Raw genomic sequence first — 144,179 nt, forward strand, 5'->3', positions numbered from 1 at the left:
AAGAGATCCTCCTGCCTCAGCCTCCCAAAGTGCTGAGTTTCAGACATGAGCCACCCTGCCCAGCCCCACACCTATTTCTTAAGGGCTTATCCCATATCAGGCACTGTTCTAGAAGCTGAGGCAAGCCATGAACAGAACAAAGTCCCTGCTCTCAGGGAGCTTACACTCTAGTGCAGGAAGACAGCCAATAAACAAATAATATTTCAGGTAGTGATAAGTGCTCTGAAGAAAAGCCAATCAGAGTAAGGAGGCACAGAATGGCTAGGAAGGATATGAATGTGTGTTATCCAAGGAAGAGTTTTTAGAGGAGGTGTTCCTGATACAATGAATTTGAGCAGAAAACTGAAGGAAGTGAGGAAGTGATGTCTGTGTGTATCTGGGAGAAAATGGTCCAGGCAGAGGAATTAAAAACACAAAGACCCTGAAGTAAGTGTGTCTGGTGTGTCTGAGGAACAACAAAGCATCCAGTGTGACTCAAGTGAGGGTGAGAGGGTTAAGCAATTTGAGAGGCAGCATGGAGCCAGGTCATGAAGATATGGTAAAGATTTTGGATTTTTCCCAAGTAGTATGAGGAGCAATTAAAGGGTTCTTAGCAGAGAAGTGACATGATCCAATTTGAGTTATAAAAGGAACACACTGACTGGCTACAAAGTGAACTAGATTTGGCCAAGTGTGGGAGCAGGGAGACAGGAGGCTTTGCAGTAACCCAGCTGAGAGATGATAGTAGCATGGACCACAGCTGTGGCTGTGGTGGAAGTACCTGGAAATTCATAGAATCTATCTCATAGATATATCTCCAAGGCAGATTTTCTGATGACTTGTATGTAAGGCTTTAGAGAAAGATGAAAGTCAAAGATGACTCCTGAAATAACTCAGAGCTGAGCAAATAGGAAGAATGCAGCTACCATGGGGAAATGCCTTCAACTCAGCATCTTGCATTTCTCTGAAAAGAAAATGAAAATCAGGAACCAAGAAAAGGACATGCTAAGGACCAGGGTACAGGGATCATAGTTGACTGAAGTTGCCGACCCTGCAAATGTGCGTGCTGATGGGCACGTAGATACAAAAGGGGCACAGTGAAGACCATGACGCTGATGGTAGGCATGTGGGTGCAAATGCAGATGAGTGCATTGCACAGGTAGGATGCCACTTCAGGTGTGTGTTAGAACATGCATGTACTGCACAGTACACTCAGGTGAAGTCTTGTTACTCACCTTGTTTTGTTGTAGTTGTTGTTGTTGTTTGTTTGTTTGTTTTAATGAGACAAGTTCTCACTCCATCACCCAGGTTGGATTGCAGTGGTGCCATCTCAGCTTATTGCAGCCTCAACCTCTCAGGCTCAAGCAATCCTCCCACCTCAGCCTCCTGAGTAGCTGGGACTACAGGCATGTGCCACCATGCCTGGCTAATTTTTGTTTTTTTTGTAGAGACAGGGTTTTGCCATGTTTCCCAGGCTGTTCTCAAACTCCTAAACCCAGGCAACCTGCCTGCCTTGGCCTCCCAAAGTACTGGGATTACAGGTGTGTGCCACTGCACCCAGTCACTCACCCGTTTTAACTAATGTATGTACTAGACTTTTGACTGAATTGTTCAGTAAGATTTATCTGGTTCTAAAACCGCCAATGGCAAACCTTTGAGGTTTTATTTGGGACTTGGTGCATGAGAAGCCCAGAGCCTGGAATGAGAACTATTAATACAAGCAGTTTACTCTGAATTATCGTAGACAATAAATTATAGATTCTGTGTAGAAGAGTTTGTTCTTGGGCTCCAGTTTCTCCTTATGGGTAAGCTGATGAAAATCCGTAACTACTGCAACCAAGAGTATAGTCTTTCCCTCTCAGGTTTCCTCCAGCCAAGGATGCCCGCAGATACCCCTTGATGAGCCCACACTGATTGTCTCACATGGTGAATTTTGCTCTACAATGCTTTTGTTTTGGTTTTGGTTTTGGTTTTTTTTGTTGTTGTTGTTTTTTGTTTTGTTTTGTTTTGAGACAGGGTCTCACTCTGTTACCCAGGCTGGAGTGCAGTGGTGCAATCACAGCTCAATGCAGCCTTGACTTCCCAAGCTCAAGTGAGCCTCCTGCCTCAGCCTCCCAAATAGCTGGGACTGTGGATGTGTGCCACCACACACAGTTAATTTTTTTGTATTTTTTGTAGAGATGAGGTTTTACCATGTTACCCAAGCTGGTCTTGAACTCCGAGGCTCAAATGATTGGCCCACCTCAGCCTCCCAAAGTGCTGAGATTACAGGCATAAGCCACCAGGCCTAGCCCATGCTCTGCAATATTTACTTTTTTTTCTTTTTTTCTTTTTCTTTTTTTTTTTTTTTTTTTGAGATGGAGTCTTGCTCTGTCTCCCAGGCTGGAGTGAAGTAGCATGCTCTCGGCTCACTGTCACCTCCGCCTCCCAGGTTCAAGCAATTCTCCTGCCTCAGCCCCCCAAGTAGCTGGGATTGCAGGTGTGCATCACCACACCAGGCTAATTTTTGTATTTTTAGTAGAGACAGGGTTTTGCCGTGTTGGCCAGGCTGGTTTCAAACTCCTGACTTCAGGTGATCCGCCCACCTTGGCCTCTCAAACTGCTGGGATTACAAGTGTGAGTCACGCGCCCAGCCTGCCTTGTTTACTTCTTGCCTCAAACTATTTGTTCCTATTCATGGTCAAGAATTCTTAATTTTTGCTTACATCCATATTTCAAAGAGTATTTGTTTTTGTCTAATGTCTATAAAATGCTGAAGGTCAGCTCAAGTTTCAGCCAACCGCATGATGGGATAGTTCTGCTTTCCCTGCCATGCTGTATTCGTCTCTGAGATCAGCCTTCCCTGTGAGCTTCAGCAACAGGATGGATATCTTAAACCCCTCTAAGAAGTCACTCTCACACACCGCACACGGCAGACTGTGAACACTGAGGCAGAGCCTGTGGCACAACCAGGAAGTTTGCAATAAGATTTTGTATGTATTTTTTCTGTAACAATATATCCCTGGATTAGTGACAAAATAAGAAAGCACAAAAATGCTTTCAAAATATCCATTCTTGGCAGTCGATTTTAATTAATTTTTTTCTCATTTTCTCATCCCATGGCACAATGTTGACATTCTTGGCAGTCTATAAAGTAGAAGATACCAGTAGATTTTCTTTGATATCATAAACAAATGGTGAATTACTTGTGTTTATTTTATTTTCTATTTTTTGTAGACAGGGGTCTTTCCATGTTGCCCAGGTTGGCCTCAAACTCCTGGGCTTAAGAAATTCTCCTGCCTCGGCTTCCTAAAGTGCTGGGATTATAGGCATGAGCCTATTTTTTTATTTTAATTTTTTAGAGATGAGCCCTTGCCATGTTGCCCAGGCTGGCCTCAAACTTCTGGGCTCAAGAGATCCTCCCACCTCAGCCTCCTGAGTAGCTGGGGCTACAGGTGTGTGCCACCACACCCAGATACTTCTTTGCATAATTTGACTCCCTGACTCACCTTCTCCCAGGCTCAGAATCACCCCTGTGGTATGCAGGTCAGGCCTGGGCATTATGGAAGTGTGGCATGCCTGGAATAGTACAGGGCTTCTTGGTCCAGTTTTGCCACAAAGTCATAGATCTCCTGGTCTCTAAGATCCACTTTTCTTTTTCTTTTCTTTCTTTCTTTTTTTTTTTTTTTTTTTTTTAGACAGAGTCTCGCTCTGTCACCCAGGCTGGAGTGCAATAGCATGATCTCAGCTCACTGCAACCTCTGCCTCCTGAGTTGAAGTGATTCTCCTGCCTCAGCCTCCCGAGTAGCTGCGATTACAGGTGCCCGCCACCATGCCTCACTAATTTTTGTATTTTTAGTAGAGACAGTGTTTTGCCATGTTGGCCAGGCTGGTCTTGAACTCCTGACCTCAAGTGATCCACCCTCCTCAGCCTCCCAAAGTGCTGGAATTACAGACGTGAACCACCGTGCCTGGTCTACTTTTCTTATTTTGAGCCAAAGAAAGCCTCCTGCTTTATGCCCAAGTGTGAGGAGTAGCCAGGATTTTCTCTCTGGGAAACCAAAACACTGCTGGGAGAAGCCTATCCTATCTAGGCATGTTCATATTCAGGAAAATGCCTCTGGCTCTCTCTCTGATATTCAACCGGCCCCTTCTCTAGGGGCTGGTACAGTTTGGCTCTGTGTCCCCATCCAAATCTCATGTTGAACTGTAATCCCCATGTGTTACGGGAGGGACCTGGTGGGAAGTAATTGGATCATAGGGGCGGTTTCCCCATGCTGTTCTCATGACAGTGAATGAGTTCTCACGAGATCTGATGGTTTAAAAGTGTGTGGCTGTTTCCCCTTGCTCTTTATCTCTCTCCTGCTCCACTGTGGTAAGATGTGCTTGCTTCCCCTTCACCTTCCGCCATGATTGTGAGTTTCCTGAGGCCTCCCACTCATGCTTCCTGTACAGCCTGTGGACTGTGAGTCAATTAAACTTCTTTCCTTCATAAATTACCTAGTCTCGGGAAGTTCCTTTTTTTTTTTTTTTTTTTTTTTTTTTGACACAGGATCTCACTCTGTTGCCCAGGCTGGAGTGCAGTGGCACAGTCTCAGCTCACTGCAACCTCCACCTCCTGGGTTCAAGCAATTCTCCTGCCTCAGCCTCCCAAGTAGCTGGGATTACAGGGTGTGCCACGATGCCTGACGAGCTTTTCTATTTTTAGTAGAGACAGGGTTTTACCAGGTTGGCCAGGCTGGTCTCAAACTCCTGACCTCAAGTGATCTGCACCTCCTTGACCTCCCAAAGTGCTGGGATTACAGGCGTGAGCCACCATGTCCTGCCTCATGTAGTTCTTTATAGCAGTGTGAGAACAAATACTGGGGCCAAACATGTTAAGATTATAAAAGCCCTTGCCTCGTGCACAAACATTTAGAGAATTCAAGCAAACAAACTCACAGACACCACAATTTTTCTAAACTACAACAATTATTCCCAGAACCCAAAGCATACTGAAATCCAGATCCCTATTTTTCATTGCCTTTCATGGAAGAACAACAGGTAGTCAATATTAAGCTAACAGCGGGGTGTTTATTTTGTACAGGCACTTGGGCGATAGAGTGGGATTCAAGCCTGCATGAGCCATGTTGTTCCTTAAAATACGATGAGAATGATGGAAGAAAATTGCAGAACCTTCAAGACTGGAAATAATAGCTTTGGGGAAATCTTTTTTTTTTCTTTTTTGTGAGATGGAGTCTCGCTCTGTTGCCCAGGCTGGAGTATAGTGATGCCATCTCAGCTCACCACAACCTCTGCCTTCCAGGTTTAAGCAATTCTTCTGTCTCAGCCTCTCAAGTAGCTGGGACTACAGGCACCTGCCACCATGCCCAACTAATTTTCGTATTTTTAGTAGAGACGGGGTTTTGCCATGTTGGCCAGGCTGGTCTCGACCTCTTGACTTCAAGTGATCCTCCTGCCTCAGCCTCCCAAAGTGCTGGGATTATAGGCATGAGTCACCAAGCCCAGCCAGCTTTGGAGAAATCTCACACTTGAGACTAAGTGTTCCACTTGAAGAACAAGGTATTATTTAGTGTTATGTAAGTTCATCAGACTACGAATACTAAGAAATTTCCTCATAATTTTGAAAATGAGAAGTTGATATAAACCACGCCTCCACAATTGCTTAAGAAAATGGATTCTGTCCTGGACAAGAAGGAGGCTTACGATAGCTCTACAGAGGCTGCTTCAGAGCTCTTGCTTGATTCCAGCACTGAGCTAGGACTCTAACAGACGTGACTGCTATGACAGGATAAACCAGGAAGCAAAGCATTCCTCCTAGCTTGCCATCTTCCAGGGCACTCTTAGTCAACACAATAAGCTGAAGCTCATGGAAGTAGGATAGACCCATGATTGGAAGACAGGGTCTTACTTTATCACCCCGGATGGAGTAGAGTGGCGCAATCTCGGCTCACTGCAGCCTCGATCTCCTGGGCTCAAGCAATCCTCCTGCCTCAGTCCCCTGAGTAGCTGGGACTACGGGTGCACACCACCATGGCCCCACTAATTTTCTGTATTTTTTGTAGAGATGCGGTTTCACCATGTTACCCAGGCTGGTCTTAAACTCCTGAGCTCAAACAATTCACTTGCCTCAGCCTCCCAAAGCGTTGGGATTACAGGGATGAACCACCGCGCCCAGTCAAGAGGATCTTCATTGGTGATCAGAATCCAGGTCCTCAAGCAAGAATTCAACTTAGTGCTGACTAAGCTCCTTCTCTCACCCACTATGGTTTCCTCAGACTACAGAGAAGTGATTATGCCCAGAACTGTACCCAGCACTCAAACTATAGCTCTGAAGGGAAGACACATTGGTCTCAAATGAATGAGAAAGCTATCAAAAAGATTTTGGTCGCATTAAAGTCCAAGAAAATGTTCTAGGTCTGCCCATGATAACCTTGAGTAGAAAAAAAAAGAAAAAAAGAAGAAAACAGTGACCTTTCCATTAGGTAAACACACTACAGGCAGCGAGGAAGAAACACATCACATAAAAGGCAGAGAACCCAGTCTGAAAGAAACTACAACTGAAAACAAAGGCCCTCCACACAAAAACTCATACACAAAGGTTTATGTCAGCATTATTCATATTTGACAAAAGGTAGAAACAACCTAAATGTGCATCAACTAATGAACAGATAAACAAAATGTAGTATATCCATACAATGAAATATAATTTGGCCATAAAAAAGAAGTACTGATACATGCTCTCACATAGATGAATCTTTAAAACATTATGCTAAGTGTGGGCTGGACGGTATGGCTCTCATCTCTAATCCCAGCACTTTGGGAGGCCTAGGCAGTAAGATCACTTGAACTCAGGAGTTTGAGACCAGCCTGGGCAACACAGGGAGACCCTGTCTCTACAAACAAACAGAAAATTAAAAACTAAACAAAACATTATGCTAAGTGAAAGAAGCCAGTCACATAAAAGCACATATTACGTGATTCCATGTATATAAAATGTCCAGAATAGGCAAATTATCTCTATAGACAAACAGTAGATTGGTGGTTGCTGATAACTAGGGGATAGAAGGATAACAGAGTGACAGCCTAAGTGTATGTGGTTTCTTTTCAAGATGATAAAAACAGGCCAGCGTGGTAGTGCACGCCAGTAATTCCAGGACTTTTGGAGCTTGAGCCCAGGATTTTGAGTACAGCCTAGATAACATAGCAGAAACCCATCTCTACAAAAAATGCAAAAATTAGCCAGGCGTGGTGGTACACAAATGTAGTCCCAGCCACTCTGTAGGCTGAGGTAGGAGGATGGCTTGACCCTGTGAGGTTGCGGCTGCAGTGAGCCATGATTGTGTCACTGCACTCCAGCCTGAGCAACAGAGCAAGACTTTGTCTCAGAAGAAAAGAAAGAAGGCTGGTCTCAGTGGCTCATGCCTGTAATCCCAGCACTCCGGGAGGCCAAGGCGAGTGGATCACGAGGTCAGGAGATCGACACCATCCTGGCTACCACAGTGAAACCCCGTCTCTACTAAAAATACAAAAACAAAAAATTAGCCGGGTGTGGTGGCAGGCGCCTGTAGTCCCAGCTCCTTGGGAGGCTGAGGCAGGAGAATGGCATGAACCAGGGAGGCGGAGCTTGCAATGAGCCGAGATCATGCCACTGCACTCCAGCCTGGGTGACAGAGCAGGATTCCATCTCAAAAAAAAAAAAAAAAAAGAAGAAGAAAAAAAAAGAAAAAGAAAAGAAAGAAAGAAAATAAATGATAAAAATATTCTGTGTAGATGCTGGGTGCATAACCTATGAATTAAGCCCTACTCCACAAGGAGCAGCACCATTCAATAAAAGACTGCAAAATAAGATTAATAAAAATATTCTATAATTGAATGTGGTGATGGTTGCATATATCTGCGAATATACTAAAAACCATTGAATTGTATATGTTAAATGGATAAATTGTATAGTGTGTGAATTATATCTCAATAAATCTGTTTAAAATGTAAGAACTAACAATGTTATCTAAAACAAACTTGTTTAAACACAAACAAAATAAGATGCAGAAAATCTGACAAGGCATGGGCAAAGACTTTTTACAGAAAGACACAAAGCACATTTTCTGAAACTGCTGATGATAGAAAAGAATATAATAACATGACTTCAATAAAACAAGTTCCAGAAGATGATGCATCAGTTGAGGTCTGGTCAGAAAAACAGAAACCACACTGGTTATTTCAACAGAGAGAATTTAACATAGGGAATTGGTTAAACAGGCATTCAAGAGATGGCCAAAACAAAGGGTCAGTGAGGTAACACAGAGTGAGCGACTGCAGTAAGCAGCCACCACCCCTGGTGAAATAAAGGAATAAAGGGAAATAAAGGGGAGAGGTGGATGTTATCTGAACTTTCTATGCAGAGGAAAAGTCCCAAGGAGTTGGGACATGGACCTCTGAGGAAGCGGTACTCTGGATGCCCCTGAGTTTGAAGAAGAGGCCCTGTGGAGCTGGGTCTTAGGCCTCTAGGGAGGGGTACAGTCCAGCTGCTGCTATTCCTCTGAGGGGGTAAAACAAGGCTAGTTCTATTCTAATAGGAGAATGCAAGGGAAGTTGGAAACTGGAACCAGCTGCTATAGTTGGGCTTACATACTGTTCTGGGGTCATTCTGATAAAAATTACATGTGAACAGGAAGGAGCAAAAGACTTCTCCTTTCTTCTGCTTTCTTTTTTTTTTTTTTTTTTTTTTTTTTTTCTTGAGATGGAGTTTCACTCTTATTGCCCAGGCTGGAGTGCAATGGCGCGATCTTGGCTCACCGCAACCTCTGCCTCCTGGGTTCAGGCAATTCTCTTACCTCAGACTCCTGAGTAGCTGGGATTACAGGCATGCACCACCACAACTGGCTATATATATATATATATATATATTTTTTTTTTTTTAGTAGAGATGGGGTTTCTCCATGTTGATGGGGCTGGTTTCAAACTCCTGACCTCAGGTGATCTGCCCACCTCGGCCTCCCAAAGTGCTGGGATTACAGGGGTGAGCCACCGCGCCTGGCCTTCTTCTGCCTTCTATCTTTTTGCCACAGTGCCCAGCCTTCTTCTGCCTTCTAATCTTTTTCCAGTTGCCCACTATTTGCAGAGCCTAACAGAGAACTAGCTCGTAAGAGGTGTAGCTTGCAGATTTCTTCTTATAATCTTTTGTTGTTTTTTTTTTTTTTTAACAGGGTTTGTTATATTGCCCAGGCTGGTCTTGAATTGCTGGACTCAAGTGATCATCCTGCCTCAGCCTCCAGAGTGTCTGGGACCACGGGGGCATGCCACTATGCCTGGCTAATAGTTTTAAAATTTTTTTGTAGAGATGGGGTCTTGCTATGTTGCTCAGGCTGGTCTTGAACTCCTGGGCTCAAGTGATCCTCCTGCCTCGGTTTCCCAAAATGCTGGGATTATAGGCATGAGTCACTGTGCCTGGCCATTCCACATTTTTATAAAATTAAAAGAAATACATAAAAGAAGAAAAAAGCAAAACCCGAGTATAGGTGTTATTTAAGTTTTATTTTTTGTTTTTTTGTTTGTTTGTTTTTTTGTTTTTTTTGAGACAAGGTCTGACTCTCTCACCTAGGCTGGAGCACAGTGGTGCGATCTTGGCTCACTGCAACCTCTGCCTCCCAGGCTAAACTATCCTGCCACCTCAGCCTCCCAAGTGGCTGGGACTACAGGTGCACACCACCACACCCGGCTAATTTTTTTGTATTTTTTGTAGAGATGGGGTTTCACCATGTTGCCTAGACTGGTCTTGAATGTGTGAGCTCAAGCGATCCGCCCTCCTTGGCCTCCCAAAGTGCTGGGATTACAGGCATGAGCCACTGTGCCTGGCCAGGAAGGCATTTTTAAACATGAAATAACTTGAAATATGAGGATAGCATGGAATGAACAAAAATTTTTTGTAATTCCTCCCATCAAAAGATAGTCTTCTGAATCTGGGCTGGCCTTATGATTTGTTTTCACCAATAAATTGTGGTGGAAAGGATACTATTCGAGTTCCACGCCGAGGCCTCTCAAGAGGCCTTGCAGCTTCCATTCTTAGTCTGCTACCACGTGAACAAGCCTGAGCTAGCCTGTTGGAGAGGCTACAAGGTGCCTTGGCTGATCACCAAACCTCAACCATCCAGTTAAGCCACCAGCTGACTGTAATTGCATAAGGGAGCCAGGAAAGATCCACAAATCCTCCCAGTTGAACCCAGCCAAATTCACCAACCCACAGGTTGTGATCTAATAAACACATGATTGTTGGGGGTAGTTTGTAACACAAGTAAATGCTAACTGATACGTGATGAAACCTGTATAAGCAAATCAAAATGAACAGGTCAGAAATAGAGCAGTGAACAATGAATACACTTAAATACTGAAATTAAGACAAATCAATAGGAAAATCATGGATAAAATAGAATGTAAATATCATAAAATCTGACAAAGTATTTTTCGACAAAATATTAATATAATAAAAAATTATAAGCAAAAAATTAGGAAGGACAGGGAAGAGGTGGTAGAAAGTCAGACTGTTTTTTTCTTTTTGAGACGGAGTCTCACTCTGTTGCCCAGGCTGGAGTGCAGTGGTGCGATCTCAGCTCACCACAACCTCCACCTCCTGGGTTCAAGTGATTCTCTTGCCTCAGCCTCCCGAGTAGCTGGGACCACAGGCACATGCCACCATGCCCGGCTAATTTTTGTAGTTTTAGTAGAGATGGGGTTTCAGTATGTTGGCCAGGCTGGTCTCAAACGCCTGACCTCGTGATCCGCCTGCCTTGGCCTCCCAAAGTGCTGGGGTTACAGGCATGAGCCACCGCGCCCAGCAAAAGTCAGACTGTTAATCTATCTTTAATGGAAAGGAATTCAGCACTGATCAATACTGAAACATACAGTTTGAAAAATTACAATGTCCTATGAATGATTTTTATAATTTTAACCTTTGAGGCTGAGCATAGTGGCTTATGCCTATAGTCTCAGCTACTATGGAGGCTGAGGTGGAAGGATCACGTGAATCATTCTAGTTCAAAGCTGTAGAATGCAATGCAGTCCAGCCAATGCATTCCAGCCTCAGCAAGACCCTTATTTTAAATAAATAAATAAATAAATAAATTTTCAGCCTGAGAAATGTTTTATGAATCATTTTCTCTTGAGATGAAGTAACCGTTATCTGATCAGTTCCTTCTGTTTTTCTCTTTTGTCAAATTCAAATGAAAATAAATTCAATACTGTATTTAAAACAGTACTTTGCTTTAAAAATAATATGTGAAGAACCTATTATTGTTCATGTTACTCTACCTGTATATTTCTCCATTCATCCTTAAATCTGTATTTATGCCTATAATAAATTCACCAAATGTGATTGGTGTTCACCAAATGTGATTCGTTTTCTGTGATATTAAACTTGGGATGATTTAAACTGCTTTCTATTTCTGAAAAATTTTCTAAAGGGCTTGTTTTTTAATTTTTTTGTAGAGACAGGGTCTCATTATGTTTCCCAGGCTGGTTTTGAACTCCTGTCCTCAAGTGATCCTCCCATCTTGGCCTCCCAAAGTGCTGGAATTACAGTTGTGGACCTCTGTGCCCAACCAAGCTTGTATTACTTTTATCAAATCGACAAGGTTACATAAAGAGTTTACAAGGAGTTTCACAGTCTCAGTGGAAAAGACCATTTGCATAAGGAATATTAAAATACTCTAAGATTTATGCTCTAAGATGTCATCTATCTAAATTGGTGGTTCTCAGTCATGGCTATACTTTATAACTATTGAGGAGCTTTTTGTTGTTGTTGTTGTTGGAGATGGAGTTTTGCTCTTGTCGTCCAGGCTGGAGTACAATGACGTGATCTCAGTTCATTGCAACCTCCACCTCCCGGGTTCAAGTGATTCTCCTGCCTCAGCCTCCCTAGTAACTGGGATTACAGGTGCCCACTACTACACCCGGCTAATTTTTGTATTTTTAGTAGAGGCGGGGTTTCACCCTGTTGGCCAGGCTGGTCTGGAACTCCTGACCTTAGGTGACCCACCCACCACAGCATCCCAAAGTGTTGGGATTACACGCATGAGCCACCATGCCTGGCTGTGAAGAGCTTTTAAAAAGCACCCATGTCCACACTTCAGCCAAGACCCATTAAATCCAAATCTCTGGTGGTAGGGCATGGGAATTAATATATTTTAAATGCGCCCCAGGTGATTCTGATGTGCAACTCTGGTTGAGAACCACTGAACTCAACAGGCCAAGGAGACACATTCCCAAACGCAATGCTTGTGGCTGGAAATTCAATACACTCCATTCTGTGCCTCCTCCAGTCCATAGGGGCATACACACCAGGACCAGTTGTTAAGGTAGAAGGGGAGAATGAACACTGGATAGGCTACTGGCAGTCTGATTTCCCTTGTGGTCATAAGATGCCTGTCAGCGGGAACTGTGGCAACATGTTTTCTTGTTTACATTCAGGGGAGAGACAGGACTGGCTTTTCTTCCTCCAGAAGCTCTGAGTTAGCACCTCTTTGTGTCTCACTGGCTCAAAATGGATAAGGCACGCCCATTACAGAACCAATTTCTAGCAAGTGGGATGGAATTATTGTGATTGGCTTACTAATGTTTCTCAAACTTTATTGTGTATAGGAATTACCCAGGAATCTTATTAAAATGTAGATTCTGAGTCAGCTGATCTGGCATGGTGCCAAGATTCTGCATTTCTAACAAGTTCCCAGGTGATTAGAATGGCTGTTGGGGTGTCAATTACAATGTCCACCTCAACTACCAAGCACACGAGATATTTACATTAGCTTGAGGAGTCTATTCTTTCATTGTAGGTAAATCTAAAGAGAAGCCAATTATAATCAGAAGTGCTTAATGAGCATGGCAGATTGCAAAGCATATGTGAAGGCACAGAAGCAAGAAACTGCTCACTGTGCATAGAGAATCATGAGCTGGAGAGGAGATAGGGACACAGGCAGAGTCAGATCACTAAAGGGTGGAGCTTTCATCTGTGTCTTGCAGAGCACCAAACGTGTAAGAGATTCTTCATGAAAAAACACCTTCTAGGGTCAAATTTGGTTGGGACACATTGCATATTATGTCCCTCACTTGGATATTTACAATGCATATTTTTATTTTAAAGGCACTAATAAGTCTGGCAGAAAATAAACCTTTTGTCAAATAGAGATAACACCTCATAGGTAATTTGTGGAGCTCAGTTCAAAATGAAAATGAGGGGCCCTTTTGTCAAAAACCACTAAGACTTTCTACATGGTGACATCAGAGCATTAAACCAATCGCAGAACCTTTCTAGACACCCCCTAGGCCTTGTGCAACTGCACAGGTCACGTGTCTGTGCTGAAGCTGGCCTTGCTCATGGGGATATCTGGAACACTAAATGAGACAATGTATGGAAAGTGCTTTGGTGCTTGCATGTTGTAAGCACCAAACAAATAACTATAGCATACACATGGCTTTTAGTAGGACTCTTGGTTGTAACAGAAACTCACTTCATCTAGCTTAAGCAAAGAAGCAGAATTTATTATAAGGATCCAGGAATGTGGTTCAGACTCCAAGGGTAGAGGCAGCCAGCCAGACACAGGAACATGTGACAGAGAGACATTGTCAGCACTCTCCTTTTCTCACTCAATTCCACTCTTTTCTACAGGTTCCCTGTCTTACAGGATGGAACGAGTCTGCCCAAGGGATCCCAGGTCCAAGAGACTTTGGAGGTTGGGGTCTCTTAGTCCTAATTCCATACTCTAAGGGACAGCCTGTGATGGATTTATCTAGTTTCACCCACACTAAGCAACTGTATATAAAGACCCTTCTGCTATTATCAGCTTAATGGAGGGGAAAGGAGAAGGAAAGCAAAATGTGTACACTCCAGTATCTCCCATTCTTACTTGATCGTGAGACATTTCTTAAAGGAATATCTATTAATACTGAACGCAGCACACTAGGGAAATGCTGTCGTGGGTGATGGGGAGCAATGAGATGGTTGAAGCAGAGGCCTGAGCGCCAGGAATTGGATTTGCATTTTAGATAGCAGTGAGCAGAACTGATTGGAGGGAATGAGACTGGAGACAGGAAAGCTGATTAAGAGCCAGCTACAGAAATCCAGACCTGGGAAGCAAGGCTAGTATTAGTGAGGAGGCAGAGGAAGAGACTGTCTCCAGAATTACTTGGGAAGTAAAAATCTGCGAGGCTTGGTAAGTTATTTATATTTGGAGTGGGGGATAAAAGGAAGAGACAAGGATGGTTCTCAGAGGGGTAATTTGGGGAATGAATAGGTGGTGGCACTGCCAACTATAGAGACAGTACAAGAGTGGGGGGTAGGGGATGGGTGTGACTTCAGTTTTTAACATGCTTGGCGACAAGAACATTCAAGTGAAAATATCTAGAAGCCTGCAATATGACTCTAAGGTAGGGGCTTGGGATGGATTTCAATGTCAGACATTTTTCAGTAATAGTTAAAAACCGAAGAGCCCATGTATTCAACAGGCACTTGAGGGCACAGTGTAAAACAAAACACAAGGTCCTTGCCCTCGTGGAGCTCACAGTCGCCCAGGGAATACATACATTAAGCAAAGTATAAGGGAGGTCCTGAATCTTTACGAATTGCAGCATGTCAGGAGAGCCAGGAGCTGTGCAAACCATCAAGAACATATCAGACACGGTGCCTATTACAGCTGTGTGACCTGGAGCAGGTTAGGTTAGAATCCTGGAATCACCACTGCTTTGCACGGGGGGCCAGGACAGCAAGGCAGATTTGGGGTTTCCAACCAGCCTGTAAATCGGGAAGGAAACAGCGCTTGGTACCCGAGAAAAAGAAACAGCCAACGAGTGAGAATCACTGGCCCAGCTCGAGAACGACATGAGTTTCCTTTGTGTGCACCGGGACCAAGCACTGGGGGGCCGACAATTTGCTGAGAGCTGGCTCCACCTGCCTGGGGTGCAAGACGAGAAGAGTGACAGCCCTCTCACGGGGTACAATCTTCTACCTCCAAATGCATCTCCCTCGTCTCGTGCGGAGGTACTGGGTGAAAGCTAAAGGCCTGAATTAACGTCCGGCTCTTGCGGGCGCCAGCACTCCGGAAGCGAAATGCCAGGAGTACCCCAAGGTGGGCGGCGCGGGCGCAGACACCTGCACACCCAGTTGGGGGAAAACAATGAGCAACCGGGTAGGAAGCCGAGAGTGAGAAGATTCAGAAGTCGAGGCCCCACGCGGTAAGACAGTCCAACACAGCGTTTGGCAACAGCACGCCTGCGCTGTCCCAGCCCGGCGCGCGCTCCCGGCGCCGCGGCAGAGCCCAGGAGGGAAACGCGAGCCCGCAAGGTGAGGGCGGGGGAGGGCACGCCGGAGAGGCGGCCGAACACGTGAGAGCGCGGAGAACGTGCGCACGCGCAGGGCGCCCCCGGCCCGCGCGGCAGTAGCGCGGGAGCTGGGACGCAAGGCATTGAAAGGAGCCGCGCCTCGGTGAGAGCTCCCCCTCCCCTTTCTCCCGGGATGCATTGCGCGCGCCCGGTGGGCGGGGGGGAGGGGAGGGGAGGCGGCGGTGGCAGCCATGTTGTTGTGAGTCTCTGTGTCTCACCCTCGGTACTTCGGTGGTTCGTAGGAGGAGGGGGAGGAGAAGGAGGAGGTGGGGTGGGGGGGGAGGGTGGTAGGTGGAGAAAGAAGACATTGCCGCCACCGAAGGCAGAGGAGGGGGAGGACCGCCAAGAGCGACGCCGCCGTGTGCCCAACGGTCGGTGTCCCCGGCTGAGGCAGCGCGGCCGCAGCAGCCCTGTAAGTCAGTCCGCGCTCGCTCTTTCTCCGGTCCTGTGGCGCTGCCGGGGTGGCTCCCTGGGCTTTGTGCGGCGGCGTCGGCGGGAGCCGATCACCAGCGGGAGGGCGGACGGGGCTTGCTGAGTGCCCGGGCCGGTGCGGCCTGTGGCCCGCTCGCACAATGCAGGGGGAGGGGTGCCGGAAGGGGGTGTGCGCGCGCGGCGGAGGGGGCTCCCGTCCGACCGCTTTCCCGCTTCCTTCCCTCCGCTGGGCCGCCGCCTGGGGGGCCTGGGGCGCCGACCCCGTTCTCCCCCAGATTCGGCGGACTGGAGGTTAGAGACTGAGCTGTCGGCCCTGGGTTTCGGAAAGTGGGGGAGAGGCCGGGTGGCCCCAGAGAAGCATGCGGATTGCAAGTGGGTGAAGAGGAAGGAGTGGGTTTATGAAAACAAGTGTGGGCATTTTCAAAGGCCCGAGTGTGTCCGGGAAAAGCTTGCCGTGGACAGATGTAGGTATGAAGCAGTGACTTGGATTCGCCTTGTTTAGGTGATGTTTTACTATAGGAACGGATTTCGATAGAAAAATATGTAACTTGTAACCAAAGACAAGATTAGCGGCTTCTGCTATTTGAGCAGTAGTTTTGTATCTGAATTGGGTCAGATTTTGGGGAAGATGTTTAAAGTTTTGTGCCCAAACACGTGTAAAAGTGTTGTTTCTGAGAACACAGCTAGAGAAAACCTACTTACGGCTTTTTATTCTAACATACGTAAACTTTTGAAAGCATCATGTTAGGACTTAGTACTTCGAGATTTTTACTTGTTGAGAAAACTGGGGGCAGATGTTTGGTGAAGGAAAACATGAGAAAAATGTTTGTACACGCTGAAGAGAAATGTAATACCTGTAAAGGTATTGTATGTCAAGAAAACAGTTTTAATAAAGGGAGTTACCGAAGGATTTTTAAAGCTTGTTTAATGGTTAGATTTCGTGTTTAATAGGTGACTCTTCGCCATGTGACCTGGAGTATTGGAAGATGACTTAAGGAATCCTGTAAAGAAAAAAATAACAAAAATGAATATTTTCGATTTGTTTCTATTCTTAGCCTCCTTTTAACAATGAATTACTTCATTTGCTCAATCATCATGAGTAAATGATGGCATTTTCCGTGCTGCAAGAATTTCTTTAAAATTCCGATTTTTGGTGAAATTGCATTGTGTAGAATTTTCTTGGTGTCCATGAGGGCAGTTTTTGTATGCAGAAAATGTTTGCGATAATTTTTAAAATAAAATTATATTTCAGAAACCTGGTTCTTGAGGATTTAGGTCCAGTTTTTTATTCTGTTTACAGGTCTAGCTATTTTGAGTTATAATTGCCAGTAACAATCTTAAGCATATTCCAACAATTTAAGCTGTGTTTAACACATGCTTTCCTTAATTTGAGTCCAAAGTTCTCTTAGGTGTTCCAGTATTTAGCAAGATTTCAACTTCTAAAAAGAGCCTAAATTACTGACATTTAATTTGTTCTTACAAAGCTGTCACTTTAGACTCAATTCTCAGGCATTACAAATACTGTATATGAATTACCACATAATACTTGGATTTTGTTTCTCTTAAGCATTCCATACTTGTTTATGAATCTTTTTTTCTTTTTTGAGACAGGGTCTTTCTCTGTCGCCCAGGCTGGAGTGCAGGTGGTGAGATCTCGGCCCACTGCAGCCACCGCGTCCCGGGCTGCAACTGTTCTTCCACCTAAGCCTTCCGAGTAGCTGTAGCTGGGGCTACAGGCGCATGCCACCACGCCCGGCTAATTTTTGCATTTTTGTAGACAGGGTCTCACTATGTTGCCTAGGCTCGTCTCCTATGTTGCCTAGGCTCAACTCCCGAGCTCAAGCGATCCCTCCCGCCTCGGCCTCCCAGAGTGCTGGGATTACAGGCGTGAGCCACCGCACCGGGCTTGTTTATAAACCTTTCTGGTGTTCGGGCTTGTTTATAAACCTTTCTGGTGTTGAAAGATAATTTGCCTTCCTGAGTTTGTACTTATCTTAGTTAACAAAAGTAATTATGACCAGAGATTCAGGCCAGGTGTGAAATCGACAGCCCATTTTTTTCAGTAACCAAGCTGTCTCCTTTTTATAGACCCTAACATGAACTGCATAATTTTAAGTGGAGGTGGGTTCCTGTCTCCTAAACTCAAGTTCTACATACTTCCTAACTTAAATACTTTGTTGGGTTTCCAGGATATGGAAATACTTTGTATTTTTTCATATTCTTAAAATTTGCAGGTACTTAAAATATCCAAATATTTGATTCTCACATGGCTTTGTCTGCATGGCTGCAGTCACAGCTTGAGACCATTTTACTAACAGGTGTGATTAAGATAAAAATTATACTTATACCAGGTAAATTGGTTTGTGGCGTATTAAGTATATTTCTTGCTTTTCTTCTTTAATTTTTTTTTTTTTTTTTTTTTTAAATATAGGCGAGACTTGCTATGTTGCCCAGACTGGTCTCAAACTCCTGGGCTCAAGCAGTTCTCCCGCCTTGGCCTCCCAAAATGTTGGGATTATAAGCATGAGCCGCAGTGCCAGACCCTTGCTGTTTTTAGGAAATGCATTAAAATAGTCTAACTTGTTGCTTTTGTCCTACCTTCTCCTACCTTCTCACTTCGCTTTGATGAGTTTTTAAGAGGGAAGGCTGATGAAATATGGCTGAGCCCCTTCCCCGCCCCCCCCCCCTCTCTCTCTCTCTCTGAGTCTTCTCCCTGCAGAAAGCACTTAATTTGCCCTGCTTTTTCATGAGAATACCAAAGTTAGACTCCTCATTTCCAGAGGACGGTAGTTGTCCAGTGCTACTTGTGACTGGGTTAAAATAATTATGGAGTGTGGTGTTAGGACGCCCTCTTGGCCTAGGTCTAAATTATGCCTCCACTGTGACTTTATCGGTAGTAAAGGAAATCTTTGGATTAGCACAAGTCCAGCTACTGTGTCTTTCAGTCAGTTCTGAATTCTGGTGTGGAAAAAGGTTTCCTCAAACCCTATCATTTAGGAGCTAATATTTTAATAGTGATTTTTATATTTGGCAATATAGACAGGAGACAGTTTTTATTTAAAACTTAATTGCTTTTGTAGTTGAAAAAGTTTTCTGTTTTCAAGCTTTTCCAGTGAGTGAAATGCTGTATAGAATTATTAGGTAGGTGCATGATAAATGCTTTTGGAATTTCATGTAGCATTATGTTTAGAGACATGTTAAGTGTTTTTTTTTTTCCTTAGTGACTTTCTTCAAATAACAAATATAAAGAGATTTATCTTTTTAAATGAAAAATGAAGGCATGCCTAGTTAAACACAAGCATTAAAAGTTTTGTTTGACCTTTGCTTGGTTCCTTTTTATATTCTTAAGTGCTTTAAAGAATTTTTAAAAAGATTGTTTATTTAAGCATGTTGGCAAAAGCATAGTTTCATTAATAAGCTCTATTCTGCAAGTTTAGCTACTGAATCCCATCCATTTTCAGGTTGCGTATTGTAGATTTTCACTTCTTACTCTCTCACCATTCTCTTGTGGAGGAATAAAAGATTTTAGAATAGAGTACTGGGAAATATCCAAATGTACACACCTTGTATGCCTATCTCTGTAGCTGGCAAGTGCAAAAAAAGAAGTAGCATGAAGTGTAAAAGGAGAAGGGAGGTAATTGAATTGTTAGATGGTTTGATTGACTGCAAATGGGACAGGAAACAAAAAAGTAGTCATCACCTATTTGGAGCAAAATATGTTGGGACCACAGTAGCACCCTAAAATGTTTCCTGGAAGGGACCTGGTGCAATTGGCTGTGAAACTGTACTCAAAACCACCTAGTCAATACTGCCTGGGGAAATGGAACCTGCAGCTGACTGCCAACACACATACAGTGTGGTCATGGCAGGGCAGTAGGGAAGGATTATTTACATTTTTTTTTAGTTCTGGGGAAAAATACATTAATGGAGGGAACCTGGTTTGAGGATAGCTCTTTGATCTATTTTATTGTAGTAGCCATCTTATGACAAGAGTAACAAGTTCTGGATCTCAGAGTGGTGATCCCTGACTTTAGGCAGTTTCTGAAACAGTTAAGATCAGTGAGAGAAAGATGCAATTGGTCTTATGCATTCAGACATTAAAGAAGGCAAATGAGTGTTAGAGGCAGAGTGCCCCTAAGTATAGGTCTTTATTAGGCAGTCAAATGAAGCAAACTGTAGGAAGAAAAAAATGTGGATTGTATTGTATGATTTTATAAATACCAAAAATGTATACAGATGGGAACTGCTTGTATCTTCCATTTTGATGACCACATCATTTTTAATTTATTAAAAACATCTCCATAGTAGCTTATCAGTACTTTTAGCGTAATTACATGCAAAAACATTCAGTTATCTGTGATAAAACTTGAATCTTTAAAACCAATTCAGCGTGAACATAATTATGTTTTGAAGGTGAGAGGATAATGGCTCCAGATTTTGCCTATAGGTGTTTTCTTGGACCACCTTTCCATGGAAGTGTAATTTATTTTTATCCAAAGAAGAGTCTTAGGTGCCCTCGTTTTAGTATCTAAATTATGTGCATCCTACACTAGCAAAAGTAGGAGTGCTCTAGGCTCTTGCTAAAGGTAAATTGTTTGCCAGTTCTTTCAGAATCGTGGCTGAGAAAATATTCATGGAGTATGGATATTCAGTCCATTTGTAGTCTGAATATTAAAATGTTGTCTTTTCATCAAGCTAGACTACCAGAAACCTGCACAATTTTTTTTTTTTTTGAGGCAGAGTTTCGCTCTCGCCCAGACTGGAGTGCAAAGGCGTGATCTCTGCTCACTGCAACCTCAGCCACCCAGGTTCAACCAATTCTGCTGCCTCGGCCTACCAAGAAGCTGGGATTACAGGAGCCCACCATCACACCTGGCTGATTTTTGTGTTTTTAACAGAGACAGGGTTTCACTATGTTGACCAGGCTGGTCTTGAACTCCTGACCTCAAGTGATCCACCCACCTTGTTCTCCCAAAGTGCTGGGATTGCAGGCGTGAGCTACTGTGCCCTGCCCCACACATTTTTTTTTTTTTGAGAGTTGCAGACATATCATGTGCCACACACTGTCCTTAGGTGTTGGTGATAATGGTGATATGTGGTCCTTGTTTTTAAGGCCTTTATAGGAAAGTAGAGAGAAAGAGGATTAAAATTGTGATTACAGTGTAGCATGCTAGCCTGCCACAGAGGTGGTATTATAAAAGTGCTGTGGTGTGGGCACAGTGGTCCATGCCTGTAATCTCAACACTTTGAGAAACTGAGGCGGGACGATCGATCACTTGAGTCCAGGAATTCAAGAACAGCCTGGCCAGCATAGGGAGACCTTGTCTCTACAAAAAATTTAAAAATTAGTCCGGCACGGTGGCACACACTTATAGTCCAAGCTATTTGGGAGGCTGAGGTGGGAGGGTCACTTGAATCCAGGAGATTGAGGCTGCAGGGAGCTGTGATCGTGCCACTGCATTCCAGGCTGGGCGACAGAGGCCCTGTCTCCCCCCTTCCCCCCCCCAAAAAAAAGTGCTGTGGACACATGTAGGTAGAGACTGAAGAAACAGGAAAAACTTTCCATAGGAGGTAAAGCGGAATCTTAAAATATTATAGAAGTAAATTTAGTCCCGAGATGGGTGAAGTGGCATTCGGCCAGAGGGATTAATAGCTGTAGTAATCCTGATGGGGGGAATGGAAGAGCTTAAGGTGCAGTTATAGGGAGGAGGATGACAAAGGAGAGATAGGTAGAAACCCACCAGATTGAAGTCCTTTATCTAATATGGACAGTCCAGGATTGTAATTTAGGATGATTTAGACAATCATGCTGTCCTTGGAAAGCCTTAGAGAATTACTGTGTAGTTTTCCTGGATTATATTAGGAGTTAGGTATTTGACTTTTCCTTGAGGAACTGACTATAAGAAAGACTATGAGGCTGGGCACCTAACACTGGGAGGCGGTGGCAGGTATATTGCTTGAGCTCAGGAGTTTGAGACCAGCCTGGGCAACGTGATGAAACCCCATCTCTACAAGAAACGCAAAAATTAGCTGGGCATGGTGGCTCCAGTCTGTAGTCCCAGCTACTTGGGAGGCTGAGGCACGAGGATCTCTTGATCCCAAGAGGCAGAGATTGCAGTGAGCCAAGATTGAGCCTCTGCACTCCAGTGTGGGCAACAGAGTGAGACCCTGTCTCAAAAAAACAAAATAAAGTAAAATAAAAAAACAAGACTATGAAACCTTGTATCTGTTAATGGGAATGTTGAAGATATTTTCTGTTACAACTCTATTGCCTCAATAATGCTCCACTTAAGAAATTGCTTTTTTTTGCTTTGAGACTGGGGTAAGGGCGGGTGTCTCACTCTGTTGCCCAGGCTGGAGTACAGTGGCGAAGTCACTGCTCACTGCAGCCTCAACTGCCCAGTCTCAGGCGGTTCTCTCACTTCAGCCTCCTGAGGAGCTGGGACTACAGGCGCACAACATCATACCCAACTAGTTATTTTTGTATTATTTGTAGATACAAGATCTCGCAGTGTTGCCTTGGCTAGTCTCGAATTTGTTGCCCCAGGTGGTCTTGAATTCCTGGACTCAAACAATCCTCCTGCCTTGGCCTCCTAAAATGCTAGGATTATAGGTCCAAGCCACCATGCCCAACAGAAATTTCTTTTAAAGCTTAGTGTTAAGAATAAGGTTGCATCCAAGGGGTTGGTATAACTTCTTTCTCTGGATAATGAGAATTGTACGTACCCACTGTTTGTACAATTACTAGCACAACTAGTTAGCATTAAACTTACTAGTTTATTTGCTATTTTATTTAATAAATTATTTAGTTATTTTTATTTAGAAACTTTCTTTTTCTTTTCTTTTTTTTTTTTTTTAAGGCAAGGTCTCTGTCACCCAGGCTGGAGTGCAGTGGTGTGAACATGACTCACTGCAGCCTTGACCTCCCTGGCTCTAGTGATCCTCCCACCTCAGTCTCTTGAGTAGCTGGGACCACAGGCATGTACCAATACGCCCAGCTAATTTTTTTGTTTGTTATTTTGTGTATTTCCTTTAAGGTAGTCTGCCGTCTTCCAAACATTTGCTTAAGTGAATGAAGTAAGTTTTATTTAAATTATACTGAAGTTTTTTTTTTAAACATAGACCCTTTTAAAAATATATAATTTAGCTGGGCATAGTGTGGCACTACTGTAACCCTAGAGGTTGAGGCAGGAGGATTGCTTGAGCCCAGGTTTGGAGGCTGTGATGGCACCACTGCACTCTAGCCTGGGTGACGGAGTAAGACCCTGTCTGTAAATATATATATGATTTAATACTTAATCCTTGAAACTAACACAGATTTGGTTTCTCTTCATACATTTCTGCCTAGATGTTTGGTGGTGTTTTTGATGTAACTACTTGCCTTTTTAAAACTTAAGTATCTTTAGGAAATTGGCTTGGTCATTTCATCTCACTTTAAAGTTAACCAGTTCAAAGCTTTTCTTGATTACTTGAGGAACTTTAAAAACCAGAATGCATACTAATCACCTAAATGATTCCTTTTTACTTCAAAGATTTATCCAATTCATATATATTTCTTAGACCATTCATAAGTCATAACAAACTAAATATATTTTAAAGCTTTTAACCATAAGTTAGGGTTTTCCTAGACAAAAATTAAATCTCTGTTCTACCCAGTCTTATGAGAAAATTGAATATGTTTCATACCTCACATTCATTTTTCTTTAAGTTGTCTTGGAAATGACTAGAAACACTACATAAAATGTATTTGTGTTAACATTTATAGAAAAGTTATGGTAATACTGGGTTAAGGTTAAAGTTTTAATTGTAGAATTTCTTGGAGCCAGTAACAGAAGGAAGGAAAGATTGAACATGTACTCAGAGCTTGCAAAAGAGGAGGTGGGTGCTACTGAGCAGCATACCTGAAATGTATCGGACAAGGGACCACTTATTTCTGAAAACACTGAGTTAGTGAATAAGGAGCATACTTAGGAAAATTCTAAAGAAACTGCATTAAAGTCTGCTTCTTAAAATTGTTATTTTTCTCCAGTTGTCTCAGACCATGCATTCAGATTTCTTCCTTTAGTTCTGTTACAATTTAGTTAACATTTCTTTTTCTTTTCTTGTTTTTGTTTTGTTTTGAGACGGAGTCTTGCCCTGTTGCCCAGGCTGGAGTTTAGTGGCACAATCTCCGCTCACTACAACCACCACCTCCTGGGTTTAAGCGATGCTCCTGCCTCAGCCTCCCTAGTAGCTGGGATCGCAGATGCCTGCCACCACACCTAGCTAATTTTTGTATTTTAGTAGAGACGGCCTTTCACCATGTTGGCCAGGCTGGTCTCAAAGTCATGACCTCAAGTGATCCACACGTCTTGGCCTCGCAAAGTGCTGGGATTACAGGCTTGAACAACCGTACCAGGCCTCTAGTTAACGTCTCTTAAGTTGTTTTTCCTTGGTGAGGTATTAATTCTAATTGATAGCATGTAACAATTGTAAATTACTAAGAGCCATGTGAAACAAGTCTTCATTTGTTGGACTCTCAGCCTAATACTAATAGGAACAAAAAGTAACACAATAACTTTTGTACTTTGATAGTTTCCAAACTGTAATGCAGTTAAGCTGTATTTATATAGGACATTAAGAAATTTATTTTGCTAACTTTAGTAAGTCTTAGCAACATGGAAAAATACAAAGATAAAGCCAACAGTACCTTCTCCTTTACCAAAGTTGAGTGAGGTGTTTATTTTTTCATACTTCCCACAAACATATATAGTCATACATTGCCCCGCTCCTTCTTTAAACAAAAATGGGATCATATGATACACATTAGGCAACTTGGTATTTTTACTTAATATCATGGACATTTTACATATAACTTTAATTACTTGTAATTTTTGTAATGGCTCATTGTTTTAACTTTTTTCTGTTGAGTTTAGCTTATTTTTTAAATTTTGTACTACCATATAAGTGGTGCTGCAGTAAGTATCTTTATATAGTTAATTCATTTGTGTTGGTGCTGTTTGTTTAAGGTAAATTTCCAAAAGAGAAACTTCTGGGTCAAAATATTTTCTTTTTTTGTGGGGATGGGGAGTGGGTGGTGTGCAGGTAAGAGCTATGGCCCCCACTGTGTTGCCTAGGCTGGTCTCCTGGACTCAAGCAGTCCTCCTGCCTTGGCCAACCGAAGTGTTGGGATTACAGGCATGAGCCACTGTGCCCAGTCCAGAGAATTTTATATTGGTTTTTAAACAAATAAAAAGTTCAGTTTGATGTGTCATTAATTCTCTAGAAAGCACTTGCATTTCAGTTTCATGTGTTACCTCAATCTTTGCAACAGCCCTAAGAGGGAGGCATTGTTGTTTCCATTTGCAAACGGACAAATGAGATCAAGTTCATTTAGCTAGTCAGTGGCCAACCTGGAACTGTATGCTAGGTCTTTTGATTCTGATTTCTGTTATACCATGATGATTGATACCAACAAAATTTTTTAGTTGGGAAACGTCTAGGGTGTTTGTGGATACATTCCTTAGCCATATGGTGATGTATGAGTGTTTCAACCCTATCTGCACAGGGGAAGCATCACCTGGAGAGCTTAAAAAATACTAATAAAATTCTGCCTGTCTTGCCGCCCAGACTAATTCAAGCCAGCCTTTGGCAGGTGGAACCTGAGCAACTGTAGTTTATAAAATCCTCCTACCTGGACTCTGATGTGTGTTGTAAGTGTTTGAGAACTAGTGATCTCAAAATTGGGGTGCTCCTATCCCTGAGGGGTACATGAAGAGTTTCCAGACTACATCTGTTAGTGCATTTAGTCTTCTGGGAGTCGGTTATCAGGTCCTCACCATATATGTACTGAGAAAGATGGAACTCTGATCCATTCCGCATCTTAGCGTTGTGTATTTTACCCAGGTAGTTAAACTTTGGCACCAAAGAGTTAGCTTTCTTTTGTGATTAATCCTATCTTACATTGCTGTTGGAGTGAAATGCAGCATTCTATAGAACTGGCATATTTTCACCTCCATTGGTATTTTCTGAATTCATATCAACAATATTTTTGGATGATAGGAGTAATGACTTTTTTTTTTAACCACTTCTTCCTTCCCTAACCTGTTAAAGAATACATTACAAAGCAAAGGACAGTACTAAAATACTTTGAAAGCTAGAAATACATAAATCATGTTTATCACAGCATACTGTCAAATATATTGACTATAAATTAAATGTATGATTTAATTGGCCCTGTTTTTATTTTTATTTTTTTTAATTTTTTTACATTGAGGAATTTATCAAGAGTAGGATAGAACTAACCTAGATGAAATGACATTTGTAAATACTTATCCTGTGTTTTTCTTTTATTTATTATTTTTTGAGATAGAGTTTCACTTGTCGCCCAGGCTGGAGTACAGTGACACGATCTCGACTCACTGTAACCTCCGCCTTTCAGGTTCAAGTGATTCTCCTGCTTCAGCCTCCCAAGAGGCTGGGATTACAGGTGTGTGCCCCCAAAATTGGCTAATTTTTATATTTTTACTAGACAGGGTTTCACCATGTCTGCTAGGCTGGTCTTGAACTCCTGACCTCAGGTAGTCCACCCGCCTTGACCTCCCAAAGTGCTGGGCTTACAGGCATGAGCCACCACATCCGGTCTGCTTTTCTTTTTTCTTTTAAATTAGATGGTGAGAGAATATTTATGTCTACAAACTGGGCTTTGCTTTTTAAAAACCTGGTGTCATAAAAGTAAGGCTAATGATATTTACTGTAGTAGGTATTGAGTGTACACGTAAATTCTTTTATATTCTAAAATGGTTGGAAGCTTTCAAACAAGACTGAAATGAAAATTGAAAATATTTTTCTTTTAAGTGATGCTTAGTTTAGATATTTTATTGTACTTTTTTTTCTTTCTTTTTTTTTTTTTTTGAGATGAGTTAACCCTGGTCATTTTCCACCTCCTGGTCTCAAGTGTCCCACTTCCTATCTCAGTGTCCCAAGTAGCTGAGATTACAGACATGTACCACCTTGCATGCAGAATTACATAACTACTGTAATTTATTTGCAAGTCATGATACATATCCTGTATGTAAGTGTATTTAGGAAAAATCTAGTCTTGCTCATACATTGTAGTAAACTTTTTTTTTTTGAAATAAGCTATAGAAATGACTTATTTTTTAGTGCTTAGATGTGGCATATTATTAATTTATTAAATATTTGGGTGCTACCATATATAAAGCCATTGATTTCCAAGTTAACATGACTATAAGAACTATATAAATGTGCTGTGATTTTATCATGTATGTATTTTAAGTATTTCTAAAGTTATAACTAGTGTGTGGAAAACATTCTAGGAGTTAAGAACTATCAAATGTAATGTAAAAATAATGCATATCCTTTTTCTAGGTGTGACCATTATTCATGGTTACGTGTGACTCGGCGCATATATGCTTGCATCCTGTTTTTACAAAACTGGGATGATAGGAGCAGAGATTGGTTTTCACGTTCCCTTTTCATGTAATAACCTGGAATATTTGTATTGTATCATTTCCCTTCCCTATTACTATATTCTTAGTATTCCTTTTGACCTCCCTCATAACTAGGAACATTTCATGGAACACTGGCATAACCAGAACAGTTGATGAGATTGTGTGGAATTTTTTTCTTTCCTAGTTATGATTTAGAGAAGTTTTAAAATTTAATGGGCAAGATATATTAGTAATACGTCAACATACCAGTTAAATTCCGTGTGAATTAAGAGAAAGATTGTATGGGGTCAGTTTTAGGGAAAGCTGCATTTGAGCCAGACTTTGAGGGATTTGTGGGATTTGCACATGAAGGGATAAATGGTAAAGAGTTGTCCAGGTGTTTTTGTTTTGTTTTGTTTTGTTTTTGAAACGGAATCTTGCTCTATCACCCAGGCTGGAGTGCAGTGGCGCAATCTTGGCTCACTGCAACCTTCGCCTCTGGGATTCAGGCGATTCTCTTGCCTCAGCCTCTCAAGTAGCTGAGATTACAGGCACACACCACCCCACCCGGCTGATTTTTGTATTTTTAATAGAGACAGGATTTTACCATGTTGGCCAGGCTGGTGTTGAATTTCTGAGCTCAGGTGATCCACCTGCCTCAGCCTCCTAAAGTGCTGGGATTACAGGCATGAGCCACCACGGCTTTTGGAGAGTAGTGTAATTGGCATTAGCTTGAGTGATGGCTTATGCTTGGTTGGTATGGGAAAGAGCATGGGCTTTGGAGTTTTGGTAGTATTATGTTCTCTACCATTTTAGTAGCTTTGTATATTAGGGTAGGGAAATTGGCAAAGTAATGATACAGTATCTACTTTGCTGGATTGTAGTGAGAATTATATATAATGTGCCTGGTACAATTTGTGGCATAAAATGGGGCGCTCAATAAAATTTCTGTTTTTATTCTCTTTGGGGGAAGGTTGTCTGATTAAAAATTAGTCTCTAAAATTTGTACCCATTTGGAAATAAGTTTTTAGGAAACATTTTCATACACTAGTCAAAAGTACGGTTGAGGAAGTAATAAGTGAAATTAAGTTTATATGAAGGCTTGGACCCTAAGTGAATAAAGAGTAACCCCCTTTATAAAATTGCAGTTTATAAATGTTTTAAAACAATTTTTGTCCAAATTGTGTAACTGACCTTCAAGGCCCAGCTTAGATACCATACCTGCCTTATGTGGCTTTCTGTCAGACAACTGTATGTATTTTATTAAACTTTATTTTTTTCTAACCACCTAGCATTTTTATTATGGAAGCTTTCAAACACGTAGAGAGAATAGTAAGTATTGTGAACCCTTGATAGCTACCATCCGTATGCAACATTGTGTGAAATCTTATTTATACCCATATTTTACTTTTTGAAGGAGTATTTCAAAGTAAATCCCAAGCAATATGCCGTTTCAAGCATAAATGCTCTCACTGATGAGGACTTACAAAAACCAAACCCAATCCTCTTGCTAGTATCGTAACTAATAGAATTCCTTACTGTTATCTAATACTCATTCTATATTTGAGTTTCTCTAACTTTTCTCAAAAAAAGTCTTTATAGCTGGTTTGTGAGAAGCAGGATTCAAACAAGGCTTACACAGTTTTTTTTGACATTTAGTCCTATACCACAGTGTATGTAATCTGCTTCCCCCCTTTCAAAATTTTATGTCATAAATATGTATTTGGATCAGTAGTTTTATTATAATATTAGATTGAAGCTTAGTGTTTTTTGAAGGCAGTTCTTCATATGTGGTGGTACTGTTTCATATTACATTACATTATGAGTCATATAATGTCTTACTCCACTATTAGGATGATGTCACATTTTAAATAACAAAATAATTCAGGAATTCTAGGCCAGGTGTAGTGACTCATGCCTGTAATCCCAGCACTTTGGGAGGCTGAGGTGGAAGGATTCCTTGAGCTCAGGAGTTCAAGATAGGCCTGGGCAACATAGTGAGACCCCATCTGTACCACACACACATGCACCCAAAATTTAGCCAGGCCTGGTGGCACCTGTGGTCCGAGTTACTCAGAAGGCTGAGATGTGAGGTTCCTTTGAGCCTGGGAGGTCAAGGCTACAGTGAACCCTGATTACGTCACTGTGCTCCATGTTGGGCAACAGAGCAAGACCCTGTCTCTTAAAAAAAAAAATTATGATGTATCTTTGACTTTAGAACCACTTTTTAAGCCAGGCACATTTGCTCATGCCTGTAATCCTAGCATTTTGGGAGGCCAAGGCAAGGTGCAGATCGCTTGAGTTCAGGAGTTCAGGACCAGCCTGGGCAACATGGCAAAACCCTGTCTCTACAAAAAATGCAAAAATTAGTTTGGCATAGTGGTATGCACTTGTAGCCCCAGCTCCTTAGGATACTGAGTAGAAGGATCACTTGAGCCCAGAAGTTCAAGGCTGTAGTGAGCCATGATCAATGCCACTGCACTCCAGCCTTGGCAATAGTGAGACCCTGCCTTAAAAAAAAAAAAGTACCAAACCCCCAAAAACCACTTTTTGTGTTACGTAAAGTTTTCTAAAGCTTGTCATCTTCATTTCCATCTCAATTATTTGACCTGCTTCTTTCAGGCAATACCTAAAGCATCAAAACCCAGCATAGATTGAGGCCGTTTAGTGTGTAGATCTTCTCTAAGTAGTATATTTTTCAAAATAAGGCAATTTTTCTTCAGCAGTATTTTGATTCGTCAAATAAGTCAGTTGAGACGGTGCCTTATAAGATGAGAGACTTTTGTAAAGGCCCAAATATATGGTAATTCCCCTTTCAGAGAATTTTAATGGAACAGAAGTCTTATATTTGCACATATGTAGATTTGTCTAAATGATGAGGTTGGAATAAAACATTTAAAATATTTGAGCTTTGAGCTAATAGGGTCTTGCAAGGAGATTTTTGATTACTGTAAGTCTGTACATTGACAACACTAATTTTTATGCCAAATTTCATTCAAAACATAAAACTTAACTTTTTCTTATTATAGTTGAGTCAGTAATACTATTCTTTGTTATAGAGTTTTTTGCCTTGCTGATAAAGCAAGCAGAGGTAACTCCCCCATGAAAGTATTTGGACAAACTAGAAAACAGACTGTTGATGTAGCCCTTGGTTGATCCACTAGCTAAGTGACTTGTTCATCATCACTAAAAAATTGTATGATTCAATGTATGCCCTCAGAAAAATAAATTTCTGTACTGTTGGTGTGAATAGTAGAAACTTTGTTAAATCTTTGAAGGCTAATGGTCTGCTACAAATACCTAAACCTGAATTTAGATTTACTTTTGTCATGTGAATGAGAAAAGGCGTTGCTAAACAAAAAAATTTTGTTGGCAGATTTGCAATAAAGTGATTTAATTTGCTGAGCAGAAGAAAGTACTCTTTAGGAATTCAGCACTTGTTTGTTTGCCATAGATACCACTAATGTTCAACGATTATGTTCTTTAAAATCAGTCCAGCTGGGTGCAGTAGCTCACACCTTTAATCCTAACAATTTGAGGGGCTGAGGCAGGAGGACTCCTGGAGCCCAGGAGTTTGAGATCAGCCTAGGCAACATAGGGAGACCCCTGTCTCTACAAAAAATACAAAAATTAGCCAGGCGTGGTGGCGTGCACCTTTAGTCCCAGATACTCCCGGAGACTGAGGTGAGGGGATGCAGAGAGCTGTGATTGCTGAGAATGCACCACTGTACTCCAGCTTGGGTGATAGAATGAGACTTTGTCCCCGCCCCCCCCCCAAAAAAAAAAAACAGTCCAAGGAGGATGATTATGAAGAATATGTCCTAAGAAGCTTAAGTCACTCTGTGTATTGACTTATTTGTGACTCAACTAGGTTTTTATGTAATTTTGTTGTCTTTGTAATAGATACAGTCTCCAGGCTGTAGATGACAGACTTGGAGAAGTAGTGCCCATGTGAAGTTGCAATCATTAGTCATTTTGTGTTGGTAAATGTCTTCAACAGTACAAAAAGTCTAAGGCAAAGCCTTGTTCATTGTCCTTATGTTAAAATGAGCATTGTATATTAATATATGAAGACATGTAAATAGTCACTATCCAGATACTAATTGATTTTATGATCGAAATTCACATTGCATAAAATGTTTTTTTTATTCATTAAATGTTGAACATTTGACATAGCTAAGACAGTCACTAATCCCTTTGACCCCAGAGGTTAATTTCTACTATGGCGTTAATTTATAATTATAAGATTATAAAAGTGTGATTAGTACCATGTGGCGGTAGAATGGTTTAATACCATATATTGTATCTCCAAATGCTTTCCCGACCTATTTTTAATGGTAGGTATATGGTAAGAAGTTGGACCAGATATCCAGAAATAAATAATATTTTTAATTTAAAAAAAATTTTTGGGAGACTAGGTAATTTGTAAAGAAAAGAGGTTTAATTGTCTCATGGTTCTACAGGCTGTACATAAAGCATAGTGGCTTCTACTTCTGGGGAGACCTCAGGAAACTTAGAATCATGACAGAAGGTGAAGCGAAAGCAGGCACCTCTTATGTGACTGGAGCAGGAGGAAGAGGGGGGAAGGTATTACATACTTTTTAAACAACTGGATCTTAGAAAAACTATCACAAGAATAGCACCAAGGGGATAGCAATAATCCATTCATGAGAACTCCGCCACCATGATCTAGTCACCTTCCAGTAGGCCCCACCCCCAACACTGGGGTTTACATTTTGATGTGAGATTTGGGTGGGGACACAGATCCAAACCATATCTCAGGGTCTCACTATGTTAAACTCCTGGGCTCAAGCGATCTTTCTATATTGGCCTCCCAAAGTGCTGAGATTACAGGCATGACCCATCCTGCCCAGCCAAAACAGGTAACTTTTAATGATGTAAATGTCCTATATTAATGCATTTTTTTTGGTTCTTTACACAAGCTATTTATCAATTTTTTGGCTTTTGTTTTGTTGTTGTTGTTGTTGTTGTTGTTGTTTGAGACAAGGTCTTACTCTTACCATGGCTCACTGCAGCTTCAACCTCCCGGGCTCAAGCGATCCTCTCATCTCAGCCTCTCGGGTAGCTGAGACCACAGGTGTGCACCATAATGCCTAGCTAATTTTTTAATTTTTTTGTAGAGATAGGTCTCCCTGTGTTGCCAAGGATGGTCTTGAATTCCTGGCCTCAAGCGATCCTCCCACTATAGCCTCATAATGTGTTAGGATTACAGGCATGAGGCACTGTGCTCAGTTGTTGACTTTTTGGATTATGCACTAGTAAATAGGAAAACTATCACTGAGTTAAATCAAGTTGTTATATGAGTACTTCACCTATTTTTCCTCACATCGTTAGTAACAATCTGCCTATAGAAAAATTAGCTAATATTGTTAAAGTTTAGAATGAGCAAAATAAGACACTGTCATTTCTTTTGCTAGGAAACAGTCATAACCTCAAAAATGACTTTTTAATTCAAATATAAGATTATACTGGGTCTTGGCCAAAGAAAAGTTTCTGTCATATGTTTTCTGTGTTGGTAAGTTCTAATTATTTATTAAAGAAAATAATATTGGAGATTTGAACCTTAATAATGCAGACCAAAAAAAATTGAAGATAGAATTTATACCCCAAGCAGTACATGGTACCATAACTCCTGAATACATTTTTTTCAAAGAAACAGTGAAATAGTATATAACCAGTTGCTAGTAGGTTCTATTGCTTGTTGGAAAAGATCTTTCCTCCCTAAGATTTAATCATTCGGATAAAGTCACTAAATTTATATCCAAATTCTAACTTTTTTATTGCCATCAGATGACACCAGCATTTGTAGCTGTTTAAGAGACAGCAGATTGACGTACTTCAGAAATTTAGGAGTCCCACTTAGTGGCATATGGGCAACTGTCTCCCCATCCCTTCAACTTTGTTATAGTCTGTATGGTGATTATTGCATGGAAGTTGGAAAAGTTATTTGTCTCCCATTGTCTTGCCCAATTTCTCCTTCATTCTCTTTCTCATAATTGAAATAAACAGTAACACCCTAAACAGAAAAGCCAAGCTTAAGTCATGCTGGTGGGGTGGGGTTTTTTTTAAGTCTTTTTACTATGACTACCCTGATTATTGAAAGATAATAAAATCACCTCCATTTAGATATGATCCGTAACCCCCAGTTGTTGGGGGCAAAAAAATAAAAAATAAAAAATAAAACACTCTAGTAGTATAAGTGAAAAAGTTGAAAGCAAAGCCCTGATGCTTAACTTTCGGTATACTCATATTTGGAAGTGGATTTTGTGTATTTGAGTTTTGGGGAGCAGTCAAGAGAGAAGATGAACGAGAGCAGAGGTCTGCAAACTGTGGCCTGCAGGCCAAATCTGACCCATCACCTGTTTTTGCATGGCCCACTCTATGGGAATGGTTTTTACATTTTTTGATTGTTGGAAAAAATTTTAGAAGAAAAATTTGTGATACATGAAAAACACATGAAACTCAGAATTTACAGTTTATCAAGTTTTATTGGGACATATCTGTGCTGATTCATTTTGGTATTGTCTGTAGGTGCTTTCGTGCTGCAGGGGCATAATTGAGTAGTTGCAGCAGAGGTCATATGGCCTGCACAGCCTAAAATGTTGACTCCTACACTAGGGGCATGATTTATCCCAACAGTAAGAATGGATCCAAAGAGCTTAGAGACCTCTCAAAATTATCCAGAGGTTCTTTAACTTACATGACCTCATCTATTTGGACCACTGATAAAAACCTGAAAGTAAGCAAAAAAGGTAAAGCTCTAGTGCTTACTTTGACTCTTGAGAAAAATTCGTGTCTACTACTGATACTGTTTTTTTCTTTTCTTCTTTTTTTTCTGCTTTAGATACTGGTTTTAACAGTTTTCTTGGGTTTGCCTTTTCCCCACATTGACTACCTTCTTAGTAACCATGGCTGTTAGATTAGAGGTCTCTGCATAATTTTTCTCTTTGGGGGGCAGCTTTAAGGCTGCTGGCCAAAGCTCAGTCACTGAAATCTGAGGTTGGTCTTGTATTAAGGTCCGATCTAGCACTTTATTTTAGCTGTTACGGATAACAGTAACCAAGGGATTGAATATTTCTCCTTAAAATTAGTGTGCGTTTTCTTAGACATTTACTTTGTGAAAGTTAAGTCCATCTTTAAATTCCATTGGTAACTTTTACCCTTAGTAACTGAGCGCAGCCCAACTCCTGTTCCATACCATGAGGGACCACGTGGCCACCTAGGAATCAAAAGTTTCTCATCCCCTATCCTTTCGTTCTATTCCCAAACAGCGTATTTCTTTTCTTTTTCTCTCCCCAAGTTGTCTGAACAAACCACGTTTCTGTGAGCCAGGGCTGTACATTAGCAAATCCCACTTCTGACACCAAATGTAAGGCTGTAGGATAAAAACACAGTTTATCCTACTGTACCCTTACAATACAGATCACTTCTGTGATCCCACATGTATTACTTGATATGCTATATCAAGCAATCTGTCCTGCAGCAAATTCTCCAGTGGACACCAGCTGGATGTCCTCTAACTCATTTCTGACCCTGTCTCCCTGGAGAGAGCATCAGCTCCCACAGACTGAGGGCTTGGGCCTATAAGACTGTCCCTCCACTTCAGATTCCAGTCACAAGTCGTAGGTTGTTACCTAGATTTCTGACTGACCAGCTGTAAATCAGGTGTCCCTCTAACCTTCTTTGGTCAATTAATTTGCTAGAACAGTTGACAGAACTCAGGGAAACACTTTACTTAAATTTACCCATTTATTATAAAGGATATTACAAAGAATACCGTTGAGAATAGCCAGATGGAAGAGATGCATTAGGATGAGGTTTGGGAGAATGGGGCAGGCCACTCTCCAGGAACCTCCAAGAGTTCAGCTATCTGTAAGCTCCCAGAATTCAGACATTTTGGAATTTTGCAGAAGCCTCACCTCATTACATAGGCATTAAAATCCTTGGTGATAACTAAGTTTTCAGTCACTCTCTGGAAGCGGGAGGGGGAAGTGAAAGTTCAAACTCTCTAATCAAGAGGATGGTTCCCCTGGCAACCAGCCCCCAGTCAGTCAGCTCATTAGCATGCAGAAGACACTCATTACTCCAGCAATTCCAGGGGTTTTAGGAGCTTTTTGCCAGGAAATGGACAAAGGCCAAAAATACATTTTACAGTATTACAGTTTCAGCCTTTATTCTAAGATGGTATTTTCACCAGGTGTAAAAGTCTGGATTGGCACTCCTTTCAGCACTTTAAAATCTTGTCCTTTATGTTCTGGGCCCCGTTATTTCTGGTTCCAAGTTAGCAGTCATTCATATATCATTGTTCCTCTCTATGTAATGTGTTGTTTTTTTTCTGGCAATCTTCAGGACTTTTTATCTTTGATTTTCAGTGTTTTTATAATGAGTGTAGGTGTAGAATTGTTTGTTCTTTGTTATCTATCCTCGTGTTCACGGGATTTCTTGAATCTGTAAATTTGACTCTCACCAAATTTGGGGGGATTCTGGCCATTGTTTTCTTCGATATTTTTACCACCCTGTTCATTCGTGGAACTCCAGTTACATGTAAGTTGTACTTTTTGGTATTGTTCATGTGAAAATTATACATTAGGTCATTCTTGTAACACCCAACTAAATCAGAATCTAGGGTCCAGAGGAAAAAGGCACTTGAGCACTTAACATCTGATCAAAAAATTAAATTTTCAACAAGAAAATTTAATTTCCAGCTATAGAAATGGCCCACTGTAACCCTGAGACCTGTTTTACCTAGTAGCACCGGAAGCAACTTGCCACTACTCTGAGACCAGCTTCATCTAGTCAGAGCTTGCCAGTTCTCAAAAGCTGCTCTGGTACCAATCTGTCAAAACAGTCTGTAACGTTTCTCTAATAACTTACAGTCTTCTCTTTGTTCTTCAGACATACCCAGGACCATCCAGTGTGTATACATATGCTCCAAATTACATTATTTTCCTTTTTTTAATTTTTTATTTTTTTGAGACGGGGGGACTTTCATTCTGTTACCCATGCAGGAGTGCAGTGGCACACTCACGGGTCATTGTAGCCTTGACTTCCTGGACTTCAGGCGATCCTGCTTGGGACTCAGCCTCCCAAGTAGCTATGGCCATAGGCATGCCCTGCCATAGCAGGCTGATTTTTGTATTTTTTGTAGAGACATTGTTTTTACCTATGACCAAATAGGACCATATGGAGAACATAAGGTCTTTTTTTTTTTTTTTTTTTTTTTTTTTGAGACAGGGTCTTGCTCTGTCACCCAGGCTGGAGTACAGTGGCACAATTATGGCTTACGGCTGTAGCCTTGACCTCCCAGGCTCAAGCGATATTCCCACCTTAGCCTCCCAAGTAGCTGGGCCCACAGGCATGCACCAACGTGTGCAAAGCTAATTTTGAAATTTCTTGTAAAAATGGAGTCTCGCCATGTTGCCCAGGCTGATCTCTTAACTCCTGGGCTCAAATAATCCACCCACCTTGGCCTCCCAAAGTACTGGGGTTATAGACATGAGCCACTGCACCTAAATTAGATTCTTGCTTCCTAAATACAGCATTTTCAATTTAGAGAGTCATCTCTGTTTTATTTGGCTTTGACATTCTATAGGTCACTGAAGCTCTGTTCATTTTTTTCCCACTATTTTCCCATTCTTCAAATTAGAAATCTTGTTGATACATTTTCAAGTTCATTGACCCTTTCTTTTGTTGTTTTACAATCTGCTAAGTGCATCCAGTGTAATTTTAAAATATTTTCTTCAGTTTTAGAATTGGTTATTTTTGTAGTTTTTCTTTCTCTGCTGAAGTTTTGCATTTGTTCATTCTTTAGGAGCATATTTATCTTTATATCTTTGAACACAGCTATGGTAGTTGCTTTAGGATTCCTGTCTGCTAATTCTAACCTGGGTCATCTTGGAGTGGTTCTTTATTAATTGACTTTTTCCATTAGGTCACATTTTCCTTTTTTCTCACCTGTCTAGTAATTGCAGATTGTATTCCAGACTTCATGATTAATGTATTGAAGATGCTCTAGATTCTGTTGTTTCTTTGGAGAATATGGAGGGTGTGTGTGTGTGTGTTTGGTTTTTTTTTTTTTTTTTTTTTTTTTTGCTCACTGTAACCTCTGTGTTCCAGGTTGAAGTAATTCTTCTGCCTCCCGAGTAGCTGAGACTACAGGCGTGTGCCACTGCACCCAGCTAATTTTTTTGTGTTTTTGGTAGATGCGGGGTTTCACCATATTGGCCAGGCTGGTCTCAAACTCCTGACCTCCAGTTATCCACCCACCTTGGTCTTCCAAAGTGCTGGGGTTATAGTCATGAGCCACCACACCTAGCCGAATGCTGGGTTTTGTTGGGACTCAACCTCCAAATTTCTGTGACTTTTGTGGTGGTCAGCAGTAGAAATTTCTGCTCAGTTCTTTTAGCCTTAAGTGAGCTCCTTGGAGTCTGTCTCACATATGTGCAGTTCAGGTGTCATCTAAAAATCCCGGTGTAATTTATACACGGGACATGGTGTGTCCTCTCTGGGATTCCCTTTCTTACTTTCCAGCAGCTCTGGTTGCTCCAGACTCTGTCCTTTGATTTCTTCAGGCCATTAAGGCTGGGTTCTTAAGGACCCTTCTTCCACATCCAGGCCTTCCCTCAGGCAGAAATGCCATTTAAAAAAAGAAACAACAACAACCAAACAAAAAATCTTACTCTGTGCTACTCCTTTCTTTAAAGGGTAGACTATTCTCCAGTTTCTGGGCTTTAATTGTTTTTTATTGCCTTCACATAGTTGTTGGCACACAGAATAATTCAAGAACCCTTGACCTCATGTTTTTCCATAGGTTTTAAGGTAGGTTGCTGTCATGAACTGTGGGAAAACCTGTCTCCATAGAGAAATCAGTGCTTCCCTTTCTCAGATCATGCTAATATTAGTCATAACAGCAATATAATAAAATAGTTGAAGAAGTCTGTTTAAACATTTCTTTGTACTAATTTTTGTTTTTGTTATTCAACAGGTTTGATCTGTGGATGAAATGAATCATGATTTTCAAGCTCTTGCGTTAGAATCTCGGGGAATGGGAGAGGTAAATGTTTACAAATACTAAGAACTTACACCTCACTTTATTTTGAGCCATTGGAACTTAATTTGTTTTTTTAACCATCAACCTTCCTGGAAATAGTGGTCATATCTTCCAAACTATGTGGAGGGGTTTAAATTTCAGATTGTACAATTCTATTGTGATTTTGGCTTTAAAAAAAAAAAAAACTTTTAGCAGTAATTTTTAGTGTGATTATTTGTGTCTAGGTGATTTGATTGACTTGGTGAGATAATTTCTTATATTTCGGTAATGAACTGTAATTAGCTTTGCTCGAAAAAAAAATCTAGCCTTGTTCTGCTGTTTTATATATGTATGCTGTGTTTACTTTAGTCATACTTGTTTTACTATTCTCCCTTCCAAAAATCTCTTGTTCACCGAAAACTGTTTACTTAACAAACTTCTAATCTTCTACAAGACTCAGCTGTGATGTATCTATTGTCTAGTTGCTATCTGCCATAGAATTAAGCACTTCATCTGACTTCTAGTTCTTTATACAGTCTTTTATTATATTGCTGGTTACAGTTTGTTTTACACTTGTCTCCTCTATAAATTATTAGCTTTGAATGCCTAGCATAGTAGACACTTTGCATTTCTTAATAGATTTTATCATTCTTGTTAATCTGTGTTTTTCTTTGGGGCACCAAAGTTAACCTCATCATTACATATTTTAAGGCATCAAATACTTAGTTTTTCATATAGCTAATGAATACTTAGAGAACTTTGATTATGGAAACTCTTGTGGTGACATCTGTATTTTGTCATGTTCTGTACTACTAACATAGACTTTGATAATAGAAGATAACAGTGAACAGACCTAAGATGTGTAATTAACTGCTTGCTCCTGGAGATTATTTTACCTTGGTAGAATAGAGACCTTCATGAGACTCACTCCATCCAATGCTGTGCTCTTCAGATGCAGAAAAGAGTCCAAGTCTCTCCTTTGGGCCACAAGAGGGCACCCTGCAGCTAGCTAACCCTCCCCTTCTTCAGAACAGCGTTTTCCAAAGAGTATGTCATTTTCAAAGGACTGATTTAAGGGTGAGTTAAGGTGCTTAAGCTTAAGTATTGCCAAAATAAACTTGTTAGACCAGTGCATAAGGTAAAATTCTCAGCCCTAAGAAAAATTGAAGAAATTGGATTTTTTTTGTTAAACAAAATCTATAGCTTCACTGCAGTGCAATATCTGGTTAGGCATTATTTATGCTATTGGCAAATAAGAGGCAGATGAGAAGAGCTTTTATTCTTTCCTGGCCACTAGTTTTCTTTGGTCTTTAAAAAGCAGAATAACATATGTTAAAAGCAGGGTTGAACAGTGCTTCAACCTTCTTGTCTGTGACAAACTTGAACTTGCTGATAATTCTTTAAGAACAAGAGAGTCGTACCCCTACATTAATTTTAGACTCCCGGTATCACTTCTTAGATGTATATTGTATGTGTTTTCAAACTGGTGTTTTTTCACTCTCTAAATATTTAGTAATTCTAAAGTTAGCTTTGCAGAGCAAAAAAATGTCATAATCAGAAACAGTGGTTGAAAGAGTTTAGTTATTTGGGGGATGGAGGAAGGATATCTGAGGTTTTTAGAAAAGAGTAGCTTGGTTGAATGGTACATTAAGAGAAAAAAGCTTAAATCCAGACTTTTTATTGGACATGTCAGATATGCAGAGTGAAAGTGACCAGGGTTTAGACTTCCTGCTACCTGGTGGATAGCAGCATGTCAGTGTATCTGTGTAACCTTCATCCAGTAAAAATATTTTTTAAAATAAGATGTTCTCATTAGTTTTATTTCTTAGCAGTTTAAGCACTAATACCGTCACCTCAGAGATAGCTAAGAAAAACCTACTGAGATTTCTGTCTCTGGGTTCTCTCTCCCACAAGCCTTTCTATCTTTCCTCATCTCACAGGCAGCAGGGAACCTTCTGGGATTTCCTTCTTTGCCTGTCTCTCTCTCACCAGTCTTCTCCTCCTTTCCTGACAGGTGAGGTTTTTTTGTTTTTTTAATATCCCAGAATTCATTCATTGGAGTAAATTAAAAGCAGCCTTGAGTTTCTGGCTCTTGAGTTTTCTAAAAATACTTTTTTCTTTTTAATGCAAAACTCTTTTTAAAATAGATTGCCCTCGTCTTGACTTTCTTTAAAAATAGTTTTTGCTTACTATGTCTTAAGTTTTGTAAATCTCTAATGTACAAAGTGTTGCATCTACATATAGGACTAATTTCAAATTTACTGTTTTATAGATCATGATGTCTTTACTGAGCCATCATCAGAAGGCATCCAGAAATAAGAGCAGATTTATACTCACCTATTCCTAAACTTACCCTCTCTGTTTTTACACTGATACTATGTTTCTGTCGAAAGACCTACTGATTTGCATTTTATGTCATGTGCCTTAAAAAGAGCAAAACTAATCTATAGGGGATTGAACCCTGCTTTATTAGTGTAAAGTCAGACACACTGCATAGGCTCATAACTATTAGCTTCTCTAGGTTGTTGGGGGCACATATAGCTGGGTTTCTGCTTGCTTTTAAATAACAGAAAAGAGGGCCCTGTCTGATATTCTTCAAAAAATCCAGAATCTAACTTTAAATCACTGAATTAATGTCTTTTATTTTGAGAATGTCTTTATAGCTTAGTATGATAAACAGTGCTTTCTCCTGTGTTTCCAACACACTAATATATAAAGAAAGCATTAAAGAAAGCCTGTGTGCTAAGATTCTATGTAGTGTGGTGAAGTTGAAGACTTACTAGGTAGGCGAGTAAGGAGACTTGTGTTTTCTCTCAGATCTCTCACTAGTGTTATGACCTTGAGTAAGACTGACTGACTTTAAAAATAGTAATAAAAATAACCTTTTGTATGAATCACATACATCTCTCAAATGCTCTTATTTTAATCTAAGTTCTTAGGGATAACTGGAATGGAAACCAGCCATTTCAAATAGTGTTTAAATAGCTGATCATAGTTTGTCTACATAATCTCTAAACAATTCTATCTTAAAATTTACCCACTGTAATAGGAAGAATATTATGATAATATTTTAAGCCTTTTTATTTTTTTTTATTCCCAGTGGTGATGTAATACTGGATTCTTTTTTCTTTTTTTTTGCTAGTCTATGTCTGTAGAATAATACTGGAAATTTTCAGAAATCATGATGAATTAAAATATGATTGAAAAGAACTATCTTTTATGGTAGTTAAGTATGAAGAGAAGGGCCTTAGAATTAAGTAGATAGATATGGGTTCAAATCCCATTGTTAACATTTGCCAGCTGTGTATGTAACCTTGGTCAGTTTTCCTTATGCAAAATGTGACTATAGTAGTAAACTGTTCTTTCTAAGTAGTGGGCTTTCATCATCCCCCTAGGGTAGTCAAACCAACTCAAGAGAAAAGAAGTCAAACAGCTATAGACAAAATTGTTATAGTGAATAATATAATATTTGAAATAGTTGAATGTTGTGTGTCAGTAAGTTAAGTCATGTTTGATAACATTAAAGAATTCATACTGTTGGTAGTGAAGATACCTAATATTTATGTGTCTGCTATGTACTACATGTCATTCTTTTTTTTTGGAGATGGAGTCTCGCTCTGTTGCCTAGGCTGGAGTGCAGTGGCGTGATCTCGGCTCACTGCAACCTCCACCTCCCAGGTTCAAGTGATTCTTCTACCTCAGCCTCCCGAGTAGCTGGGACTACAAGCGCGTGCCTCTACGCCTGGCTAATTTTGTGTATTTTTAATAGAGACAGGGTTTCATCGTGTTAGCCAGGGTGGTCTCAATCTCCTGACCTCGTGATCTGCCCGCCTTGGCCTCCCAAAGTGGTAGGATTACAGGCGTGAGCCACTGCACCTGGCCCTAGATGTCATTCTAAGCAGTTTACAGATGAGGAGACTGAAGCTCAGAAAAGGTTCATTAAAACTAGTCCAAGGCCACATAATAGTACTTGAAGAGCAGTTTGAACTCAGAGAAGTTTTGAGTGTTTACAGTACTACTTCCTGTTGGAAGTGACGATATTTAGTAATGTTTGCTGTTGATACCAAGGATTTGGGGAAGTAGTATGAGTTGAGAAAATAAAAATGTTAATATCTTTTATTAACAGAAAAGATTAAAGTTTGGAAAAGCACCATTTTTGTGTTCTATGGAGTTACTTTGTGTTTTGTTCTCTATGTTCTCTATGTTCCATTTGTTGTTGTTTGTTTGGTTTGTTTTTTGTTTTGGAGATAGGATCTTGCTCTGTGGCCCAAGCTGGAGTGTAGTGGCATCGTCTCAACTTACTGCAACCTCTGACTCCTGGGCTTAAGTGATCCTCCCATATCCGCCTCCCCGGTATCTGGGACTACAGGTGCACGCCACCACGCCTGGCTAATTTTTATATTTTTTGTAGAGACAGAGTTTTGCCATGTTGTTGCCTAGGCTGGTCTCGAACTCCTGAGCTCAAGCAGTCTGCCTGCCTCAGCTAAATTATAGCTCACTGCAGTGTCAACCTCCCAGGCTCATTCTTTCCTCCTGTCTCAGCCTCCTAAGTAGCTGGGACTAGAGGTACATGCCACCACACCTGGCTAATTTATTTTATATTTATTTATTTATAATTATTTTATTTTTAAAAAGAGACAGGGTCTCACAGTGTTGGCCAGGCTGGTCTCTAGCTCCTGGGCTCAAATTATCTTCATATCTCCCACAATGCTGGGATTACAGGCATGAGTCTCTGCTCCCTGCTACAACTTAGTTTTGAGGATCTGTTCTTACCTCTTTTGAGCTTCCATTATAAGTAGAGTGACTTTACATTCTGATTTGCCCAGGACAGCTCAGATCTGTATCTTCTCATGGCATAATTATTAATAGCATCTCTTTTCGCAGAAATATCCCATTTGGGATGATAAGTTATATAAATAATTTAAAACATAATTTACATTTTAAATCCTTTTAAGTCTTGGGATTATGTTTATTTGGTTGGTTTAAGGGTTTTCCATAACAATTTAAAAAGTCTGAGGTATAGGTGTACTTATGTAAATGCCCGAGTGGGAGTTTGATTTTTTGTTTTGTTTTGTTTTGTTTTTGATGCAGTATGCCTGGGTGCTGATTGATTTCTTTGGAAATGGAGAAAGCAAGCCATACATACTTTTGAAGGAAAAGACACTGTATTTCACTCAAACATTGGAGTTAGGATAGAAGAACAGATTGATAAGAGACACTGAGTTGCCTGACCTTCCTTTAGAATTTGTGAAGTAGGGAACTAATATGAAGTGGTATTGGATAACATATTTTATATAGATCTTAACCGTTTCTTAATTTTGTTTTCTGTAATGTTGTATGGTTGCTATTTCTACTATAGTAAAAGACTCTCCAGGGGCAAATCTCCTATTTTTATTGCTTTTCTAATCAATGCATTGTTTAACCTTTTTTTTCCCCCCCTTTGACTGATCTATTCTGAATTGTTGCCTTCCCCTACATGTAGTTCATTTAACCTGTTCTTAGTCACCGGCTAGTAGATCCCCTAAAAGTATTTGAATCAGTATCTTAACTGTCAGAGCAAATAGTTTTTAGAATATCAGTGAAGGCCTTTGGTAGAGTGTTAATTTCAACTATTAAATTTTCCTGTGCGTAAAAACTTACTAAATGTTTGAAAATGAATGTACTCATAGTATAGTGCTTGGCCATGGTAGACACACTTGGTAAGTGGTTTACAGACTCCCTACTTCCCCCCCTCCCCGCCTAGGTATGCAATTTGCCTTTTTTTTTTTTGAGACGGAATCTCGCTCTGTCGCCAGGCTGAAGTGCAGTGGCACAATCTCAGCTCACTGCAACCTCAGCCTCCCAAGTTCAATCGATTCTCTTGCCTCAGCCTCCTGAGTAGCTGGGACTACAGGTGCGCACTGCAGTTTGCATTTTGAAAACAGTGATCTGTGAAAGAACTCCCAGAACTTTAATCCCAAAAGACTTTAGAATCGTCTCAAAGGGGTGCTGTTACTTTTACTACCTCATAAGATTAGTCTGTTTTAGCCACTTCTGTGTCTGGGATAAATGCTTTATTAGTTGTTACAACTTTATTTTAGATTACTTATTTGTTATTCTTATTTTGATACTGAGACATTTTTCTTCATGAAGTATGGGATAAAAGCATTGCTTTATTCTTTCAGGAATTATTTTCATCTGCTTGGAATGGCTTATTTATACAGTATTTTTAAGGGATTAACTTGGGTTTTAACTATGAATGTTCAGTTATTTAAATACATGAAGTATCGTGCTTTAGTATTCATATTATTAGGTTTATGTTTTGTTGAATATTTACGTGAATCTTTTATGGTGAGATTTTTAAAATAGAAGGAATAGAGGTTATAGTTTACTTACTGGGATCTTTATTAGAGCAGATTTTTGTTTAAAATGTCTGCTCTTCATAAATTCAAATCATTTACAGCCCAGGGCCATCCTACCATTTAAAAACTTTTTTAAAAAAATGGAGTTCTTTTTTTTTTTAATTAAAACATTTACATTAAACATTTTAATTAACATTTTAAAATTAAAACTTTAAGTTTAATTTAGTTGAGCAAAAGATCTGTAGTTCAGGAACATGCCCACATTGGATATTTTCTCTTCTCTTTAAAGCGGCTTCTCCTGGTTTGTTGTTGTTTTCCTATTTTGGTCAATAGCACTGCCATTTACCTTTTTACCTGTTTAAGTTATTAAACAGGTTATTCTTTTTACTTACCTTCCCCACCGTTTGTATTCGGATCCTTTTGACTCCAAGGTGTCTGTCAGATCCATTTTATTTTCTCAGCTTTCTCTGCCAGTACCCTCTTTTTTGTTTGTTTTTTGAGACAGAATCTTACTCTGTCACCCAGGCTGGAGTGCAGTGGCGCAGCCTCTGCCTCCCGGGTTCAAGCACTTCTCTGCCTCAGCCTCCCGAGTAGCCGGGATTACAGGTGCCGGCCAACACTCCCGGCTAATTTTTGTATTTTTAGTAGAGACAGGGTTTCACCATCTTGGCCAGGCTGGTCTTGAACTCCTGACCTCGTGATCCACCTGCTTAGGCCTCCCAAAGTGCTGAGATTACAGGTGTGAGCCACTGTGTCTGACCCAGTACCCTCTTTTAGTTCTTGCTCTCTTGGCCCTCTTATTATAAATTGCCAAAATTGATCTCCTTGTTCTATTTGTTATTCTTAAAACTTACAACTTGTGTTTTTTGTAATACCTAGTGTTACCCTTGCTAACTCTTCTCTGTTCCCTGTTGCTTCAGTAGAACATCTAACTTCCTTAGCATGTCTTTAAGGGTCCTCATAATCTGATCTGCCGGCATCTGTTAGCTTTGCTAGCATCAACTTTTGACCTTGCCACATGTTTCATCTTACACCCTATTCTACACACTGTGCATTTTCTCAAGTTTTGCCTTTATTGATGGTTTACTACGTCACACACACAAACACACACACACATCTTATCTTAGACCTATTTCAGGTATTACCGAGTTCTAAGTTTATATGTTTGTAAGCTCTCTGAAGATGAGCAGACCATGCCCTTAAGAGGTAAACATACAGGTAATTGAGTGTGATAAGTTTAATAGAAGTATACACAGGTTTTATTGTTAGCACTGAAAAGACTGGGCACCTAATTAAGGGTTGAGAGTGATGGTGTCTTATGAATGCTGCTTTAAAATGCTAAGTGCACTTCTCAGAAAACCAGTGTGTTCTTTTCAAACAAACATATCCAAGTTGGCCACCTCCTAAGCGTCAGGGACAGTAGGGAGATATGAATGAATATTAAAGAATAAGAATTGCCCAAAATGTTCATTTTGAATAATCAATGAATGATTGTAGCAATGCAATTTTTATGTGCTATGCATGTCACTGTATTGGATAGAGCACAGGGCCTTGAGATTGTTTCTTTTCTATGCATGTTTTCTACCATCCATAGCTTTTTGTTATGGGATTGACAGTACTCAGCAGCTAGTAAGAGGTGTGAAATTCACTTCCATTGAATAACTGAGTTAAGAATGAAAAAATATTTTCTATTCTGGAAGATATGATAGGAGGTGGTCTAGGCAGAAGATGTGGAAGTGAAGGAAAAAGTTTAATCATTCCTATGGATGTGATTATTAAATCTGTTATTGAGTAAGAAATTTAATAAGCCTTTTGAATAAATTTACATTGTAATAAAAATGTATGGAAAGTGAAAAAAGTCAGAAGTAGATTTTGATTTTTGTTTAAGGTCTAGAATTATTAACACCAGCACACAAAAATAAGTGGGGAGTTAATTTACTATCAACAAAACAACTTAGAAAATAGGTCATTCTGAATTTTCGTTAGCATTGAAAACTAATGTATCCATAGAATTGATATGTTTGAGACTTCTTATATGTTAATTCTTTGTAATTAGAATAACTGTAATTTTTCCTCCAAATAGCTTTTGCCTACCAAAAAGTTTTGGGAACCTGATGATTCAACAAAAGATGGACAAAAAGGCATATTTCTTGGGGATGATGAATGGAGAGAGACTGCATGGGGAACTTCTCGTAAGTTACTGGTATATGAATTATGAATATATTTAGCATTTTATAAGTCATATGCACCTTTTTTTTTTTTTTTTTTTTTTCCAGACAGAGTCTCCAAATTTTTGCATTTTTGTAGAGTTTCGCTGTGTTGCCCAGGCTAGTCTCAAATAACTGGGCTCATGAAATTCTCCTGCCTTGGCCTCCCAAAGTGCTGAGATTATAGGCGTGAGCCACCACACCCAGCCCTATGCACATTTTCTTAATGGCAGCTAAGAAATGTAATTTTAGAAGTATTTGTCACAGTAAGATTTTATTAAGGGTTTTTTTTTTTAATTGATTGTAAAATTCTGTGGCTATTAAAAAACAAGATGCTCGTGAGGTTGTGGTGAAAAAGGACCACTTATACACTAGTAGTGGGAATGTAAATTAGTTCAGCCATTGTGGAAAGCATTGTGTCAATTCCTCAGAGAAGTAAAAACAAAATTATTCAATTCAGCAATCCCATTTTTGGGTATATACCCCAAGGAATATAAATTGTGCTACCATAAGACACACACGTGTATGTTCGTAGCAGCACTATTCCATAATAGCAAAACCATGGAAAAATCTAAATGGCCATCAACAGTAGGCTGGATAAAGAAAATCTGGTACATATGCACCATGGAACACTACGCAGCCATGAAAAAAAGTTGTGAGATAATGTCCTTTGCAGCAACATGGATGGGGCTGGAGACCATTACCTTTAGCAAACTAACAAAGGAACAGAAAATCAAATACCGCTTGTTCTCACTTATTAGATGGGAGCTAAATAACAAGAACACAGGGACACAAAGAGGAGAACAACCGACATGGCGTCTTCCTTGAGAGTAGAGGATGGAGGGAGAGGATCAGAAAAAATACCTGTCAGGTACTATTTTTAGTACCTGAGTAATGAAATAATCTGTACACCAAAACCCTGTGACATGAATTTACCTATATAACAAACCTGCACATGTACCCCCCCGAATCTAGAATAAAAGTTTAAAAATAATAAAATTCTGAATTTTCATTTAAAATGGAGGATAGATTAACCATAGAAATTTTTAGTCTTAATTTGTGCTAGATGATCGTGACTGATTTATTTAATTGCAGGTCAGCCTAGCTTTATTAGATATCTGCCACACCCAGGAAGGAAGTAGTAGACTGTCTTGGTAAGATAGAGCTCCCAGAAAGGGAGCAGATCTTTAAATGTTTTGATTTCGACTTCATAAGTAATGGGGAGAGGCTTAGGTCTAAGAAACTGTTAAGGGAAAATTAGCTGGTGTATAAGGAGTATAACATGCAGGAGTGACAGTGTTGGCAAATTAAAGATCATAGTTAAATGCTTTTTTTTCTTTTTAAGAGGGTGTTGCTCTGTTGCCTAGGCTGGTGTGCAGTGGCACGATCTTAGCTCGCTGCTGTCTCAAACTTTTGGGCCAAAAAGATCCTTCCACGTCCTCCTCCCGAGTAGCTAGGACTACAGGCTCACACCATCACATCTGGCTAATTTTTCTTTATTTTTTTTTCCCTGAGACGAAGTCTCATTCTGTCGCCCAGGCTGGAGTGCAGTGGCCCAATCTTGGCTCACTGCAAACTCCGCCTCCCAGGTTCAAGTGATTCTCCTGCCTCAGCCTCCTGAGTAGCTGGGATAATAGGTACCTGCCACCACACCCTGCTAATTTTCCTATTTTTAGTAGAGATGGGGTTTCACCATGTTGGCCAGGCTGGTCTTGAAATCTTACCTCAGGTGATCTGCCCACCTCAGCCTCCCAAAGTGCTGGGATTAGGGCATGAGCCATCATGCCTGGCCAGGTCTGGCTAGTTTTTAAAACTTTTTTTTTTTTTTTTAGAGATGGGGTCTCACTATGTTGCCCAGGCTGGTCTCGGAATTTCTGCCTTCAAGTGATCCTCCTGCCTCAGGCGTGAGCCACCTTGTTCGGCCCATAGTTGTGTTAAAGTAGTTAGCATATCTTTTTACTGATTATATTTTAAAATGTTTCCAGGTAGTAAAATCTGAGAGGCGTCCAGCTAGATCATGTATTTTACAAATATTTTCCTTTTTTTATTTAAGTTAATACAGTTTGCTTAAGCTCTGCAGAATGACCAAAGTAATAATGAAAACAAGTTTTGCATGATAATTACCCAATTATCATTATTTTTTCAGTATTAATCACGAGATATTTTATTATTCTCTAAATCATGAAAATATATTAGAAGATTTAATGCTTCTATATGGTGTTTCATTTCATTACTGTTAAAATAATTGCCAAAAAGCTAAAATCTAAAAGGTTAAGGTCTGGAAAATGTGGTGATTTCAACAAAGTAGGTTGCAAATGTTGGCAACAAGTAATTTAGACAGAAATTTTCTTAAAATATTATAAATTTCCTTTGAGTTCAACTAATATGTGATGCATAATATGCCAGGTTTGGAGAATATAAAGATAAATGACATGACGCTTGTCCTCAAGGGTCCCTTGTCCTTTATTTTTCTGAATTAGAATTAACCTATATTAGGTTAGACTCATAATTTTAAATATTTAGTAATTTGGACTGGGATATATCTTTGCTACAAAAGGCATATTTCTTGCTGAGAGCATGTGTGCTTGATAACTTGGTTGATGGAAATGATTTGAAAGTTGCATGCACAACTTATTTACCAGAATGAGAACCAAAGATTTTTAAAATCTTTTATCTTCTTTTTTTTCCCTAAGACCAGCTTATAAGGCTGGCTAATTTTTATATTTTTGGTAGAGATGGGGTTTCACCATGTTGCCGAGGCTGGTCTCGAACTACTGAGGAGCTCAAACAATCTGCCTGCCTTAGCCTCCCAAAGTGCTGTGATTAAAGGCATGAGCCACTGTGCCCAGCCAACCAAAGATTTTTTGAGGTGTTGAAAAGCAAAGCATCCTGAGCACAGCATGACAAAGAGAGATTATTTGAAGATAGATGATAGGGAAACCGTGAAATTTATGATTTCAATTTTTTGTGCCCCTCTTCTCCCAACTCTCATAACATTTTGAAGATGAGTGTTTGTCTTTTACTAGAAACCATGAGAAAATTAGAAATGAATGGAATTTTGTTTACCTAGCGAACATTTATTGAATGCCAGACACATAGAAATATGCATAACACCTTCTTGTTCTCAAGGAATTGTCTTTCTAAGAGAATCTCTTTCTATGACTGCAGGAGACTTGACATACTCCCTCTCAGCAGAACCACATTACTTGTGATTATCAAGTTCATTATGTTCTCCAGCACTTCTTGGCATTTGAACTTTCTGGTTTCTGTAACTGAAATGTCCTGTCACTCCCACCTCCCCATTGGTTACCTTTTTTTAACCCTTCATTATCAGCTGAAATATCACTTCCATCTGTAATTACAGCACTTTAGGAGATCAAGGCTGGCAGATGCTTGAGGCCACGAGTTTGAGACCAGCTGGGCAATATAGTAAGACCCTGCACCTTCCCACCAAAAAAAAAAAAAAAAAGGAAGCACACTTCCTTTGGTGGCATTGATTCTAAGACTTAGAAGGATTGATGCCCATCTTTCTTATTTTTGCTTTTTTTTTTTTCTTAAATTTTACTTTTTACTTAAAGCTCTGTTGGACTTGAATGCCAATCTTTCAGATCTCATGGTGTCATGGATTATATTTTGGTTGAAGCTCTTTTATTCTATTCTAATTGCCTTTTATTAAACCTATACTCTTGAGAACAGACTGTTCTCGGATTCCTCAGATATAGGTCATTGCTTAGCATACAAGAGAATGAATCAATGTTTCAACTGTATAATGAATGGATGAATGATTGAAAGAGAGGATATAATGACTAATCTCTTATGGATGCAGATACTGAAATGGAAATGTTTTGATTTGGTTTAACAAACATGGCAATCATTTCAAAATTATTACAGTTAATAAAATGATGACTGGCTACCAGTATGAAATTTCAGCCTCAGTAGTTTAAATATTGAGTGTTACACCTGTCACAAACAATCCAGAGGTAGCTGGTAGCTTATGGGTTCTTTCAAAAAAGTTTCCAGCAAAAACTGTTTGAATGTTGCCTCAAATGTGTTACTGTATTTGTATTCCATTAACTCTCAGATCTTAAATACTACCTTTACTTTTCATTCCAAAAGTATGGAGAAAAAAATATATCAAATGAATAATTTTGTTTTAAAATAAATGGAAAACTTTTAAGCTAGAAGATAATTTAGTTTTTTTTAAACCAAGAATAGAAAATTCTGTAGTATTACTGATTTTTCCGGACTTACTCATTTGTGATTATAGCGTTACAGTCATGAGTTCTGTTCTATCCAGTGCATAACTGTGAACTTGAGAAGTGTTTCTGCCAAATTGAAAGTTTATTTTATTTTATTATTTTAATTTGTTTATTTGCAGTGAGGAGCAGAGTCTCCTGTGTCACCCAGGCTGGAGTGCAGTGGCACAATCAAGGCCCACCAAAGCCTTGACCTCCCTGGCTCAGGCAATCCTTTCACCTCATCAGCCTCCTTAGTAGCTGGGACTATTAAGTGCCTGTCACCATGTCCAGCTAATTTTTGTATTCTCAGTAGAGATGGGGTTTCGCCTTTTTGTCCAGGCTGGTCTTGAACTCCTGAGCTCAAGCAGTCCACCTGCCTCAGTCTCCCAAAGTACTGATTACAGGAGTGAGTGACTGCCTCTGGCATTTTTTTTTTTTTTTTTTTTTTGAGACAGAATCTCACTCTGTCACCCAGAGCGGAGTGCAGTGGTGTGAACATGGCTCACTGCAGCCTCAACCTCCTGGGTTCAAGTAATCTTCCCACCTCAGCTCTCAGCTCCTGAGTAGCTGGGACTACAGACCTGTGCTGCCATGCTTGGCTAATTTTTAAACTTTTGGTAGAGATGGGAACTCACCATGTTTCCCATGCTAGTCTTAAACTCCTCTGCCCAAGTGATCCTCCTCAGCTTCCCGAAGTGCTGGGATAACAGGTATGAGCCCCTGCTGTCCAGCCTCTTCTAGGTTTTATCCCTGAAGGTTTATGTTATGAATCGTTACAAATTGTTAAAAGAAGGTTAACTTTTTAAAATGATGTTTATAAGCAACTGATCCTTCAGGTAGTATCTTTTGGGTACTGTGTCTACCTTTATTGACCTTTTTGGTTGTACTGTTCTTAACATAGGTTTTTATCTGTTTATTGCCAAATGGCTCTTTCCATCTGTATTTTCAAGATACGTGCTCCAGCCAGTTAGTCTCAACCAGATGGAGAGCTTTTTATTTATTTTTTATGTTTTTTTTATTATTATTATACTTTAAGTTCTAGGGTACATGTGCACAAAGCACAGGTTTATTACATAGGTATACATGTGCCATGTTGGTTTGCTGGACCCATCAACTCGTCATTTACATTAGGTATTTCTTCTAATGCTATCCCTCCTCCAGCCCCGCAACCCCCAACAGGCCCAGGTGTGTGATGTTCCCCTCCCTGGGTCCATGTGTTCTCATTGTTCAACTCCTACTTATGAGTGAGAACATGCAGTGTTGGGTTTTCTGTCCTTGTGATATTTTGCTGAGAATGATGGTTTCCAGCTTCATCCATGTCCCTGCAAAGGACATCAACTCATCCTTTTTTATGGCTGCATAGTATTCCATGGTGTCTGTGTGCCACGTTTTCTTTATCCAGCCTATTATTCCTGGACATTTGGGTTGCTGCAATAAACATATATGTGCATGTGTTTTTATAATAGCATGATTTGTAATCCTTTGGATATATACCCAGTAATGAGATTACTGAGTCAAATGATATTTCTGGTTCTAGATCCTTGAGGAATCGCCACACTGTCTTCCACAATGGTTGAACTCATTTACACTGCCACCAACAGTGTAAAAGCGTTCCTATTTCTCCATATCCTCTCCACCATCTGTTGTTTACTGACTTTTTAGTGCTCGCCATTCTAACTTGCGTGAGATGGTTTCTCATTGTTGTTTTGATTTGCATTTCTCTGATGACCAGTGGTGATGAGCATTTTTTCATGTATCTGTTGGCTGCATAAATGTCTTTTGAGAAGTATCTGATTATATCTTTCACCCACTTTTTGATGGGGTGTTTTTTTCTTTCAAATTTATTTAAGTTCTTTGTAGATTCTGGGTATTAGCCCTTTGTTGAATGGATAGATTGCAAAAATTTTCCCCCATTCTGTTGGCTGCCTGTTCACTCAGATGATAGTTTATTTTGCTGTGCAGAAGCTCGTTAGTTTAATTAGATCCCATTTGCCAATTTTGGCTTTTGTTGCCATTGCTTTTGGTGTTTTAGTCATGAAGTCTTTGCCCATGCCTACGTCCTGAATGGTATTGCCTAGGTTTTCTTCTGGGGTTTTTATGGTTTTAGGTCTTATATGTAAGTCTTTAATCCATCTTGAGTTAAGTTTTGTATAAGTTGTAAGGAAGGGATCCAGTTTCAGCTTTCTACATATGGCTAGCCAATTTTCCTAGCACCATTTATTAAATAGGGAATCCTTTCCCCATTTCTTGTTTTTGTCAGATTTGTCAAAGATCAGATGGCTATAGATGTGTTATTTTTGAGGCCTCTGTTCTGTTCCATTGGTCTATATATCTGTTTTGGTACCAGTACCGTGCTGTTTTGGTTACTGTAGCCTTGTAGTATAGTTTGAAGTCAGGTAGCGTGATGCCTCCAACTTTGTTCTTTTTGCTTAGGATTGTCTTGGCTGTATGGACTCTTTTATGGTTTCATATGAAATTTAAAGTAGTTTTATCTAATTTTATGAAGAAAGTCAGTGGTAGCTTGATGGGGATAGCATTGAATCTATAAATTACCTTGGGTAGTGGGGCCATTTTCACAATACTGACTCTTCCTAGCCATGAGCATGGAATGTTCTTCCATTTGTTTGTGTCCTATGAAGAACTTTAAAGATTATAGTAATAACATTGAAAATAAAGCAATGTGCTGATTTTTCTTCAGTATATTCATTTGTGTAACTACATTTTGTTTAACTTAAAAGTACATGTATGTAATTGTATTTTTTCTTCCAAACAGACCATTCAATGTCCCAGCCTATTATGGTACAGAGAAGATCTGGACAGGGTTTTCATGGAAACAGTGAAGTAAATGCAATACTGTCTCCGCGATCAGAAAGTGGAGGCCTTGGTGTGAGCATGGTAGAATATGTATTAAGTTCTTCTCCTGCTGATAAATTGGATTCTCGATTTAGGAAGGGAAATTTTGTAAGTATTTTGAATAAAGAAGTATTTAATATTTGCTTGAGAGTTATTTGGTTACATTACTTTTTATTTTTAATTCAGTTTATTTTTCTGTGCCCTTCCTATAGCTAAGGGAAATTTTGTAACTATTATTGCTATTTTTCTGCTTAGCCACTTGAAGAAGGTGAAATGATAGAACCATTGGAAATATGTATGATTTGAACCATGTTACAGAAGTCAAATCATACTAATTTTAAAACATAATCTGCAAAATTAAAATTGCTTATTCCTGGTAGTGCTTGATGTGAAAGTAGCTAAACAAAATCTTCTACGCATTATTTTAATCTAGTTTGTGGTGTTAACTGCTTTTCCAGCACCGCTATAGTTAAGGTTGCCTTAGCCCTTCTGTTATAAATAACTAGTTTGTACTCAATTTTTGGGCCTTTGATGAATTAATTGACTACTAAATTAAATAAGATTCAATGCTTTTATTGTTTACATGCACTGTAGTGTAGTGTTAGGTCACCTTATGGTGCCTTTTATTTTTGTGTTCTATTAAATATTCAGAATCAAACAGATTCTTTTTCCTCAGGGCACTAGAGATGCTGAAACAGATGGACCTGAGAAAGGAGATCAAAAAGGCAAGGCTTCTCCATTTGAGGAGGACCAAAACAGAGATCTTAAACAAGGAGATGATGATGATTCTAAAATAAATGGCAGAGGTTTGCCAAATGGAATGGATGCCGATTGCAAAGATTTTAAGTAAGATTTTAACTTTCTCAAGAAGAAAAGCGTATCTTTTTAGGGATTACTACTATTAGTTGATGTGACTGATTTAGACATTTTCATCATTTAGGTTTATTTCCTTTGAACTTTGTGTTAATCTGGACAAATTTTATTTTTTTACTATAAAGAAAATTTGTGATTATGAACCATTTAAAAAAAATAATCTTCAAACCAGCCTCTGAAACAGTGCATTCTGTTGAAGGAGTAATGTTAGAAGCTGCACTTACTTTTCTGTTAATATAATAGTCCAAATTTGAACTTTTTCCTTTCTGTTAAATTTTAGTGAAGTGTAGGTTTACTCTGATTTTTTTTTCCCTCTTGGGAGTGCTTTTGAGCACCTTTCAGTGGAGTTTTCTTCCTTCTGAGTATTTATGCCCTGCCTCCCATTTAACTTTTAATCTTAGAAAAGAGGAGACAAAATTAGCTTAGGAGTAGTAATCTTTCTTACAATATATGAGTTTGTGCTAATACTTAAGATTATTCCTGCAAATCGCAAGTGGGGAGCATATTAGAGACTTTTAAAAGTTAGCTTTAAGCTCATAATTTTTTATATTATAGCTTTTTGTTGTCTTTTTATGTAGCTTTTTATTGTTTTTTTATGGCAGTTAAATAAGTACTTTAGCCTTTGGTCTTAGATTAGACAGTGTACCTTTATCTACATATTAGGTAATTGTTTCTTTGTATTGATTTTCTGTAATATTTCAATAATGAGGTGCTTTGGAGCCTGTATCTGAAAATGAGCTGTTTCTTTGAGGTCCTCTGACCGTGGAATCTTACATAAAAGAGTATTAGGTATATGGTGGGTGGTATTCTTTTACATTTATTGCCTTTTATTATCAAAAGCAAAGTAACAATGCTTCTTAAAAACAGTGCCATTTCTATCTGTTCTGAGTGCAAAAAAGCATCCAAAACCAGTAAACCTCTTTTGACAAGAAATACATTTAATGTTATTCAGATTTAGAACTTTATTCTGAGTTTGTTCTTCACTATTACCTAATCTAAGTTTTAGTTAAGGAAATGCATTTAAAATTCAGTTGATGATAAACCCTTCAGAGTATACATTTATAATTGAAGTGTTAATACACCATTAACTATAGCAAGAAAATAGCACCACTGATAGCATTACTTTTTTTCATAATGTCCTCTATTTTTGTTTTATATGAGTTACTTTGTGTGAGAGGTTATACTTCTCCCCTGAAATATTAATGTGGATTTTACATTTATTAGCATTCTAATTTTATTCCATTAAGTTTTAGATATGTGTTTTAAATTGCTAATTATTTTAGATACAGTGTTAGTTATTACTTGGCAGTGTTAAAATGTATTAACACAAACAGCTGTGGTCATATGGTCACTATGCCAGCACATCATTAATTTCTACATTAACTGATATGTCATCAATATGTACATTATTGGAGTATAACAGAAATCAATAACATAACTATTGGACACTTACTTTTTTAAAGAAAAATTGGCTGATTTTAAAGAAAATCCTTTTAGTTTTTTCTTTCCATATGTTCCAAATGAAAAATGAGCCTTTGGAATGTTCACATACAAAATTAGGTGTGGTTTAAAGGGAAAGGAGTTTGAAATCTTCTGATTTTGCAAGGACAAAATGGTTGATGTTTAAATGAAATGTTAAGTTTGCTTGTATACCTATAGAGAACAATTCTTGTAATCAAGAAATTGCTTTGTAAACTATATGTTAGCAAATTTATTCGAATCCAGACCACCTGAAGTTGGGAAGAGTTAGATAGATGTAGCAACTGGCATTAAAAGCCAGGTAGAACAGTGCCATTTACTTAATGTACTCATGCTTGAATATCCTGTTGAATGCATAGTTACTCTGAACAATAAACTCTTTCTTACAAAGGAAAGGATCCTATATAAAATATTTATGTATAAGATAAGCTATAAATGAGGATTGGTCATGAGCTAGAAATGTAAGTTTAGACCATGAAGGTGGTTAGTAAAAAGAGAAGCCAGTACTTAAAATTTAGTCCAGTGTTAATTAATTCCTTGTGAAAATTAAGGAGGCCATATAGTAGTAAGGTCCCTTTTTCTATTTTTTATGTAGAAAGATCCTTTTCTTGCTGTGTATACTTAATTTTTGATAAATGTCATACATTTCCATATCTTTCTGATGGTTTCAACTGAACTATTTGGTATAATAAACATTGTCTTTAGAGGGCTTTCATAGAGGACTTTCACAAATAGTTTCTTTTGTTCTTATTAGTTGGAATCAAAAGGTCATCTCTTAAGTAAGAAAACTGCTGCTTGAAAGATGACATGGCTTGCTCAAAATCATATTTAAAAGACAAAGTCAGGAGTCAGCCTTTTGACTTACCATGTATGGTACCCCTTTCCTGTTGCATCCCACATTTTGGCCCCTTAAATAATGAAGACCATAATGATCTCTTATGGCCAAATTTTTTTCTTAAGTATTATTAAGCAGGATGTTATGGCAAAATTATGTGTTGGCGGGGCAGGACAGCAGTATGGTAAGTAGGTTTTGGTTTTGAGCTTTTTCGTATTTGCCACTTAATAATCTGCTGTTTATACACTGTTTGTGACTATGACTTGAGACAGAGATTTCAGGTAGTATAAGCCTAAGTTGTGATACTGGCCAGTTTTTCTAATCTGTAAAATTGCGTTATATCTTTATGTTATTCAGATTGAAGAGAGTAATCATTAATAATATTTTTAAAATCCTCAAATCATGCCAGCTCTTAAGAGGAAAGTTATATTAAATAGAAAAAAATGCAATAAGATGGCATAGTGACCCAGAATGCCTTATTCACTGTATTTTATAACCATTTGTTCTTCATGATTTTTCTATTTTCCCATTTCACCATTTGACTTGTTACTTTTATTTATAAGGCTTTTCTATTTCCTTTATATAGTCGTACTCCTGGAAGTCGTCAAGCCTCTCCAACTGAAGTAGTTGAGCGCTTGGGCCCCAATACTAATCCCTCAGAAGGACTGGGGCCTCTTCCTAATCCTACAGCTAATAAACCACTTGTTGAAGAATTTTCAAATCCTGAAACTCAGAATCTGGATGCCATGGAACAAGTTGGTCTGGAATCCTTACAGTTTGACTATCCTGGTAATCAGGTACCAATGGACTCTTCAGGAGCTACTGTAGGCCTTTTTGACTACAATTCCCAGCAGCAGGTAAAAGCATGCTCTTTCTTTAAGAAGGTCCTCTTAGTTATATACTGGTTTAGCCTGAAGTGCTATGTGGCATTGAAAGAATGGTAGGAGTGTTTGAGTACTAAATGTTTTATTGATTAAAGTGTCCTTGTATTTGAGAAAGTGCTCCCCCCCCCAAAAAAAAAAAAGTTTAAAATGTTTTATTCAGATTTCTAATTAGAAATGAAAGATTTTGACACTAATCTTTGTGTTAAATATTTTCCCTAATAGCTCTTTCAGAGGACTAATGCACTAACAGTTCAGCAGTTAACTGCAGCTCAACAGCAGCAATATGCATTAGCAGCAGCTCAGCAGCCACATATAGGTGAGTCTTCGTCATTTTGACCAAAGTCTTGTTAAAATATCTAGGATGTTTCACTTCTCATTTACTGATTGGTGAGGTTTTGTTACTTTTTGAAACATCTGAGATCAACAAGTAATAGGTTGTATGACAAAGGTATTCATTAACTAGGGAATTGTTTCTGATTATTATTTGCATCACTAGTTAAATTAAATAAAAATCTGTAATTTTATAAAAGTTGTCATCACGTAAGTTTTTCTCCAATGTGAAGTTGAGAAAGTCGAACACCTGGAAATTCAAATTTAGTTACTTGTGTCCATTATCAAGTCAGTATGTTCATTTAAATTTTTTTGTAAAATATTTTTTTCCACGAAGTTATTTGGTCTTTGACTTTTAATCTGCTAGTATTTAAGCTTGGTACATTATGTTGTCTGTACTGGGTCTCCCCCCTACCTCCCACAGTAATAATATGGGAATAATTTCCCTATACCCTTTACCCAGTTTCCCCTAATGGCTACACTTAAATAATTATAGTACAGTATCAAAAACAGTAATATGATATTGTTTATCACGTGTAGATTTGTGTAACCATTTTTATAAAAGCCGGTCTGATTTTGGGTAAGTTTGTATGAATACTATTCAACATCAGTCTGTGGAAGGGGGTTCTCTTTCCTTAATGTCATATTGTTCCATGTTAGTGCAGTAAGGCTTCGTAAGCCCTAATTTTTATTTTTCGGTTTTTTTTGTTTGTTTGTTTGTTTTGGAGACAGAGTCTCACTCTCACCCAGGCTGGAATACAGTGGCGCCGTCTCGGCTCACTGCAGCCTCCACCTCCTGGGTTCAAGAGATTCTCCTGCCTCAGCCTTCTGAGTAGCTGGGATCACAGGTGCCTGCCACCACACCTGGCTAATGTTTGTATTTTTAGTAGAGACGGGGATTTTACCATGTTGGCCAGGCTGGTCTCGAACTCCTGATCTCAGGTGATCACAACCCCCCCCTTGGCCTCTCAAAGTGCTGGGATTGCAGGTGTGAGTCGCCATGTCTGGCCTATTTTTTGTTTTCATCAAAAATGTCAGGCTGCACGGTGGTGCCCTCCTTTAATCCCAGCACTTTGGGAGGCCGACGCAGGTGGATCGCCTGAGGTCAGGAGTTCGAGACCAGCCTGGCCAACGTGGTAAAACCCTGTCTCTGCAAAATTAGAAAAATTAGCTGGGCATGGCAGTGGGAGTCTGTAATCCCGGCTACTTGGGTGTCTGAGGCAGGAGAATTGCTTGAACTTGGGAGGCAGAGGCTGCAGTGAACCAAGATTGCACCACTGCATTCCAGCCTAGGTGACAGAGATAGACTCCGCTCAAAAAACAAAAACAAGTCCACATATATATATGAGTGCCAATTATAGCATGTCCTCTGGCCCTGTTTCATTCCTCTTTTTCCCTCTCTCTTTCCTCTTTTTTTCCCCACCCCCTTTATCCCTCATTTGTCCTCTTATGTTAGAAATGTACTGATTCCTGTCTATTCATGGATAGCACAACAGTTTTTATTTCTTGAGGCTTTATGTTATAATATTTGACAGGCTAAACATCTATTACTCTTCTTTTTTTGGAGTTTTAAGTTTTTGGTTCTTATTTGCTTTTTTGTATGAACTTCAAAATTAGCTTATCTACTTCCAGAAGATGGGGTTAAATTTTGTAATTTACTTAGGGAAATTTGACATCTTTATGACATCAAGCATCAGCTTTTGTTGTCGTCGTCGTTCTTGTTTTTTTGACAGGGGGTCTCACTGTTTCACCCAGCCTGGAGTGCCGTGGTGCAGTCTTGGCTCACTGCAACTGTTGCCTTCTGGGCTCAAGTGATCCTTTCACCTCAGCCTCCCGAGTAGCTGGGACCACAGGCACACGCCACCACACCTGGCTAATTTTTTGTAGAGACAGGGTTTTACCATGTTGCCCAGGCTGGTCCTGAGCTCAAGTGATCCACCCACCTCAACCTCCTAAAGTGCTGGGATTAGAGGCGTAAGCTACCGTGCCCTGCTGACATCAAGTATTCTTGTCCAGGGCATGATGTGTCTTTATTTTTGTTCAAGTTTACTGTAGTGTCATTTGAGTACTTTAAAATTTTTCTTACATGGGTTTGCATATTTTAAGTTTATTTTATGTTTTGTTATCGTAAATGACTTTCTTCCTGTCTTTCATTGTAGCTTTAAAGTGTTATCTATGAAAACTCAAGTACCATGTATCAGATTTCATGAATGATAATTTAAAATAATTGAATCATCTTCCCATTCTTGGAATAAAAAGACTTGTATATAACAATTATTATTTCTTTTAACATTACCCTTTTAATTTGCTAGTATTTCATTTAGGATTTTTGCATCTATATAGTTAGCTGAAATTAGTCTCTGTATTTGCAGGTTTTTCACATTTTTTGGTGTCAGCATTCTTGCTTCACAAAAATAATTTTAGATAGGTCTTTCTCCCCCACCCCGCCCAACACAGCATCTTACTGTCACCCAGACTGGAGTGCAGTGGTACAGCCTCAACTTCCTAGGCTGAAGCAATCCTTTCATCTCAGCCTCCAAGGTAGCTTGGGACTATAGGCTGGACCAATGATGCCTGGTGCATTTTTTGTAGAGATGGGGATTCACCCTATTGCCCAGGCTGTTCTCAAACTCCTGGGCTCAAGTAATCCAGTGACTTGGCCTCCCAAAGTGCTGAGATTATAGACATGAGCCACTGCACCCAGCCCAGCTATTTCTCTTTTATTTTAATGCCTTAGAGTATTTTAATAATATTGGACAAGTAATCTTTAAAGATGTGGCAGAACTTTTTTGTGTGTGAAACCTAATATAAATAAATTTGAAAACCTAGAAAGCATAATTTATCAAAATTGACCCCACATTTTAACTCAATTCCACAGTTAAGCGTATTCATTGTTGACAATCTTTTTGATCCAGGTTTGCCTGGTCACCTGTTAGGTGGCCAGTAGCTCATTTAGAAAAGGACTAGTCAATAGAAAAATGTATAATATGTACCATATAATTTGCAGTTATTTAGTAATCACATTTTTAAAAATTAAAAATAGGTGAAATTAATTTGAATATTTTATTTAGCTCGTATCCAAAATATTGCAAAATATAATCAGTATGGAACTTACTGATGAGAATTTTTGCATTCTTTTCTTCATATTGTTTTTGAAATATAGCTGATCTCAAGTCAGCTTTGAATATAGCTGATCTCAAACTAGTCACATTTTTAAATGCACAGTGACTATATGTGGAAAATTTTTAGAGTGTGAGTCGACAAATGTCTTCTCTACAAAGGGCTGTTGAATATTTAAAGCTTTGCATCCCATATGGGTTCAGTCACGACCACTCCACTGTGCTGGTAAAGCATGAAAATGGTCATTAGATGATGCATAAATATTGCTGTGTTCCAGTAAAACTTCACTTATGGGTACTGAAATAAGAATTTCAAATAATTTTCATGTGTTTGAATTTTATTTTTTTGAACCATTTAAAAATACTAAAACTATTCTTAGCTAGTTTGTACAAAAATAGGTAAGACACAGGCTTAACCCATGTACTCGACCAGATAGAAATAATAGGATAGAATGAAAACAAAAAGGCAGGGTTGTGTAGTTGATTGTGGAGTTCCTAGAGTACGAGGAGTTGAGGGAGAATCCATATGGGGGTAAATTGGGAATAAAGCCAGGTGACCTGCAGATGGCTAGAAGAGGAATAAACAAACCAAAATGGGCCTATGCAGTACAGGCATTGGGGTTTGAGTTATAGTAACCATGTAAGAACTCCTCCAGCTAATAAAAGACTTGGCTTGGAGATTTGATCCTGTAGTATGTAGTTGAGGCAATAATTCTGATACCACATAATGGACAATTGAGTGCACAAGAAACTCTCATGTAAGATAATGTTCCAAACGAAAATGACAGTACAAACAAGAAAGATGAGCCAGAAAACATGTCGCAGGGTTCTAAGATAGGGAAGGGAACTTTAAAGTTGTGCAAAGAACGTAAGAGTGTATTCCGAACCTTAAGAGATGAAGGATGTGTGAGCCATCAGAGATCATCAAAAGTCTTAACAGACTGCTGTGAAAAGGAGCCATTTCATGGTCTTGTAAATAAGTCATTGAAAAAATAGTTCTAGGTGAGCTGCATTATTGGCTATCACCTACCACTAAATGAATTAGGAAATAAAACGTAGTTGGTCGCCCAGAGCACTGAAATTCCCTGTGGTAATCAAGACATGGGATATATAAAGGAGAAATGAAAAGCTATGGAATGAATTAGGGAGTAAGTAAAAATGTACAAAGTATTTGTAAAGAAAACTGTAAACTTTCCCAGAAGTCTTGAATAAATGGAGACACGTGATTTTTTCTGGGCAAAACTCAGCATTATAAAAATGTCAGTTTTCCCTAAATTAATGTGTGTATTTAATATACTCTTGGTCAGAATCCCAGCAGGTTTTTTTTTTTAAACTTGAAAGCTTGATTTTGATGTTTGTCTCAGAAAAGTAAATGGTACTTTTCTCTTACCCAGGCTTGGAGTGCAGTGGCATGATCATGGCTGATTGCAGCCTCGACCTCCCAGGCTCAAGCAATCCTCCCAGAAAAACTAGAAAATTAATGGAAAACTAAAATTAAAGTGGAAGAGGAGGACTTGCTCAACCATACTGTTTCCGAGCAAAAGGGCTCACTGCCTGATGCAGTAGAAGGCAATGCTGTCTACCAGGTTTTTGAGAAAAGAAAAGCTTTTTTTGTAGGTCAACCAACAAGGAGACAGGAGTCCAGCTCAATTTTATCTTTCTGTGCTGGCTTTAAGGGAGTAATTTTTATTAAAAAGGCCTTAGGCGATGGATTTTGAGATTATTTAGTGATTGGTGGAAGAAAAGGGAGGCCTGGAAAGTCCTTAGCATGCACAGCTATCTCTTCATGCCTCCCGATGGGTCGCATGTGCAGATTGCAGGAGAGTTAGTATGAAACATGGTGGAAATTTGGGCTGTGATGTCAGCAAGCTTGTTCTGCACAGACTGCAGTCGGCCATGTTGGTTTTAACTGATGTCAGCCAGTTGTGTTATCTTATAAGCAGAGAGTTTCTGCATTTCTTTCTACAAATTCATTCTTTTCATATCTGCCATCCTGCAAACTCAGGAATTTTCATTAGTCACTGCTTTAACTTTTTGGAGCGCAGTTTTAGTTTTTTAAAACAATTATTACTAATGACGATTAAAATAGTGTGATATTGGACTCAAAATATATGAGTAGATCATTGAACAAGATTACTTTGAATTTTCATTAATCACTGCTTTCTTTAACTTTTTGGAGCACAGTTTGAATTTTTAAAAACAATTATTACTTATGACTATTAAAATAGTATGGTACTGGACTCAAAATATATGAGCAGATCATTGAACAAGATTACTTTGAAATAGATCTGTATGTGCATGCTTGCTTGTTTAGGGTAGAGTGGTGAGATGAATTTCAAATCAATGCCAAAAGAATGATTATTTGGAAAATAGCTTGTGGGGGTTATTGGGTCTCATTCCTAATGGATTGAAATTTTTAATGAGAAAAACAAAAGCATAAAAGATTTAATTTTTAATTTACCTATTAGGTTGGCGAGTCTTCAAAATGTTTGATAATGTTCTGTTTTGGCAGGAGTGTAAGTGGCACTCATACTTTTGGAATCTAAACTGCTACAGTTTTCCTGGAAAATAATCTAGAAAAGTGGATCAATAATTTATATGACAAAAACAGAAAAGTCAGATGTGGTGGCACCTGCTTTTATTCTCCGCTACTGGAGGTTGAGGCGGGAACATCAGTTGAGCCTAGGAGTTCGAGACCAGCATGAACTCTGCAACATAGTGAGACATCATGTCTTAAAAAAGAGAATTTGTTTTTGTTCATTGAAGTAAATTTTTGTAAGGATATAGTAATGTACACACCTGTGTATCTAAAGGGATAATAGCATTATTTATAGCGAAAGATTATGAACCATCTAAATATGTAAAGGTAGTAGACTGATAATATCATGTTCCTTCTATACAGAAGAGTACATAATATGTAGCCATTAAAAAGAATGAGTGGCTGGGCACAGTGGCTCATGCCTGTAATCCCAATATTGTGGGGAGGTCAAGGAGGGTAAATCGCTTGAGCCCAGGAGTTTGAGACCAGCTTGGGCAATATGGTGAAACCCTGTCTCTAAAAAAATTAGCCAGGTATGGTAGTGCGTACCTGTGGTCCCAGCTACTTAGGAGACTGAGGTGGGAGGATCACTTGAGCCTGGGAGGTGAAGGCTGAAATTAGCGATGATTATGCCACTGCACTCTAAGCCTGGATGACAGAGCAAGACCTTGTCTCAAAAAAAAAAAAAAAAAAAGATGAGCTAGGTATGTATCTATAGACAGATTTATGATTAATTAGTAGGTGAAAAAGTATATTAAAGTACTGTTATAGATTAGAGTACAAAATGTATGAGTATGTAAGCATTTAAAAGTATGTATACATATCAGGAAAGGTTACATGAGGATTTTCAGTTTCCTCTTTATGTCTTCCAGTATTTGAATTTTTAATAACAATCTTTTTATCATAAAACTATAGAATACTAAATTATCCTGACTTTTAGATTTTTTAGTGGTATAAGTAGAACAGGAATCCTAATACATTGTTTTCTACTTTTGTGCTAAAGATAATTCATGATAGATGAAGCTGCAAACCAAAAGATATCCGAGACAGGTCTCAATCAATTTAGAAAGTTTATTTTGCCAAGTTTAAGAACATACCCATGTCACAGCCTCAGGAGGTCCTGACAACATGTGCCCAAGGTGGTTGGGGCACAACTTAGTTTTACACATTTTAGGGAGACATGAGATACCAGTCAGTATGCCTAAGATGTACATTGGTTTGGTCCGGAAATATGGAACAACTGGAAGCTGGGTGGAGGCTACCAAGGCATAGGTAAATAAGAGACAAATGATTGCATTCTTTTGAGTTTCTGATGAGTTTTTCACTGAATGCACAATTTACAGGAATAATCACGCGTTAGTCTGGCTTAGTGAAGAAATCAGATATGCTTTTTTCTCATGTAAGCAGAGGGATGACCTTGAGCTCTGCCTGTCCTTTGTCCATGAGGAATTTTCTTGCGGGCAAACTGTGAGGCAGATATGTAGCTTTTTTTCTCTCTTTCAATCTTTATAGCTATCTTACTTAGGAATAGAATGGGAGGCAGGATTTGCCCAATGCAGTTCCCAGCTCAACTTTTCTTTTTGGCTTGGTGATTTTGGGGAGATTTATTTTCACTAACCTGAGTGGAATCTTGCAACCTTTTTGACCTAGGCATAGTTAAAAATAGAACTCAACACATGACTTTAAAATGAAAGGATTTTATTGAACTCATAGTTTAACTCATATTTTCTTCATAAGAAGTATAAACCAAAATACAATTCTAAAGCCCGCAGCAACCATCTGAATGGACTTCTTCCTTGGCCAGGGTGCTCTTAAAATTTAACTTGAGGCTGGGTGCAATGGTTCACGCCTGTAATCCCAGGACTTTGGGAGGCCGAGGCAGGCAGATCATCTGAGGTCGGGAGTTCGCCACCAGCCTGACCAACATGGAGAAACCCCGTCTCTACTAAAAATACAAAATTAGCCAGGTGTGGTGGCACATGCCTGTAATCCCAGCTACTTGGGAGGCTGAGGCAGGAGAATCACTGGAACCCGGGAGGCAGAGGTTGCGGTGAGCCAAGATCATGCTACTGCACTCCAACCTGGGCAACAAGAGCAAAACTCCCCATCTCGGGGGGGAAAAAAAAAAATTTAACCTGAAAGACTGGTTCAGGCTGTGATGGGAAGTGGGAGTTGGACATGCTTCATTATACCTCTCCAGCATTAATGTCAACGCAGACCTTAAGTCTGATAAGGAACAGAGTCTATTCTCTCTGAAGCCTGCTACCTGGAGGATTCATCTGAATGATAAAATTGTAGTTCCACAACCTCTTATCGCAACCCAAGTATTTCCTTTCTGTTGATCCCAGGTCTTTAGATAAACTCAACCAATTTGTCAACCAGAAAATTTTAAAATGTACCTAGAACCCTCATATTTGGCTCAGAATAAATCTCTTCAAATAATTCACCGAGTTTGACTCTTTTCATAGATAAAAGCAGGTTTCTTAAATGACTGTGTTGTGCCTAGACATGAAATCAGTGTTGAGGCTTGTATTTTTTTAAATTAAATAGGCTATAGAAAATGATTTTGTGTAGGGAAAACTCTAAAACTATGTTGTTGTTATTTATTTAGGAGACAGAGTCTTACACTGTTGGCCCGGCTGGAGTGCAGTGGTGTGATCTTGGCTCACTGCAACCTCCACTTCCTGGATTCAAGCAATTCTCATGCCTCAGCTTCCTGAGTAGCTGGGATTACAGGCATGCACTACCACACCCAGCTAATTTTTATATTTTTAATAGAGACAGGGTTTCACTGTTGGCCAGGCCGGTCTTGAACTCCTGGCCTCAAGTGATCTGCCTACCTCGGCCTCCCAAAGTCCTGGGATCACAGGTGTGAGCCACCATGCCTGGCCTAAAACCTTGTTTTTCCTCTACTCTCAAGCCGTGACAACATAGACTTACTTCTGTGACCCATGTGTGGGTGGTTTTCTCCACACACCAAACAGGAGACACCAGCTGGGTGTCCTCTAATACAGTTCCAACGCTGTTTACCCAGAGACAGTGTCAGATCCCAGAAGTTGAGGCCTCAGTCTCCAAGACTGCTTTCCACCCCCAACACAACACTAGTCGCAAGTCTGGGCCTCCAGAACGTCTGACCGACTGGCTTCAAGTTGGAGTTCCCACAAACCCCTCTTTGGGTTTCATTTGCTGGAGTGCCTCACAGTACACTTACTTTTACTGGTTTATTACGAAAGATAATGTAAAGGATACAGGTGTACAGAGCTGCTGGGTATGGCGAGGTATGGAGGAAGGGGTGCGGAGCTTCCATGCCCTCCCTGGGCGTGCCCCGCTTCAGGAGCCTGAATTTTGATTTTAAGGCCTAGTAAGATATATTTTCCTTTTGAATACTTTTTAAAAATATTACTATTATCATTATTTATTATTATTATTATTATTATATTTTTTTGAGATGGAGTCTCACCCTCTTGCCCAGACTGGAGTACAGTAGTGTGATCTCGTCTCACTGCAACCTCTGCCTCCCGGGTTCAAGTGATTCTGCTGCCTCAGCCTCCTGAGTAGCTGGGATTACAGGCGTCTGCCACCACTCCCGGCTAATTTTTTTGTATTTTTAGTAGAGACGGGGTTTCACCATGTTGGCCAGGCTGGTCTTGAACTCCTGACCTCAGTTGTTCCACCCGCCTTGGCCTCCCAAAGCGCTGGAATTACAAGCATGACGAGCCACCACACTTGGCCTATTATTTTTTATTTATTTTTGAGACAGGATCTCGTGAAGTAATTTTTTCCAGTAGCTATGGTTGAAAGACCTACACAGTAATTCCTCAACATCTGAGAGTTTCTTCTCTCTTGAATGAGTACTGCAAATGTATATTTTTAGATCTTTTTCAGCCTTTACTAAATTCATATGGTGAACATATGTTACACTCAAAAGTGAGTGTAACTGGCCTTTCAGCTCTTTCTTGTTTCCCTATTGACTGTAGGGTAAAGTCCAAACTACTTAGCATGAGCCAGGAAGCTCTTCATTGGTCTTCATGATGGTTATAGCTCCAGTTTTATTTTATCTTACACTATACCTCATTCATTTTACTCGCCCCTTCCAAAGTTTATTAGATGTTCCTCCTCTCTATGCCCAGAGCACTTAATATGCTATATTCTGTTTGCTAATATACCTGTTTTTCTCACCAGATGGAATGCTTTGTGAGGGCAGATTGTATATTCCTGCCTCACTGAACCCCTACCTCATAATGTGACTTTATAAGATTGAGTGAAAAGCTACTATTTACCAGTAGCAGTTCTAGCTCTCACATTTATTTTGTGCCAGTCTCGTGCTAGTACTGTGCAGTCATTTACTTTTTATTTTTGAATTTATATTTTTATTTTCTATAACATACCCCTAGAGACAGTACAGTTATGTCATAATTGGTATTACATTTAATTCTCATAACAATTCTATAAAACAGCTGTTTCTTAAATGAAAACTTTAGAATTAGTGGTACATGCCCAAGGTCACTTAGTGAAAATGTAACCATTATGCCCACTCTACTCCCCGCCCCCATTCCACACCAGATTCAGAGTAGAAATGTTTTTATCTAATGAAAAAAATCATACTTCACATTGTTGTTTATTATTTCTCCCCTTTTAAAATATAGCTGGTGTATTCTCAGCAGGCCTTGCTCCAGCTGCATTTGTGCCAAATCCGTACATTATTAGTGCTGCTCCTCCAGGAACCGATCCGTATACTGCAGCAGGATTGGCTGCAGCAGCTACATTAGCAGGTAACATACTGTTCGTTTATCTTTATTATGGCTACTTTTCAATGTATTTAGTTTTGGGTGTAAGCTTTATTTTTATCTATTTGGGCAATTTGAAATTTCTGAGAAAAACTGAAACATTATCCAGAATGAACTAAAGTTTCCAGGAAGTTAGTATTATTTTTCAGTTGTAATGCTTCAGGGAAACGCTTACGCAATAACTTTTCCTCCTATACGTAATTGGCTTACATTTCAGCTTTATAGTTTTAGAAATCTATTGTCAACCATGAATCTCCATTTTAATGACCAACCCCATTACCCACAGAGACAATGCAAAGTAAAATTACTTCTCAGAAAATAAAATAAAGGTAGGTGTCCTGCATATATAGGTCAGGGATAGAATAGAGTAAGCTAAACAGATATGGTAATTTTGAGAAAATATGTGTCTAGAATTTCTCGAGCAATGCTAAAATGTACAAACAAGCTAGGGGACAAAACGTTTGGATCAAGTTAGAAAGAACTGACTAAAAACTGCCCAGCCTGAGACTATCACTCAGAATCTGAAATAAAAGCCAAAGCTGTCCAGATGCAGTGGCTCACACCTGTAATCCTAGCTCTTTGGGATGCCAAAGCGCCCAGCCTGGGCGACAGAGTGAGACTGTCTAAAAACAAAAACAACAAAAAAGCTGTATTTATTGTCTGTAGAAGTAAGGAAAAGTTGTGTGCTGATCAGACACAGTCTTATTTGAACAAAGCAATTGGCTGATCTTAGTTGGGGTTGTTGGGAAGAGTTCGTTTTAGGTGGAGGTGGCTACAAAGACAGAAATGAGTTAGTCTTGAGGCATTGTTTATATTGATTATACAGGCAAGAATAGGTTGATGTCTGCCTTAGAATTTTGTTTATTGGAATGAGTCTGCTAATAGGCTGACTTCAAAACTTGAGGCTGTCGCTGGTTGTTTTTTTTTTTTTTTTTTTTTTTTGGCTTTGAGCGTTATCTTCACTGAAATATTGTCACTAATCAGTTTGAAATTCACTTCTGACAGTCAGTCTTTTCCTAGGAGACTTACTTTTAAAGTCAAGATCTTGTTTTAAAAAATGGGGAAGAAATTTCAGATTTATACTTGATATCTGAGCTACCAGAATGAAACTAAACTGTCATTCATTAGCTTTTGGTGTGGACTTGGATGTGATTCTATAAGGATGTGAGCTTTTCTGGTGCCATTTAACTGGATGTTAGTACGTAAAGTGTTGGTATAATACAGAGAACCACCTAACTGTGGGTCTGATAGAAGTAACTTTAAGAGGTCATTTAGTTTGTGTATTAGTATTCTATGTATTTTGGACTTAGGTTTTCTAGGACCAGCATTGTCCAATAGAAATACAATGTGAGCCAGAAAATGTAGTTTAAGATTTTGTAGTAGCCACATTATAAAAGTAAAAAACAATAAAATTATGTTCAATAATACTCTTTAATTTGTCCCGATGTATCCAAAATATTATAATTTCAGCATGTTAATAAATTCAGGCTTCTGGCTAGGTTGGATGAGTTTCTAGGTAGATGTCATTAATAGAGTTTACAAAACTTTTATTTTTTTGCAATGTATCCTTTCATTTTTACAATGTATCCTTTTTATTTTATTTTTAAAATGTATCCTTTTCATTGTTTTATTTTTACAGTGTACCCTTTTATTATTTTACAGTGTATCTTTATTTTATTTGTACAATGTATCCTTTTTTTGTAAAGTCTATGCGGTGTTTTAATAGTCCTCATTTCAGGTTCAGCTTACCTGGCTATCTATAGAAATAAAAACTTTTTATTTTAGTGATTCAGTCAAATATACTGGGCTTTTTTCCCCTTTGAATGCAACGTGAAACCGAGAGTTTGACTTTTAAAAATATATTAATACAAATAAAGATGTCCTAAAATTCCACTGATAACATTTTAGGACATGTTTGTTATGTAAGTCAGGAATCATGACATTTTATTCATTATTTTAATGGTGAAGCTTTTTGTACATAAACTATTTACTCTCCAGGAATCAAATATTATCTTGAATAAAGTAGACTAGAGCAGGAACAATTTATTCTTATTTTCCTAGTTTGCCTTCTGTTTTTCTTTGTGCTTGTATTATCTAGTGCTTTCTTGTCTTGACTCGGTTTCATTTTCCTAACCACATAAATGCTGACGTCTCATTTGTTTTCTTATAATTTGCAGTTGTTCTGTGAGAATTGTGACTAACTGCGAAATATGAAAAATATTTAAATTTTAAGGTTTTCAATTCGGTTACCATTGTAGCATGCTTGGTACCAGAATATTCCTCAGTTTTGTGTTATAGATTGGAAAGTAAAATATTTAAAAATTATTTTGTAATCCATCTCAGTAGTCAAAATTCTGAGAGAAGTAATGAATTGAGCATTTAAAAAATCTTAGTTTTATGGAAACTGTGTTCTCTGAATATCTTATCTGTGTAGTGTCAGACCCAAAAATTGGCATTTGTTAAATGTTGGATAGATGGTTAAGTGTCCTATCAGTTTATTGGTAGCCTTGAGGTTGGATTCTCATCTTTTCCTTTTAAGACCATTGCTGTCACCCATCAATACTTTGTTTTTTATTATAAAGACGTGTTCTTCTCTAGGTCTTCTTTCTGCCCCCTTTTATAATCTAATGATAGGTAACTAACCTCATGTCTCATAGGTAACTAACCTCATGTCTCTGTAAAATCTAGTAACTTTTTTTTCGGGGGTCGGGTGTGGGGTTCAGGTCCAGCAGTGGTTCCACCTCAGTATTACGGCGTTCCATGGGGGGTGTATCCAGCCAACTTATTTCAGCAGCAAGCTGCAGCTGCGGCAAATAACACAGCCAATCAGCAAGCAGCATCACAAGCTCAGCCTGGACAGCAACAGGTAGGCCTTCCTTCTGTAAAGTAATACCAAGTATTCTTTGAAATTCTTTGAGCCCCTAATGTTTAAGATTTGTGTTTTTCGACTTATGTTTCCTCACTGTGTAACATGACACCTGGCATATAGTTGATACACAAGTATTTATGCGTGGGATTTTTTTTTTCCTAGTCACTATTTTATGAATTTAAAAGATTTGGCTGTATTCAGTTTCTGTGTTTCTGTTATTTTGCGATCTTGAAATCTAGCAGTTTCTAAATTTCTTTTCCTCACTTATTAGTATGTTAATAATGTTCCCATCAAAATAATTATTCTTCCATATTTTTCCAGGTATTTAAATTACAATTTTAAATGTTAACGTGTTTCTGACCAGTAAAAAGAGATTAGTAGGTATTTTATATTTTTAAGCAAGAAATGATAATATATTTTGACTAAAGGTTAGCTTTAATTTCTAGAAAAGTAAAGATGTTTATATCTTTAAAATTTCAGCCTTTTTCAAAAGAACTAACTTGATAAATCTAAAAGCAATATATATCAGGATTCTGGCTGTCACATTCATTATATTTATACCAAAGAAGCACCATGGTATTACTTGGCAGTTAAACTTTATTCTGAATTTCCTTTAATATATGCTATTTATTTATTTATTTATTTTCATTTATTTTTTTTTTTTGACAGTCTTACTCTGTCACCTAGGCTGGAGTGTAGTGGCATGATCTCGGTTCACTGCAACTTCCACCTCGGGCTCAAGCGACTCTCATACCTCAGTCTCCCAAGTAGCTGAGATTACAGGTGTGCACCACCACACCCAGCTAATTTCTTCTATTTTTATTAGAGATGGGGTATCACCATGTTGGCCAGGCTGGTCTTGAACTCCCGGCCTCAAGTAATCAACCCACCTCAGCCTTCCAAAGTGCTGGGATTACAGGCATGAGCCACCGCCCTCGGCTAATATATTTTGATTCTAAATAAGATGCTCTGTTGAAGCTGTTTTTGGCTCAGTCCTTGGACATCATATCACTTCATTGTTTAATAACTTATTTTTTAATCTGTATCTCTGGACAAACGTAATGTCACATTAGCTTAAAATATACACACATGTGTTTGATTCTTACAGAGAGGGACTTAAAATGACTCCCTCTTGTCCTGAGTAGTGTAAAATTAATGATTAAGTTTATCATGCTTGTATATGATTGCTACAACAGCTATGTATTCCAGAATAGCAAACCTTGACCAGACTAAATTTCCACCTTGTTTTCATACAATCTTGTGTTCTTTTTAAAATATTATGTTTAAAAGCTGCTTTTACTCTTATTAAGGCTTCTGAATCCTGAAAACTTGATTTGGTCTACAGCAGTCTCATAACAAATTCATACTTTATTTGCCAAATCTTTTCGTATTTCCGTTTTCAGCCTTAGAAAAAAATTTTTTTTTTTTTTTTTGAGATGGAGTTTCGCTCTTGTCGCCCAGGCTGGAGTGCAATGGAGTGATCTCAGTTCACCACAACCTCCGCCTCCTGGGTTCAAGCAATTCTCCTGCCTCAGCCTCCCAGGTAGTTGGGATTACAGGTGCTTGCCATCATGCCTGGCTAATTTTGTGTTTTTAGTAGAGACGGGGTTTCTCCATGTTGGTCAGGCTGGTCTTGAACTCCTGAGCTCAGGTGATCCACCCGCCTTGGCCTCCCAGAGTGCTGGGATTACAGATGTGAGCCACCGTGCCCAGCCTAGAAAATAATTTTAATAAAATCTAATTTTAGGCCGGGTGCAGAGGTCAGGAGTTTGAGACCAGCCTGGCCAAAATGGCGAAACCCCATCTCTACTAAAAATACAAAAACTTAGCCAGGTGTGGTGGCGTGTCCCAGCTACTGGAGAGGCTGAGGTGGGAAAATCACTTTAATCCAGGAGGTAGAGGTTGCAGTGAGCTGAGATCATGCCATTGCACTCCAGCCTATGTGACAGAGCGAGACTTCGTCTCAAAACAAAGGATAAAAAAAAGAAAAAAATCTAATTTTAAAGTCTTTAAGATTTTGCCATTCTTCCTACTCCCAAACAAATCTTTAAAAAAAAAAAAAAAAAACTACCGACTGTTAGCAACAGGTCTTACAGCACTGAGCTCTGGGGGCTTGGTGCACTGACGTGGGGCCAGCCGTGGGGAGGCGGGGATCAAGTGGCCGAGGCCAGGATTTTGGCCACCTCCTGGGCAAGTTGCGGGACAGTGGCGCCGGGAGCAAAAGCGGCACAACGCAGCTCATGCACTTGGAGTCCTTTTATGAAAAAAACCTCCTCCTGGGCTTATCAAGGAAGATGAGACTAAGCCAGGAGACTGCATACCAGATGTACCAGGCAATGAACATGACAGGGAATTTCTGGCTCACACACCAACTAAAGGACTTTGGGACTTTGGATACCACTGGGGAAAGAAATCAAAGTTAAGAAGTTACTTTTCTTTGGATTGCTTCATAATTTCTTGATGATGGAAAATTCATTCCTAAAGCAACAAGATTAAAGGATGCTTGGGTTGGCGTTGCAAATGGTATGGTCACCAAACGGCGACAAAGAATGCCCTTTTTTAATCAAAGGCAACCAAAAGTTAGAACAGTTCAGAGCAGCACATGGAGATCCCATGTATGGCATCATACGAGGCAATAAAAGACATGAAAAGGATGTAAGGATACAGCAGTTAAAACAGTTACTGGAGGATTCTACCTCAGATGAAGATGGGAGCAGCTCCAGTTCCTCTGAAATAAAGAGAAACACAAGAAAAAGAGGAGGAAAGAAAAGCATAAGAAGAGGAAAGAAAAGCATAAGAAAAGGAAGAAGGAGAAGAAAAAATGGAAGCACAAATCTTCTAAGTCAAATGAGAGTTCTGACTAAGGGTGACAAGGACTTGACTTGTTCAACATTCTCTTCTCAAGAATTAAACACTGTAGCCAAGGAACAGAGGAAGATGCAGTCAGATAAAGTACCAGCATAGAGAGGCCGAGAGAGGAGGATATGTGGCTCACAGCAGTGAGCTCCCACCCGCCTTCTGGTGAAGATGTGACCCCAGGAGGAGTGTCTCCTTCCATGTGCTAGCTCTGGATGGAGGCTGATTTTAGGCAGGAAAGTTTCTTCCATGTTGTCTTCCCTGCTGGTCACATGAGTTTACCATTCATTCTTTTGAAAAATCTTCCACAAGGTGGCAGGACTGAGGGAATCTCTGAGGCGTGTCTTCCAGGCCCAGCCACAGCTTGTGCCCTCCACAGTGTGGATTCAGTTCAGGTGGAAGACAGTCTGGAGTCTTCTCTGTTGTTGAGAATAATAAAAGCTCATTATTTATTTTTTTAAAAAAACTACCTTGTTAACACGAATATTAGAAATAGTTATTAACCAAAGATTTTCTGTAACCTCCCATGTTGCTTTATAGATTGTTCTAGCTGTTAAGAGCTAGTGATTGCTTTTGATGTTAATGTATTTTGTGATTTTTCATGCTAAATCTACATTTCCTTGCATGTAAATGTTTAAAGAATATCCAAATGCTGTTTGTAATAAATACACAGTTGTCCAAGATAAATTTACTTATCCATTATTTTATATTGATTTTAAGAAAATCATTTTACCTTTGTAGGTTCTCCGTGCTGGAGCAGGTCAGCGTCCTCTTACTCCCAATCAGGGTCAGCAAGGGCAGCAAGCAGAATCACTTGCGGCAGCTGCAGCAGCAAATCCAACTTTGGCTTTTGGTCAGGGTCTTGCTACTGGCATGCCAGGTATACAATTGGTCATTTGTGGAAATTTGAATAGATTTAAAATGTTAAGTGTAGGTACTCACACTGAAGAGTGAAAAGAAATCAAACTGTATTTAAAATCTTGCCAACCTATAACGAAATATTTAGAACTCAGATGCTAATAATTGAAATCAGTATTGATTGTGAGAGTCAGTGACAGGAATGGCAAATATGTATCAGAATTCTCAATGCAGCCATTTTTTATAACATCTATCTAAACCTAACCCAGAATTTTTAGTATATAGCTTCAAGAAGTAAAACAGTTGTTGAGAGTTGGTATGCAAGACAGAACCTATTTGCCACTCCTGCCTTGTAAGAATAGTTGTTAATACCAGAAGAGTTTGCAGCTAATGTTTTTTACTTTGAACCCTGTTTAATTTTGTTTAGCCCATTTATAGCATTTAAAGCTATTATTTATAACTTAATAGCAACAATGTCGATAATGTGTCTATGAAAGCCTAGTATAAAAAAATTACAGTATAAAATTTCTACCTATTGCTACTGTACAACTTTTGGGAAAGGGCAACAAAGTACTTTTTTTGTGAAACGATCACTAATAATAATGGAGGAAGGAAGGTTGTTTTCTAAGAAAAAAAATGCAGCACTTGTTTTTAAACTTTAAAGCTATATTTGAATATCAACAGATAAGGCATAACTTGCCATTCTTTTCTGAAGATTTAAGTATGCTTTTTTTCACGTTTGGTATATCAGTGGTTGTCCCTATATCAGTGGGTTACTTATTAATAATATTTGAGTTCCAATTTCCATTTAATCGTAATGCAGTTTACTTTTCTATTCAGATCATTTAAGAAATATGTTCAGTGTATTGGAAAAAATGACTTGCATGATTGAGGGTTTCTTTTATATATTAAGTACTTGTAAATATTTGGTATGTTATTTGAAGGATTTCTATTTCAGTTACATTTATTCTTCTCTGGAATTCTAAGAACTGAATTTATCATCTTGTGTGGTTCACGGGATAAAGAGAAGATTTTCATCATGCTGTCCCTGAAGTAGAAATGATAGTACAGTGGGTGGCATTCTCATTATTTTATTTTTTATACGCCAGCCATATATTTTTGCTTCCTGGACTCTACTGTCATGGAGTCATTGTGGATTAGAGACCTTGGCAAAAGCAGACTTTTGAGAAGTGGACTGTAAAGCTGAAGTTGTTTTAGGCACATGGATGTTGGGCTGAAAAGAAGTGAGCTGGGAGTTTTTGAGGGCCACTAAGACTATTTTAGGTTCTTCTTAGGTTTCAGCTATATGTAGAACGGGGAGAGGAGTTATGGAGTACAACAATTTTTCCTGCTTAACTAGTTTCTCTGTGGAACCTGGAATTAAGAGAGTGCCTCTGGCCTGCATGTATTTGCTGTGTCCTATAACCCATTGATCCTCCTAGGCTCTTGATGCTGGCCCTATTACTCATTTCTTATAAATACCTTTGCTCTTTATATTCAGCTCATAGTTTTATTTCTTCTTCTTTTTTTTTTTTTTTATTAAGATGGAGTCTCACTCTGTCACCCAGGCTGGAGTGCAGTGGCACAATCTCAGCTCAGTGCAACATCCGCCTCCCAGGTTCAAGCAATTCTTGTGCCTCAGCCTCCCGAGTAGCTGGGATTACAGGGACACACCACCATGTCCAGCTAAATTTTGTATTTTTTTGTTGAGACAGGGTTTCACTTTGTTGGCCAGGCTGGTCTGAAACTCCTAACCTCAAGTGATCCACCTGCCTTGGGCTCCCAAAGTGCTGGGATTATAGGCATGAGCCACTGAGCAAATAAAATCAAAGTATTTTGCTCTTAATTTTGTTAATTTCAATCTTACAATTTAGTTTTATATTCATATTTCTTCTTTCCCTTCTTTGAGAAAGCTCTTTTTTCCTCTCTTTTGCTGCTGTTCAACAGTGAATTCTGTTAGTAATTCTAGAAAAAAGCAACTTTTTGTTCTATATTTGTCTAAAAACAGTTGATTATATCTTTTGAGTGATGATAAAAATAGGTAATTTTTTTTTTTTTTTTTTTTTTTTTTTTTTTTTTTTTTTTGAGACAGAGTCTCGCTCTGTCGCCCAGGCTGGAGTGCTGTGGTGCATGCAGTCTTGGCTTACTGCAACCTCTGCCTCCCGGGTTCAAGCGATTCCTCTTCCTCAGCCTCCTGAGTAGGTGGGACTTCATAGGTGCGTGCCACCATGCCCAGCTTCGTAATTTTAGTAGAGAAGGGGCTTCTCTGTCACCAGGCTGGAGTGCAGTGGCACAATCTTGGCTCACTGCAACCTCAGCGTCCCAAGTAGCTGGGATTACAGGCACTTGCCACCAGCCCAACTAATTTTTGTATTTTTAGTAGGCATAGGGTTTCACCATATTGGCCAGGATGGTCTTGAACTCCTGACCTTGTGATCTGCCCACCTTGGCCTCCCAAATGCTGGGATTACAGGCCTGAGCCATTGCACGCAGCCCTACCCTTTTTAGAAATATAAATGTAAAAACCACTCTCATAAGAAGGGCCTTACTAGAATTTGTATTTGTATGTTTCGGTGACTTTTGGGCTGTTCACATGATCCCTTCACACTAAAACTTTCTTTGATGCCGCCTTTACTTCATTCTGCCCAGACTGTGACGATGAAATAATTCTCGTTTTCCATATCAAATAGTTACATAGTTATAAAGCTAATGTGTATACTAAAAAGGGCTCACTTGAGAAAATCGATGTTCCTTCAGGGCTCATACTTTAACTCTTCTTTCTAGCTTTCTTCAGTACTTTATCAGATCCCTAGTTACTGTCCTGTTCTTAACTCTTCTGCTTTATCTTGTGTGCTATTGTTTTTCTATCTTGAATCTTAAGTCTTTCCCCCTCCCAGTCCTTCGTTTCAACCCACTGTGCTGTTCTGCCTGTTCAGTCCTAAAAAGCTTTATCTCTACTCTGCTTCTCTCATGGACTATTAGTCAAAATTTATACTCTACCCCATACCTCTTTTAAATTCTGCCTCCATAATTCCTTTGTAGTGTCTCTAATATAAGTTAGAGACAGTTACAAACTATAATTTCCTCTGTATCTTTTTATGCTCAGTTTGTTGCACAGGTGAACCCTGTTGACTCTGTCCAACTCTTTGTAACTCCTTTCTGCTGAGTGGTATTTCACTGGTAGCCTTTTCACCTCTCATTGCTTTTTTATTAGTCTCTGCTTCCTCTATATATATCCTTAAATATAAAAGACAGTCTGACTTAATGGCTACCTTCTTCAGAGTTAGATTTGCTGTATTTCCACCACATAGCTATTGTGTAACCATGCGCAAGTTATTTTCCTCTTTGAATTTTGGTTTCAGATAGGAAAAATGGAGATCCTTTACGCTTATTCCTTAGGAGAGTATATTTTCATTAATCCTTTCAACTGTCAACCCTGTGAGTTTACATCTGCATCTTGAATTCTTTTCTGAACACCTAATACATACATGTCTGTCCTTGTACCAAACATTTCTACTTTTATGTTGCAGGCACTCTTCAAATTGAAAATGTCAGAAAATGAACTCACATTTCCAAATGTTCCTGTCTACTGTTTACCTTGTTTCACTTAACTCTACTATTCTTTAGAACTAGAAACTCTTAGCTTCAACCTCAAAGTTATCTGTAACTATTGGTTTTCTTCTATGCCTCCACATCCAATGACTTACCAATTCTCTACCATTCTGCCTCATGGTCATTTTTATTTTTATAGAGGCAGTGTCTGTGTTGCCAGACTGGTCTTGAACTCCTGGCCTCAAGCAATTTTCCTGCCTTGGCCTCCCAAAATGCTGAGATTATAGGCCTACCAAATGTCTCGAATTCCTTTATAGTCCTGTGCTTTAATGCACTAGACCATATACTGTTATCCAAACATACCATGCACTTCTATGCCTCTAGTCCTAGCTCATGTTCCTTTTTTTTTTTTCCTAGCTTAAAATACCCCTTTATAAATTTTAAACAAAATTGGTGTGTATAGTGTTTGCTTTTTAAAATTTCAGCCCATAGACATTTTATGATTAACTTTCCTTCTCATCTTAATATGGTCCCTTTCATGAAGCTTTCCTCAATCTTTCCCGGTGCTCATTCATTGATAATTATTCCCTTGTCTGCTCTCTTTGGCGTATTACTCGCACCTTTCTTTAGTACTTCTGTATGCCTTGCATTTCATTTAGCTATTTGTGGTTTATTTTCACCATTCTACAACACTTACTTTAATGTGATTGTAGATGGGAAATGTCTTAAAGTTAGAGAGTTTTGTTACTCTGAAGGGAAGTTGTTAGATCTATGTCATATGTTAAAGTTGATGGCATTTTAGAAATAAGGAGTGTGTTTCCTTCTCTGCTAGATTACATAATTCTTGAGTATGAGGACCATGTTTTTTAGTTTTTGTTTTTCAATTCCCCATGTCTTGTCTTTCTATATCACTCTTCCCTACGTCTTTTTTTTTTCCTTTTCCCACTCTTGATACATTCACCTAACCTTAGTCACAGACTTTCTCAGTAGCAAAAAGATAATTCAGACGAGATCAGGCATGATCAGGGTGGTATGGCCATAGATAAAACAATAATTCAATGGAAATTAGCAGCTTTTGAATGGAATTATAGTGAAAATGCTACATATTTAAACTTGTAGATTAGAACAAAAACAGAACATAAGAGAATATATAGGTTTTAATGATTACATTAGAACATTAGGCTGGAAATGAATGAGATAAGCATTTATCCAGAAACTAAAAAGAAAAAAAAAGAGAATGAAACCAAAGAATGTAGAAGGAAGTATATAATAAAAATTGGAGCTGATGTGAATGAGATAGAGAACAAACAAAATAATTATCCCAGAAATTACTTTGAAAAGACAGTGAAGTTAACCACCTCTTTGAAAAGACAATAAAGTTGATAACCTCAGAGACTCATCAAAACAGAGAAGGCATAAATAACCAATAATAGGAAAATTAAACGGTCATTAGCTATTAGGAACAATCTCATGATAGTAAATTAGAAAATGTAAACTGGATAAATTATGATGTCCATCTTTATCATAAATAGAAACTCTGTTCTTATAATTCTTAGGCCAAAAAATAATGGGAATCCTTGATGCCTTTTTTCCTCACATTCCACGTCTAATCTCAGCAAATCTTGAGGGCTCTCCAAATTCAACTACCTTTCTACCATCACTTCTATTTTGACTTGGTCCTAATTACTTCTCTGGATTAGCTTTCCATCTGGGTTCTCACATATCTTCTTGTCCCTTTTTTCTCCCCTGTGGAGTCCTCTCTCTACGCAGTAACTGAAGTAAATGAAGTAACTGAAGTTATCCAAACATACCATGTTACTTCAGTAACTGAAGTAAATGAAGTAAGAAACGTCAAAGTAATTCACTCCTCTCCTAAAAACTAATGGTTTCCTGCCTGAAGTCAAAGTAAAAGCTCAAGTTATTGCAGTGACCTGTAAGGATCTGGCCCCTTGTTGCCTGTCTTACTCTTCCCTCTGTCTCTCTTCCAGTCGTACTGGCTTACTTTCTGTTCCTTCTATTTGGAAATGTCTTCCTATAGATATCTGCTTCACTAGTTCTCTCAGTTTAGATTTTTCCTCGTATGTCATCTTGTTATGGAGATTCTTCAGGACCCTCCGCTTCGAATTATTAACACTATTGTCACTGCCCAATAACTTGTCTCCACTTTCCCTGTCTGATTTTTCTCTCCTTTTAATATGTAAAACTGTCTAACGTACCTTTTTACTTATTTTTCATTTATCTCACTTGAAGCAGAAAATAATCCCCTTTAAGGATATTTTTCCTTATTTTTCCCTGCTTTATCCCAGTACCTAGAATAGGGCCTGGCATGTGGTAGCCACTTGATAAATATTTGTCAAATTGATGAATTAATGAAAAATTAAGCTAAGTACAGAATGAGAGTGGGAAAAAATATTCTGTGACAAAGGAACAGAATGCACCAAACCCCTGTGCTGAGGGGAAGCATGGTGCCTCTGAGGAGTTTGAAACCCCATTTTTCCCAAAACATAAAATAGGTACTTGGATACCGGGTAAAACTAGAAAGACAGCCAGGAACCAACCAGATCACGTTGTGGGCCATATTCAGAGTTTTGCTTTTCATTTCAAACCCTTTGGAAGGTTTGGAGCAAGAGTGTGGATTGATATCTTTTAATATCAATCTCAGACCACAGTCTCTGTGGGGAATGTGTTATAGACACGGAACAAAAGAGCAAGGGCAGACCATATAATCTGGTTGGACAGGAAAGTAATCATCACAAGAATGGATAGATTTGAGAAAGATTTAGAAGGTAAATGAACAGGCCTTCAGAGATGAGTTGACTGTGGGTTATTTTGTCTCTGGGAATTTATATATGCCAAATTTAATTAAGTAGCAGTTAAGTGCTGTTTGATTTGTCAGTAGAGTGTTTATAGCCAGATGTCCAAATGGATTTACTTTTATTTTTCATTCAAAATCAGATGTTAAGTAAATGACAATGTTTTTGAACAAGAATATTTTTTGTGTGCCTTGGATTTAGGACTAGACCACAAATACTAGTTAAGACTATTGACTGGTATATACATCTTGAAATTTACTAGTAATGTGGATGTTTTATTAGCAGCGTGCTAATGCTTATTCTTGGTCAGAATTACTGTATTTACTGAAAACAACATATGCATGTGGAAGTTTCAGTCTTATAGGTAAAGTGTTTATCTGAGCGTTGTTTATTATATTTGAGCTGAATTTAGCCTACTGTGTTTAAAGGCAATAAAATGCTCATGCTGCATTATCACTAATTTTACTATAACTCTGATTTCTGCATAGTGTTAACAAAATAAGACTAAAATTGATGTTGGAATGTATTTCAATATAGTGTGTGTTTTTAAAAACTTCTTAAAGGGCCAGACACAGTTGGGAGGCTGAGGCGGGAGGATCGGTGGCCCAGGAATTAAAGACTAGGCTAGGCAACATAGTGAGGCCCTATTTCTATAGAAAATAAGAAATTAGCCAGGCCTGGTGGCGTGTACCTGTAGTCCCAGCCACTTAGGATGCTGAGGCAGCAGGATCATGTAAGCCCAGGAGTTCGAGGCAGCAGTGAGCTATGATTATGCCACTATGCTCCAGCCTAGACAACAGAGCAAGACAGCACTCTTTAAGGGAAAAAACAGTTGCTAGTACATTTTTTGCTGATAGTTGTAAGGTTATTGGGCCTCAGTTTTTGTTGCTTTATGAGGCAACCTTTCTCAGCTGAGTTCCAGAAAAGAATAAAGCCTTATTATTCTAAAGTGTCCACAGTGTATATAGTTAACTTCTCTCCTGTGATTCCAGAGTGATGCTTGTTATATATCATCCTGAGGAGAATTAACAAAATACTTACTTAAATCATTTTCTGTGTTTTTGGTTCAACAGGGAATCTCCATTGAGAAAGTCTGTTAAAAAGTTAACTTTATTCTCCACTAGTTGTGAAGATTGCAGATTTACCTACCTTGTGCTTAAGGCTACAGTAGAACTAAAGCCTGTGTGATTTTTAATTAAACTCTAGCTTGAGAATCTTCACAAATAGAATGTTTGGCTTAAGTTTTTAAAGAGATGGTTATAAATGAAAATCTAAGGGAATGCTGGTAATAAGGCACTTGGTTTTGAACTTCAATGAAATTGCATAGTAAACATTTCATAAAGTGTTCTACCTTGCTATTTCCAGTTTTTTTAATCCTTCCTCTTCGAAGGACTAAATGGTGGTATTTTTTTCTAATATCAGCCCTTCTTTCATAGTCTGTAGTTTCTATATTAAGGAAAATACCTCTTCATTTTGTGGCCCCTAAGTAAAATTTAGAGAAAAAGTGTTTAATGACAGTCTATTACTTTTTCATATATTTAGTAAGACCTTGTCAAATGTGTTGCGTTGCCTATATTAACTGAGGATTTTATACTAATAATACAAATAGCTGTGTTTTCTAGTTGAAAAATACAAATGCAGGGGGAAAAAATATGCATGTTTTTGTAATAAGTGCTTTCATTAGTGAACATTTATTTTATTTAGGCTATCAAGTATTAGCTCCAACTGCCTATTATGATCAGACTGGTGCCTTAGTGGTTGGCCCTGGAGCAAGGACTGGCCTTGGAACTCCAGTTCGGTTAATGGCTCCAACACCTGTTTTAATTAGTTCAGCAGCAGCACAAGCTGGTAAGTGTAACTGACATTTTTAGGATAATATTTTTCTGGTGTTGAGATCTCGTTTTTTAAATACAGAATAATTTCCTGGCTGGTTTAAAGAAGTATCTGAAATTTATTTTACAGCAGCGGCAGCAGCAGCTGGAGGAACTGCAAGTAGCCTTACAGGCAGCACAAATGGTCTGTTTCGGCCAGTTGGCACTCAGCCACCGCAGCAGCAGCAGCAACAGCAGCCAAGCACTAATCTGCAATCTAATTCATTTTATGGAAGCAGTTCTTTGACTAATAGCTCCCAGAGTAGTTCTTTATTTTCTCATGGACCTGGTCAACCTGGAAGTACATCTCTTGGCTTTGGAAGTGGTAACTCTTTGGGTGCTGCTATAGGCTCAGCCCTCAGTGGATTTGGTTCATCAGGTAAGTTTTTTTTTACGATGAGCATACTCTGCTAAGTGGAAGAGGTATATGAGTGTGTTTAACATTAAAATAAGCAATAATAGCATGTAGTATAGGAAGGACAGGAATAAAGTATTGGACTACTGGTTTAATTTTGTAGGGAAAAAAGTATCCTGCAAATCTTTTTAACACTCACCAATGTTTAACTCATTACAAGCAGCCTATTCTTAACTCATATGTAATACATTTCCTTTTTCCCTGGCTCTAGGAATTGATTACTGTAATTTTTGTTTTAGTAAGGTTATTTGGGTCAATATATTATTCACTAATTATTAGCTCATCTTCATTCACTACATAATATTAATGTTTGTGGAGGTAAATATTTTGCCATCTTAAATTTTTGGTATTTTAAAGCAGTTATCTTTGTGTGCTTATTAGATGGTTTATTCTTATTAAATGCTGGTAGTTTATTACAGTTTTAAAATTTGGCCTAATACAAAAAAATACATATGTGTGTGTATAAATAATGAAATGTTCTCAACAGAATCCCCTAAGAAACTACCAGTATGGTAGGTTTTTTTAGGTTAAATAAGTTAGCCTTTGTCACTAAAAATTTACTTAAAAGGGTATCTATTCATGTATCTTAGCTTTATATGACACTTAAGAAATCAAAATTTTAAATAGCTTCACTAAATAATTGACCCAGTCAAACTGGTTCCTGGATCCTGTGGTAGAGGAAGAACTAAGTGAAATCAGAAGAGTCCCACGTTGACTTCTTGTTGATACACTTGGTGTATTCTGTGAGTTTTCCACAGTACTCAGGAAACATTACGGAAAAAACAGCTGACCCAGTTCTATTGGTGCAGTTGGCAGCCTTTTCTTCATGAGGATAGGGCTATTTGGACTTCAAGAGATTTTCTGTTTCTATAACATAACTTGCTACAGTCCTTAATATCTGTTTCTCATCTCTTTTCTTACCACATCAAATTATATTCTTTTCTGGTGTGGAAAATGGCAGAACTAACACATGCCAGGCATTATTAACAATGCTTGCCAGTTTTCTAAGGGAGTGTCTTCTGAACTTTTATCATTCATATATACAGGAAGGATGGTCTAGAACAGCCATAAACTTTTAGATGGCAGAATCTCTCTTCATTTATTGTCATGAAATACAATAAGTGAATGTCATATTTGACTGACACAAAATTATATAAAGGCTGCTCATAAGAATCTCTGAGGGAAAATCCAGTGAACATGGGGATTGTTAAATCTTTTCATTTTTGTACTTGAGTTTTTTCATTGCTTTTGGAGTTGTGTATCTCTTTGTCCACCTCACGCACTCCCATAGGACTCATTCCTTGTTTCTAACACAATTGGGACATTTTCTCCAAAGAATCCTAAATATTCTGAGGAAAACTGGAAGAACAAGTAACATAAAAAACTTCTGGAAATAGTTTCTAAATTATAAATTGTAGGCCCTAAATAATTCAGAAAAAAGAGAGCATTGATTAAACCCCATGTTTCCTTTCTCACGTAGTATGTCACTGATGGTCTGGTACAGATTTCTAGGCTCCTACTCAGTTCTTTCAAATTTCCATTTGTTTCTTAGGTAAGGCTCTTTCCCCCTTTCAAGAATTGACATGAACATTTTGTCCCCTACAGATGCCGTTTCCCCAAAACTAACCTTCACGCCTCAGTTATTTACAAGCATGGCTTACTCAATTCTGACTCCAATCTGTAAGAGCTTCATTTTACCTTGCTTTAGAGAGCATTAGTGATTGCCACCCCTGAATGCCAGTAAAGAGTCCATCATCTCCCTTCTCTTGGGCATTTTGTGGGAGTTTATTCAAGTGCTATGCATATGGACTCTTACAGCTTTGCCCACTGCCTTTTCACATTATGGCAATTACATACTTACATGAACTCTAAAACATAATGTGGTTGTGTGCCTGTATGCGCATATATAAGTAACATACACAATCATTCTCTTACCTCTATGATGAAATTATTAATGTTTAACAGTGTTAAATACCCCATTTTATGATACAGTTGGCCAAGAAGCCTAAACGTCGTAACATATAATTTAAATCATCTTTTCTATGACCTGTTATTTTTTTAAAGAGTTGTTACAATTGAAAGTTTATAATTTAGCCTTTTTTTCACAGTCAATGAATGATTAGCAGTCCGTCTACCCTCTTAGATATTTTAGGTACACTTTGTTTCATATCTCATAGTCATACTGTTGGAGATAATTTAGTCATATAGTAAAACTTAAAGAGCCAGCTTCTTTATGTTTAAGGTTATTTCTGAATTATTTTTAAATGTTTGGCTTGGCTTTTCCTTTTTGGAGGAAAATAATATTGCATATGTCAAAACTGGTTTATTGGATTATTTGTCAGGGGAATAATGCTCTCATTAGAGAGCTGTTGTCTTTTCCATTGTCAAATTGTTTTCTGAAATAAATAGGAATTTAAAATGTAGCCATATTTTAGAAAAATCACTTTGACAGTGTCCTTTTAAATTAGCATAGTTAATGTAGCATACATTGCCAGTTTTGCCAAAACCAACTCAAAAATAGCTGTTTTATTACATGTGCTTATAATACATTTTTGCAATAAAAATGCATATAGACACCTCTAGTATTTTCTTACTGTGATATCTTAAAATGTAAAATTTTCAACCAAACATGGTCAGTCTCAGGAACTGCATTGGCTGGTATAAAAGGTTGAATAGCATTATAATCTTTTGCCTAATGTGGTAGCATAAGCCTGTGTTTTTGTTTTTGTTTTTTTACCCCTCTATAGAATTTTGAATGTGGCAAAACCAACGTAATTAAGTTTTCTGTCTGTATTATACTCTTACCTTGGTCTACCCATGATGTACACTCCTTAATTTTTTTCTTTATACCCTGTATGACCTACTTATATATGACTTGTGGTTAAATAAGATTTAATAGAAACTTACAGATTCCTTGGAAAGCATTGCCATATTGGTCCGAATATAGAGCTTGTCATTTAAAAATGTATTTGGCAGGTTCAGAAATGTGGTTTGAAATTTTCTTAGATGTAAAAGTTATTCAGTTAAAAGAGGCTAGTGCTTAGAAATAGGAAGGAAACATACTTGAATATATGGGCTTTAAATGAGACTTGAGAACTGAGAGTTTTGGACAGCCCTTAGAGATGCATGCAGTGGAATTTGATTATCCAGACAGGTGTTGATTAACAGCCAGATCTTGATTAGCTTTTCTAAGCATGTATAGCTCACCAGGACCTACATGGCCTTTATTTTCTGCACTATAAAAGGAAAAAGGATTAGAAGGATAATAGTTACATTTGGTATTAAGTAAAAATTCGGTATGCAGTGTATTAAGGGATGTGAAGTAAGAGAAATTGTGTATTGTCTAATGACAAAAACCTGATCAGCCTTGAGTAAGGGGCTCAGGAGGCAGTACTAGCATCTTAGGAGTGGAAGAGTCCTGTGGGATAAGTGAAAGCATGTCTTTGGTTTGATAACAATGAGTGCTATTAATTTTCTAAAAGTTGAGTTATTTTGTAATGTAGTTGGAAAACAAGGGAGAATGTGTAGTATGAAAAATACTGTTGAGTTAGCTGCTCTCTGTATTTCACAACTGATCAATATTCGGGCCAATATGGACTTAAAGGGCTGTGTTTTGAACACAGCTAGACGACAAATTACATATGAATGGTGAAGGAAATGTACTAATATTTTATTTATTCATATAATCTTTTCTTGGCATTGAGTTAACGTCTAAGAAGCAGGTTCCAGAGATGAGGATACTACCAGAATTTAAACTTAATGGAATTTAATCTCTAGCATGTCCTAATGCAGACAACTTGCAATTCCAGGGTTTATAAATCATACCAGGGTATTAAAGCACAGTAATCAGGTGTGTCAGTGGTAAATATGTGTGAAATAATGAAACATATGACTGCTCTGTTAAGTATTTGGTTCTTTATTGGGGTGCATTTATACCCTTTTATGATTAATAAGTTAGTATATATAGTTATCACAGTAATTATCTTCTCCAAAATGTTTCTAAAAATAATTATTGTGATCACTTCTGTTATTGCCCAGCGAGAGTTGGGGATAGGTTTTATTCAGTTAACACTGTATGTAATTAGGGTTTTTTTTATTTCTTCTTCAGTTGGCAGTTCTGCAAGTAGTAGTGCCACAAGGAGAGAGTCTCTATCTACTAGCTCTGACTTGTACAAAAGATCTAGTAGCAGCCTAGCACCCATAGGGCAACCATTTTACAATAGTCTGGGATTTTCCTCCTCTCCAAGTCCAATAGGCATGCCTCTGCCAAGCCAAACTCCAGGACATTCACTTACGCCACCGCCATCACTTTCATCACATGGATCCTCATCCAGTTTGCATTTAGGTAAAAAAAAAACCAAAACCCTTTTTATTTGTATGTATACATGTATGTGTGTTTGTGTGTGTGTTTATAATATATGTAAAATATTTAATGTTGGATAAAACATGCCAAATTGCTTTTGCTTTTAGATATTAGTCTTTTGAAAAAGTTCTCCTTTCATGAAAATTAAAAGTGAGGGTCTAATGTACAATAAGGTAAAGACCCCCCCCATTGTTTCTTATGTTTCTTTTATGAAATATAATGGTGTGTTTTTTTTGTCTGTGCTTTTGATTTGTGTGTTTTAGAGCATCTGAAAAGTCAACTATTTAAACATAATAGTGAAAGAGAAATTTCACTCTCAAAAGATTTGCACACCATAAGAAAAACATTAGTTACATAGCTACTGAACTAGGTTAGTACACTGGTTTTTGCTTTGGTCTTTCAATGCCTGGCCATTTTACCAGAGAATTATTTCAGTGAATTTGAATTTAGTATATTTGTCACTTAAGGAAGCTTATGGGCTTAGGCCATATACTTCTCTTTTGGATATGTTAAAAATGTTTTAGGTTTGTTGTACCCCTGAAGTTGGAGCATTGAGAACTTTGTTTATATTTGTATATTAAAATTGTTCCCACCCCCAAATAATTAAATTGGTGGTTACCTTTTTTCCTTCCCCAGGAAGTATTTATCCATGCAGATAATACGTTTTGAAGGGCTTTGGACATCAGAGGCTGTGTATGAATCCCTATCTTGTCAAAGAAATTATTTTTTAAACTTTATTTTGAATTTTTATAATTCTAGTTATTCAGCTGAAACTGAGGGATTCTATTGACAGCTTTTACGTATTTGGAAAGATTTAAATCAGCTTGTGTTTTAAAAAGTAATGTTGCTACTGTAAGCAGATGTACTGTAAGTTAGTGATCATGTTTGACCACCCCCTCCAATTAACATGGGTATAGCTATTTAAAAAAAAAAAAACTTGTTCATACAATAAATGTCCATGTAACAAAGATATCTGTTGCACTGTTCATTTTGATTTACATTATTGCACACACAGTGGACTAGATTTCTTTTTTAAAGACTCTGGTCCTCCACCCCAAATTCTGGGCCTTTGCTCATTTGAGGATTTTGGGGGATACTGAACATATACAACCAATTAATGTATTCAGATGGAGTGCTAAGATCCACTTTGCAGCACTAGATGTGTAGATTTACCAGTCTTTAGCCTAATACTGTTCTTCATTTATCATCTATTCTTAGTCGCAGGAGCTGCTCAGCTCCTGATTTCTGTTATTACTGCTCAGGCATCCCCCCTTCATAAGACATGCCTATGAAATGGACACAAAAATTTGGAACATAATAAACCTTAGATTAGATCTATCATAATAGTTTTCTGTTTTATTGTTAAGATTTTGTCATGTCCTGTCATCTTTTCATAGGTAAGTTTCAAATCAGATTCTTGTTCAGCTCTTACTGCTGTGTTGTGCTTTAGTGCCTGTATAAATGGCAGTAAATAGGTTCTACATAGCTTGCTTAGAAATCGGATATAAGTGACTTTTTAGATGTCTCTGTGATTAAAGAGCAGTCTAGATATGTGCTTCTCTTTCTTTAGGTTGTAAAGAAACCAGCCTAATAGATGCTTAGGGAAGGAATTCTGGTCAATTGTGGGAAATAATCACCACTGGGCCAGCAGTTCTGCGTTGTAGACTAACATAGCTTCAGCTTGAAATATGCTGTTTTAATACACCTCTGATTGAAATTAGTAATTATCTGTGTTATTTTCTTTTTGTGACCCCCAATTTCCCGTAGCTTTAGTGGTAGTATGACTGGCAACATTGTTAGCAATGAATAGACCCATACCAGGTTGAAAATAACTTGAAGGATTTCATAAATGTTCTCTTTGCATACTATTCATGGAAATAATCTACTCTGCACCTCCCTATGAATGGATCATGATGCAAGACTTTCATGCTGTCCAATAAAAAAAAGAAAAGTATTTTAATTATGTACCCATGAAGTGAATTTATTTATGAAGCAAGTCTCAAGGCTGATGGCATAAAAGACCTATGGAAATGGAATTTGCATATTTTTAAGTAATTTTACTGATCTCACATATCAAGAATATGAAATCATAAGATAGAGATAAGTTCTCTCAATTCTCATTAGAATTGGTTGGAATTCCAGGTTATTTTCCTGGGAGATTTTAAGATGTGAATGTTAGAACCATTACAGTTACATGTAAAGCTTGAGATCTGCATCCCCAAAGTATGTTCCTTTGTTAGTATTAGTTATTTGAGATTCACAGAATATGCCCAGTAGCAACATTCTCTGCTGTCTTCCAAAAAAAATTTTTTTTTCATTTTTTAAGATAGGCATGTAACCAACACATGTATTTTTAGCAGGATGACTAGTAATCACTTTTTGATTGAAGTGTAAGAATTTCAGTGCATAGTTCTGGGGTGTTGATTTTTTCATTAAAATCTAAAACACTTGTTCAAATTTGCAACTCTGTTGCTTATTCTAATAAAATTAGACGCATGAAAAAATAATTTTATTCTTCCATTTTTATTGTGTGATATCTGAGGTTCTATTTCTAAAACAATAACTACAGTATATCATATATTTTTAAATAATTTATTAACTCTAATCTCCTTAATTGACTTAAATGTCTTTAACAGTTGTTCCGTTTGAATCACAGTCAAAATAAGGTTCATACATTGCGTTTGTTTGATATGTCTTAATGTGTAATTGTTTTTTCTTCATCTTTTTTTCCCCTTTCCATTTATTTGATGAAGAAACTTTGTCCTATTGGTTTTCCCACACTCTTGACTTTGCTGATTGCTTCCCCATAGTGGTATTTAAAATGTTCCTATATCTCTTTCTTGTAAACTGGAATTTGATCTAGAGGCTTGGTCAGATAGTTTATGAGTTGGCTGGTTTATTTTGACAACATGGGGTTCTGTTACTTTTTGTTGTACCGTATCAGGAGACACGTGTCTGGTTGTCTCCATTGTGAGATGACCAGCCTGATCCACCTAATGGTTTTGGCAGCCTTTGATCGTCTTTTTTTTTCCAGAGGTTGCAAAATGGTGATGTGTTAATTGTGTCATTCTTTCTTCATTTATTATCTGGAACTTTTCTGTAAAGAATAACAACTATCCCTCATCCGTTACCCTGAAAGATAGTTCATGTAAGAGTCAGAAGAATGCATGATTCTTTCCTTTACTTTCAGAATAACTTTGATGCCCAGCAACCTTTAAAGGTGACTCGTGTTTTTATTCTCATTGTTATCTACATGAGAACATACCAATTATTGGGGATAATTGGTATGTTTCAGTTCATTGCAGTGTAAGACATCAATTTTATATCTATTTTTGATTCTAAAATTACACCTTCTTTGGCCCCTTGGAGCCCCTTTATATTGGTTTTCATGTTGACAACAACTTGGAGAGAGAATAATTTTGAGATTAGTTTTTACCCTGAAATGCAAAGAACAATATAAAATTCTGGGCTTCAGGTTCAATATTAAATATTGAGTTATTTTCTCATGTTGTATTAATCTATAGGAGGGGGGCAGTCTACCTACAGTTGTTTTATACATCATTGTCTAGGATAGAAGTCAACATCTTTTTTTTTTTTTTTTTTTTTTGAGATACTTCACTCCTTATGAAGAACATTAACTATTTCTAGTATTGCCTTATTTTTCTACCTGGAGCTAGCCGGCTAGTTCTTTCCTTGTTTTCCTTCTTTTTCTTCTAATAAACTTTTAAAATACAGTGTTGATAATTTTTTTAACTCCAATCTTTATGCTCATAGTAATTTGATTGATGAGGAACTTATTAGGTATAAAGCAGTGTTCGTATTTTTGTTATGTAACTTAGGTTTTGACAAACTAATGGCTTCTTGCCCTGTACCTCTTCATTTTTGAACTGGCTATTTTTTCCTTAAGAAAAAAGGGTGCTAAAGTGTAACGTGGGCTTTGAACTCAGTAAAATGTATTTAAAGGGGACCATCGTCAGGGGCAGTGGCTCATGCCTGTAATCCCAGCACTTTGGGAGGCTGAGGCGGCAGGATCATGAGGTCAGGAGATCAAGACCATCCTGGCTAACACAGTGAAACCCCGTCTCTACTAAAAAAATACAAAAAAAGTAGCCAGGCATGGCAGCGTGCACCTGTAGTCCCAGCTGCTGGGGAGGCTGAGGCAGGAGAATGGCGTGAACCCAGGAGGCAGAGCTTGCAGTGAGCCGAGATGGCGCCACTGCACTCCAGCCTGAGCGACAGAGCAAGACTCCATCTCAGAAATAAATAAATAAAAATAAAAAAGAAAGGGGACTATCTAGTCTGAAGAATGTCATGTATTCAGCAAGTAAATGGCTGTGCTTTAGTTTGCTGTGGATAATAAAATTTCATAACCTGTCTTTTCTTCCAATTACAGAAAATTTTAGTAACAGGCAAGATATTGTAAATTTTTAGAATCATTCTGTTATAATTGCTGGCCTTTGGCAGACGTAGTCCTGTGCTTCTCTTATAATAAAATATTCAGAGAAGTAAAATTAGTAAGGGTCACCTGCCATTTTTCTGAGTTTCACATATAATCATTAATGAAAGCAGAAAACAGTATGAATTATTTGAAGCATTCACTGAAAATACTGTTATCCTTTATCAATTACAGTTCTCTGTAACTGAATAGCATTTGATAGTTTATTTTTATTTTTTTTTATTTTTTTTTGAGACGGAGTCTCGCGCTGTCACCCAGGCTGGAGTGCAGTGGCCGGATCTCAGCTCACTGCAAGCTCCGCCTCCCGGGTTCACGCCATTCTCCTGCCTCAGCCTCCCGAGTAGCTGGGACTACAGGCGCCCGCCACCTCGCCCGGCTAGTTTTTTGTATTTTTTAGTAGAGACGGGGTTTCACCGTGTTAACCAGGATGGTCTCGATCTCCCGACCTTGTGATCCGCCCGTCTCGGCCTCCCAAAGTGCTGGGATTACAGGCTTGAGCCACCGCGCCCGGCCGATAGTTTTTTTTTTTAAAGCACCTTCATATTCATTATTTCATTTCATCCTAGTTGTTGGCATAGACTGTCAGAGTGGTTTGTTCATTAAAGATGAAGAAATTAAAGATCAATTGATTAAGAGACTTTCCCAAACTAGTAAATAACAGAATTAAGGCTAAGCATCCAATTCTGACTCCTGATACTATTCTTCCTTTTTCCATTATGTTATTCTATAGGGAACTGAACAATTTTATGAAGTATATAAATAATTCTAATTAGCCTCTCAGAATCTAATGATTACCTCATTATGATGGTATAAATTAAGCTTTTCTTTGGTTAAAGTATGTATAGGATTACCAGCTTTTTAGATTCCTTTCTCAGTTTAGTTATTCTTGAGATTTAGATAAAAATACTTGTCTAAGCACATGTTATATTTGTACTACTTCTTATTTGAAATAAGAATACTTGTTAATCTAAGGCAGGCAATTTAGGGACTGTGTATAGAGCAGAATTCTATAAGATTCTACTCTCAACAGAATCTTACAGGTTCTCGTGTTAATATAAATTGAAAAGCAGCTACAACCCTTTGGTAGACCTAGAAGTAATTTATTTGCTGATGAGTAGGAAATATGTTATGGAGAAATTATATTACTAGTTGTATGGAAGAATTTGTGATGTTTGGTTTTCTGTATAAAAATGTCTTCATCTTGGTTGTACTTCTTTTGGGTTACTAATTTTTTATTTATTATCCTTTAATAACATCAGTGACATTGTGGTTCTAACTTCTGAGAAAGTTTTCACCAGTTAATTTACTTAGTTAAGATAATCACAAACTTAAGACTAGAAAATACTTGATCTGATTCTGTGTTTTGGCATCAGAATCACTTGGGGCACTTGTTTAAAATGCCTAGTAGTAGACTTCACAAGGATGTGAACAGTTTGCAAATGTGCAGCAACAGTTTTTGCTCGTTACAATGCTTGTGGGGATTCCATTGGCATTAAATGCCTGGCAGCCAGATGTTATACTTTGCATAATCAGCACAAAAATAGTTCGTCCCACTGAAATTTTCAGTAGCCTCCACATGGAGACACTGACTTGAAGTAATTTGTAGTTACTCTTAATATTCTTTTAATCGGCCGGGCGTGGTGGCTCATGCCTATAATCCCAGCACTTTAGAAGGCCGAGGCGGGTGGGTCACAAGGTCAGGAGATCGAGACCATCCTGTGAATGGTGAAACCCCGTCTCTACTAAAAATACAAAAAAATTAGCCAGGCGTGGTGGCTGGCGCCTGTAGTCCCAGCTACTTGGGAGGCTGAGGCAGGAGAATGGTGTGAACCCGGGAGGCGGAGCTTGCAGTGAGCCGAGATCACGCCATTGCACTCCAGCCTGGGCAACAGAGCGAGACTCCGTCTCAAAAAATCAAATAAAAAATTCTTTTAATCTACCAAGAATTCACCTGTAATTTACACCATTCCACCATGCTTATAATGCACCCTAAGGATCAAAAAGTATCCTTTAAAATACAGGCAGATATGCTTCATGAGAGATTTGCACTGTTAGCCAAATAACATAAAAATGAAAGTAGCATATATCTCTTGGAATGGCATTGAAAAATTGTTTCTTATATGTAGAGAATATTTTCACTGGAGTTGTTTCGTTGCGATATACCTAGGAATGGATCCAGTGGAAGAAGGGCAAGATCTTTTACATTATAAACTATAAAATGCTGACGGAAGTTACAGATGACTTAAATAAATGGAAGGATATACCGTATTTTAGGTTGAAAGACTCCCTATTATAAAGATACCAGCTTTCTTCTAGTTGATCTAAACATTGAATGCTATCAATAAAAATTAGGTTTAAAAAAAAATGATAAGCTGATGCAAAAAATGAAAATGGAAAAGCAGAAGCAAAAGTAGTGAAGACAATTTTGAAAAGCAAAGTTAGAAAACTTAATACTGCCAGATACCAGAACTTAGAAGGCTTCAATAACTAAAACTGTTGGCACAAGGATAAATAAATAGAACAGCGGAACAGAGTAGTGCATCCAGAAATAGACCTACTCATTTAGATCCGTAATGACCAAGTTGCTACTGCAGCTTATATGAGAAGAATGGGTGTTTCAGTGACTTGGGCAGGAGTAGTTGAATATCCAAATGAGGGGGAATGAACTTTGACTTGTTTCACACCACACATACACATATGCACACAAACACACTTTATTCTCAAAGAAATTACATGACATATATTCATGAAGTTAGTAAGAGGCAGAGCCAAAATTTTGAGGCCACATTTATCTGGCTTACTCCAGATGTTGTACTGCTTCTCAAAGGATGCTTTTCTGTTTGTTTTGTTTTGTTTTGTTTTGTTTTGTTTATTTTTGAGACAAAGTCTTGCTCTGTCCCCCAGGCTGGAGTGCAATGGTGTGATTTTGGCTCACTGCAACCTCTGCCTCCCGGGTTCATGCCATTCTCCTGCCTCAGCCTCACCAGTAGCTGGGACTACAGGTGCCTGCCACCACACCCGGCTACTTTTTTGTATTTTTTAGTAGAGACGGATCTCACCATGTTAGCCAGGATGGTCTCGATCTCCTGACCTCGTGAGCCACCGTGCCCAGCCCAGGATGCTTTTATTTCTAATACCTATCTGAATAAATTAAAAAGGACCATGTTTCCTATGTTTCACATCTATGTAAACTTTTTATAAAATTGTAGTAAAATATAATTTAACCTGTTATGACTTTGTGGAAAAAGTGAGTTCAAATGTCAGTGTATTGGCTTCTTTGTGGTTTTTCGCTTGCTAATAATCTTTAATCCAAATTAAATGCTATTTTAAGGGTCTTATAAATATTTCATTACTAATTTTAAGTTAAAACTGATCAGATAAGAATCTTAGGTACAGTGGCTCATACCTATAGTCCCAGCATTTTGGGAGGCTGAGGCAGGGGGATTGCTTGAGCTCAGGAGTTTGAGACCAGCCTAATAAAATTACAAAAATTAGCTGGGTGTGGTGGCATGTGCCTGTAGTCCATGTCACTTGAGAAGCTGAAGTGGGAGGATCGCTTGAGCCCAGGAGATGGAGGTTGCAGTAAGCCAACGTTGTGCCACTGCATTCCAACCTGGGCAGGACAGATCGAGACCCTGTCTCAAAAAAAAGAAAAAAAAAAAAAAAGAATCTTATTTGTAATATTTAAAAATACTGTAAATAGGATATAAATAGCAAGTTTTTATTTTATTTCTAATTACTGAAAGTAATTGCTATTTTATCTTTTCTGTAGTTTTATTAGACTCCTTTTTAGAATTTTTATGTGATTAAAATTTTTACTTATTCAATATTGAATACCTATGTTCAATACAATATTGAAGCCAGCCTCTGCTTGACTAGGAGAAGAAACACCATCCTTATTCACTGTCATCGCGTTTGTAGCTTTGTGGTAAATACAGACAAAAACAGCAGTTACAGTATAATGATTTTAATGTTCTTGTCTTATTTCACTTTATTTAATAATTCTATAGAAACATAGTGATTTCATTGGAATTATTTTCCTTTATGGGTTTTTTGAACCAAAGTTAGCACACATTGGATTACAATAGAATTGTTTCTAGGTTTATTTTCTCCACTAGATTAGAAACAGTAAAGCCCAGGCCTTTTTCTACAACTAAAAATACTCAGATTTCACTGAATGTTTGGGTAATTGAATTCAAGCGGTTTTATTTGTTTTATTGATGAATTTATTATTGAGTAAGGACACTTCCTTTTTAAAAAATACTTGGTATCCTACATAGATTACTATATTAAAGCATTATTTGGCTGTTCTCAATCAGTGTTTTCTTTGTTCAGTGTGCCAGGATCATGCTCTTTAGAACATTGCACTATGAAAACAAAGTTTTGACAGTCAGTTGTGTGGAGTTTTTGTTTTGTGTGTGTGTGTGTTTGTTTTTTACCTTCCCAGTTCTTCAGCCTTCTTCCCACCACCACAATGACCCCATCAAGAGAGATAATAAATGTACCCATAATGTTTGTGTAGGATCAGAATTTATTCCAGTATTCATAACTTTTGAAGCAAGCTTTAGGATTGCATAAATCCTTAGTAATTATGGTTTAAGGAAAACAATCCCAGCTCCTATAATTTTTCTTCACTCCAATTAAAAAGGCAACTGGCCTTGAAATCTCAGCTGGAATATTTAAAAGAAAATTCAGATATGGCTTGCTCGTTTATTAACTTGTTACCAAATGTAACAAAGAAAAGAATTTAGGCCAAATCTGACAGGGTTATATGACATATTCTGGGAAAAACCAACAGGTTCCTATTAGGCTACTCGAACTCACCCCATTACTACTGTCTTTTGCGGGGTTAAGGGTAAGTTTTTAAAAATGTTCTCATGTCCATCAGTCACAAGAGAGGTGGTTTTCACTAAAGATAAAAAATGAGGCAATTTTTGAAACTATACAACATTACCCCCTTTTGATAGTGTAATGGAAATTGACAGGGTGGGTTATTGATTGAAATGATGTCATAACTAGTCTGAAGACTGTATGTTATGTTAACTAAGTATGTTATCACTTAGTCTGTTTAAATGCTCCTTGATGAATGAGGGAAGATTATTAAATACCTTCTATGGTGATAGTCTGCCCTTTATTTTTTTAAGTTTAACCAGTAGAGACTATAATAAAAGGTAAGATTTTTTTAAATTGCTTATAGAAAAGAATCACAAGCAATAGAAATGGAAACAACAGATTTTTATTTTATATTTTAGAGCACTTGGCTTGTCATTTGCATCTACTGTTGTTTTGCATATTGTCATAAAATTAACAATTTTAAGGTAGTACGTTTGACATGTTTATATTTTTATATTAGCCTATTAAAACGATGTGGAAGATTATACTTTTATATATGCCTACTTTGTTTTTTTAAACTCATTGTAGTCTTAGTCTTTCCTCCAATAAAATTTTTTTGTCTTTATATGGCAAATGTGTAATTAATAATAAGTATTAAAATTTTATTCAGTGTATACCTCATGTAGCTTCAGTCATTTGGCAGACTTATGAATGGCATGTGAGAGTAAACATTTTCCAGGAAGCATAGCAGAGTATGACTGACAACTTTACATGAAATTTTTAGACATAATGGTAAACAAAAATTCAGCCTAATTATTAGCTGTGCTTTCTTGGATAAGTTATTTAGCTTCTCTAAGCTGTTGTCTCACAAGTAAAATGGCGGTATGTCTGCTTCATAGGCTGTTGGAAGAGGATAGCATTCTCATACAGCAGTGTTACAAATGATGTATCATAAAATAATAGTGCAACCACCTGCCAATTTCAGAAACATAAAAAACGATTTATACTTTAAATGTGATAGACACACAAAAAATTTTAAATTCTGAAGGGAAAAAAATGAAATTGCCCCACAGATTTGAGTCATTTATATATTAATCTGGAAATAAATGTTACCTATCTGTACCTTGTTTTATATTTTTATTTTAACATTCACTCTGTGTACATGAACTATATTAAATGTATATGACATTAAGTATTCCAGCTAGGCTGGGCACGGTAGCTCACACTTGTAATCCTAGCACGTTGGGAGGCCAAGACGGGTGGATTGCCTGAGCTCAGGAGTTCAATACCAGCCTGGGCAACATGATGAAACCCCGTCTCCACTAAAATACAAAACAATTACCCGGGCATGACAGCATGCGCCTGTGGTTGCAGCTATCTGGAGGCTGAGGCAGGAGAGTTGCTGGAACCCAGAGACAGAGGTTGCAGTGAGCCAACATCGTGCAACTGCACTCCAGCCTGAGTGGCAGAGCCATACTCCGTCTCTTTAAAAAATAAAAAAAATTCAAGCTAATATATGATTGATTTTGTTGAATTAAAGAAAACAAAGTGACATTTGTATTAGTTTCCTAGGACTGCTGTAACAAATGACTACAACTAGGTGGCTTCAAACAATAGAAATTTATTCAACTCAGTTCTAAAGACTGTACATCTGAAATCAAGATGTCAGCATGACCATGCTCCAAAGGATCTAGGGGACAACCCTTTCTGTCTCTTCCTAGGTTTTGGTGGTAGTTGCTGGCCATCTTCGATGTTCCTTGGCTTATAGATACGTCACTCCAGTATCAGTGTCCATCATCACATGGCATTCTCCCCATGCATCTCTAAATTTTCCATTTCTTACAAGGACACTAGTCAAAGACACTTTCCCCAAAGAACGTCACATTCACAGGTACAGGGGGTTAAAACTTGAATATGTATTTGGTGGGGGACTGTTGTCCCGTTTGCCGCCTGATTTCCCAAGTCTGAATCCAAAGTCTTAGCCAGTTAAGTAATGGGATAGAAGCTGGAAGAACTTTGAGCCATATAATAGAAAAAATTTTTGTCCTCAGTTGGATGGCTTACAACATTTATAAAAACTTGACTTTTTGGAGGCTACAACACAATACAGCATTTTACGCAAAATTTGCATATCACAGTATCCAACACAAAATCTTCAACAAATGGTAGCTACCTTTTAAAAAGTTATTGTATACACGACCATATTAATGTGCAGATAACAATGTGAGCTAGGCTCACAGATAGTTGCCTTTTTCTTTTTCAACAAAATAGTTAATTACTGTATGCCATGGACATTTAAGGACTAGCATGTAGTACCAACTGTGGGGATTTAGAAACATTTCAAGATCCCTGGGTGATTGGTGTGCATATTGAGAAGCACTGTTCCGTCTTCCCCCACTTTACTTTTAAGTTTTCCCACTAAAGCCAAGCAACATGCATATAGTTTTGAAAAGTAATCAGAAAATACTGAACTAAAAGTACTAAGTTGCCCTCTTTTTGGAGTAGAAGTAGCTAAATGCTATACAATACTCTGTCCTCATTTTAGACATTCCCAGCTACTACTCCTGTATCTTTGATTCTTTGGCTACTGCAGCTATCATCTTTCCATTTATTGTGATTTCCAGAGCCTTGGCTTCTGAAATAAACTCTTACCTAGTAGCCTATGTGTAGTTGTATCCTTTTCAGGAACGCCCCCCCCCTTATTTTAGACAGAGTCTTGCTCTGTTGCCCAAGCTAGAGTGCAGTGGTGTAGTCTCTGCTCACTGTAACCTTTGCCTCCTGGGTTCAAGCAATTCTCCTGTCTCAGCCTCTCAAGTAGCTGGGACTACAGGCGTACGCCACCACATCCAGCTAATTTATATATATATATATATATATATATATATATATATATAGTGGAGACGGGGTTTCACCACGTTGGCCAGGCTGGTCTTGAACTCACAACCTCAAGTGATCCGCCCACCTCCGCCTCCCAAAGTGCTGGAATTACAGACCTGAGCCACCGCGTGGGGCATACTTATTTTCATTTTTATTTGCAATTAGTAGTTGAAAATCTGTTGTAAAATGAAACATTAAATTATTTTTATTCTAATTAATTAGTCCCCATACTCTTCTATCAGAATATCTTTCAGGTAGATTTTTTTTTTTTTAATTTATCCAGAAGGAGTAATTATGTATGTTTTAAGTAAGGGTCAGGAATCTCTATTCTTAGAAGAATATACAGGCCTGATAGATTGAGTAGCTGTCTTTCCAATCCCAGAGGGTAGAAAACAATGAAAAATGAAGGCTAGATAGATTTAATTATTTTGTGGTTATTTCACTTACAGTCTCTCCCACTACCCCCTGCCCCGCAGAGGACCTGCCTTATCTCCACAGATTCTGCATCCTTGGTTAGGAGGCGGAACCTGTAGATACGGAGGTCTTGCCGTTCATATCCATAGGTGACATAGGGCCAAACTGCTGGAGTTCAGCTTCCACAGATTTTTGGTATTTTGTGTGCGTCCTGGAACCAATCCCCCATGCATACTGAAAGACAACTGTATTTTTTAATACTCTTTGACTTGTGATACTTAATAGGGAAGGATTCTAAAACAGACTTCTCAGAAATTATGAAAACCTGTAAAGTCATGTTATTTCTACTAATAAAATTGTGTTTGCCTTTATTTTAAACTTCTCATGAATGAACATGAAAGATGTAAATAGCACAGAAGATTGGCACACTGTCATGTGAGATAAGCTCTGGCCTAAGGGTCTTGGCTGACTAGCTGCATGTCCCATACCTTTTGGACCATTGGACCATAGTGACCTCATCTGTGAAATTATAGTACTGATCTACATGTCCTATATACACTCTTAGGCAGATAGTGATTAAACAGTCATGAATGGTAGTGGGGACTGAATGATGAAATGAAAAGACCTTATCTCTTTAATACTTTTGGTGAAGAAGATAACTGCTTTTAGACTACCAGCAGCAGAAGTATGAATATGATGATCTGTTTGTGTGTGTGTTTTTAACTATTTCTGGGATAATTTGAAACTAATGGGAAAATTGCAAAACTATACCCTTCACCCACGTTTTCCAGATGTTGCCACTTTTATCACATTGGCTGTATGATTCTCTCTCCCTGTCTTCTTCCCCTCATCCACAACACTATTTGGGCTTACTTTTGAAAGGAGGTTGCAGGTGGGCTGGCATGGTGGCTCACCTCTGTAATCTCAGCACTTTTGGAGGCCAAGGTGGGCGGATCACTTGAGGTCAGGAGTTTGAGACCAGTCTAGCCAACATGGTGAAACCCCGTCTCTACTAAAAAAATACAAAAATCAAGCCAGGCATGGTGGTGTGCACCTGTAATCCCAGCTACTCATGAGGCTGAGGCAGGAGAATCGCTTGAACCCAGGAAGCAGAGATTGCAGTGAGCCAAGATTGCATCATTGCACTCCAGCCTGGGCAACAGAGTGATACCCTGTCTCAAAAAAAAAGGAAGTTGCAGGCATGATGTCCCTTACTCAGAAATACATTAGTGTATGTTTGTTGACAGTAAGTATATGTTTTCATATAAAACCACAATTACTAAAGTCAGGAAATTAACACTGATAAACCACTAATCAAAGCAGCCAACTTTATTCAAACTTTGCTACTTACCTCACTGATTACCTTTATAAGAAAGAGAAAGGGAGATTGATTTGGGGGTCCATTGTCAAATTGAGGATCACAGATTACTTTCATCACTGCTCTTTTCTTGAACTATTTCTGTTTATGACCTTGACATTTTTAAAGGGTATAGGCCTGTTTTATAGAATGTCCCTCAATCTCCAGATATTTTAGATGACCTGCTTTCAATATTTAGATAACGAAATTTAAGATGTCTAATGTATGTTTTAAATTGGGTTTTACATACTTACTTATTTATAAGAGAAAAGATATGCTTCCCTGGGTGAAAGTGAATTAGTTTCTGGAGAATAATATTTTTTTTCTCTTTTCTTTTTTTGTTTGTTTGTTTTGCGGGGGGGCAGGTGGGGGTTGTTGTTTTGTTTTGTTTTTGAGACAAGGTCTCGCTTTGTTGTCCAGGCTGGAGTGCAGTGGCACAGTCTCATCTCACTGCAACCTCTGCCTTCCAGGCTCAAGTGATCTTCCCTACCTCACCCTCCCCAAGTAGCTGGGACTACAGGCACACACCACCACTCCTGGCTAATTTTTGTATTTTTTTGTAGAGATGGGGTTTTGCCATGTTGCCCAAGCTGGTCTCAAACTCCTGACCTCAAGCTATATGCCTGCCTCAGCCTCCCAAAAATGCTGGAATTATAGGCGTGAGCCACCAAATTTGTGAATTTCGTGCATGAGAAGGCCACTTAGTCTTGTAGAACTGAATGTCTAAGGTTTTTTAAAATTCAAGACAGTGTAGTATTAGATAGATATTGTGAACCATGTGCACAGGAGTTCTGTTGTTAGGAGCTGATAGAATTTAAATCAAAGAATACCTAGATACGGGAGAAATTCCTGTTGCTTATTGGCAGGATATTTGGAAGGTACCAAATAAAACCGGCTTCTTCATTTCCTGGGGTGAGTATGTGTTTTGAATTTGGTGTCGAAAATCTTTAATGCATTAAGGGTATGTTTGAGGTAATGATAAGAAATAGTAACGAGTAAGTGGGCGGGGGGTATGAACAGTTAGGGTACTACTAAGAAATTTGTGTGAAAAATAGGTTTGGAGTAATGACTTGAAAACTAGGTTGAAGATCTTAGAGCATATACTGTATCCGGATTCTGTAGGTTTTTTATCATAAAGTGACATCAAAATGGACTTTGAAAGGAAAAATACAGTTGGTGTGTATAAAAATGGATTGGTGAATCTGAAAGTCAGCTGATTAAGAAAAAACAATTTTAACCAGATTGAAATGATAAGCAAAGCACCCCTGCCCTTCAGAAAGGACAAGGATGCTAGAGAAAACCCAGTGGCTGTGCAGGATGTGATAAGGACCCAATTATAAAGAATCAGATGGGCTAGTGATCAGTTATTATGAACAGTTGGAAATATGTAAACAAATAATGGAAGCGGAAAGACTGGCAGTCTTGAGACCGTATTGAAACACTGAAATCTTGAGCGTTTTGAATATCATAAATGGGTGCTGAGATAGTTATATATAACTAGACCAAACAAGAATTTGATCTTAGAGATTTTGGTGTGTAAGATAGCTTGTTAAATTACATACTTTTTTTTTTTTTTTTTTTTGGAGACAGTCTCGCTCTGGTACCCAGCCTGGAGTGCGGTGGTACAGTCTGCTCACTGCAACCTCCGTGTCCCGGGTTCAAGCGATTCTCCTGCCTCAGCCTCCTGAGTAGCTGGGATTACAGGTGCACGCCACCACGCCCGGCTAATTTTTTGTGTATTTTTAGTAGAGATGGGGTTTCACCATGTTGGTCAGGCTGGTCTAGACATTGTTCTAGGCACCAGGTAGCTAGCATGTAGATTAATGTAATTTTATGGCTCTTGTATTGGAGATGGTACTGGGGATTCAAATAAATAAATGCATGTTATGCTATGTAATGGGAAGTTCAATGAAGAAAAGTAAAGTTAGGACAATAGGGGCAGAAAGTGAAAGAGGAATGTTCTAACCCAATTTACCCTCCAGGATTTGACTATTTTACTGCTCTCTGTCCTTGTAGTTCTTTTCAACCTCTAATATTTCCATTTAGCTTTGCACTGACAGTGTGTCCTTGGGACCATCTCTACCCTGTGGCCTGGATTGTATATATAGTACTACTCTGCATAGAGTTTGCATATAATAATAGCATGATGCTGGTAGTGCATTTTGTTTTTCTGAACTCCACTAATGTGTATTTTACAACTATCTATACATTTTTCTTTTTTAAAAGGACACTGTCAAGTACTTTTAAACTGTTAATTGTAATTTTTAAAATTTCCTGCATGTATTTATTTTTATTTCTATTGACTGCTCTTTGATTTTCTTTCTTGGAATGGAACATAAGTTAAAGATGTTTTTTATTCATTTGTAAATGATAAGGCTCTAGGAATAATAACTGCTGTTGATTAATACTCTGGTTTGTGAAATAGTGGCTTTATGTCATTCTCATATATAACTATATATTAAAATTAAAATACATTTTATATATATATATATATTTTTTTTTTTTTTTTTTTTTTTTTTGAGACAGAGTGTTGCTGTGTCACCCAGGCTGGAGTGCAGTGGTGTGATCTTGGTTCACTGCAACCTCCGCCTCCTGAGTTCAAGCAGTTCTCCTGCCTCAGCCTCCCAACTAGCTGGGATTACAGGCGCCCGCCGCCACACCTGAGTAATTTTTGTATTTTTAGTAAAGACAGGGTTTCACCATGTTGGCCAGGCTGGTCTCGAACTCCTGACCTCATGATCCGCCCTCCTCGACCTTCCAAAGTGCTGGGATTACAGGCATGAGCCACCATGCCCGACCTTATGTCAAATATTTTAAATAAAAAATTTTAAATCTTAAAATAGTGTATAATTTAGATTTATTACCTAATATTGTGGCTTTTTAAAGTTCATACCATCCGTGGTTTAACTAATAATTGATTTATCTTTACATGGAAGTATATATGACCGAATGCAAAAAGTACAGATTTAACAGTCAGTGTTATTGTGTTAATAATGTTAATGAATTTCAGTCTATTTCAGTGGCTTAAAATGTAAGTTTGCTAGCAATTTAAACTTGCTTGTTAATGTAACTGAAAATTGTGTTGGTGGTTTCAGTGTTCTGGCATTGATAAGAGTGCATATGACACTAGATCATATAATTAAGTTCTAAACTAAGCTGCTGAAAAACAAATACTTATTTTTCTCATGTTTTCTAGTCTCTTTATCATATAGCCACATACATGAGGTATATGGGTGAGATTTTCCCCTCCCAATTTTAATTTTCTTTCATAACAAGTAGGAATTAGTGGGGGGAAATATTTCTTTATTGACTGAATTTGTAGCTAAAGTAAATTTTATTTGAGGAATAACTTGTCAAAAATACTTGCTGACCATAGCTGCTTTGTTGTAGGAGGACTGACAAATGGTAGTGGTCGATATATCTCTGCAGCACCTGGAGCAGAAGCAAAATATCGAAGTGCTTCAAGCACTTCCAGTCTATTTAGCTCCAGCAGCCAGCTCTTTCCTCCTTCCCGGCTTCGGTATAATAGGTCTGATATTATGCCTTCTGGCCGCAGTAGATTATTGGAAGATTTCAGAAACAACCGCTTCCCGAACCTTCAACTTAGAGACTTGATTGGACATATAGTTGAGTTTTCTCAAGACCAGCATGGTTCTAGGTAGGTGATTATGATATTTCTCACTTCATTTTTGCTTTGGAAACTGCTACCTTATAAAAGCTTAAATTTTTCTGAACTATCCTTAGCCCAGTCTGCATTAAAATTGGCAGCTTTTAAGAGCTAAAATTCAGTTTGGATTGTATGTTTTTTCTTTCATGTTGGGATAAATTATAAAAATACAGGTTTTAATTTTTTATAGTTTTCTGGTTTTTTATAGTGTGAATATTGTTATGATGAGAATATAGCAGGGCCCCCTTCATTGGGTTATTTTGATTACATCAGCTCTGTATTACATTTGTGGGCTTAAGTGACCCTCGTGTGTTTAAAAAATACAGCAAGCAATGTTAAATGCCTTTGTGCTGCATTATAGGTTGGTATTCAGTGTGACTTGGCTTAGGTTGAAATATTTCACATTTGTTATAGGAAAATTTGGTGCCTTTTTACATTAAAACGAATGTGATACATGAGAGATACATCTGAATTAACATTGTCAAGATAGCTTAGAAAGGAAAATAGAATTGTAACACGTTTAATAAATTTAAGATATTTTCTCTTTTTATAGCTTTAAGGTAAACCTCAAGTTTTTAAGTCGTTTTAGATTAGATGGCATACAAATTTTGTCTCTCTATATAGTCATGCATCACTTAACGATGGGGATACATTCTAGAAAATGTGTTGTTCTGTGAACATTACAGAGTGTACCTACTACACACCTACTCTGTATATTGCGCCTAGGCTACAAATCTGTACAGCATGTTACTGTACTAAATAATGTAGGCGTTTGTAACAATGGTGTTTGTATACCTAAGCATAATAAACAATAGAAAAGATACAGCAAAACTATAGTGTAAAAGATTTAAAAATCATATACCTGTGTAGGGCACTTACTGTGAATGAAGCTTGCAGGACTGGAAGTTGCTCTGGATGAGTGAGTGAGTGAGTGAGTGAGTGTGTGAGTCAGTTGTGAGTATATGCGAAGACATAGGATGTTACTCTGCACTCCTCTAAACTTTATAGACACTGTACTGTACACTTCAACTACACTGAATTTATTTAAAACTTTTTTTCTTCAATAATAAATTAACCCTAATGTAACTTCTCCCCGCTTTGAGACAGAGTCTTACTCTGTTGCCCAGGCTGGAATACAGTGGTATGATCATCACTCACTGCAGCCTCAACCTCCTGGGCTCAAGCAGTCCTCCCAGCTAAGCCTTCCGACTAGCTGGGACTGCAGGCATGCACCATCACACCTGGCTAATTACTTAAAATTTTTTTTTAGAGACAGGGTCTCACTATGTTGCCCAGGCTGAGTTTACTGTAACATTTGAGCTAACTTACTGACTCTTGTGATAACACTTAGCTTAGAACAGAAACACATTGTACAGCCGTACAAAGATGTTTCCTTTATATGCTTATTCTATGAGACTTTTTCTTTTTATCGGTTTTTTAAACTTTTTGTTAAGAACTAAGACACAAATGCACACATTAGCCTATAAAGAGTAAAGATCATCAGTATCACTCTCTTCTAACTCCATGTCTTCTTCCACTAGGAGATCTGTAGCAGCAACACCCATGGAGCTGTCATCTCCTATGATAACAGTGCCTTTTTCTGGAATACTTTCTGAAGGATCTACCTGAGGCTGTTTTGCTTTTTTTTTTTTTTTTTTTTTTAAACAAGTAGAAGGAGTACGCTCTAAAATAACAATAAAAAGTATACTAAATACACAAACCAGTAACTCAGTTGTTTATTATCAGATATGCACTGTACACAATTGTATGTATTATACTTTTTTTTTTTTTTTTTTTTGGGAGACGGAGTCTCACTGTCACCCAGACTGGAGTGCAATGGCATGATCTTGGCTCACTGCAGCCTCTGCCTCCTGGGTTCAAGTGATTCTCCTGCCTCAACCTCCTGAGTAGCTGGGCTTACAGGCATCTTCCACCATGCCAGACTAATTTTTATATTTTTGGTAGAGACAGGGTTTCACCATGTTGGCCAGGCTGGTCTCGAACTCCTGACCTCAGGTGATCCAGCCACCTCGGCCTCCCAGAGTGCTGAGATAACATGGGTAAGCCACTTGCACCCAGCCATACTATAATTTTATAAACTGACAGTGCAGTAGGGTTATGTCATCATGAACACCTGAGTAATGTATTGTACTATGATGTTATGACAGTTCCTACCCAATAGGAATTTATCTCCATTATAATCTTATGGGACCACCATTGTATATGTGGCTCATTGTCAATTGAAATGTCGTTAAGCAACGCATGACTAGTTGGCAGTTCCTTCAGAGTGACAAATGAGCCTTGTATCACCCAGAATGGCTATCTTGGTTAGGAATTCATTCATGTTGGAAGAATTTTACTTCTAAGGGTTTCATTTATTATGTTCTAAAAGTTAGATGTTTAGTAATACATTGGTATATTACAAAAAATGAATGAATAAGCAGCAAAATGTATGTAATTTTCTTATTGATTATAATGTAACCAAACTAACCTAGGAAAGATAAAAATCCAAGTTTTTTGTCACTCTAGTAGATAAAGTGTTACAAAGAAATGCTATATAACTTTTGTCCTTTTTGCTGTAAGTTAGCTGTCCACTATATAAAGTATGTTAATATTTCTGGAAATAACTTGCAGTGCATATATGTGGAAGGGTAGGGTATAATACTCAAGTAAGAGTTAAAAAACATATTGTCATACTAAAATTTTTCCCCATGTAGATTCATACAGCAAAAGTTAGAGAGAGCTACTCCAGCTGAGCGACAGATGGTATTTAATGAAATTCTGCAAGCAGCCTATCAATTAATGACTGATGTTTTTGGCAACTATGTTATACAGAAGTTTTTTGAGGTAAGGATTCATGCATATTTGTATATCCACCCATCCAGCTGTTGTATACTTGATATTAAGAAAAGCTCTGAAAGTTGGTTAAAATCATTTTCATATAAAAAAGATAATAAGCCAGGGGTAAGGTATTTACAAATTATATATCTGATAAACATTTTATCCAGAATATATAATGAACTCCTAAAAGTCAACAACAAAAAGACAACCCAAATGACAAATGGACAAAAGACTTGCGCAGACATTTCTCTATGTAAAATAATACAGAAGGCCAAATAGGCCATGAAAAGACACTCAACATCCTTACTAATCAGGGAAATGCAGATCAGTCTCACAATGAGAGCACTTTATACCTACTAAGATGGCTGTAATCAAAAAACATAAAATCAGAAAATAACAAATGTGGATGAGGATATGGAGAAATTAGAGCCCTCATAAATTGCTGGTGGAAATGTAAAATGGTGTAGCTGCTATGGAAAACACTTTGGCAGTTTCTCAAAATTAAATATTGAATTACCATACAACCCAGCAATTGTACTCCTAGGGGTATACCAGAATGAATTGAAAACAGGAACTTGAACACCAGTATACATTGCATCATTATTCACAATAGCCAAAAGACGGAAACAGCCCAAGTGTCCATCAACAGATAGATAAATACAAGTGGTATATGTGTACATTGTAGAATATTATTCCGCCATAAAAAGGAATGATGTTCTGATACATACTACAACATGGATGGACCTTGAATATACTAACTTAAATGAAATAAGCCACACACAAAAGGACAAACATTGATACTGATCTACCAGTATGAAATGTCTGGAATAACTAATAGTGGCATAAAGAAGATTAGGGCTTACTGGGCCTAGAGGAAGAAGGGTTTAGAAAGTTACCGTTTAATGGATACAGCATTTGTGTTTGAGGCCATGGAAAAGATTTGGAAACAGATAGTGATGGTGGTTGCACAACAATGTGAATATAATTAATGCTACTGAATCACCTAGCTAGAAATGGTTCAAATGACATAGTTTGTCACAAAAAAAATGTTAACATGAACCACTTTAAATGAAAATTTCCTTTTAATCCCAATTCATATTTGAAAATATAAAGCATTGGTAGTCACTCTTTGATGAAGTAGTTAATGAATAACACTACAGTCTTTAGATTTATAGATATGTGTTATTTTACAGTTTAGCCAATTTTTAAATCTATAAACATCTGTGTTGTAGCTTGACTTAAAAGTTTTTTTCCTCAATCATATCAGAATGTAGTTTGATGATTATCTGGGTGAGAGTTTTGGTGGTCAATACGTGGCTAAGAAAGTTATATATTAAAGATGAAGGGTTTTGTAAAAATGTTCACTTTAAAAGTGTTACATTTAAAAGGTAGTTAACATATTAGTAATAAGGAAATTGTAGTAAGACTTAACCCAAAAAAGTAATAAAATTATTATTGCAAACATCTCCTGGTCTATCTTAATTAGCTTCTACCTTAAAGCCCCTGCCCTGCATAATTACTAATAGATTGAATAGACTGCAAACACTGCCTTACTCAAGTTCAACAAAGCAATATTAAGGTCACTTGTTATTAATGTTATATCTTTTCTGTCAGTTTGGGAGTCTGGATCAAAAACTAGCCCTGGCTACTCGTATTCGTGGTCATGTTCTACCCTTAGCCTTGCAGATGTATGGCTGCCGCGTTATTCAGAAAGCATTAGAATCTATTTCTTCTGACCAGCAGGTAATTGTAAGTTAAGACAAAATTTTTGTATTATTTTATTCAATTTTTAAATTATTACATTTTTAATCTTACAATAATCTTGAAGTAAAATGACTTAAATATTTCCACAACTAGACTAAAATATTGTTACTGTGTCCTAAATAGCACACTACTAATTAGAAGTCACAAAGTAGATAATTTCTAAATGAAGATATTTTAGCACCTATGTGGCAAGCAGAATGTTAAATGATGAGTGTTTTTATTACTACTTGCTTGCTTGATTTTCTGCAATGTGAGAATGCATGTTACTATTTTCCAGTGTTTATTTTGATGGTGTCTAATGTTTCTATTATAAGAAAATTTTTGAAACCAATAGCATTACTATATGTCAGTTTTATTTATATATATGAAAATTTTTTTAAGTAAATATATAGCCCGGCAAAAAAGTAACTTAAGAATTCTCTTTAAAAAGGTATAATTTTTTGAGAAAAACGAGAATACATAAATTAAATGAGAAATATTCTGTGTTATTGGATGGAAAGTCTAAATATTTTACATTAATAAAGGAATTATTGATCAAAATAATGCTTTAAATCATTTGAAATAGACAAGAATATTGAGAGTAGGGGATGAAGATAAATGCTGATCCACCATATTTTTAAAATACACTGTGAAGCAACACTAATTAATGGGGTTATTGTATAAGATTAAACAGACTTTTAATAAGAAATTTATAGCCCCAAATCAGTACAGTTTTCTGACTATATGCTTTATTTATTACAATGAAAGCATAAGACTGAAGGAAATAATTATTTCTTAAAAGATAATGGTAGTTTAAGTTTGGAAAGAGATTGTCTTTGACTCATACAATAAAAGTAAATTTCAATAAATAGTAATATATGGATGGATGGCTATATATGTGTATATATTCATCACTGCATTAAAATCTGTGAGAAAATACTATTATTCCTCCAAAGGAAATTCTGAGTTTTACAGTAATTTTAAGGTATGTGACAATGGAGAAATATAAACACATTTAATTATTTAAAAGCTTAGAAACTTCTGCCACAAGTTTCTAATTGGCATAGATATTTTTTAAATGTCTGATATTTAAAAATAAAAGCATTAGGAGTAAGTCTTTGTTGATACAGTTAATGAATAACAGTATTTGGATTCCTTTTTTTTTTTCTTTCCCCTTGAGATGGAGTCTCGCTCTGTCTCCCAGGCTGGAGTACAGTGGCGCAATCTTGGCTCGCTACAACCTCCACCTCCCAGGTTCAAGCGATTCTCTTGCCTCAGCCTCCCAAGTAGCTGGTATTACAGACACGCGCTACCACACCTAGCTAATTTTTGTATTTTTAGTAGAGAGGAGGTTTCACCATGTTGGCCCAGCCTAGTCTTGAACTCCTGACCTTGTGATCCACCCACCTTGGCCTCCCAAAGTGCTGGGATTACAGGCATGAGCCACCTCGCCAGCCTTTGGATTCTTAAGCATGTTTTATTTTGTAATTTAGTCCATTTTAGGCTTTTTTGTTTTGTTTTGTTTTGAGACAGTCTCTCACTCTATCACCCAGGCTGGAGTACAGTGGCACGACCTCGGCTCACTGGAACTTCTGCCTCCTGGATTCAATTGATTCTCGTGCCTCAGCCTCCCGAGTAGCTGGGACCACAGGCGTGCGCCACCACACCTGACTAATTTTTGTATTTTTTTAATAGAGATGGGGTTTCGCCATGAAGGCGAGGCTGGTCTTGAACTCCTGGCCTCAAGTGATCCACCCACCTCAGCCTCCCAAAGGACTGGAATTACAGGCATGAGCTATCGCACCCAGTGATTTTAGTTCGTAATTAAACATCTGTATTATAGCTTGACTTAACAGGATTCACCGCAGTTGCTTCAAAATGTAGTTGAAAGTCCTGTGGGTGAAAGATATTTTAAATGTGAATACCTTTAGACTGAGTATGTGTACTCCATTTCTCCACAGTACTATTTTTTATTGCTCTAATAAGGCACACAGATTATTTTATCAATATTAAAAGCTATATGAAGTTTTACAGTTTTTTTGTTTTGTTTTTGGGATGGAGTCACACTGTGTCATCTAGGTTGGAGTGCAGTGGCACAGTCTCAACTCACTGCAACCTCTGCCTCCCAGGCTCAAGGAATTCCCACCTCAGCCGCCCAAGTAGCTGGGACCACAGTCATGCGCCACCACACCTAGCTAGTTTTTTGTATTTTTGGTAGTGGCCGGGACCATGTCGCACGACTGGTCTCAGACTCCTGAGCTCAGGTGATGCACCAGCCTCAGGCTCCCAAAATGCTGGGATTACAGGTGTGAGCCACCTCACCTGCCCCTAAGCACTTTATTGTAACAGCATTTTATAAAAGAACAAAGAAGTCTGACATTAATTCTTCCCTTAGGGAATTATTGAGGTACTATGTAAAAATCACATAGCCCGTAAGTAGTCATCAACTTCTTACCCTTTTCTATGTATTTGATAAACTCACTCAGCCATTAAAAATAATTGCCTTGGTGGTGGAGGTGGTACTAAGTAAGGCAGAAGTGTAGAATTCTAGATTAGTCATGTTAGTTACCACCGATAAATACTAACAGATGATTTACACGGTGAAGACAGTTTAAATACAGCAAATTCAGCATCACTACGTTGTTTCAACGTAGATCATTTACATTGTAATCCTGCAGTATGTTTTAGTAATTTTCACTTTTCAATGGTTTCTGCTAATTATACTGCAAGAGAAAAATATTTAAACTCATGACAAACAGGAAATAATGTTTAAATATATTTTTGTTCCCATCTCAGTATTTTTAATACTGAGATAAATATACTATTTTTAATATTTTTTTTAATACTGAGATAAAATATACTAGTATTTTCTCGTTTTAGGTAATTATTTAAATAACATCCTGTCTTTTGCAGAGTGAAATGGTAAAGGAGCTGGATGGTCATGTGCTCAAATGTGTGAAAGATCAGAATGGAAACCATGTTGTACAAAAATGTATCGAATGTGTTCAGCCACAGTCACTGCAGTTCATCATTGATGCTTTCAAAGGACAAGTATGTTTGAGTTTTGGCTTATAATTTGTTAGCAGGGCATTATTTTAGAATTTTGAGTATCAACACATTTTTTGTAAGTCACTAGATAATACCCAGCACTTGTGTACAAAAATAGGATACAAAACAGTAAATGTACGTTAATGTCTTCCTCTTTCATAGTGAGTAGATAGCTTCATTTTTCTGAAGCTACAAAACAGAAATAAGAGTTTAATCACATTACTTCAAGAAGTAAAAGTAATCACTGTTAGAATTATTTTTTATTTATACCCAACAGTGTTATCAGGTTTACTCAGAGAAGGGAAGGAGGTTTGGAGAAAGACTTAAGACTGTATAATAAGACAGAAAACATACAGCAATTTGTAACTAATACCCTAGTAATTAATATTTCTTAATGCCAAACTACCCTTTCTCTTTTCACCCATTCATTCCCATTGTTACATAAACTCAGGTTCAGGTAAAGTTCTGATTAGATTCCTTTTGATCAAAATATCTTCAGCTCCTAAATGGGGTGCTCCCTGTCCCCACTCTCCAGTCTTTGCTAACATGGTGGTAGTCATATTAAATATGAGTTCATCACCCTTCTGTTTTACATTACTTTGAGGTGTCAAAAAGAAAAAAACAGTCTGCTTCATAGAACTGTGCAAAAATGTCAGAGAATACAAATTTTAATTCTTCTAATTGTCCTCAGGTATTTGTGCTTTCAACTCATCCTTATGGCTGTAGGGTAATTCAGCGCATCCTAGAACATTGCACTGCAGAACAGACCTTACCTATCTTAGAAGAACTCCACCAACATACAGAGCAGTTGGTACAGGTATACATTACCTAATAATTTGAAATGTTTATATATTTTTGGAACTTGTTTTAATTTTTAAAAGAAATATAGTTTGTTATTAAACACACTATAGAAAGAGTGAGACAAAAGCCGGTTGTATTCTCCTAACTATACTACTGGATTTTTAGACGAAATGGTTAACATGTCTTTAAAGAATAATCATTCTTAAGGAATGACTTGGGGAAAGTAATTTTTAAATATCTGTCTTAGGATCAGTATGGCAATTATGTTATTCAGCATGTACTGGAACACGGTCGACCTGAAGACAAGAGCAAAATTGTTTCCGAAATCAGAGGAAAGGTTTTAGCCCTGAGTCAACACAAATTTGCCAGGTATTGGGATACGTTGTAATTTCAGGGGTCAATTCTTTCAGTTCATTGACTTTTATTAGTTATCACAGAAATACATGTAGAGCGTAGCATTAAACTATAGTCTTTTTTTTTTTTTTTTTTTTTTGGTGTCACTAAAATGCATCTATAGAACATTGCTTTTATTTAAAAAAAAAAAGTAACAAATTTGTTTTGCCCATGTATGTTCATTTTTGAAATCTGTATTTGGAAAATAATTTTTCCCAACACTGGAAATGCAGATTTATTTAGTATATGTTCTTGAAAACCTCACAGCTTTAATGATCTGGTTTCCTTTTTTTGAAGTACAATTTTAAGAGACCCATAATTAAACTTGTGGATGTCAAAATTATGTAGGTCGTTCCGTGATACCAATTTCTGTTATAAAAGTAGTTGGCGGGGTGCAGTGTCTCACACGTGTAAATCCCAGCCAGCACTTTGGGAGATAGAGGCAGGAGGATCACTTGAGCCCAGGAATTTGAGATCATCCTGGGCAACATAGAAGGAAATCCTTTCTCTACAAAAAATTATCCAGGCATGGTGGCACATGCCTGTAGTCTCAGCTGTGAGGGAAACTGAGGTGGGAGAATCACTTGAGCAAGGGAGGTCAAGGCTGCAGTGAGCGGTGATAGCATCACTGCACTCCAGCCTGGGTGACAGAACAAGACCCTGTCTCAAAAAAAAGAACAAAATAAAATAAAAGTAATCATAAGACAAGAGAATCCCATCCTGACTTCCGTTTTATCGTGCATTGGAGAAAATTCTTTCAAAAGTCAAGGAAATTTTGCTGTACAGAAAAAAATAACAAAGCTTTGTTTATCTGCTTTAATTTTTAGCAATGTAGTAGAAAAGTGTGTTACTCATGCCTCCCGTGCTGAGAGAGCTTTACTGATTGACGAGGTTTGCTGCCAGAATGATGGTCCTCACAGTGCCTTATACACCATGATGAAGGACCAGTATGCCAATTATGTGGTTCAAAAGATGATTGATATGGCTGAACCTGCTCAAAGAAAGATAATCATGCACAAGGTAATAACCGGATATAACACTCAGATAACTTTTTTTGTCTTTATGTTTAGGCTACACATTTAACCTCCTTGGGTTTTCATTTCCTCCTGTATTTTGTAACTGGAGGAAAAAATTAAAATTGATGGATATCTTTTGGCAGATATATTGGTATGGTTTCCATTTTTATTCTTAAGGTTATCACGCCAGGCATGGTGGCTTTTGCCTGTAATTCCAGCAGATTGGGAGGCTGAGGTGACAAGATCACTTGAGTCTAGGAATTCGAGACCAGCCTGAGCAACGTGGCAAGATCCTGCCTCTTAAAAAAAAAAAAAAAAAGTTAGACAAGCGTCATGGTGCAAGCATTTAGTCCTAGCTACTTGGGAGCCTGTGGTGAGAGATCGCTTGAGCCCAGGAGTTCAAGACCAGTCTGGGCAACAGACCCCCATCTCTACAAAAAATTTAAAAATTAGCTGAGTATAATGATAAACATGCCTGTGGTCCCAGCTACTCAGGCAGCTGAGATGGGAGGATGGCCTGAGTCCTGGAGGTTGAGGCTACGGTGGTCTGTGTTCATGCCAGTGCAAGTAGAATTTTGTGTTTATGTTGTGGGGGGTAGCACTAACTCATAATTGTTTCCCTTTAAGCTGTTTCCTCTCTGTATCTTCCTCCTAGAATCTAGTAATTTTTTAAGAAATTAGTAATTGCAGCAGGAAAACATTGTTACAAAGAACACTGAAAGAAACACTTCTTTTGAATACTCTTGATCTTAATGTATTCATTTACAAAACATGGAGCGAATTACATAACCCCTTTGATCCTCTCCTCATATAGAGAGAAAAATGATATCTTAGGATTCCTTCCATCTATAAAAGTGTTTTGGCCTTCTGATTTTTAAAATTCATTCTTCAACTTGATGTAAGTTTTCCTTTCTTTTTCTTCTGTTCTTTCAAGACAGGGTGTCTGTTGCACAGGCTGGAGGACAGTGGTGTGATCTCGGCTGACTCTAGCCTCAGCCTCCTGCCTCAAGCCATCCTCCCACTTTAGTCTCCTTAGTAACTGAGACTACAGGCATGCACGCTTATAGTTCTGTTTATATTTTGTAGAGATGGGGTCTCACTTTGTTGCCCAGTTTGGTCTCAAAGTCCTGGGCTCAGGTCATCCTCCCACCTTATCCTCCCAAAGTACTGGCCTCTAAGTGTCTACCTATCTTTTAATTCAGTGTTTCTGCTGTAAACTAATGAATATAAAAAATTGCAATCTTATTTTTAACAGCTACATTATTTATTTGACTGGTATCATATTTATTATATTTGGATTGTCCCTAATTGTTTAATTGTTATCAGTAGTGCTTTGTACAAAAGTCTTTTTGTAATTGTTTTGGTAGAATAAATTCCTGGTTGTGGAATTACGGGGTAACTTGCTATATTTGGGGCCTCTGCTTGTTTCCATGTGACATAGTTAGATGTAGTGTTTTATTCATTGAACAATTTTGAGAACAGATGTTTGGAGGGATTGAGCGGATCACAACTGCTTTTGCAAAAAGTGGCTTTCTTTGGATTTAAATTTTTTTAATTGCAATTATTCCTCTAAATTACCCAAAATTGGGGGTGCTTTTTTTAAGAAATCAGAAAGTAAAATGACTTACATTTTCTAAGCAGATTATTTGTTTTTCAGATTCGACCTCACATTACTACTTTGCGCAAATACACATATGGGAAGCATATATTGGCCAAGTTGGAAAAGTATTATTTGAAGAATAGCCCGGACCTAGGACCTATTGGAGGACCACCAAATGGAATGCTGTAAATTACAGGAGCACGAGAAAGAAGATAATTTAACCATGTGAAAAGAATTTTTTTGTGTGTGAATTATCAAAACACAACTCAACTATGAATCTTCAATTTTTTTTTTAAAGCAAAACTATTTATTGACTTTATTCATCCATTTGTAAATTTTTTAAGGTTCTTGTGTATATTTGGGGGGTGGGGGATGAATTATAAATTATATTCAGCCCTGAGTGGAGACCTATCAGATTGGATTGCTGGCAAAGCACAGAATGCCTGTATATGATGTAACTGTATCAAAAATAAAAAGCTGTCACATATTTTGTAAATTTTTACCTTGTAAAGTCACAAAAATAGTTTTTAAAGGAAAAAGTACAGTATTCTTTTAATAAACTGGCTCACAGTCTGGTAGGTCTACAACCCCATAGCACAACAGGTTTATAGAGATGTATATAGAATTATAGTCCTTATTTTTTTCCTTTGCGTGAAACCTTTTATAACAGATTAACAATCAACTGCATAAATATTATTAATATTTTAAAAAGTTAAGTTGTATTTTGATAATTCACAAACTATCATGCAAATAACGAGCAAGTAAGACAAGAATAAAGTGGTTTGAGATGAAAAGAACTTAACATTATTTACAGTAGATGTGGTTTTAATACAATTACTGCCCTAAAATGTCTCTGGCAATGTACAGAAATATTGTATATACTTACATATGTAATTGTTGTAAGAGTTAAGAAATACAAAATCATGGTGACATTTCCAATTTAGTGCACTAAATGAAAAGTTAAGTCACTTATTAACTTTTCAGTTTGGTTTGCAATGAGAAAGAGTGGAAATTTGTATTTTGTTTTGCTTATAGAATTACAGACTTGTTGAGGAAGTGTTGAGCTTTATTTTGCTTTTTCATAGAGGCAGAAAGTAGGAACCAGATAGAGATGAAAAGGGGCCACTGAAAAGTGAATTTGATAGCTCAGCATTTAAGCATGATTACATATTCAGATAGCTCTTTTTGCTTTCTATAAATATATGCATTGTGTGTGTAGTAATAGATGTAAGTTTACACTTTGAAAGGAAATCTTGTTTCAATGTTTATTATAAAAGCCTTGCTAATTTAGTAGTGATGCTTTCCTTGGTTGTACAGGTGTACATTTGTAAACCTTCATGCTGTAAATGGAATTTGTTTTATCTCTTTGGGATACATTTGCATTTTAGTGTACATTTACGTCCCTGCCCTCTTTGACCTGGCAATATAGTGTTGTATAATGTAAATTTATTTCTCCAAATCGAGAGTGATTTTTTAAAAATTTTTTATCTTTATATGGTTTCAGAAGTATGAACCAGCTTTCTTTTTATTATTGTGAGATCATTTTGTTTTATAACATAGTTGTTGACTGTTAATATGGACATGCTAGAATTTGGATCACTTTCAATTGAAGTCAGGGTATTGTGCATAATAGAAAGTATTGGACTGAGATATTTGGTTACCATGGAGGCCAATGCTTTTTTCATCTTATTAAATGTGATGTGACTTTTTTCTTTGTACAGAAGAGTACTGTATTTTTGAATAGCCTACTCCCAAGTAAGAGCAAATCTGTATGATAACATTTTTTTCTCTGGACATAAGACATAACAGTAACACGATGTACATTTACAAGCGGCCTTATGTACATTTCCCAACAATCTTTTTAAGGCAAAATTGTGACCATATGTGTATAATTAAAATCGTTTTTAATCCTTTGCCTATGAAAATATTTTGGAAAAAAACTTGCTGTGTATATTCAGTTTCTGAAAGATAAAGAAAGTGCTTTGTATTTTGTTGAAGTCAGTATTTTGTATAAACATTTATGTTGACCCAGTTATGTTTAGTGCTGAAAACTAAAATGAACATGCTATCTCTGTCAGCTGAATATGGAAGAAATCTTTTTTACTAGAGATCTGCAGAAGAAAAGCAATCTTCTGAGCACAATATGGAATCTAAAGGTTTTATCACTTAGTTATTCATATTATGAACCTAAAAATAATGGCATAAAGTTTGGGGATGCCAGGCATACTTTTTCATGTTTGGTGTTTAGTTATTTTAGTTTTCTAACCCAACATTCCTTGGTGAGGCCACTAAATCCAAACACTTGTCTCCGTTCCTTCTCATGGTCACACTGGGTCATCAGCCTGTCCCAGTCACTGCAGCAACGCCTTGTGTGTGTTTCATATTTTTTAAACCCACACAAAGCCACTCTCTCACTTTTTCCTACATTACCAACCTCAGAGTATTTCAGCCCATGTCGAACTTTTGTTCTCAGTATCAGCCCATGGTTTCAGGATCAAAGCTGTCATGTTGGAGATTGGTAATGGTTTTCCTGTCTTTGTACAGTTGAATTCTTAGTCTTCCTTCATCCTCGCCCTCTGTTGGCACAGGCATTATCTGCAATTTTAGAAAATGACAAGTAGAGATACTACATTGAGAAACTAAACCCTCTCCTTGGGGTCCTGATATTCCCATGTGTCCCAGTGCTGACAACCCAATCTTCCCAGTACTTTCAGGCCTGCTCTACAAAAATACCTTTCTTGTAGAAATTTTACAGTCTGCCATTTTGGGTGCCCACCCCAATTTTTACCTTTTAGTAAGTTCGCATGAAATTTTGTTAAAATCTGAAAATCACATTTCAGAATAAAGAAACAATTGGGCAGAAACTACCTAGGCTTACTCTTGAGTGTCTCCTTTTGATAGGGATTGTTTCTGGACCAGTTTGTCTAAGTCCTGGCTCTTATTGGTTCATATGAAATAATGTTAACTTCACTTCTTTGTATATTATGTATAAATTAGAAAATGAAAAATGTGTGAATAACATTGTATGAAATAAACCTGGTCTTGTGTTTTTCTCTAGATAAAATACCCCTCTGTACCTCAGTTATAACTTAAGATTGATTGCCCATTCAGGTTTACTCTGACATAAGGAAAACTTTTTTTTTTTTTTTTTTTTTTTTTGAGACGGAGTCTCGCTCTGTCGCCCAGGCTGGAGTGCAGTGGCCAGATCTCAGCTCTCTGCAAGCTCCGCCTCCCGGGTTCCCGCCATTCTCCTGCCTCAGCCTCCCAAGTAGCTGGGACCACAGGCGCCGCCACCTCGCCCGGCTAATTTTTTTTGTGTTTTTAGTAGAGACGGGGTTTCGCCGTGTTAGCCAGGATGGTCTCGATCTCCTGACCTTGTGATCCGCCCGTCTCGGCCTCCCAAAGTGCTGGGATTACAGGCTTGAGCCACCGCGCCCGGCCTAAGGAAAACATTTTTAACACATGGGTGCTATTCTGGAGCCACTGACTCCTCTGATGGTATTCATTCCATCCTTTGATTAGTATTTAGAATCTACAATTGCATACTTCATAGGATAAAACTTTTAGCCTGTTTCCACATGAACTTGAGGCAGTGTTGTCTAAAGGCAAACTTAAGTTCAGGTGTGGATTTAAAGTTTACCTTATTATTTACAAACTTTGTGAACTTATCTAAACCTTGAGGCCTTAATCTGTATCAAGGGATAACACAACTCTTTAGTGTTAAGAATTGAGAATATACAAAGGATTACCTAGAACCTTTTTAATTTTTTTTTAATTTTTAGAGATGGAGTCTTACCGTGTTGGTCAGGTTGGTCTTGAACTTCTAGCCCCAAGTGATCTTTTTACTTTGGCCTCCCAAAGTGCTGGGATTACAGGCATGAACCACTATCCCTGGCCAAGAACCTCTTTTTTTTTTTTTTTTTTTGAGACGGAATCTCACAGTGTCGCCTAGGCTGGAGTGCAGTGGCACGATCTCGGCTCACTGCAACCTCTGCCTCTCGGCTTCAAGTGGTTCTTCTGCCTCAGCCTCCCGAGTAGCTGAGACTACAGGTGTGCACCACCACACCCACCCAGCTGATTTTTGTATTTTTAGTAGAGATGGGGTTTCACTATATTGGCCAGGCTGGTCTCAAGCTCCTGACCATAATCCGCCCAACGTGGCCCCCGAAAGTGCTGGGATTACAGGCATGAGCCACCATACCAATCTGGAAGGTAATGTTTTTTGTTTTTGTATTTTTTGGTGGTTTTTTTTTTTTTTTGAGACGGAGTCTCGCTCTGTCGCCCAGGCTGGAGTGCAGTGGCGTGATCTCGGCTCACCTCACTGCAAGCTCCACCTCATGGGAGCTCACGCCATTCTGCCTCAGCCTCCTGAGTAGCTGGGACTATAGGAGCCTGCCACCATGCCCGGCTAATGTTTTGTATTTTTTAGTAGAGACGGGGTTTCACCGTGTTAGCCAGGATGGTCTCGATCTCCTGACCCCGTGATCTGCCTGCCTCGGCCTCCCAAAGTGCCGGGATTACAGGCGTGAGCCACCGTGCCCGGCCCCAGAACCTAATTTTCGATGAATTGCTTGTTAATACCATTTCTGTTTTTCCCATTCCTTCTACAGCTATAAAAAGAAAAAAAAGCCAGAACAATTTGATAGACTCAAAAATGGAAACCTACATAAAGTTGAAGTGGGAAAAAGAAATGTCATCATACACACTGTATTTCCTGAAATTTAACTTTGTCTTAGTTTGGGTCTCTTCTGAGCAACCCTCTTGGATTACTGACATACTATCCCACATTGTATTGAAATTTAAAAGGTCTTACAAGGAAATACCACATCTTCGCACCCTGGCTTACCAACCTAAGGAAAGCGGTTTCCTAAATTCACCTGGCTCATAGTTAACCATATGCCCTCTTGACGACACTCTCCGCAAGATTTTAAAGCGGCAGGGGACAAAGAAACCCCTAAAGGAGCCATATTCACTGTCCACCTTCCCTACCTCACTTAAAAGTATCTAGCTTAACATGCCTGGTAGAATTTGCATGCTCCAGGTCTTTCAGAAAATGTGTCTATGAACAGGGAGCTGAGAAGGAGAGGAGTGCTGAGGCGTCAGGGCTCACCCCTAGGAGGCTGTTCTAAGCACTGCAGTGCAGAGGGAAGGAGGGGGCCAGGACTGGGCTGGACCTTGGTTACTTGTAGGGTCCTATCCTGACTTTCCCACAGAACCTTGTGGCTGAGGAGTATGTTTTTTTTTGTTGTTATGTTGTTTTTTGACAAGATCTGGCTCTCGCCCAGGCTGGAGTGCAGTGGTGCCATCACTGCTCACTGAAGCCTCAACCTCCCAGGTTCAAACAAGTTTCCCATCTCCGCCTCCCAAGTAGCTGGGACCACAGGCTCATGCCACAATACCCAGCTACTTTTTGTATTTTCTGTAGAGATGGGGTCCCTCTGTGTTGCCCAGGCTGATCTCGAACTCCTGCTCAAGCAATCCACCTGCCTCGGCCTCCCAAAGTGCTGGGATTACAGGCATGAGCCAATGTGCCCGGCCAACTCTTAAGACAATATAGGACAAGACAGCCCAGGATAGCTCCTGTAGGCAGTTTCTCCAGTTTCTGCTATGTTCCATTCATAGAACGTTTTTTTTTTTTAAAGAGCACAAAAATCATAACTGTATGGATTAATTTTCACAAATAAATACTCATGAATCCAGGATTTAGATCAAGAACCAGAACATTACCAGCACCCAGAAACCTTCCCGCGCCCTCTTCCACTGAGTGGCCGTTTCAACCGTTACAAAGGCAGAGAGCACAAGTCCTGGGCCCTGTGGCTTTGGTGAGCGACGCCCTGGACCGATCAGAAAGACCCAGTGACTAGGGAAAATGCTCTTCTTACCGATAAACTTGAAGCAACTCATGACTGTGGCTCTGGCACCACCTCGGCAGAAGCGGAAGTGCCATAGAAATTTTAAAAAATATATTTACCAAGAACTAAAACCAGGTGAAATAGTCTTGTACTTGGTAGTTTACGGGAAAGAAATTGGCTGGACTAAAATTGATTCAAATATCAGAATCTTTTCTTTTGGAATTTTCCAGTTTTTACCAGAAAACCCAACAACAGAAAGATTGATTCAAACTTTCTAGGGCATCAGAAGGTAATGATTCAGAGTTTGGGTTCTAGAATTAGACTGTCCAGGTGCCAAACACTAGCTTCATATCTAGTAGGTAGGTGGTTTCATCTTTTAAGCCTTAGTTTCCTTGCGTAAGTCAAGGAAATGGTGACCTGCTGAGATTGTAAGGATCAAAGAGAATAGATGTAAAGTGCCATGGCAGGTACTCGGTACACATTAGCTACTAAAGCAACTCCTGCTCACCACTTAGTTAAAATAAGTTTTCATTTTTAAAATTTGGTTACATGCAGCCTCAAAACATGGTTTGGAGATAATTTATGTTTCTGCAAATGAGCAAAACTCTTGACTCAAGTTGCAGATAAATCATTAAGTCATATGTAGATTTGCCCTGATGTATACAAGCTGCCAAGATGGAGAGAAGAGCAAGGAAATCAAACACATTGTGATGGGAAATCTCGGTATTTCTCTCACAAACATACACAAAAGCATATTAGAGACCTAGAAGCTGCTGAGGTTTTGTGGAAGTCAGAGTGTCTCGGAACCATCAACTGATCTCTGCCATTTCTCATCCCATCCCTTGCATGATTTTCACCAGTTTGGAAGCCTCTTGATGCTATGGTTATGCTTCAGCAAAAGAATGGGCCTGCAGAGAAGTCAATTATTTGCTGAGTGTTTGATTTAAAGAGCTACCTCCAGGCCGGGCACGGTGGCTCACACCTGTAATCCCAGCACTTTGGGAGGCTGAGTTGGGCAGATCACCTGAGGTCAGGAGTTCGACATCAGCCTGGCCAACATGATGAAACCCTGTCTTTATTAAAAATACAAAAAATTAGGTTGGGCGCGGTGGCTCACGCCTGTAATCCCAGCACTTTGGGAGGCCAAGGCGGGTAGATCACCTGAGGTCGGGAGTTCGAGACCAACCTGATCAACATAGAGAAATCCCATCTCTACTAAAAACACACCAAAAGAATAGCCGGGCATGGTGGCACATGCCTGTAATCCCAGCTACTCAGGAGGCTGAGGCAGGGGACTCACTTGAACCCAGGAGACAGAGGTAGTGGTGGACTGAAATCGAGCCATTGCACTGCAGCCTTAGCAAGAAGAGTGAAACTCCATCTCAAAAAAAAAAAAAAAAAATCAGCTGGGCATGGTGGCAGGTGCCTGTAATCCCAGCTACTCAGGAGGCTGAGGGAGGAGAATCACTTGAATCTGGGAAGTGGAGGTTGCAGTGAGCCAAGATCACACCACTGCACTCCAGCCTGGGCAACAGAGTGAGACTCCATCTCAAATAAATAAATAAATAAATACCTATGTCCAGTTATTTATAAACATCTGCTTTGTTTGAGAGTTGAGCCATAGTTGTAGCCAAGTGAGGAAGAGCCCTGCATAAGGGTCCATCCAACTGATGCATCAAGTTTGAAGGAAGCCACAGTAACACTCCTTAATAAAGCTCTGCCAACTTGGCTTATAGCAAGGAAGCCATTGAACTGAGAAAGATTTGCCTGTTAGCCCTCCAAACCTTTCCCTCTCAACCTCTGCCTGGACAACAGTTAGGATGATGGAAGCTTCCTCAAAGCAGTAGGTGTTTAGAAATCAGAAACAAGGGTCTCACCCAACTCTACACAAAGCACATGTTTTCACCTTCATAGTCAGAAGATAGGGGATGTTGGCAATAATTACTTATGAACACAGCCATCTATGATCCTGAGGGAAGTCAAAAGCTGCTTGAGAAGATCATGTGTGACTTCCCTCAGCACACATTTTGGTGTCCATGCACTTGGGCAGAAGCCTTCCACCCAGTTCAGGATCATATCTTTTCTGCGTAAATAGCATGTAGCTCATGGTCAGACACAGGTTATGGAGGGAATGCTGAAGAGTGGAGGAAAATCCACCACAAATCATTCCATGACCAAATAGGACCATATGGAGAACATTCAGTCTTTTGTATTGTTTTGTTTTTTGAGACAGGGTCTCACTCTGTCACCCAGGCTGGAGAGCGGTGGTGCAATCACAGCTCACTGCAGCCTCAACCTCCCAGGCTCAAGCGATCTTCCCACCTCAGCCTCCCGAGTAGCTGGGACAATAGGCATGCACCATCGTGCCCAGCTCATTTTAAAATTTCTTGGTAAAGACAGAGTCTTGTCATATTGCCTGAACTGGTCTCAACCCCCCGGACTCAAGTGATCTTCCTGCCTCAGCATCCCAGAGTGCTGAAATCATAAGTATGAGCCACTGCATCTGGCTGGTCTTACCTATGTTTTGAGAAGGCACGAGGCCCTGATGGGGGAGGAAAAAAAGTAATTCCTATCTCAAAGCCTTTAAATCTAGGCAGGAATCAAGATTTCAAAACTAATCAGTGCCTTGGGCTTGGAGGGGAAAGGTAAAATGAAGAGGATGAGAGGATGGCTTTGGGGGATGGAGGGCAAGGCGGGTGCAGCAGCCAGTGCATTTTCATAGTCTTATTTATTGAGCAACTACTTTGTGTCAGGTTTCATTTTTTGTTTATTTGTTTTGAGATGGAGTCTTGCTCTGCCACCCAGGCTAGAGTGCAGAGTGCAGGGGCACAATCTCAGTTCACTGCAACCTCTGCCTCCCAGGTTCAAGCAATTCTTGTGCCTCAGTCTCCCAAGTACCTGGGATTACAGGTATGGCCCACCATGCCCACCTAAGCCTAATTTTTGTATTTTTCATAGAGATGGGGTTTCACCATGTTGGCCAGGCTGGTCTTGAACTCCTGACCTCAAGTGATCTGCTCACCTCGGCCTCCCAAAGTGCTGATATTACAGGCATGAGCCACCATGCCCAGCCAGTGTCAGGTGTTCTTGATGCTGAGGATACAGCCCTCAAGAAGCGCACACCCCAGTGGAGGGAGAAACAGAATGAGATTCTGGATACGAGCAATGCTTCAGTTAACAATAGGGGCCATCACAGATTCCTGAGCAGGGGAGTGACAAGTGCAGTGGTGTGGAGGACCCAGCACAGGCTGGCAGAGCAGCAGTAGAGAGGGACTGGAGGCAGGGGAGTTAGCAGTGCCAGTTACAGAGCTGAGGGCTTCTGCCTAACAAGTGCGGAGTCCCATCTTTTTCTTGCTTTATTCCCACCCCTGGCCTTTTATGGCAGGAGGCCTTGGAAAGCTGAGTCTCACCTGGTGGGCCCCTTCCTATGGCAGGAATGAGGACGAAAGCACGTGTACAGGCTCGCCCTGGAGAAGAGGAGGGGTGTCCGAGAGTCTTCTTCTGCCCTGCTCCTTCAAAATCAGTTCTGTTCTGAGCACTGGAGTCTGGGCTTGGAGGGCACCTGTGAGCAGAGGAGGCAGGGAGTCACCCCCCAGAGTTTGGAAGGGCGACAGCTTCATCTGTATTCCAATACCCACCCTATTCTAGAGTAGCGTGGAAAACTAGAGAAGGGACCTGGAAGACAAAGCTGGCGCAGGAAGAGGCAGCTGTAGACACAAGGGCAGCCTCCAGGTGACCTAGAGCCCTCCCCACGGACCCAAGCCTGGCTCCCGGGACAGGGTGGCAAGGGCCTGGGGGCGGCCTTTGAAAGCTGCAAACCTGGCTGGGCGCGGTGGTGATCCCAGCACTTTGGAAGGCGGGGGCAGAGGCTCGCTTGAGTCCAGGAGTTCGAGGTCAGCATGGGAAGAATGGTGAGACACCCACTTCCCTATAAAAAAATAAAAATAATTTTTAAAAAGAAAGCAGTTGACCCTCCTGGGTGACACCCTCAAGCCCCCCCGCCCTTTCCTCACCCCCCGACCCGGGCTTCAGTTTGCTTATCGGGGCCTAACCCAGCAGTGCTGTTGTGAAGCTGCCTGGGAGACACCAAGAGGGACCCCGCCCGCCTGCCGAGAGCGCCCCCTGGTGGCCTGGCCCTCCCCTGCGCCGCAGGTCCCGCGGCCCTTCCCAGTCCAGGCGTGGCGGACACTGGGGGATTCGTCCAGATCCGGAATTTCCTTCGTCTAAATTACCTGGAGTTGATCTTTCTAAACGGGATTGCTCAGACACACCCTGCCTTCTCGAACAAGGAAAGAACCCTCCCCATCCCACTCAACTGCCATGTACGACCGCCTGCAGCCTCATTACAGGGCACATCCCATCACATCCTATCACCGCGGAGCCCAGGCCTCTCCCCAAGGCCCCAGTCCTGACATCCTGCAGCCTGGAATCCCACATCTCCAGTCACGTGGCCACTGGCCTCCTTTCCCCAAACATGCCCGGAACCGAACCCATCTTCTTGCACCAAACCTGCTTTTGCTTTTCCTCTTCCCTTCCTGAACAAGTCGGCCCTAAAGCCACAGGTGGGGCGATAAATTTTTTAGTATAACTATATCCCAAACATTGCATAGGACATAATTATACGTTTTATACTAAAAAAAAAAAAAAAAAAAAAAAAGTGTTCACCTGAAATTCAAATTTAACTGGGCATTCTGTTTTTATTTGCTAAATCTGACAACCCTACTGCCCCCGTCCTGGCCAGCCAGTTCCTCCCGGTCTCCTGTGGCCAGCCCTGGAGCTTCCCTAGACAGATTCCAGGGACAGCTCCTCCAAGCACAAGGTCGCAATTGCGGTGATGGCTAATTATTGCAATGGCTTGTTTTCTTACGTTTCTCCACCCACACCATGAGTTGTTGGAAGGCCAGACTGTGTGTTTTTCTCTCTTTACCCCAAAGCCTGAAGTTAGGTGCTTAGGAAATGCTTACCACTGTAAAGCCAGTAGGAAGTAACCGCGTTTTTCTGTTTTGTTTTGCTTGTTGTTTGTTGTTGTTATTTTAGAGATGGAGTCTCGCTCTGTTGCCCAGGCTGGAGTATAGTGGTGTGATCTCAGCTCGCTGCAACCTCCGCATCCCGGGTTCGAGCGATTCTCCTGCTTCAGCCTCCTGAGTAGCTGGGATTACACGAACATGCCACCACGCCTGGCTAATTTTTGTGTTTTTAGTAGAGACGGGGTGTCGTCATGTTGGTCAGGCTGGTCTCGAACTCCTGGCCTTGTGATCCGCCCGCCTCGGCCTCCCAAAGTGCTGGGATTACAGGCGTGAGCCACCGTGCCCGGCCTCTAAGCGCATTTTTAAAGGCGGTGTCTCTCGGTGAAGAGCTGTCATACAATGGTGCTCTCAGGGATCTGTGGGCCGCTGTACCCAGAGGCCTACGCTCCCAAGTTCTCTGAGTTACTTTTGAAAACCATTATACTTGAGCTAGTTTGCCCGCTGGTGTGTGAAGGGAGACAGTCAGTGTGGAGGCCACAGGGTACTCGCCACGCCACAATGAGCAGCACCTTAGCTAAGATCGTGGAGATAGAAGCCAAGATGACTTGGACTCAAAAGAACAAGGCCACAGCACACCACCTAGTGCTGCTTAAGGCTCATCTTGCTAAGCTTCATCGAGAACTCATTACTCCAAAGGGTGGTGGTGGTGGAGGTCCAGGAGAAGGTTTTGATGTGGCCAAGACAGGTGATGCTGGAACTGGATTTGCTGGTTTCCATCTGCGGGGAAGTTGACACTGCTTAGTAACCTGGCAGGGGTATATTCTGAGGTGGCAGCCTATGAATTCACTACTCTGACCACTGTGCCTGGTGTCATCAGACACAAAGGTGCCAAGATCCAGCTCCTGGATCTTCCAGGTATCATTAAAGGTGCCAAGGATGGGAAAGGTAGAGGTCAAGTCATTGCAGTGGCCCGAACCTGTAACTTGATCCTGATTGTTCTGGATGTCCTGAAACCTTTGGGACGTAAGAAGATAAATGAAAATGAGCTGGAAGGCTTTGGCATTCGCTTGAACAGCAAACCCTTCAACATCGGCTTTAAGAAGAAGGACAAGGGAGGAATTAATCTCACAGCCACTTGCCTGCAGAGTGAGTCGATGCTGAAACTGTGAAGAGCATTCTGGCCGAATACAAGATTCATAATGCCGATGTGACTCTACGTAGTGATGCTACAGCTGATGACCTCATTGATGTGGTGGAAGGAAACAAAGTTTATATCCCCTGTATCTATGTGTTAAATAAGATTGACCGAATCTCTATTAAGGAATTGGATAGCATCTATAAGGTGCCTCACTGTGTACCCATCTCTGCCCATCACCGCTGGAATTTTGATGACCTATTGGAAAAGATCTGGGACTATCTGAAACTAGTGAGAATTTACACCAAACCCAAAGGCCAATGACCAGATTACACATCCCCAGTGGTGCTTCCTTGCTCCAGGACCACAGTGGAGGATTTCTGCATGAAGATTCACAAAAATCTTATCAAAGAATTTAAATATGCTCTGGCCTGGGGTCTCTCTGTGAAACACAGTCCTCAGAAAGCAGGTAAGGACCATGCGTTGGAGGACCATACATTGGAGGACCATGCGTTGGAGGACCATGCGTTGGAGGACGAGGATGTGATTCAAATCGTGAAGAAGGGAAACCTTCCCCTTTTCCCATCTGCCAGGCGAACCACAACAGCCTTCCCCATGATCAAGCGCCCTACCCCGGTTCTTTCTGGGTTTGGCAGACACTGGATCAGAATCCAGGGGAGGGAGATGGAGGCACCCAAACTGGAACTTCATTTGTCTTACCTTGGTGTCACCTTGGATGTCGAACTGCATAAAAGACCTGGTAGACTGGTCAGCTACATGCAAAACAAACAAACAAACAAACAAAAACCATTATACTTGAGCTAATTCTTATAGTAAAAAAATGTCCCAACAATCAAAAGCAAACAAAATAAAACCAAACAACAAGCTTCCCCTCTTTGTCTCTGCCCTTCAATTTCATTCCCCTCCCAAGAGTTAATCGTTGTTAACGATCAAGTACGCAAATTCCAAATATTTTTCTTTGTATTAGGCCATAATGAAAAGCCTAATAAACGCAAAAAGCTGAAATCATATAGGACACATTCACTGAATAGAATGCAATTTAATTAGAAAGGGAGGGCAAAAACTATCTTAGAAACAGAAATATATTTATTAATAAAGCATATATCTTCAAAATAGAAATATATTTGTTACTAGAAATATATTTTAGAAAAAAAATTTTTTTGAGACAAGTCTTGCTATGTTTCCAGGCTGGTCTTGAACTCCTGGCCTCAAACAATCCTCCTACCTAGGCCTTCCAAAGTATTGGAATTACAGGCATGAGCCATCATGCCCAGTCTAGAAATTTTTTAAAATACTCTTCTTAATAACTCCTTGTTTAAAGAGCTAATCTAATCTGGAACAAACTACTATGGGTTAATTTCCAAATTAATAGCAATGACAGACTTATATATAAAAACCTGGGGATTCAGGCCAAAGGTTATTTAAAGAAAATGTTTAGTCAAGAAAATCTGGAGATAAATGAACTCAAGAAGCTAGTAAAATAATAACAAAAAAAAATTACAAAGAAAGCAGAAGGAAGGAATTAATAACAAACACACATAGTCACAAAAACTTGATCAGTTAAAAATAATGAATTAGACATGCTTTTGGAAATTTTGAATTTAACAAAAAAGATGAAAGACACAAACAGTAAGAGGATTTAAAATTGTGATTTTTAATTATGAGAATTTATATTAAAAGTCTACTTACACACTAAAAATCAAATGAAATAAATAAGTTTCTTTCCTTTTCTTTTTTTTTTTTTTTTTGAGACAGAGTCTCACTCTGTCACCCAAGCCGGAGTGCAGTGGTATGATCACCATCACAGTTCACTGCAAACTCAGCCTCCCAGGCTCAAGTTATCCTCCCACCTCAGTCTCCCAAGTAGCTAGGACCACAGGTGTGCCCCACCACATCCAGCTAATTTTTAGTATTTTTTTGTAGAGATGAGTTTTCACCACATTGCCCAACGTGGTCTCAAATCTCTGAGCTCAAGCGATCCTCCTGCCTCTGCCTTTCAAAGTGCTGGGATTACAGGTGTAAGCCTCTGCACCCAGTCCAAAATAAATAATTTTCTAGGGAAATATATAGTTCCAAAATTGATTCAAGAAGACTGGAAAACTTGACTGGATCAATAACCATTAAAGAAATTAAGGAAGTAGTAAACAAACAAACAAAACCAGAGGTATCATGTTTCCTGATTTCAAAACTTATTAGAAAGCTACAGTAATCCAAACAGTGTGGTACTGGCATAAAGACAGACATACAAACCGAAGGAAAAGAATAGACAGCCCAGGGATAAACCCTCGGATATATGGTCAAGTTATCTTCCACAAGGGTGCCAAGACCGTTTGATGAGGAAACAACAGTCGTTGCAACAAATGATGCAAAAGTTGGTCCCTTACCTTACATCATATACAAAAGTAACTAAAAATGGATGAAGATCTAAACGTAAGATCAAAAACCATGAAACTCTATAAGAAAATGTAGGGGGAAGCTTCATGATGTTGGATTTGGCAGTGATTTTTGGCTATGACAGCAAAAACACATGCAAAAGCAAAACTAAATAAATGAGACTACATCAAACTTTAAAATGTCTGTGCACCAAAGGAAACAACCAACAAAGTGGAAAGGCAATCTACAAACTGGGAGAAAATATTTGCAAATATGTAAATAATAAAGGGTTAATATTCAGAATACATAGACCCCAACAACTCAACAACAACACAAAATAACAACAAAAAATGGACAAAGGACCTAAATAGACATTTCTCCAAAGATGATATATAAATGGCCAAGAAGAATGTGAAAAGATGCTCAATGTCATCATTCATCATCATGGAAATGCAAACCAAAACCACAATGAGATATCATTTCACACCCATTGAGACAGCTACTAAAAGAAAAAAAAAAAAAAAAAAACAGAAAATAACAAATGTTGGTGAAGCCTCTGTGGAAAAAACAGTATGGTGCATCCTTGAAAAATTAAAAATAGAATTACCATGTGATTCAGCAATCCCACTTCTTGAAATACGTCCAAAGGAATTGAAAGCAGGATCATATTAAAATAGTCAATAGCTAGTGGTGTGTGTTTACATACAATGAAATTTTAATCAGCCTTGAAAAGAAAGGGTACATGCCACAGCATGGAGGAAACTTGAGGACATTGCACTAAATGAAATAAGCCAGCCACAAAAAGACAAATACTGTATTTCCCCAAATGAGTTGAAAACTATGTCCATAAAGAAATTGTGTAAGAATGTTTATATCAGCTTTATTCATAATTGTTAAACATTCAGAACAAACCAAGATATCCTTCAGAAATAGACGAACTGGTACATCCATGCAACACAATATTGTTCAGCAAGAAAAAAGAATGTGCTATCAAGCCATGAAAAGACCTGGAGGAACCCTAACTCCACATTACTAGGTGAAAGAAGGCTGCATACTGTGTGTTTGCAGCTGTTCAACACTCTGGAAAAGGCAAAACTATAAAGTCAGTAAAAAGATCAGTGGTTGCCAGGGGTTGAGAGGAGGGAGGAATGAGTAGGAGGAGCACAAGGAATGTTTTGGGCTGTGAAAAAGACTCTGTAGGCTACTGTAATGGTGCAGACAAGTCATTATGCATTTGTCAAAACCCATAGAGTGTACACCATCAAGAGTGAAGTCTGATGTGAACGAGGGACCTTAGTGAATGACAGTATGTCAGTATTGGTTTGTCAGTTGTAACAGATGTATCACATCGATGCAACAGGTTAACCACAGGAGAAACCCTGTGTGGCGGGTGCAGAGAGGTCAATGGGAACTCCCTGTACTTATGACTCAGTTTTTCTGTAAAACTAAAATTGCTCTTTAAAAAGTCTGTTAATTTAGGAAGGAAGGAGGGAAGGAAGGAAAGAAGGAAGGAAGGAAGGGAGGAAGGGAGGGAGGGAGGAAAGAGGGTGGAAAGAGAGGGTGGGAAGGAAGGAAGGGAAAGAAGGGAAGGAGGGAGGGAGGAAGGAAAGAGAGAAAGAAGACAGGAAGAAAGGAAGAGGGAGCCTCTCCTTACACAGGGCCTGGCTCCTGGTGGGCTCTTGCCAGGTGTGAATTCCCACCCAGCCTCCGTCCCGGACACTGGTCCTTTCTCCCCTCCGGCCTATGGCTCACTTCCTCAGGTGTGTAATCAGGCCTCTCGCTTGCCTCAGGCAACATTCCCACTCCTTAGCTTGGCGGTTGAGGCCTTCACCGGCTGCCCCAGCTTCCTGTCAGCCTCACCCACTGCCACTCCCTTCGGCCCCTGCCCTGAGCATCTAGGGAACACCATTACTCAGCGGTGCACAGATGGCTCTGGCCCTTTCAGGGCCTCAGCTGGCCAAGTCCTCTTCCAGCTGGAGCAGCCCCTCCCACTTGCTCCTCTGACTGACAAACTGCTACTCAGCAGACAGGTTTCTGCCTGGACATCAACTCCTCCAGGAAGCCTTCCCTGAACTCCTCCCTGCAACCCAGGACTGGGGCCCCTGGCTTCTGAACCATCTCATCATAGGACTCAAAGATTGCAGTTGCCCCAGGGCAGGGCCCTGCCTTGGACACCATGCACTCCCAGGCCCTGGCTGTGGGTGGGCGCTCGCTGCAATTTAAAAGCATCCAAAGGACCACGGAAACACAGCGTTTGGGGGGAGCAGTGTAGCAGCAGTCTCAGAATCTCCTCCAAGGCAGCCAGGCCACTTCTGTCCTAAGAAAGGTTTGTCAGCTGTGGGACGGAGTCCACATGAGGATGTTCAACAGTGTCGTTTGTGACAGCAAAGCCTTTAAAAGTGGCACCCATCAGAAGGGGAATGCTTAAATAAATCAAGGTATGGCCAAACCAGAGAATCCCAAGCAGCCACTAACAAGATTGAGTCTTATCTATAGATACTGACATTCCTTTTTTTCCTTTTTTTTCTTTTTCTTCTTTTTTTGAGATGGAGTCTCGCTCCATTCCTAGGCTGGAGTGCAGTGGCATGATCTCAGCTCACTGCAACCTCCGCTTCCTAGGTTCAAGCGATTCTCCTGCCTCAGCCTCCTGAGTAGCTGGGATGACAGGCATGTGCCACCACATCTGGCTAATTTTTTTTTGAGACAGGGTCTCTCTCTGTCACTCAGGATGGAGCGCGTGGTGCAATCTCAGCTCACGGCAACCTCCGCCTCCTGGTTCGAGTGATTCTCATGCCTCAGCCTCCCAAGTAGCTGGGATTTCAGGTGCCTGCCATGACGCCTGGCTATTTTTGTATTTTTAGTAGAGACAGGGTTTCACCATATTGGTCAGGCTGGTCTCGAACTCCTGACCTCAAGTGATCCACCCACCTTGGCCTCCCAAAGTGCTGGGATTACAGGCATGAGCCACCGTGTCCAGCCAAATTTTTATATTTTCAGTAGAGGCAGGGTCTCACCATTTGGGTCAGGCTGGTCTTGAACTCCTGACCTCAGGTGATCCACCGACCTCAGCCTCCCAAAGTGCTGGGATTATAGGCATGAGCCACCAGATACTGACATTTCTAAGATATATTGTTAGGTCAAAAGGCAAGTGGCAGAAGATTCTAAACAACACATACACACAATCATGTATCTGTATAAGTATCATTTATTCATGCAAATGCATAGGAAAAGGTCTGAATACACCCACACCAAACTGTGGAGAGGAGTGGAGAGGAAAATAAGGAGAAGAGAAGTGGGGAGGGGTTACTTTCTCCTCCATATGCCTCTGTATTGTTAAATTTTTATAGCCTGAATGTGTTCATGTATTAGTTGTATTTTTTTTAAATGAGATAAATCTATATATGTTGATTTGGAAATATACCCCATATACATTGTTAACATAAATGTTAACACACATGCAATTGTGTATACATGGAAAACAATCTGGAATAATCTGTAACAAAATTTTAATAGGGGTTACTCCTGAGGAGCAGGGAAGGGACGGGAACTTTCAAGATTTATGTTACATGCTTTGGTGCTGTTTGGATTTGTTATGACAAGCAAATACTAATTTTTTTTTTTTTTTTTTTTTTTTTTTGAGATGGAGTCTCAGTCTCACACTGTCACTGAGCTGGAGTGCAGTGGCGAGATCTTGGCTCACTGCAACCTCTGCCTACTGGGTTCAAGCGATTCTCCTGCCTCAGCCTCCCCAGTAGCTGGGATTACAAGTGCCTGCCACCACACCTGGCTAATTTTTTGTATTTTTAGTAGAGATGGGGTTTCACTATGTTGGCCAGGCTCGTCTCAAACCCCTGAACTCAGGTGATCCACCCGCCTCGGCCTCCCAAAATGCTGGGATTACAGGCATGAGACACCACGCCTGGCCTAATTTTATTCTTAAAACAATAAAACCTATTTTTTAAGGAAAGTTTGGATGAATGAATAAATGGATAGCTGAATGGATGAATGAGATGAGGAAATTAAGAGACTCTCTGGCGGGCAGCTCAGGCTTTCACCCCTAGCATGTCTCCTCAGCAAAGAGGGCTTGTGCAGAGGAGAGGACAGTGGCCCAGGCCCTCCTGGCCAGAACAGGAAAAGCTTCTCCTGCCTTGTCCACGCTCTGTGCCCTCTGCTGGGGCGCACCCTTCCATTTCTTCTACCTGGATAAGCCATGCTTGTCCTCAGAGGCACCTGCCTTCTCGGGTGCCCTCCCCTGAACTCATCTGGCTCCTCTAGCGCTCAGTCTCTTGAATGAGGGTCTGTCTTCCATCTCAGACAAGAAGTGGAATCCTTAGTGCAAAGGTCACCTTACCCAGCATCCCCATTGAAAGAGCTTCCTTTTCAGCTCTACCAACACTTCACACTGTGGGATTTCAGAAGAAAGATGGGAAATCCGGTACTCCATGGCAGCTCACAGGGCTCTGTGTCAACAAGTGTTTTTCCCAATTAGGGAATAGTGTGTGTGCCGGGGGACTGGTGGCCAGCATGCAGACACACAGGAACACTGAGGTCCCAGGAGAGAGCTCCAGGTACCACCGGGTGGTCTCCAGAGATGATCAGATGGCAAGGTGAGGTCTGGGGAAAACAAGCTGTGTCCGTTAAAGAAGGTCCCTTCCAATCTCTGTAGAGGTTGGCTACGATCTTGAAACCGGGGGCTGATTCCAGAAGCAGTAATAGCAGCAATAGCTGAAAATTTACGAAATACTGAGTGCCAGGCACTAATAAGCCCTTTACACGTTGTCTCATTTCACCCCTGTAACAACTCTGTGAGGAATGTACTGAGATTATACCTATTTTACAGGTAAAGAAACTGAGGCATGGCTGGGAGCGGTGGCTCACACCTGTAATCCCAGCATTTTGGGAAGCCGAGGCGAGCAGATCGCCTGAGGTCAGGAGGTCAAGACCAGCCTGACCAACACGGTGAAACCCCATCTCTACTAAAAGCACAAAAATTAGCCAGGCGTGGTGGCAGGTGGCTGTAATTCCAGCTACTCAGGAGGCTGAGGCAGGAGAATCGCTTGAACCTGGGAGGTAGAGGTTGCAGTGAGCTGACATCATGCCCTTGCTCTCCAGCCTGGGCAACAACAGCAAAACAAGAAAGAAAGAAAGAAAGAGAGAGAGAGAGAGAGAGACACGGAGGGAGGGAGGGAGGGAGGAAAGGGAGGGAGGGAGGAAGGAAGGAAGGAAGGAAGGAAGGAAGGAAGGAAGGAAGGAACGAACGAACGAACGAACGAACTGAGGCTTAGAGAGGTTGTATGACTTGTCCAGAGTTCAAATCCAAATCCAGATGGTTTGATGTTAGAGTGGACACACTCAACCGCTGTGCTAGGGCTCTGGAACTCAGATCCCTGCAGGGCCCAGCAAGTAGTGGACGAGCTGGAAACATACACACTGTGACCGTGGCTTCCGCAGGTCGTTGCTTTGACTGGATGTGGGTCCAGCATATACCAGCTCTTCTGATTCAGCTAGAAAAGTCAGAAATCTTTTTTTTTTTTTTTTTTTTTTTTTTTTTTTTTTTTGAGATGGAGTTTCGCTCTTGTAGCCCAGGCTGGCGTGCAATGGTGCAATCTCGGCTCACTGTGACCTCTGCCTCCTGGGTTCAGGTGGTTCTCCTGCCTCAGCCTCCCAGGTAGTTGGGATTACAATCTCCTGCCACTATGCCCGGCTAATTTTTGCATTTTTAGTAGAGACGGGGTTTTACCATGTTGGCTAGGCTGGTGTCAAACTTTTGACCTTAGGTGATCCATCTGCATTGACCTCCCAAAGTGCTGGGATTACAGGCGTAAGCCACCACGCCTGGCCGAAAAGTCACAAATCTTGATTCTTACATGCAATTCTCCAATGGAAATCTCCTTTTTAAAATAGTGTAGGCTGGGTGCCAGCACTTTAGGAGGCCAAGGCGGGCAGATCACCTGAGGTTAGGAGTTCAAGACCAGCCTGGCCAACATGGTAAAACCCCATCTCTACAAAAATACAAAAATTAACCAGGTGTGATGGTGGGTACCTGTAATCCCAGCTACTCGGGAGGCTGAGGTGGGAGAATCACTTGAACCCAGGGGGCAGAGGTTGCAGTGAGCTGAGATTGTGCCACTGCACTCCAGTCTCACTCTGAGAGAGTGAGACTCAGTCTCAAAAAAAAAAAATAGCATAAGGGGAAAACAAAAACAAAATACTGTAAAGGCAGAACACTTCTACAGGCCAAATGTAGCCCAAGGGGCCATCCGTTTGCAACCTCTGTCCCATTCTTAGGGAATGCAAAGTCACCTTCTCACCTTCTGTTGAGTGAACTGAGTTACTCATCTGTTACGTGAATTTGCATATGCATCCTGGGGCTGGAGGTGAGGCACACCTGTGTGCGTGAAGGTGCGTGCACATGTGCTACACACAGGTATGAGCGCCGACATAACACTATGACTTATACATCCTGGCTGCAGTGAGCTCAGGAACCTCTTCGGAGCCCAGCCCAGATTCTCCCCTGGGGGCTTTAGAATCTCCAACCTCTCTATGATTTCTAGGGTCCTGCCTTGGGCCGGGTAAAGTGCTAAGTGTTTTTTATGTATTATGTCAGAATGCTTAGGAACTTGCCTAAAATGAGTCTATCTGCCTCTCCCAGTGAATTCCACTGTGGGCATCCACGGCATCACTAGCATGCGGGGGGCACTTACACGTGTGTGCCAGGCCCTATGGAGGGCTTAGCCTATTCAATCCTTAGGACTCTGAGGTAGGTACTGGTATTTCTCCAATTCATAGAGGAACAAATTAAAGAGCAAAGAGGTTACTGCTTGCCTGAAGTCACACAGCTAAAGTAGCTCAAAGAATGTGTAGAAGGACTGCCTGGGCAACATGACAAAACCCCATCTCTACAAAAGATACAAAAATTAGCCAGGCATGGTGGTGTGTACCTATGGAGTCTGAGGGGGGAGGATCGCTTGAGCCCAGGAGGCAGAGGTTGCAATGAGCTGTGATTATGTACGTCACTGCACTACTCCAGCATGGGTGACAGAGTGAGACCCTGTCTCAAAAAAATCCAAACAACAACAACAACAACCCGCCCCCGCCACACCCTCCGGCTGCCCCTACTCCCAAACACAAATAGCATGTTGCATACAGCAATTAGCAGGGGCTCTGTAGAGTCTGTCCCTGGGCGGCTGAGGCGGGTGGATCACCTGAGGTCAGGAGTTCAAGAGCAGCCTGGCCAACGTGGTGAAACCCCAACTCTACTAAAAATACAAACATTAGCTGGGTGTGGTGGCGGGCGCCTGTTATCCCATCTACCCAGGAGGCTGAGGCAGGAGAATCGCTTGAACCTGGGTGGCGAAGGTTGCAGTGAGCCGAGATCATGCCACTGCACTCAGTCTGGGCGACAGAGCAAGACTCCATCTCAAAAAAAAAAAAAAAAGTCTGTCCCTAACTGAGCAGGTGGGGTGGGACAGGCAGGACCTACGTCTCTGCTCCAGCCGGAAGAACACCAGCATGGGCTCCGCCTCCCCACAGGGGCTGAGTCACAGGGAACCGGGTGCTGCTCAGACTCCAGATCCTTGATGATGCCCTGCAGGGCAGGGACTAGTGTGAGCCAGTGGCCAGTGGCCTCACCCCAGGAAATGGCTCAGGGTGACTTGGCCTAGCTGCACCTGGGAGGGTGTGGCTGGCGTTGGCACTCCTCCCTGCTGGAGAGCTTCCTGTCCAAGCCTCCAACAAAGGCAACAACGGCTAGTCCTTGAGGCAATCTAGAACTGAGTCACGTGCCCCGGGGTGGCATCTACTATAGGACTTCAGCACCCAGCGCTGCCCCAGCCCAGGCAGCCACTTTACACACTGATTCAGCCCCTCTGATGCTAGCTGTTTACATAAACCAGGTGGAAATGTGCCCTCACCAAGAATTTTCCATATTGCACTGTTCCTTTCCTTCATCCATCTCCAAGCCTCATTGCATCCTGCCTCCTCCATATTATTCAATCCTGGCTCCCCACATTGTACCTTCGTGGCCCCTGCATACGGTGTCCCAGCCCACAGTCTCCCTCCCTGCAGCCTGCCCTTTGCACAGTGGCCAGAAGATCTTTCCAAAATGCAAATCTGATCCACTGGCTCCTCCAGCCTAGGCATGGCCTGTTACTGGCACAGGCTGCTCAGGCTCTCCGCGCCTGACCCAGCCCTTGCCAGAGGTCCTGTGCCCCGGCCAGTCCAGCCCACCTCAGACTCCTTCCAGTTCCTGAACATCCTGAAGTTCTGTCTTGCTTCTTTCCCTGCTGTTTGCTGGGTTTCCTGTTCGGAATGTCCTTTCCCTGCTCTATCTGCCTGCGGTAGGCTGAATAATTACCCTTAAAAGATAGCTATATCCCAGCCCCTGGAGCCTGTGAATGTTAACTTATAGCACAACAACCAATACAAGGTGGTGGTGGTGGTGGGTCTTCGCAGATGTGCAGATGTGATTAAATGAAGAATTTTGAGATGCGGGTGATTATTGGGAACTATTCCAGTGGGCCCTGCATGCAGTCCTGTATTCTTACAAGAGACAGGCAGAGGGAGATTTCACCATACACAGAGAAGGCGGCAATGTGAAGATGGAGAAGAGAGAGCTTTGAAGATGCCAGCTTTGATGACTGGAGTGATGGAACCACAAGCCAATGAATACCAGCAGCCACCAGAGGCTGAAAGGGGCAAGAGATGGATTCTCCCTAGAGCCTCGGGAGGGAGCACAAACCTGCCCGCACCTTGATTTCAGCCCAGCGAAACTGATTTTGGACTTCTGGCTTCCAGAACTGTAAAAGAATAAGTGAGTGTTTATTTATTTATTTAGAGACAGGGTCTTGCTCTGTTGCCCAGGCTGGGGTACAGTTGCATGATCTTGGCTCACTGCAGCCTTAACCTCCCAGGCTCAAGCAAACCTTTCACCTTAGCCTCCCAAGTAGCTGGGACTACAGGTGCATGCCACCACATCCAGCTAATTTTTTTGTTTATTTTTTTGCAGAGATGATTTTATATTGCCCAATATTGCTCATTATATTGCCCAGCCTGGTCTCAAACTCCCGAGCTCAAGAAATTGACTCACCTTGGCATCCCAAAGTGCTGGGATTACAGGTATGAGCCACCTCGCCCAGCCTAAGTGGGTGCTATTTTAAGCCACCAAATTTGTAGAAATTTATTACAGCAGCCACAGGAATCTAATACACTGCCCAAATCCTGTTTCTTGATCCAAGGACAGGCTCTAATGGCTTCCCACCCACCCTCAACCTTCCCTCATCATTGAAACCTTTGGAAACTTTATCCCTGCATCCGGAATCCATCATTTCCTTACTGGTGCTGATGAACAGGTTAGTATTGCACACACTTCTTTGTTTCATAATGATTGTTTAGTTCAGTTTTCCCCCAAAGACTGTGAACTCTCAGAAAATGAAAACCTTATGTTTTCACTTTGGTATCTCCGGCACTCAGCCCCGGGCCTGGCTCCCAGTAGGGTCTCTGCAGCATAGCACTGCTGCATTGCACAACAACTCCACGGGCACCATTCATGCCCGATGCTATGGACTGTGAATCCCTAGAGCACAATTCCACAGGACCCACCCTTCCTTCCTTCCCTCCCTCTCTCCCTTCCTTCCCTCTCTTTTTCTCTTTCTTCCTTCCCTTTTTCTTTGTTTCCCTTTCTTTTCTTTTTCTCTTTTTCTCTCTTTCTTTTCTTTCTTTCCTTTCTTTCTCTTTCCCTTCCTTCCTTTCTTTCTCTTTCCCTTCCTTCCTTTCTTCCTTTCTTTCCTTCCTTTCTTTTCTCTTTTCTTTCTCTTTCCCTTCCTTCCTTCTCTTTCTTTCTCTCTCTCTCTTTCCCTCCCTCCCTCCCTCCCTTCTTTCTCTCATTCTCTCCTTCCTTCCCTTCCTTCCTTTCTTTCTCTTCTCTTTCTCTCTCTTTGTCTCTTTCTCTCTTTCTCTCGAGTGCAGTGGTGCAATCTCAGCTAACTGCAACCTCTGTCTCCCAGGTTCAAGCGATTCTTGTGACTCAGCCTCCCGAGTAGCTGGGAGTTTGGATATGTGCCACCACACCAGGCTAATTTTGTATTTTTAGTAGAGGCAGGGTTTCACCATGTTGGCCAGGCTGGTCTCGAACTCCTGGCCTCAAGTGATCCATCCACTTCGGCTTCCCAAAGTGCTGGGATTACATGCATGAGCCACCGCACCTGGCCAGGATACCATTTTCATGGAAGACACTGAATCATGCTTCCTGGAACTGGGTAACACTCCATCTCTAGACATATTTATCAAAGAAATAAACTATACTCCACTCTCCTCCTCCAAAAAAAAAAAAAAGTTATTCCCATAGACAAAGGGCTCCTAGGCCTCCCTAGGATGATGGGCACCATGAGGTGATAAAGGTGGTCCCTTGAGGGGATCGATTTGGGGAAGTAGATACTCTGATTTGGACGTGTAAATTCCAATGATATCTACAAAAGGTGTATTATTCTTTCTCTTTCTTGCTACCAAATATTAGAGGCAACTTAGAAGGCAAGGGAGATTATAAGTTAGAAAGTGAGAGTCACACAGGGGTGAGGCAGGTTTGAGGTTGAGAACAGAGAAGCAGGACATAAAGTCCAATCCACTTGCTGCACACCGAATCCCCAGATGATTTGGAGCTACCCAAGCAAGAAAGTGCAGACACGCTTGGTTACATATTTCTCAATATCTAAGAATGAACATATGGCCAGGCACGGTGGCTCACGCTGGTAATACCAGCAGTTTTGGACGCAGAGGAGGGTGGATCACCTGAGGTCAGGAGTTCGAGACCAGCCTGGCCAACATGGTGAAACCCATCTCCACTGAAAATACAGAAGTTACCCAGGCGTGGTGGCAGGTGCCTGTAATCCCAGCTACTTGGGAGGTTGAGGCAGGAGAGTCACTTGAACCCAGGAGGTGGAGGTTGCAGTGAGCTGAGATTGTGCCATTGCACTCCAACCTGGGGTACAGAGTGAGACTCCATCTCAAAAAAAAAAAAAAAAAAAAAAAAAGAATGAACACATTCGTTCCTTAGAAGAAACCAAAACTTTCCACTGCCTCTAGGTCTTCATGTCTCACAACAGACTCAAGGACAGCTCTGCAGTAGTGGTGGGTGAGGGGCTTCCTCTGGAGGCCCCCGATGGCACTCAGGGTCGTGCCTCTGCACTGGGACCCAGCGAGAGCCATCCCACGGTGCATCAGAGGAGACATACACTGGTGTGGCCTTCAGACAGTTCTCTGAAAAGGCCTCTCCGACACCGCTCCTTCTAGCCTACACCTCTTTTTGGGCAGGAATTGTCCCCAGACTTAACATACAGTGTGGGGCTGGGAAACTGGCTGGGCTGCCTCCTAGAGGCTCTTTGTAGCAGCATCTTCAAAGCTATTCCTCTCACCCTCCTCCTCAGTCACCTCTTCCTCCCTTTTCCAGTTGTCCTCCCCATACTCTCTTGGGATGATCCACTTAGTCCTATACAGAAGAATGAATTCAACAGTGTACTTTTAGGCTTAGAATTGCTGGCAAGTGAGAGAAAATTCAGAGAAACACTGTCCTAAACAAACAAAGACATTTTTCCATAATGTATAAGTCTGCCTGGGCAGTCCAGGGACGACGCTATACTCCATGGGGCAGGGACCCATGCTTCCTTTAACTCGTTCCTCTGCTGTGGATGGCTTCTGTTCCCATGTTCACTTCATGGTCCAAGAAGGCTGCTCCAGAGGCAGCCATCAGATCTGTATTCCAGCCAGGAGAAAACAGAAAAGGGAAGGAGAGCATGCCTCCTTCTCTTGACACCTTTCTGAAAGTACATGTACCACTTCTGCTCATGTGCCACTGGCAAAACCCTAATCATGTGGCTATGCACTGGCTGTAAGGGAGGCAGGGAAAGGTAATCTTTATTTTAAATAGCCATAAGCCCAACTGAAATTTAAGGAATCTCTTACTGAGAAAGAGGAAAACAGATGTGATAAGTAAACAGAAGTGTCTGCCCAGTCGGCAACTAAAGGCTTCAGCAAAACATTTCCTAATGGGAGGGATGTTCAAAATCAAACAGCAATAAGATATAATTTTACTTGCATCGGCTGGCAAAGTATAAAAGGTCCAACAACATCAAGTCATAGGAGGATGTAGAAAAATGGAAATGCTCTTAACTGCTGTTGGGAGTGTAAATTACTATGAGCCCTTTAGAGAGCAATTTGCTTGGAGCAATTGCTTACAACAATTCCTGAGAAAGTTGAAGATATTCATACCTATAATCCAGAGCTCTACTTCTAGAGAAAGCCTCACACATACACTCAAGAAGACAAGTATAAGGGCCAGGCGCGGTGGCTCACGCCTGTAATCCCAGCACTTTGGGAGGCTGAGGCAGGTGGATCACCTGAGGTTGGGAGTTCAAGACTAGCCTGACATATATGGTGAAACCTTGTCTCTACTAAAAATATAAAATAAATAAA

General features: G+C 39.5%; 2 protein-coding genes across 15 annotated transcripts; both read left to right on the forward strand.

The window, feature by feature from the left end:
• Window positions 1-15,508: 15,508 nt before the first annotated feature.
• On the forward strand, window positions 15,509-120,401 carry PUM2 (pumilio RNA binding family member 2). Of its 14 annotated transcripts, none has more exons than XM_015111784.3 (22): window positions 15,509-15,736; window positions 38,194-38,262; window positions 39,191-39,315; window positions 46,663-46,771; window positions 53,798-53,985; window positions 54,554-54,723; window positions 57,651-57,921; window positions 58,171-58,264; window positions 68,583-68,708; window positions 71,447-71,589; window positions 75,190-75,328; window positions 83,376-83,519; window positions 83,634-83,921; window positions 88,066-88,302; window positions 105,648-105,915; window positions 108,642-108,771; window positions 110,380-110,514; window positions 113,422-113,559; window positions 114,248-114,373; window positions 114,605-114,726; window positions 115,578-115,770; window positions 117,424-120,401. In XM_015111784.3, the coding sequence occupies exons 5-22, from the start codon at window positions 53,806-53,808 to the stop codon at window positions 117,553-117,555; spliced, it is 3,036 nt and encodes a 1,011-aa protein (XP_014967270.1). In that variant the 5' UTR covers window positions 15,509-15,736; window positions 38,194-38,262; window positions 39,191-39,315; window positions 46,663-46,771; window positions 53,798-53,805; the 3' UTR covers window positions 117,556-120,401. The 14 variants fall into 14 exon arrangements, with proteins under 14 accessions (XP_014967270.1, XP_077816220.1, XP_077816225.1 ...); XM_077960094.1 differs by having other exon boundaries at window positions 110,380-110,508; XM_077960099.1 differs by lacking the exon at window positions 88,066-88,302 and having other exon boundaries at window positions 46,663-46,782; window positions 110,380-110,508.
• A 7,665-nt stretch (window positions 120,402-128,066) lies between these two features.
• LOC144333654 (developmentally-regulated GTP-binding protein 1-like) lies at window positions 128,067-143,000 on the forward strand. Its single transcript, XM_077958775.1, is given in 6 exon segments — window positions 128,067-128,951; window positions 128,954-129,334; window positions 129,337-130,080; window positions 136,204-136,321; window positions 140,951-141,064; window positions 142,814-143,000. Coding segments are annotated over 6 exon segments (1,911 nt in total). The 5' UTR covers window positions 128,067-128,584.
• Window positions 143,001-144,179: the final 1,179 nt, after the last annotated feature.

Source organism: Macaca mulatta, chromosome 13 (assembly GCF_049350105.2).
Source record: "Macaca mulatta isolate MMU2019108-1 chromosome 13, T2T-MMU8v2.0, whole genome shotgun sequence".
In the NCBI taxonomy this organism is placed as follows: domain Eukaryota; kingdom Metazoa; phylum Chordata; class Mammalia; order Primates; family Cercopithecidae; genus Macaca; species Macaca mulatta.

Bases quoted from the DNA above. Each gene is read 5' to 3' on its own strand.
- PUM2 (XM_015111781.3), top strand. From the start codon at position 38,212: ATGAATCATGATTTTCAAGCTCTTGCGTTAGAATCTCGGGGAATGGGA. The intron at 75,329-83,375 runs GTATACAATTGG...TATTTTATTTAG, and splicing joins TCTTGCTACTGGCATGCCAG to GCTATCAAGTATTAGCTCCA. The intron at 113,560-114,247 runs GTATGTTTGAGT...AATTGTCCTCAG, and splicing joins TTGATGCTTTCAAAGGACAA to GTATTTGTGCTTTCAACTCA.